Genomic DNA, 113,105 nt, shown 5'->3' with positions numbered 1-113,105 from the left:
AGACTAAAATTGAGCTTTTTGGCCATCAAGAAAAACGCTATGTCTGGTGCAAATCCAACACCTCTCATCACCCTGAGAATACCATCCCCACAGTGAAGCATGGTGGTGGCAGCATCATGCTGTGGGGATGTTTATCATCGGCAGGGACTGGGAAACTGGTCAGAATTGAAGGAATGATTGATGGCGCTAAATACAGGGAAATTCTTGAGGGAAACCTGTTTCAGTCTTCCAGAGATTTGAGACTGGGACGGAGGTTCACCTTCCAGCAGGACAATGACCCTAAGCATACTGCTAAAGCAACACTCAAGTGGTTTAAGGGGAAACATTTAAATGTCTTGGAATGGCCAAGTCAAAGCCCAGACCTCAATCCCAATTGAGAATCTGTGGAATGACTTAAAGATTGCTGAACACCAGCGGAAGCCATCCAACTTGAAGGAGCTGGATTAGTTTTGCTTTGAAGAATGGGTAAAAATCCCAGTGGCTAGATGTGCTAAACTGATAGCAACATACCCCAAGAGACTTGCAGCTGTAATTGCTGCAAATGGTGGCTCTTCAAAGTATTGACTTTGGGGGAGGGGTGAATAGTTATGCACACTCAAGTTCTGTTTTTTGTTGTTGTCTTATTTCTTGTTTGTTTCACCCAAAAATATTTTGCATTTTGAAATTGGTAGGCATGTTGTCAAATGATACAAACCCCCCAAAAATCAATTTTAATTCCAGGTTGTAAGGCAACAAATTCAGAAAAATGCTACTGTAGATATCAAAACATTCATGGTACACCTCAGAGTTTCAGCTACAGTATTTGAAACATATCATTTATCCAACCACTATAGAAGTATTTTTACAAATTCAATTTTAAGTGCAATGGGCAAATTATAAATCAATATCATGTTTGCAATTCCTTTTCGGTCAATGGGGTGTACATTTTGTTATTTTGATTTCCGAGTCAAAACGGAGTGAAAAAACTGAAAACGAGAGCCTTATACCCATCGAGTCACTTCCCGTGGAAGGATCAACTGGTTTCAGGGAGACGAGGACCGAACCTACAGGCACAAACAGAAGACTTACACATAAAAGTCTTGGACGATGTAGGAGTGCGGTGTCAAAGCCTGACAAATCGTGTCAATACAATATATAAAAAGCCAAACGGATCCTCGATCTGCCCCAAAATGTTTTTTTGAAGCTCATTAAAGAAGGACGTGTGGTCAATGGTGAGAGCTTATGGTGAGGCAGGAAAAGCCTGTCCCTGGTGCATGTGTGTTCATTTCTGGACTGATGTAATGGATATAAATTCCATTAAAGAAATGCACTAGAAGGTGAATATAATTGCTTCAAACCACACATTGCATTATATTATAGCACTGCAGTGGTAGTTTTAGTGCTGTTTTAAGGCACCTATTGTAGACATACTGCCTAGTAGCCAACGCAACTTGTAGAATGTGCAACTCAATGCATTCAATCCTGACTTTTTGTTTTCAGAGCATCTCCACAAACAACAGACAAGGAGCCAGAGATCATCAGACACCAGTGGATAACTGAAGTACCAAAAAAGCCAGTAGATGGCATACTGACAGAGACTTTTTAAAAGTATAAAGTACAAGTCATATTATATACTGAAGTGGTGCAGCGGTCTAAGGCACTGCATCTCAGTGCAAGAGGCGTCACTACAGTTCCTGGTTGGAATCCAAGCTGTATTACATCCGGCCGTGATTGGGAGTCCCATAGGACGGCAGGGGTAGGTCGTCATTGTAAATAAGAATGTGTTCCTAACTGACTTGCCCAGTTAAATAAAACTATTTAAATAAACATTAAGGGCAGACGTGCGTTCTGTTTGCTATGTTGCAGAACGGTTTGTACCGAACAACACGTTTTCCAAAAATGCCGTTGTAACGTTCTTGAACAGACTTTTTAGGTATGTTTGCTCCCGTTTGGTGGGTGCGGCGAAGTGTGAATTGAAGCAATGAGTGACATGTTTAAAGGGCAGTGGCCATGCTGACAGCGTTCCCCAACCCCTCCCATTTATTTTTTTACTTATCGTGCAGCACAGCACCGTTTCCATTCAATTGAACGTTCCAGAACGTAAACACATACTGACCGCAGCCCTGGTTTCCCTGACACAGATTAAGCCTAGTCCTAGACAACAACAAAAGCACTTTCAATAAATCATCTCCACTGAGCTTGATTTTTACTCTAGGACTAGCCTCAATCTGTGTCCATTAGCAGCAACAGAAATATTACACTAAGTAGGTGTAGGTAGGTACAGAGCCATAGTGGGCAAACTATTCTCCAACTTGCCACTAAAATTACCATGACATTCTCATTCATTATTTAGTTATATTGTGGCCATGGAACCTTTGGGTCAGCATAGCACCCACCAAAATTGTAAAGGCAAACACCCTACGAGAGTTTTTAAACCCAGTCTCTACGTTCAGCGGTGTACACTTTTGACATTCGGATATTCTGTGGGAGCAGCAAGAACCTTTTAGCACTGAGGTTGCTAATAGGTCAAAGAATATGGCTCCGTTTCACAACCAGGGGCAAATGAGCAATAATTACTACATTGAAATTAGGACTGTGTTTTACTTTTTTTTTTTTTTTTTTTACTCTTGACCCAAAAACGACTGGAAAATGGGCTTTCTGTTCACGTTACATTTTCAAACAGCTCCATACAAGTGTGATCTATTACCTTTCAGTAGAGGTGGTAGTACATTACTGCCATCTAGTGGAGGAAAATTGTACAACATGGGTATTCTGTACATACACTTCAATTCTGCCATTTTTTAGACTTGACCCAGGATTAGGACCATGCCTTTGAGCAGTTCTTTTCTAGGCGGTAACACCAATAACATAAAACTCAGTAAAAAAATTAAAAATAATGAATGGTCTCTTTCCTAAATTAGCCTTGGATGGAGATAGGGATTTGGACATGTGGTTTTATTTAATTCTCCTTACTGACCAATGATTATGCCAGCGATTCTGATACAACCATTAATTCATACATTGTGCCCCTGGCCTGAGAGGATGGAAGTTCAATATGTAGCTAATGTACTGTAGTAGGCCAATGTTTACTAGCGGCACATCGTTGCCCATGAAAGGAAGTTAGGTTGCGAGCAAGCATTTTAGCCAGGTAGCCTAGGAGAACTGAAACTAAAAGTGTGTACTGTATGACAGAGTCATGAAAGACAGGAGGATGGCATTGGCGTTTCTCTACAAGTAGGGTGAGTCAACATGTTTTTTCAACTTTGCATGCACACGCACACACAGTCTTGAACAACTAACCTTGTGGGGACACACAATTCAGTCTCATTCAAAATCCAATTTTCCCTAACCCGTACTCTAACCTTAACCTGAAAACCTACCCTTAGCCCTAAACCTCCTAACCCTAGCTCCCAACCCTAATTCTAACCCTAACACTAATTCTAATCTTTACCCTAAACCCCCTAGAAACAGCAGTTGAACTTGTGGAGACAACAAAATGTCCCCAGTTGGTCATATTTTGGTTGGTTTACTATTCTTGTATAGTTAAACACGTCCACACACAAACAAATCAGTACTGAACAGCCACATAATTTTATCCATGCCTCACTACTGGTAGTTGATTTTGGTAGTTACCTGTATGTAATTAAGCTATAGAATAAGTAGTATATGATTGTAACAATAAAATAAAACTGTGTGTATCTGAAGAAGTCTTCTTTTAAAAGTGGCACGTTTGGATGTCTGCCTGTTTATATAAGCCTCAGTTATTGGTAGGACCAGACCGACATAACTCAGGAATAATATGTGTCTGTTGCTAGTAATGTAATAGATAAAAAGAAAATGCTTCAGCCACTAACATCAGCATTGGTCAGGGTGAAAGCCTGTTAACGATTACATAAACACTCTCCTGACTTCTGTTGAGAACTACACCCATGTAACATATCTGCATGCATTTCTCAACAAATAGTCTTTTTCTAAAGGATTGTGCTTATTATAAATTCCTCCTGAGGTGTGTATGGATAAATACATAATGGGCCGGTTTCCCAGACACAGATGAAGCTATTACTGTGGAGAACATGTGTCTGGGAAACTGGGAGTTATTCTGCCATGTTTACAGACTAGAGATGGCATGGTATATCCTCTTCTCTATGGCTCTCAAACACACAGTAATGGAACATTTCTGCTGAAACGCAGAACACCATATCATCCATGACCCATCTCCTGTGGTCATGGTAGAGGTGCAGTGTACATGTGGACCCCCAAAGTACATCTGGTTATTCTCAACAGTCTGGAAATGATTCAGTTGTTCCTGATGCTTTCATCAGAGGAAGGAAACACCAATTTTGAACATCTTTGAACATCTTGGCCATGTTCTGTTATAATCTCCACCTGGCACAGCCAGAAGAGGACTGGCCATGTTCTGTTATAATCTCCACCTGGGACAGCCAGAAGAGGACTGGCCATGTTCTGTTATAATCTCCACCTGGCACAGCCAGAAGAGGACTGGCCATGTTCTGTTATAATCTCCACCTGGCACAGCCAGAAGAGGACTGGCCATGTTCTGTTATAATCTCCACCCGGCACAGCCAGAAGAGGACTGGCCACCCCTCATAGCCTGATTCCTCTCTAGGTTTCTTCCTAAGTTCTGGCCTTTCTAGGGAGTTTTTCCTAGCCATCGTGCTTCTACACCTGCATTGCTTGCTGTTTGGGGTTTTAGGCTGGGTTTCTGTACAGCACGTTGAGATATCAGCTAGATGTAAGAATGTCTATATCAATAAATTTGATTTAATTTTGATTTGAACCCTTCTGATGCTATACATAAACACTATTACATCAGAATTACAATTTAAATTTAAACTGTGGGTAGTTTCATATGTCCAGACAATTAGTCCACAACCAGCTGTCAAAACAAGCTGCTTCATGAGCCACTAGTGAGGAGATAGCAACCTTTCTCCATTACCCAGAGAGGAGACAGCACCACTGAAACCACAATGCTGTCTGGTGCCCATGCATGATGACATTTCAAATAAACCAACTCAATCCCTTTTGTATTATTGTCTGTATGAAGTCTGTATGCTCAACAATATGATAACAGCCTACGGTCCTATTGAGGTCCAGTGAAACATATAGCCAACTACAGGGTTTAGAGGCAGGTGGAGGTGCAGTATATCCACTTCTGCCTAGTCACAGTAATTAGTAATTACCTGTCTGTTGTGGGTTGTTGTTTACACAAGATGGTGAAATGAATCCTGGGAGGTTAATTTAAAAACTCATTATTTTGGGATTATAGCCAAGCACATCCTGTACAATACCGAGGATAATATTCTAATGTAGGCAGTTTGTGGGGATGTGTATGTTCTCATGGAAGACTGCCGTGACCAAATGTTCCAGAGCAGCCTTTATAAGGGTCATCCCAGGTGAGGCTTTGGCTTGAGAGGAAAGGAGAAGGCAAGTGGTGATCACTAAGCATCTAAAGGTAGGTTTTCAGTCCTTCTTCTAACCGTTTCATTGGAGGAAACTTGTTATTTCTACTAAGACTGCACACCAATGTCTAACTGACCATGTACTTTGTGACAGAGGACGTGCAGGGATGAGACCCCTGGACCACAGCATGCTGAAATGTTGTCTCTTCTCTCTACTCTTGCTAACAGGTAAGACCTTGGGCTCCATTTTGCTCTTCTTAAAACAGGCACAGATTACACTAGAAGAATATCGTCTTTCTCGTTCCTATTAGCAGATTTTAAGTAAACATTGCGAAACAAGCATTTAAAATGGTTAACGCAAGCTGAAATATTCAAAACATGTTTAAAATTGCCTCGTCCCAGATTATCTTACTAAAGTCATGAAAAACAATTAGAATAAAAATATTCAAATAAATTTTTAAGTGTATTGAAGCACTATAACATGTTGCACTAAAAGCTGGCAATGTAGTATGTTGTTTGATCTAAACATGGTACTCTTATCTCTAGTCCATTATCACTCCAATATAACTGATTTAGAGTACCAGGTTTAGATCACTTTTCAGACTTATTGAGTCACTACTATGAAGCCATCAGAAATACTCTAAATGGGGAGATGGGAAACTCCATTTGATTCGTATTAACGTGTACACGCGTTGTCAATTTGCCGCACAGTGCATTCTGGGTAAATATGGGACAAGGAGCGCACTCCTTCAATGAGCGAATGGGAGTCAATTGAGCGCTAGCTCAAAAACCCAACATTAGCATGAATTACACGGGAAAAGCACAACATTAGAAATATATTCTGAGATATGTATCTTGTTTACCTAGTTTTTATTTTATTTGTGACATTACTTACTTAAGAAAATAAACAGGTTATGCGCCTGGGAACTAACTTTCTACAAGGGATTTCGGGGCGAATAGTTTAACAACCGCGTATGATAACGTGAACGCGATTGTCAATGAGCGGAGCGTTATACGTTATCCATTAATTGACCAATGAGATTCCTAACTCCTCATTTCTTAAAGTATTTCTGCTACCATGAAGCAAGGCAACAACCTTATCCAATTGAATTTAGATTAAGTGTTTTATTTATTGTACTGTGGTTGTTAAAATATTGGAAGGCATCATTGGTTCCTAGAACATCGCAATGATATACCTGTCTCTGGTTCCACAGTGTCTGCAGCAGACCCTCCATCCAATGCAGCCATTTTAGCTAGTGAAATGACTCCAGGCAATGCATCCAATACAGCCAATGCAGGCCAAGCACCCAATACATCCAACACAGCCAGTACAAACCAACCATCCAACACAGCCACTTCATCCAGGGCAACGACACCCTCCTGTACAACACGTCGATGTCTGGCCAGCATGCTGATTGCGAAAGAAGCTCTGAGTCAGCCACAGTCTCCATCATGCATCTCAAATATCAGTGTGCCGTTAATAGTGTATGAAACTCTGTCTGTCGTAAGTCACTTTCTGTTCCTTTTAATTGAGTTTTGTACAATGTGATGAGTTTCAGAGATAACTTATTGACAGATATATAATTATGTGATGATTAATTATACCACAGCGTTGTTGAATACTCATTTCTAATTGGCTGAAAGGGCATTCTAAAATGGATATTAAAACCATCTAACGGGAGAGTTGAAAAATATATTGTGCCAGTTGGAAAATAAATTGGGACACCTTGCAATCATGATGCATTATGTGCCTAACACATGCGTACAACACGTACTTGCTACAAAGTTACAAAAAGCTAAACCAACAACCACACAAACCGAAATTGGATACATTGTAAACGCAGGTACAACGGGGAAAAACTTCGCTAGCTATCATTGATTTGTTTTAGCATCTTTCTAGTTTGACCAGCTGTTTTCAACTGGTATTTTTGATTTAGGTTCCCAGATTTGCTAGCAACAAACTATTTAGCCAGTTTATAGCCTAGTGTGTGATATGCGATGCAATCTTCTCGTAATAACATGAGCTCACTTATGGATGTATCCAAATGAATGTCAATAGAGAATCTTAAACAAACAAATCTACTTTGCTGTTATTCTGACTGCAGAGATCGTGACTGTGTTAGCCATAGCTTGTTGGCTAACTAGCAAGAAAGGGACAAAAACAGTGGTGTAAAGTAAACATACTTTGAAGTACTAAAGTCGTTTTTTTGCGATATCTTTACTTTACTATTTCTGAAAACTTCACTACATTCCTACAGAAAATACAAATAATAATAAAATGAACTTTTTACTCCATTTTCCTTGACACCCAAAAGTACTCGTTATATGTTGAATGCTTAGCAGGACAGGAAAATGGTCCAATTCACTCACTTATCGAGAGAACACATCCCTACTGCCTCTGATCTGGCAGACTCACTAAACACATGTTTCGTTTGTAAATTATGTCTTAGTGTTGGAGTGTATCCCTGGCTGTCCATCCATTTTAAAAACAAGACAATGGTGCCAAGACAATCTGCTTTGCTTAATATAAAGGAATCTATTTATACTTTCTCTTTTGATACTTAAGTATATTTTTAGCAATTACATTTACTTTTGATACTTAAATATATTTAAAACCAAATACTTTGACTTTTACTTGAGTAAAAGTATAAAAGTAAAGTATACCTAAGTAGAAAGTTACTCAAGTATGACTATTGAGTACTTTTTCCACCACTGCAAAAACGTTGGCAGCGAGCACAACAAATAGAACGCGTAAATATCTAACTAATCGAACGAACGACTGGGTCTCTAGCAACAAAAATATGTGAATGTATGAATTTCATAAAGATAATTCATACATTCACATTTTTTAAATGTTTTATGTCTAGCAGTAAATGTGTGCTTTAGTATTTTTTTGGCAACTGTGGGATAAACTCCCCAGTTCTGTACATTACCATGGAAAAATAAACTGCAAAGGGACTTGACTCCGCCGCGTCGTCCATTATTTCCAAGGTAATCATCATCTTCTCAGATATAATGGCGGTCTGCAAACCAACGTTAAAGGTGCATGCCGCCACCTACTGTCCTGGAGTGTGAGGTCAATCACGGTTTACAACATTTCTAAATCATCCTACCTAAATGTAGTACTTCTGTGGAAAAAAAGAGCCCTACTAACTTCTAATAGACCCTCTCCCATCCCCAAAATCCCCCCCCAACGATCCTACACTTCCATCTGTCCCTCTCTTCAACATACTTACAATATAACACATGCTCCACCGTTTCTTTCCAAGGGAATGTACAGAATGTTGTCATTTATCCCTTATCTTCTAAATAGGACACAAAAGATCTTCGCTTCGAGAGTCATCTGCAAGTCATGTTGGTAAGTACACATAAAAAACATCCAGAGGCATTCAAGTAAATGTGCCATTTTGTAATACCACTCATTATGATTATATACTGCAGTCTTGGGAAGACCCTGATTTATCATGGGACACATCAGTCTATCATCATGATGTGGTGGTCCTGCCTGTCAGCAAAATCTGGACTCCTGAACTCCATGTGACTAATGGGTGAGTCCACTTACAACAGAATACAATAACCTACCAGTAAGTTATATTTAATTTATTCTTGATTCCTTTTATAACATGATCTTCTAAATAGTGAGTAAAACATCTACAGAAATTAGAGATACAGTATTTATTTTGGAGTGGCCAAATGTTTAGGTGTGACAGTTTAGTAGATCAATCCTCAGTCTGTTCTTAACTTCTCATGTTTAAAGAGTGCAAACAACGATGAAGCACGGCAACAAGGATTTACTGGTGCACAGCAATGGGACTATAGAGCACATGGTCATCATGAACACTGTGGTGGGCTGTGAGGTCAATCTGTACAATTACCCCTTCGCTTCAGATTTCTGCCCCATCGCCATCAATGTATGGGCACTTAAAGGTAAGTGCATCATTTCAATCCTCATTCTGTCTGCTAAACAGCTATTGCGCACTATTACTTACCAAAGATCTTATTAAAAACAAGATGTTAACAAAAACAACGAAAACATGTTTTAAATCTGTATAGCCTACTGCAATTCCGTATATGATGCAATTCAGTTTATTTGTCATCTTTGGAGTTTTATATGCTCCCTGACTGTCCTCCCTACCAATGATGTACAGTGCCTTCAGAAATAATTTATACATCTTGACTTATTCCACATTTTGTTGTTATGGCCTGAATTCAAAATGATTAAATATATTGTTTCTCTCTGACCCATCTACACACAATACCCCATCATGAGAAAGTCTTTAGAAATGTTTGCATATTTATAAAAAATATTACAAATACAGAACTTGAATTTACATAATTATTCACACTCCTTTCCTATGGCACTACAAATTGAGCTCGGGTGCATCCAACTTCCTTTGATCATCCTTGATATGTCACTATCCACCTGTCTATGTAAGGTCCCATAGTTGACAGTGCATGTAAGAGCAGAAATTATACCATAAGGTCCTAGGAACTGTCCGTAGATCTCTGGGAATTGTGATGAGGCATATCTGGGGAAGGGTATAAAATAATTTCTAGAGTGTTGAAAGTTTCCAAGAGCACAGTGGTCAACATCATTGGGAAATAAATAAAAACATGGAACTACCCAGACTCTGCCTAGAGCTGGCTGTCAAATCAAACTGAGAAACCGGGCAAGAAGGACCTTGGTCAGGGAGGTAACCAAGAACTCAATGACCACTCTGATAGAACTACAGAGTTTCTTGGCTGAGATGGGAGAACCTGCCAGAAGGACAACAGTCTCTACAGCACTTCACCAATCTGGGGTTTATAGGAGAGTGGCCAGACGGAAGCCACTCCTGAGAAAAAGGCGCATGACAGCACGTGTGGAGTTTGCAAAAAGGTATATGAAAGACTCGAGCATAAGGCAAAAATATTCTGTGCTCTGATGAGACAAAAATTGAACTCTTTGGCCTGAATGCAAACCACTATGTCTGGAGAGAACCAGGCACAGCTCATCACTCTCTAACGCCATCCCTACCCTGTTGAGCAGCAGAGATTGAGAGACTGGTAAGGATAGAGAGAACATTGAATGGAGCCAAATACATCCTTGATGAGCACCTGCTTCAGAGTGCAAACGACGTTAGACTGGGGGTGAATACTTGCAGCCAAAGCAACGATGGAATGGCTTCAGAACAAGAATGTGAAAGTCCCTGAGTGGCCCAGTCAAAGCCCAGACTTGAATCTCATTGGAAAAAACTTAAATTGCTGTTCATCGCCGCTCCCCATCTAACTTGAAAATCTGCAGGGAAAAATGGGAGAAAATCCCCCAAATTCAGATGTGCAACACAACCAAGATGTGTAACACATTTATTTTTAGAAAAAATCAAGGGGTATATAAACCCTGGATTGCTGATGCTATGTATTGGCCATTGAGAGGCATTGAAGCCATTCCCCCAGTAGGAGCAGTGCTCCATAGGAATGAATGTAATTCTACAGTATTTCAATGAAATGTTTCAAGGACAAAATTACATGCATTAAAGTATTGTTCTGTTATTGTGGTGACCGTAACATTTGTAATTCCAAAAAAGTATATTTTGAAACTCCCCTAAAGTCTATGCCCACGACCCTGTGGAAATCAAATTAGCATAATAATCCCCATAAAAATCTGTCAATTTAAGATATCTCATGAAATGTGTTTCAATCCACTGCGCCTGCCAATATCGCCCTTCCGCATCTGCGATGAAAGGTGCCAGAGCTAGGGCGGTGTTTATCAGACCATGAGACATCCCGAAAATTGGTCTTCTCACAAAAATGTCTTTAGAGTCCATACGGTTTGGCCTACAAACTATTAAGATGAGACTCTCAGGAACATGACGGTTCTCTCCGTTTTTGCTCTATGACCCCCACAACAGTCACAGGACTGGTCTGAAGTCAGTACAGCCAATATGCCAACTTCTGTCTGTAGCATCCCAACAGTTTGGGCTACACACTATGACCCTTCTATGGAAAGGTGAGTCTCTCACGAGCCTAGTTTAAGTTTTTTTTCAATGTATGCAAGAATATATGGAGATAAGGGGTTAAATACTATCTGAGTATCCATGTATGAAGCTGTTATTCAAGGTGTTTCTATGGAGTCTGTAAATAATAAATGTAGCAAAAACAAATGTAGACATTAATAAATTCTTCCAAAAAAATACAATGATGGGGGGGGGTGCCAAGATGTAGGCATGGTGGTTCAACACAGCGCCCCCCATCAGTCATCTACTGTACAGTATATATACATCATTGTCCCTGACACTCCATCCCTTCCAGGTTTGTGGTGACAGAGGTGTGTTTGGGCCGGTGTAGCATGCTGCAGACCCAATTGGCCTTTTGGGCTGGACACAGTGAATATTAGGGGTGTAATGGGTCAAACATTTTGATTTGGTTCAGTCCCTGATTTTTTTTTTTGCTCAATTTTCAGGAGGGGAAAAAATGACCATTATACCATCCTGTGTAAATGATAACGATGGACAATCTTTAATGTAGGCTTAAGCTATCTCCCACATTAAATTAGGTAAATGAATAAGTTAAGCACGAATAAGAATTATATAAACAGAGTGAAATAGACAGATACTGGGGTGAATGGTTTTAGCAGTATTGCATGACGATAGACATGAGAACTGGGGGTGTTATAAAAGAGCATATTTTATGTGTTGTATAGTTCAAGTCAGAGTCAAATAGACAGATACTGGGGTGAATGGTTTTAGCAGTATTGCATGACGATAGACATGAGAACTGGGGGTGTTATAAAAGAGCATCTTTTATGTGTTGTATAGTTCAAGTCAGAGTCAAATAGACAGATACTGGGGTGAATGGTTTTAGCAGTATTGCATGACGATAGACATGAGAACTGGGGGTGTTATAAAAGAGCACAAACACTATGTTCTGAGCGGTATGAAACACCATGAGAGGAGGCAGTGTTTTATTAGTGTGTATGCTGAAAGCAAGAACACTCTCTAGAAATCTTCCATATTCTTATTTGATTACTCCTTAAGCTTTAGCCTTATTGGGGAAGTTCATGATTTTACAACTTGATGTTAGATGGTTGGTTCCTCACCCTGAAAGTAGTCTATGGGCCTGGAGAAACATTAACCCATGGTTCAGTTCTCTCTGAACAACAACTACTAACTTTAGCCACCGCTAACAAAAACAAATCAATGGGAGTGATCGGGGCAATTGTCAACATTTCATGGCCAAATCAACCATATTTAGTTTGATGTTACTTAATGGTGATTTGGACACTTTTTTTTATTTTTTTATTGCATTTTGCAAATGATGTGGCACTTCTCTCTGAGACCCCACGCTAACAAACAAAGGATATGGCTGCCAGAATGAATCAAAGTGAGGTTGTTTCACCAAAGTGGCTCTGAGATATGTGTTACAGTAGGCTACCACCACTGAAGTATTATAGATTTTGTATTATTATTTCAAAAACAAAAAAATTATGTTTAAAAAAAGTCATTTTTCCATCCTCTTCTGAGAACCAAAATAAGAGTCATATCAAGAAATGAACCGAACAAAAAATGTAAATCTTTACACCCCTAAAACAACAGATTTTTAGGGGTGTGAAGCTACGTACGGTATGATCTTTGAATGACTGAACTAGTATCAAATATCTGCTTTTACAGGATGTGGCATGTTCCTGAACTTTGGGAAAGTGAGCACAACTAGTGCAAACCGCGGAGACTGGCTAACCGAGGAGGTGGAACTCAATGCTAAAGGAGGCAGAGATGATCGCAACTATCTATGGGTTAGTGAGTGCTCCTGGTGATTTCAGTAGTTTATGTGACATGTAGAGTAAGGTATCTCTATCTATGGGTTAGTGAGTGTTCCTGGTGATTTCAGTAGTTTATGTGACATGTAGAGTAAAGTATCTCTATCTATGGGTTAGTGAGTGTTCCTGATGATTTCAGTAGTTTGTGACATGTAGAGTAAAGTATCTATCTATGGGTTAGTGAGTGTTCCTGATGATTTCAGTAGTTTGTGACATGTAGAGTAAAGTATCTATCTATGGGTTAGTGAGTGTTCCTGATGATTTCAGTAGTTTATGTGGGACATGTAGAGTAAAGTATCTTTATCTATGGGTTAGTGAGTGTTCCTGATGATTTCAGTAGTTTATGTGACATGTAGAGTAAAGTATCTATCTATGGGTTAGTGAGTGTTCCTGATGATTTCAGTAGTTTATGTGGGACATGTAGAGTAAAGTATCTTTATCTATGGGTTAGTGAGTGTTCCTGATGATTTCAGTAGTTTATGTGACATGTAGAGTAAAGTATCTTTATCTATGGGTTAGTGAGTGTTCCTGATGATTTCAGTAGTTTATGTGGGACATGTAGAGTAAAGTATCTTTATCTATGGGTTAGTGAGTGTTCCTGGTGATTTCAGTAGTTTATGTGACATGTAGAGTAAAGTATCTTTATCTATGGGTTAGTGAGTGTTCCTGATGATTTCAGTAGTTTATGTGGGACATGTAGAGTAAAGTATCTTTATCTATGGGTTAGTGAGTGTTCCTGATGATTTCAGTAGTTTATGTGGGACATGTAGAGTAAAGTATCTTTATCTATGGGTTAGTGAGTGTTCCTGGTGATTTCAGTAGTTTATGTGGGACATGTAGAGTAAAGTATCTTTATCTATGGGTTAGTGAGTGTTCCTGATGATTTCAGTAGTTTATGTGACATGTAGAGTAAAGTATCTTTATCTATGGGTTAGTGAGTGTTCCTGGTGATTTCAGTAGTTTATGTGACATGTAGAGTAAAGTATCTTTATCTATGGGTTAGTGAGTGTTCCTGGTGATTTCAGTAGTTTATGTGGGACATGTAGAGTAAAGTATCTTTATCTATGGGTTAGTGAGTGCTCCTGGTGATTTCAGTAGTTTATGTGGGACATGTAGAGTGAAGTATCTATCTATGGGTTAGTGAGTGTTCCTGGTGATTTCAGTTGTTTATGTGGGACATACGTTACTCTTCCTGTTTTTAAGGGCAGAGCTTAAACAACATTTACACAGAAAAAAACAATACACCTAAATAAAAATGTATCTGATGTTTTTATACCTTTCATAAGTAGTATGAAATAAGTAGTACCTGCACATCCCAGGCTATGTATTGTGTAGATCTATACCTGCACATCCCAGGCTATGTATTGTGTAGATCTATACCTGCACATCCCAGGCTATGTATTGTGTAGATCCATACATGCACATCCCAGGCTATGTATTGTGTAGATCTATACCTGCACATCCCAGGCTATGTATTGTGTAGATCTATACCTGCACATCCCAGGCTATGTATTGTGTAGATCTATACATGCACATCCCAGGCTATGTATTGTGTAGATCCATACATGCACATCCCAGGCTATGTATTGTGTAGATCCATACATGCACATCCCAGGCTATGTATTGTGTAGATCCATACCTGCACATCCCAGGCTATGTATTGTGTAGATCCATACATGCACATCCCAGGCTATGTATTGTGTAGATCCATACATGCACATCCCAGGCTATGTATTGTGTAGATCCATACATGCACATCCCAGGCTATGTATTGTGTAGATCCATACCTGCACATCCCAGGCTATGTATTGTGTAGATCCATACCTGCACATCCCAGGCTATGTATTGTGTAGATCCATACATGCACATCCCAGGCTATGTATTGTGTAGATCCATACATGCACATCCCAGGCTATGTATTGTGTAGATCCATACATGCACATCCCAGGCTATGTATTGTGTAGATCCATACATGCACATCCCAGGCTATGTATTGTGTAGATCCATACATGCACATCCCAGGCTATGTATTGTGTAGATCCATACATGCACATCCCAGGCTATGTATTGTGTAGATCCATACATGCACATCCCAGGCTATGTATTGTGTAGATCCATACATGCACATCCCAGGCTATGTATTGTGTAGATCCATACATGCACATCCCAGGCTATGTATTGTGTAGATCCATACATGCACATCCCAGGCTATGTATTGTGTAGATCCATACATGCACATCCCAGGCTATGTATTGTGTAGATCCATACATGCACATCCCAGGCTATGTATTGTGTAGATCCATACATGCACATCCCAGGCTATGTATTGTGTAGATCCATACATGCACATCCCAGGCTATGTATTGTGTAGATCCATACATGCACATCCCAGGCTATGTATTGTGTAGATCCATACATGCACATCCCAGGCTATGTATTGTGTAGATCCATACATGCACATCCCAGGCTATGTATTGTGTAGATCCATACATGCACATCCCAGGCTATGTATTGTGTAGATCCATACATGCACATCCCAGGCTATGTATTGTGTAGATCCATACATGCACATCCCAGGCTATGTATTGTGTAGATCCATACATGCACATCCCAGGCTATGTATTGTGTAGATCCATACATGCACATCCCAGGCTATGTATTGTGTAGATCCATACATGCCACAATTCCAAATTTGCAGTGCGTTTCTTTTCCCATTAATTGGGGTTAAGTCATAGTTGGATCTGCACAACCGATGGTGAAGGATGTGGACTGATTGACATAAGGCTTCTTTTGAGTTCTGAAAACATCGGACAGTCTGATTTTGGAATGTAATGCTCTTCCCTTTCAATTTTAAACAAATGCTATACGTTTAGACGCAAGAACTCGGAAAAACTAATTATTTCAGTCTGGCCTACCCGTCTGTCTTCACAGGTGTCGCTGAAAATGCGGTCTGAAAACCCATTTCTGTCCCTGGTCCTGCCCAGTATACTGATCATTGTGGCAGATGTGGTGAGCTTCTCCCTGCCACTGGGAGGGGGCGAGCGTATCTCATTCAAGGTTACACTGGTTCTCAGCTTCATCATGTTCCTCATCATCCTCAACGACCTACTGCCTGGAGGAGGCCAGTGCAGCCCCATCATCCGTGAGTATCCCGTGTGTAATGCACCAGAATGAAACAGCATTTTGTTATAAACGGTGTGTATGTAACAGAGTTAAGAATGTTCCATAAGCTTATTTCACAGCTAGCTTGAAATGTCGCCAAGGGAGCTATCAAATTTGATATTTTTCTGCAGCGCAATAGTTTGGTATGTTGTCAATTTGGGAGCAGTGATCCTAGTGATCCGTTGGGTGCAGAGTTTCACTATTTCCAGCCCGGTATGTTACAGGGACAGTAAAGAAAGATATACTGGTAGCAGCACACTGATGTCAGTTTCATGTATACAGGACCTCTCTGCCACCATATAACACTCACACATCTCTCTCGTTGTTCTCCATAGGAAAGCACTTCTGTTTCTGTTTGGTCATCCTGGTGTTGAGCACGTTGCAGTCTATGGTGCTCACACGCCTGGCTAAGTGTGGCACTCTCTGGCCCTGCAGCCTCTCCAAGTCCAAAGACTCACTGCTTAAAGACACAGACAATGAAGAGGGTAAACGTTTTCATTCTTCTGTCATCTCAGTTATCCACAGAGCAAGATATATTTTCATGGTTTCCAAAGACATTAACAAAACGTCCTTATACAACCATTGTTAACCTGACCATGAAGTCATAATGACGTTACTGCAACTAGTTTTACTGGGGACCCCATAAATGACTTTCATCATCATAAACTAGTCAAGTTGTATTTTAATGCTCAACCTTTTAATTCTTACCCTTTAGCTGCAGTCTTTCCCAGCATCTTTTCTTGTTAGCATCATTTGTCTGGCGTTTACGCTGGTCTGGACAGCTACTCCATTTGATCTGTCACTGAAAACTGTCATTTTACAGAAAGGTAAAAATGATTGACATCTTTATTTAATCATGTTATATTAATAATAGGTTATCCTTTTTTCTCTCCTTTACTTTGTCTAGAATCCAAGTCTGATATTAAAGCCTCAGAGGAAGAGAAGAATACAGCCCTCCAGAAGGTGGTGAAGTTTCTCAACAAAATGGCTGCACAAGACCACAAAAATGCTATACATCATCGCTTTGCCAACAAAGTGGACTTGGTCTGTTTCTGTATCTATCTCACCGTCCTCATCGTTTATGCAGTCGTCATTTTATTTTTCTCCTTTGGTTCTCAATGTAAGATCAACCAATTAGATTTCTGGTCATAAATTATTTATTTATTATTTCAACAACCATATTTAAAAAAATATTGGTGTATTTGGGTCTTCAGAAATTTTGCAAGCACAAACAAAAAGCTAGTTGTTTTGAGTTTCTGGGTAAAATAAATAGATGTGTTTATTCTTAAGTAGGGCTTTAACAATATTTATTTAAACATGTTTAGAACTAGCCAGTCATGTGTAATAATACATTTAGCAATTGGGACTCTAATGGGGACTGAAGCACTGTAATCCCCCAGAATAGAGGCCTAGAACTCTAATGAATACATGGACAGTGGACTGTAGCTGTAGTATTAGTAGTGTGGAAACAAATCAACAATGTGTTATTTCCTATAGAGGCAGTGTGAAGGCCTTATATTATCTCCTAACTAAGCAGGTTCTCAACCTCAGGCTGAGATATCAAATAGTCTCTCGATCATCTCCTCCACCTGCGCTGGGCTGTATTTGTGGTATCTCTCAGGGCGTTTGGAGAAATCATGGTCACATCTGTGTAAAGGACCATAATAAATGAATATCACTGTACCAGCGTTCTGTATGAAATTCTTACTGCACATCAATATTGAACAGTGGTGAATAAAATAACCCATGTCTTGTACCAAACATACATGGGACATCCCAGTTTCACCTACAATATTTGAAAAGCATCAGTTATTCAACCACCTTATGTGTGCTGAATTCCAAATGGACCCCCTATTCCCTAGCCACCCTTGCAGATCTAAGGTAGAAGCAATACGACAACATTTTCACTAGGCCAATCAGAAGGCAAGATGAAGGTATTACCATAATGCTTGTATCCATCCAATCCGCTCAGATCTACAGGAGTAGTTGGGGAGTAGGGGCTGGTGAATATGGAGTAGGGACTAGAGAGTAAGAGCTAGGTGACAGGGGCTAGAGTGTAAGAGCTAGGAAATAGGGGTTGATTCTGAATTCAGCAACAGTCTCCAGTAATAAGCTCTGTGATATGCCATGACTCCCCTCAACAGAAAGGCTGTGTAGGCCTTGGACACCATCTCTCTCTGGGCCTGACAGATGGCCTGGCGCTGCTCTCTGTCTGGGATGGCCCACGCTTTCTGAGCCTTATACAGTTCCTCCAGGCCCTCGTTGAAGCTCTGGACGACACGAGGTCAAAGGTCATATCATTTTTTGGGGGGACCGTCATGTTATCACATATGAGGGCACTGTTTTGTAACAGAAAATGCAAACATTACAATCTTTATATAGCATGTCACAAACGGTGCCCCATAAATACGAGCCCTAAGCTGACATTCAGATTCAGAAAACTTTAATGTCCTCAAAGAGGACATCTTGCAGCAGTCATAAAATATATAACATCTAAAAATATAAAATAAGCTGACATGTTGGGTTTAGACGTTTGTGATCATTCTGTTTTTTGAGTATGAATAAGGGTTGTTGTGTAGAGATGTAACATGGTACTGATTAGGGCTGGGAATTGCCAGGGACCTCACGATACCATATTATCATGATACTTAGGTGCCAATATGTTATGTATTACGATTCTATATGTAATGTGATTCTCATGATTCTATATGTATTGTGATTCTCATGATTCTATATGTATTGTGATTCTCATGATTCTATATGTATTGTGATTCTCATGATTCTATATGTATTGTGATTCTCATGATTCTATATGTATTGTGATTATTATGATTCTATATGTATTGTGATTCTCATGATTCTATATGTATTGTGATTCTCATGATTCTATATGTATTGTGATTCTCATGATTCTATATGTATTGTGATTCTCATGATTCTATATGTATTGTGATTCTATATGTATTGTGATTCTCATGATTCTATATGTATTGTGATTCTCATGATTCTATATGTATTGTGATTCTCATGATTCTATATGTATTGTGATTCTCATGATTCTATATGTATTGTGATTCTCATGATTCTATATGTATTGTGATTCTTATGATTCTATATGTATTGTGATTCTCATGATTCTATATGTATTGTGATTCTCATGATTCTATATGTATTGTGATTCTCATGATTCTATATGTATTGTGATTCTCATGATTCTATATGTATTGTGATTCTCATGATTCTATATGTATTGTGATTCTCATGATTCTATATGTATTGTGATTCTCATGATTCTATATGTATTGTGATTCTCATGATTCTATATGTATTGTGATTCTCATGATTCTATATGTATTGTGATTCTCATGATTCTATATGTATTGTGATTCATGATTCTATATGTATTGTGATTCTCATGATTCACTATGTATTGTGATTCTCATGATTCTATATGTATTGTGATTCTCATGATTCTATATGTATTGTGATTCTCATGATTCTATATGTATTGTGATTCATGATTCTATATGTATTGTGATTCTCATGATTCACTATGTATTGTGATTCTTATGATTCTATATGTATTGTGATTCTCATGATTCTATATGTATTGTGATTCTTATGATTCTATATGTATTGTGATTCTATATGTATTGTGATTCTCATGATTCTATATGTATTGTGATTCTCATGATTCTATATGTATTGTGATTCTCATGATTCTATATGTATTGTGATTCTCATGATTCTATATGTATTGTGATTCTCATGATTCTATATGTATTGTGATTCTTATGATTCTATATGTATTGTGATTCTCATGATTCTATATGTATTGCTATTCGATACTGTGATTTTATTGTGATTTGATGTTCCAAACATATTGCTCACCATATGTCTGCTGCTGAGACGAGAGAGAGACATGAGAAAACTAGTTTTGATCAGTCATGGAAATAAAAAAGTGCTGAAAACAAATTGTTTCCCTAATAAATTGGCGCCTTATTTAAAATGAAGATGGAGAACAAGCTATGAAGGAAAAATACTGGAGTTTTGGTGCAGGAACAACCAACTAGCACAAATATAATATTGCGGTATTGTCAAAACGATACGATACATCGTCAAAGATAATATCTCGATATGTATCTGTATCGCCCCCCCCTCCATCACTAGTACTGAAACAGATCCTTTAGGTACATGGAGGAATCTGGCCTCCTTGTCTTACCTTGAACTTGTCTTTAATCACCTGACAGTCTTTCTCTTTCAACTGAAGCCCGATGGGGATGACATATGAAGGATAGAAAAGGTGTGATTAGGTTTGAATAAAACGAGCAAATCCACTTAAAGGTAGATAGTGTCATTTGAGAAATATCATTTTTTAATTTAACATACAGTCTCAAAACATCTACCCTCACCTTGTCACCTGGCTTAAAGGTGGGCAGATTCTTTTCAGTCAGGCACTCGGTCACCTTCAACCAACTGCAACACACAAGCAGCACACATTCACTGCACAGATCAGTCATGTTCAGTAGCATACTCATTCATTGGACTGCCCACAAGTCTGGAACCAACAAGCCTGAACAGCTTATACCCCCCCCCAAGCCATAAGACTGCTAAATAGTTCAAAAGTTAACCAAGAGGTACAAGGACTATCTCCATTGGTCCTTTTTGCATGAACTCTTTTGACTTATCGAATACACTGCTGTTACTGTTTATTCTCTACCTCAATTACATCGTACCCCTGCACATCGACTTGGTACTGGTACCCCGTATATACAGCCAAGTTATCGTTTACTCATTGTGGATTTATTCCTGGTTATTATTTTCCTATTATTTCTCTCAGCAGTGTTGGGATGGTCCCGCAAGTAAACATTTCACTGTTCGTCTACACCTGTTGTTTACGAAGCATGCAGCAAATACATTGTATTCAAGTTGTAGCATAAGACACATGATTTAATGTAGCATTGTCCCCGTGTGAAGTAATGGTAATGCTTCACTTAAAGCCTGCAGTTATAATGCATTATGATGCAGTTATAATGCTGTATCATGCATTATGATGCAGTTACAATGCCGGTATCATGCATTTTGATGCAGTTATAATGCCGGTATCATGCATTTTGATGCAGTTATAATGCCGGTATCATGCATTATGATGCAGTTATAATGCATTATGATGCAGTTACAATGCCGGTATCATGCATTTTGATGCAGTTATGCCGGTATCATGCATTTTGATGCAGTTATAATGCCGGTATCATGCATTATGATGCAGTTATAATGCATTATGATGCAGTTACAATGCCGGTATCATGCATTTTGATGCAGTTATAATGCCGGTATCATGCATTTTGATGCAGTTATAATGCCTGTATCATGCATTATGATGCAGTTATAATGCATTATGATGCAGTTACAATGCCGGTATCATGCATTTTGATGCAGTTATAATGCATTATGATGCAGTTACAATGCATTATGATGCAGTTACAATGCATTATAACACTTGTCATGAGCATGTATGACCACCGTATAATCTATATTATAATATCATAAACCTAGGCAACAAACATGAGCTGGTAGATCAGTCAACCCACACCGGAGAGGGGGAAATTTGATTCAAAACATTATATTTCCAAGGGAAAGCAAGTGCCAGGATCGCACAGGAAATATGGGTGTTTTTTAAATATTCCAGAGTTGACAATATTAGCAGCATATCCAGAGACCGAAAAACTGAACTGATGAATATAATTTTGAGGAGGAAGTTGCATTTGATGATTTACCGGCCGGCCGTAAGGGCAGTATGCTAACCTGGTTACCAATCTGTTCCTGTCATCATTCCACTCATTGTCATGCAAAACTTGTTTTAGCAATGACAGGGAGTACAAAAAGTGGAATGTTAGCAGAAAAGGCTGTGGATTTCAGGCTAGCAGGAGGCAGCTAGTCTCTTCTAATAATACATAATGATCAGGACTAATGTTAGACAATGTTAGATTCCATCACTCCCTTCTTCCTCCTCTGGATTCCTGGTCCCTCACCTGTGCTGGTACACCTGCTTCTGTTGCTCAATCAGTTCCCCGTACTCAACCTCCGGATCCCTGCCGCTGGTTTTAACCACTTCAAACAGAGATGACCTGCAGGTAGATGTCCCTGTCATAACCCCTGTGAGCTGTGACAAATTCACTTACAACCCAGAACTAAAGTACATGGAAAGTCAAAATGTAGGGCACTTTGAGTGATCATTATGTTGTGTAGGCCTAGTTAATATCTCAACCTTAGGGATCTCTAATGTCTCAAATAAAGATTTATTATAGTTCCGGACTGTTCTGGAACGGGTGTTCTGGTAAACTGCATGACCAGGTTCGTATTCATTAGGGCACGTCACAGAAAATGTTTTAAAATGTTTTGTAACTGAAAAATAAAATGTGCGTTTCTCATTACTTAAGTCCAGGTGGTCCCTCCCCTCCCTGTTTGACTGTTTTCTTCCATTTGTTGCCTAATAAACATGACCCTTGTAATGGGAATATTAATGTTTGTGTTTTTCTTATAACTAATTTTTGTGTTCTATTCATCTGCTGTTCTATAAACCAATTTCTGTGTTCACGCAAGTGGCTGACTGTAAAAATCACCTATCAGTAGCTGCAATTTGGCAGTACGCTCAGATCGTGTTTTGAGAACGGACAACCGTGTTTTGAGAACAAACAAAAAATATCTCAGTTTCAAGGTCTCAGCTTAGAGAGAAAGAAGCCTTGTGAGGTGTTGGTCTGTCACATGTTGTGAAACAGTATTGGTCTGTCACATGCTATGAAACAGTATTGGTCTGTCACATGTTGTGAAACAGTATTGGTCTGTCACATGTTGTGAAACAGTATTGGTCTGTCACATGCTATGAAACAGTATTGGTCTGTCACATGTTGTGAAACAGTATTGGTCTGTCACATGCTATGAAACAGTATTGGTCTGTCACATGTTGTGAAACAGTATTGGTCTGTCACATGCTATGAAACAGTATTGGTCTGTCACATGTTATGAAACAGTATTGACCGGTCACATGAATGAAACAAGACGATAATAATTAATGCATTATGCTAAATCATGCAAATATAACTTGTCTGTGTATAGTCGTATATAAGACAACTGCTGGGACTGCCCAGGCAGAGCTCCTGATTGACATGTGTACTCTGGTGCATTGAGTTGGTTGGAACCTCTCCAGCGCGCTGACAATAAACAATGATTCATTTAAGATTGACTTTGAGTGTCCCTGTGTAAGAATTTTTCCACAACACCCTGTTCATTAATATGCAAGGCCCTAATGCCAGACTCAAGCAACGGTTCATCCACACTGTGTATTACAGCTAACACACACTTTGGAAATGTACAAAGAGGGCCTACTTCTTCATTGACTTGAGGATGTAGTTGTAGTTGTTGAGGAGGAAGATGGCCCCGAGAGCGTGGTCCTCGTACACCTTGGCCTTACTCTGTAGGTTGTACTGGAGATGCTCCAGCACTTTACCTGGAAAAGGGAAATCATGAACATCATGTAAAACCACGGTGGCAGTCAAGGCTCCTCATGTAAAACCACATAGCCACCACATGGTGGCAGTCAAGGTTCCTCATGTAAAACCACATAGCCACCACATGGTGGCAGTCAAGGTTCCTCATGTAAAACCACATAGCCACCACATGGTGGCAGTCAAGGTTCCTCATGTAAAACCACATAGCCACCACATGGTGGCAGTCAAGGCTCCTCATGTAAAACCACATAGCCACCACATGGTGGCAGTCAAGGCTCCTCATGTAAAACCACATAGCCACCACATGGTGGCAGTCAAGGTTCCTCATGTAAAACCACATAGCCACCACATGGTGGCAGTCAAGGTTCCTCATGTAAAACCACATAGCCACCACATGGTGGCAGTCAAGGTTCCTCATGTAAAACCACATAGCCACCACATGGTGGCAGTCAAGGCTCCTCATGTAAAACCACATAGCCACCACATGGTGGCAGTCAAGGCTCCTCATGTAAAACCACATAGCCACCACATGGTGGCAGTCAAGGCTCCTCATGTAAAACCACATAGCCACCACATGGTGGCAGTCAAGGCTCCTCATGTAAAACCACATAGCCACCACATGGTGGCGGTCAAGGCTCCTCGTGTAAAACCACATAGCCACCACATGGTGGCAGTCAAGGTTCCTCATGTAAAACCACATAGCCACGACATGGTGGCAGTCAAGGCTCCTCGTGTAAAACCACATAGCCACCACATGGTGGCAGTCAAGGCTCCTCATGTAAAACCACATAGCCACCACATGGTGGCAGTCAAGGCTCCTCATGTAAAACCACATAGCCACCACATGGTGGCAGTCAAGGCTCCTCATGTAAAACCACATAGCCACCACATGGTGGCAGTCAAGGCTCCTCATGTAAAACCACATAGCCACCACATGGTGGCAGACAAGGTTCCTCGTGTAAAACCACATAGCCACCACATGGTGGCAGTCAAGGCACTTGAACTAAACACCACCTGTGGCTGATTCTGACTCATAATCAGGGGTGAAAGTAGATTATGGGACCTCCAGTATCGAATTTACTTTCTTTGGAGCCAAAAGCCAGAAGCCAGCATATTGCCTTAGCTTAATGGCGTCCGCATGCTTCCCAGCCGAAACAGTTCGAAAGAGTTTGTGCATATATTATGACAACATTTTGTGACGTTTTTCTTCGTTTTGTACTTCGGTAAGGGTTTTTTCAGTTGTTCAGGCACACACATTGTTTTCTTGAGGCAGGTTGAAGTCGGTAGCTGAAGTCTACCCCCCTTCGTCTGTGATTGGTCAACAGTAGGGATTCTTCAGTAAAGTCTTTGTTGTCATTCAATGAGAGACGACTCGTTTTTATGCATTTTTTTCATTGAGAAACACTGCACCAAACATCTTAGTTAGATGTAAAGTTGCGCAACTAAGATCTCTGCAAAAAAAAATAATGACATAATTCTTGAGCTATCTTAGATCAATTCTGGATAGAAATTTGGCTTGTCACCTAAAACACTCACAAACACAATCAAGAGCATCCTGTCGGGTTGTATCACCGCATAGTACGGAAACTGCTCCGCCCACAACCGTAAGGCTCTCCAGAGGGTAGTGAGGTCTGCACAAAGCATCCCCGGAGGCAAACTACCTGCCCTCCAGGACACCTACACCACCCGATGTCACAGGAAGGCCAAAAAGATAATCAAAGACAACAACCACCCGAGTCACTGCCTGTTCACCCCGCTATCATCCAGAAGGCGAGGTCAGTACAGGTGCATCAAAGCTGGGACCGAGAGACTGAAAAACAGCTTCTATCTCAAGGCCATCAGACTGTTAAACAGCCATCACAAACATAAAGTGGCTGCTGCCAACATACTGACTCAAATCTCTGGCCACTTTAATAAATGTAATAAATGGATTTAATAAAGGTATCACTAGTCACTTTAAATAACGGCACTTTAATAATGTCTACATATCCTACTTTACTCATCTCATATGTATATACTGTATTCTATACCATCTACTGCATCATGCCTATGCCGCACGGCCATCGCTCATCCATATATTTATATGTACATATTCTTATTCCATCCCTTTACATTTGTGTGTATAAGGTAGTTGTTGTGAATTTGTTAGATTATTTGTTAGATATTACTGCACTGTTGGATCTAGCACAAGCATTTTGCTACACTCACATTAACATCTGCTAACCATGTGTATATGACCAATACAATTTGATTTGATTATTTTGAGGAAGTGTAAACTGGCTACGGTGTCTCAAAATGGACAAACCGTACTATTGCCACTTTTTAAAATAATTTTTAAGCGAAGTTATGCGAGCCCACTCGACTTCGGCTAGCCGCCAGCTGAACTGAAGCATGCGGACAACCTTAAGACCCAACGGTTCAGCGTCTTGCCCTTGTCAAAGGTGTCATTCTGGATATTAGACACAGCCATGTTGAACACTCACAGACATAAGGACTCAGTGCTCTCCGGTTGTCATTCCCCTTGGACTCCTGACTGTCTGATGGCTGTTCTTCTGATTCATCTGCATCTGGTGAACAAAACAATTCTATATCTACACGTCTTATCTCAATGAGGAAAAACCAACCATCTAATAACCATCTAGTTTTGTAACCGAAAACTCAATCTAATAAACAAAGAGAAACACTCCGTACCAGTGTCATGTTGAACCTGAACACTACTGGACACCTCCATAGTTACTGTGTCACTGTCTACATCATGAGGATAAAGGATGGACCCAACAGCATCTGCAAAGGACAGCAACTGCTGCAGGAATAGAATTGTCTGGAGACAGTAAGAGAACAATTAACATATTAGACATCTTTAGTTAGGTCAGTTCAAATGGGATAAAAAAAATAAAATATACTTTATTCTACATTTAGTGAGAAACTGACATGTGTCTTCTGTCTAGTATCCTATGATGCAACAATATCAGGAAACAAACCCCCTCTGGAACAAAACACCCTTGTCCTTACACAAATCTAGATAAGCACATCGGCATTACTGATTCACTTAATTGAATGGAAACTGATGGAGAGGAAACATCAGAAAAGAGAGCTGTTACATTGCTGTTGAATTCATGCACCGTTCCATCCTTGGACATACTCTCCCTATCAGGGTTGGTCTGTGAGAGAAAGGGGAAAATTACAATTCGGGGTTGAGTTTCTCAAAGCTTCCAGATCCTTTTACGTCATAGGAATGTACGCAATCACGGCCCAAATACATGATCTCAGTGCTATGAAGCTTTTGGGAAACTCCCCCGCTTGTCTGTCTGATTAAATCATATTATCACAACGATCCAGTCTGAGGTTCCCTTGCTGGATGATGAAAGGTTCTATAATTCAAAGTCCTTCCAACTAAAACAATCTTTGAATAGTTAGAATGTCGTACCTTGACGTGAGCAGAAAAGTCCGTCAGTGCTCTGGCTGCCAGGGTCTTCATAGATGTAACGAGTTTGGAAAACTTGGCCAAGGTGCCGCTTGTTGTGCACTGACAGGCAATATGAAACATGACATCACACAGTCAGCCATAATAATACCGTGGTGGACTAAAGTTTTCAGAATGACACAAATATTCATTTTCATAAAGTCTGCTGCCTCAGTGTCTTTAGATATTTTTGTCAGATGTTACTATGGAATACTGAAGTATAATTACAAGCATTTCACAAGTGTCAAAGGCTTTTATTGACAATTACAGGAAGTTGATGCAAAGAGTCAATATTTGCAGTGTTGACCCTTCGTTTTCAAGACCTCTGCAATCCACCCTGGCATGCTGTCAATTAACTTCTGGGCCACATCCTGACTGATGGCAGCCCATTCTTGCATAATCAATGCTTGGAGTTTGTCAGAATTTGTGGGTTTTTGTTTGTCTACCCGCCTCTTGAGGATTGACCACAAGTTCTGAATGGGATTAAAGTCTGGGGAGTTTCCTGGCCATGGACCCAAAATATCAATGTTTTGTTCCCCGAGCCACTTAGTTATTATGGCAAGGTGCTCCATCATGCTGGGAAAAGGCATTGTTCGTCACCAAACTGTTCCTGGATGGTTGGGAGAAGTTGCTCTCGGAGGATGTGTTGGTACCTTTCTTTATTCATGGCTGTGTTCTTAGGCAAAATTGTAAGTGAGCCCACTCCCTTGGCTGTAAAGCAACCCCACACATGAATGGTCTCAGGATGCTTTAATGTTGGCATGTCACAGGACTAATGGTAGTGCTCACCTTGTCTTCTCCGGACAAGCTTTTTTCTGGATGCCCCAAACAATTGGAAAGGGGATTCATCAGTGAAAATGACTTTACCCCCGTCCTCAGCAGTCCAATCTCTGATCTTTTTCCTGGAGAGAAGTGGCTTCTTTGCTGCCCTTCTTGACACCAGGCCATCCTCCAAAAGTCTTTGCCTCACTGTGCGTGCAGATGCACTCACACCTGCCTGCTGCCATTCCTGAGCAAGCTCTGTACTAGTGGTGCCCCGATCCCGCAGCTGAATCAACTTTAGGAGACTTTCTTGACTTTCTTGGGTGCTCTGAAGCCTTCTTAACAACAATTGAACCGCTCTCCTTGAAGTTCTTGATGATCCGATAAATGGTTGATTTAGGTGCAATCTTACTGGCAGCAATATCCTTGCCTGTGAAGCCCTTTTTGTGCAAAGCAATGATGCCGGCACGTGTTTCCTTGCATGTAACCATGGTAGACAGAGGAAGAACAATGATTCCAAGCACCACCCTCCTTTTGAAGCTTCCAGTCTGTTATTCGAACTCAGTAAACATGACAGAGTGATCTCCAGCCTTGTCCTGGTCAACACTCACACCTGTGTTTATGAGAGAATCACTGACATGATGTCAGCTGGTCCTTTTGTGGCAGGGCTGAAATGCAGTGGGAATTTTTTGGGGGGGGATTCAGTTCATTTGCATGGCAAAGAGGGACTTTGCAATTAAGTCCCTTGCAAAAATTAATTCATCTGATCACTCTTCATAACATTCTGGAGTATATGCAAATTGCCATCATACAAACTGACACAGCAGACTTCGTGAAAATTAATATTTGTGTCATTCTCAAAACTTTTGGCCACGACTGTACATTTCCCTCAGTATACTGACCCCAATTCCAGACAATTCAGGAACACTGAAATTCCAATTCTCTTCAATGCTTTTCAAGGAGAAAAGTCTGGAATTGGAATTTGGTTAACTTTCTGAATTGACTGGAATTGAAATATAATTTACCCCAACCCTGACCCCCCCTGACCCTGACTCCCCAGACCATGACACCCCTGACCCCACCCCTGAGCATGACCCCAACCATGATCACCCCCTGACCCCAAAACCGCTGACCATGACACTTCCTGTCCCCAACCAAGACCCCAACCCTGACCCCCCAGACCATGACACCCCCCTGAGCACACAACAATAGAGAGAAAGCTCAACTTTACACTGTCCTCTCAGGATTATATGGCACCTTTAGTAACGTGTTAAACTCTTTGTCCTCCTCCATGAGACGGCCCAGGACAGGTAACATGGCGACAAGGGCTGTGTAGTCGTGACGTGAACAAGCTCGTCTGACAGAGGACACGATGTTCTCCCCATTCTGGATCAGCTGGTTCAGAGCCACCTGAAGGAAATAAGATTACAATTACAAATTAGAACAATTTTATTGTTCACTCAATGTGCAAATTTGTCTTCGGCTTCACCATATAAAAACAGACATTAAACACCCTCATGAGCACATCCTTCTCAAGACCATTAAATAAACTCATAAACAAAAGTGCTGCAGTGCAAGATTATGTACATAACACCATGTACATAACACCATGTACATAACACCATGTACATAACACCATGTACATAACACCATGTACATAACACCACGTACATAACACCATGTACATAACACCATGTACATAACACCATGTACATAACACCATGTACATAACACCATGTACATAACACCATGTACATTACACCACGTACATAACACCATGTACATAACACCATGTACATAACACCATGTACATAACACCATGTACATAACACCACGTACATAACACCATGTACATAACACCATGTACATAACACCATGTACATAACACCACGTACATAACACCATGTACATAACACCATGTACATAACACCATGTACATAACACCATGTACATAACACCATGTACATAACACCATGTACATAACACCATGTACATTACACCACGTACATAACACCATGTACATAACACCATGTACATAACATGTACATAACACCATGTACATAACACCATGTACATAACACCATGTACATAACACCATGTACATAACACCATGTACATAACACCATGTACATAACACCATGTACATAACACCATGTACATAACATCATGTACATAACACCATGTACATAACACCATGTACATTACACCACGTACATAACACCATGTACATAACACCATGTACATAACACCATGTACATAACACCATGTACATAATATGTACATAACACCATGTACATAACACCATGTACATAACACCATGTACATTACACCACGTACATAACACCATGTACATAACACCATGTACATAACACCATGTACATAACACCATGTACATAACACCATGTACATAACACCATGTACATAACACCATGTACATAACACCATGTACATAACACCATGTACATAACACCATGTACATAACACCATGTACATAACATGTACATAACACCATGTACATAACACCATGTACATTACACCACGTACATAACACCATGTACATAACACCATGTACATAACATGTACATAACACCATGTACATAACATGTACATAACACCATGTACATAACATGTACATAACACCATGTACATAACATGTACATAACATGTACATAACACCATGTACATAACACCATGTACATAACACCATGTACATAACACCATGTACATAACACCATGTACATAACACCATGTACATAACACCATGTACATAACACCACGTACATAACACCATGTACATAACACCATGTACATAACACCATGTACATAACACCATGTACATAACACCACGTACATAACACCATGTACATAACATGTACATAACACCATGTACATAACACCATGTACATAACACCATGTACATAACACCATGTACATAACACCACGTACATTACACCATGTACATAACACCATGTACATAACATGTACATAACACGTACATAACACCATGTACATAACACCATGTACATAACACCATGTACATAACACCACGTACATAACACCATGTACATAACACCATGTACATAACATGTACATAACACCATGTACATAACACCATGTACATAACACCATGTACATAACACCATGTACATAACACCACGTACATTACACCATGTACATAACACCATGTACATAACACCATGTACATAACACCATGTACATAACACCATGTACATAACACCATGTACATAACACCATGTACATAACACCATGTACATAACATGTACATAACACGTACATAACACCATGTACATAACACCATGTACATAACACCATGTACATAACACCATGTACATAACACCATGTACTTAACATGTACATAACGCCAAGTACATAACACCATGTACATAACATGTACATAACACCATGTACATAACACCATGTACATAACATGTACATAACACCATGTACATAACACCATGTACATAACACCATGTACATAACACCATGTACTTAACATGTACATAACGCCAAGTACATAACACCATGTACATAACACATACATAACACCATGTACATAATGACAATAAAGTTGTAATATGTTATTCATCACATTTTAATATCCTTCACTTCTGACCTGGATGAGAGTTTCAAAGGTATTGGAGCAGTTCAGAGGGAAGACTTTGGACACCATGGTGTATTCACTCTTGGCCAGGGACAAGAAGGCTGTGATGCAGGCCATGTAGGTCTCAATCTCAATGTGTAATATGCTGTCCCGCCCTAGTGACACAAGACAGGAGTGAAAGGGTGAGTGCCATGGAAATATCATTAACACTACATATCATCTATCTATAGTTTAATGAAACCTTTATTTAACCAGGAAGTACATTGATATAAGGAATCCTTTATTCTACCAGGAAGTTTTAAATAGAGTCCTATATATAACCAGGAAGTACTTTGATATAAGAAATATAGGGTAATTTTTTTAGGGAAACCTGGATCCATGGTATGCTTAGTAATATGTTCACAAAGGAATGTGCAAACAGAAAAGCATCCCCTGTAACTGTGTCTACAGTGGCTTGTGAAAGTATTCACCCCCTTGGCATTTCTCCTACTTTGTTGCCTTACAACCTGGAATTCAAATCGATTTTTTGGGGAGTTTGTATAATTTGATTTATACAAACATGTCTACCACTTTGAAGATGCTAAATATTTTTTATTGTAACACAAACAAGAAAGACGACAAAAAAAACTGAAAACTTGAGCGTGCATAACTATTCACCTATTCAACTATTCGGCCCTCTCTTGGCAGGTTTGTTGTGGTGCCATATTCTTTAATTTGTTTAATAATGGATTTAAATGGTGCTCCGTGGGATGTTCAAAGTTTCTGATATTTTTATAACTCAACCCTGATCTGTACTTCTCCACAACTTTGTCCCTGACCTGTTTAGAGAGCTCCTTGATGGTGCAGCTTGCTTGGTGGTGCCCCTTGCTTAGTGGTGTTGCAGACTCTGGGGTCTTTCAGAACCGGTGTATATATACACTGAGATCATGTTACACCTAGATTGCACACCTAGATTGGACTTTACTTAACTAATTATGTGACTTCTGAGGGTAATTGGTTGCACCAGATCTTATTTAGGGGCTTCATAGCAAAGGGGATGAATACATATGCACACACCACTTTTCAGTTTTTTATTTTTTTGAAACAATAAAAAAAAATCATTTCACCAATTTGGAATATTTTGTTTATGTCCACTACATTAAATTGAAATAAAAATCAATTTAAATTACAGGTTGTAATGCAAACAAAATGGATAAACACCAAGGGGGATAAATACTTTTGCAAGGCACTGTATAACCATCATGAAGGTGGTGTGCAAGGTGGACTTTCATGACCTGTTTTTTTGTTCTTCTTGACGGCAGAATCCACACGCCTGCTCTGCAACACCGGGCAGAGGAGGTTCCTACTCTTGTGGTCCTTCAAACCCTTCATGGAGCAGTCCAACTGATTGGAGCGCACCATGGCGTAGTGGGCCTTGAGGTCTGTGGAACAATAACAGCACGACTGATTACCATGACCACTGATCAATGGAGCAAAGGGTGTTTATGTTGTGCTGTTGGGACTCAGGTTAAAATCCTAGGTCCGCTGTGGCAGAGATAAACCGTGTTACAGATACACGAGCCCTAGAACATAAAGAAACAGATACAACAAACATATAATACAATGAAGTGAAGGATAATTGTTCAGGGAGAGGTCAGGGAACCCCCCCCTCCCCCAGAGGGGACATGTGGGAAGGTCTTGGCCCTCACCAAAATGTCAGTTCAGTTACGTATATTCAAGAAAGCTAATTGATACAGATACGCCTCCACCCTCTCAATAGAAGAGATGCCACCAAGGCTGCGTTTAACTTACCAAAGGCTGAGCTGGGCTTGGGTCTGAAGTATGGCAGGATGTAGGAGGTGGAAGCTGGGGGCTTGGGTTTGCAAGATGGGAAGGTATGGGAGGTGGAGTCTCTAGGCAGAAATGGGATGGACTCCAAAGATGGTTGTCTAATATCTGGAATATTCAGTCTGCTGCACAGCTTCGAGGTGGATACCTTGGTGAAAGAGCAACTGGATTCCAGTTTTCCAAGGGAGTCTAGTGATGGATTCTTGTCTAGTGATGGCTTTCTGTCCAGGGACAGCGTTTTGAATTGACCAAATGACTTCAGGCCGATCATCTTGGTGAACAGGCTGTTTGCTTTCAGTTTTCCAAGAGAGTCCATTGATGGCTTGTTTTCTATGGATGGCTTTCTGCCTAGAGACTGTGTTTTGAGTTTGGAGCAGTAGGATTTATTGGTGAAAAGGCTGCTGGGCTCCAGTTTTCCCAGAGAGTGGTGGGATGGGTTTCTTTCCAGTGACCGAGTTTTGAATTTACTGGCAGAGACTCTCCTCTTAGCTGTCAGAGCTGCATCCTCACCTGGATTAACACTGACATCATTAACACCCTCATCTGGATTAATACTGACATCATTAGCATCCTCACCTGGATTAATACTGACATCATTAACACCCTTATCTGGATTAATACTGACATCATTAGCATCCTCACCTGGATTAACACTGACATCATTAGCATCCTCACCTGGATTAATACTGACATCATTAGCATCCTCACCTGGATTAACACTGACATCATTAACACCCTCATCTGGATTAATACTGACATCATTAGCATCCTCACCTGGATTAACACTGACATCATTAACACCCTCATCTGGATTAATACTGACATCATTAGCATCCTCACCTGGATTAACACTGACATCATTAACACCCTCATCTGGATTAATACTGACATCATTAGCATCCTCACCTGGATTAACACTGACATCATTTAGCATCCTCACCTGGATTAATACTGACATCATTAACACCCTCATCTGGATTAATACTGACATCATTAGCATCCTCACCTGGATTAACACTGACATCATTAACACCCTTATCTGGATTAATACTGACATCATTAGCATCCTCACCTGGATTAACACTGACATCATTAGCATCCTCACCTGGATTAACACTGACATCATTAACACCCTCATCTGGATTAATACTGACATCATTAACACCCTCATCTGGATTAATACTGACATCATTAACACCCTCATCTGGATTAATATTGACATCATTAGCATCCTCACCTGGATTAACACTGACATCATTAACACCCTTATCTGGATTAACACTGACATCATTAACACCCTCATCTGGAGTCATACTGACATCATTAACACCCTCATCTGGAGTCATACTGACATCATTAACACCCTCATCTGGATTAATACTGACATCATTAGCATCCTCACCTGGATTAACACTGACATCATTAACACCCTCATCTGGATTCATACTGACATCATTATCACCCTCATCTGGATTAATACTGAGATCATTAACACCCTCATCTGGATTCATACTGACATCATTTTCACCCTCATCTGGATTCATACTGACATCATTATCACCCTCATCTGGATTAACACTGACATCATTAGCATCCTCATCTGGATTAATACTGACATCATTATCACCCTCATCTGGATTAATACTGATATCGTTAGCATCCTCATCTGGATTCATACTGACATCATTTTCACCCTCATCTGGATTCATACTGACATCATTATCACCCTCATCTGGATTAACACTGACATCATTAGCATCCTCATCTGGATTAATACTGACATCATTATCACCCTCATCTGGATTAATACTGATATCGTTAGCATCCTCATCTGGATTAATACTGACATCATTATCATCCTCATCTGGATTAATACTGACATCATTAGCATCCTCACCTGGATTAACACTGACATCATTAACACCCTCATCTGGATTCATACTGACATCATTATCACCCTCATCTGGATTAATACTGACATCATTATCACCCTCATCTGAATTCATACTGACATCATTATCACCCTCATCTGGATTAACACTGACATCATTAGCATCCTCATCTGGATTAATACTGACATCATTATCACCCTCATCTGGATTAATACTGACATCATTAGCATCCTCACCTGTATTAACACCGACATCATTAACACCCTCATCTGGATTAATACTGACATCATTAGCATTTGCTGCACTCTGCCTTTAACATCAGGGTTTGGTTCAGTAGGGACAAGCAACATAGAACACGTATTTGCCACGTCTTATTAGACATGTTTCAAAATAGTTGTTTTTTTCCTAAAGAACACGACCCAAGAATCCACTGAATTATGTGGTTAAACTTTACACCAGGGTTGGGATCAATTCCATTTAGAAAGTTAAAAAACAAATTCCAATTGCAAATTTTCCTCACTGAAAAGCATTGAAGTAAATTTGGAATTTCAGTGTACTTCTGGAATTGACTGGAATTGACCCCAACCCTGGTTTACAACATGGACAAGAATGCTGAGAGAAAGGACCTCCTCCTGTTAGTGACAGAGACATACTGCAGGTGAACAGGCAGTACCACTACCTTACCTACAGTATCAGCCAGGTGGAGATGGGCAGCACCACTACCTTACCTACAGTATCAGCCAGGTGGAGATGGGCAGCACCACTACCTTACCTACAGTATCAGCCAGGTGGAGATGGGCAGCACCACTACCTTACCTACAGTATCAGCCAGGTGGAGATGGGCAGCACCACTACCTTACCTACAGTATCAGCCAGGTGGAGATGGGCAGCACCACTACCTTACCTATCAGCCAGGTGGAGATGGGCAGCACCACTACCTTACCTACAGTATCAGCCAGGTGGAGATGGGCAGCACCACTACCTTACCTACAGTATCAGCCAGGTAGAGATGGGCAGCACCACTACCTTACCTATCAGCCAGGTGGAGATGGAGATGATGTCCTGAAGCCTAGTTTGGGGTATGAGTTGTACCTCCTCCACTCCGCCTGCAGACCCATTCAGTGACTTTTTGTTCAGGACATCCAGGATTCTGACTGTCTGCACTGGCTTGCTGTAGCGCCCCAACAGGACTTGGAACTCGGACTCCAGCTGTGACTTGGCACTCTCTAAACGACCTCTCTGCAAAAACAGTTAGCGTACTGTTGGGGTCAATTCCAATTCCATGACTATATAGTGATTTAAATCTAACAGTTATTGGATAGTGACTGTAGTGATTTAATAGCGACCATCTCTTCTAGTAAAATAAGGCATCTTGTGATTAATGAGCACCCTTTCACTGAAACGAAGCATACTCTATTCTCTTGTCCAACTGTTTGATAGTATTCATACTTCTACAAAGAGAACCTGGCTTGATTGAATTAGAGATGGCAACAGAAATACATGAAGACAGTGTTACCAGCATATTCAGCTCAGGCCCGTCCGGGTCTTCCTGTTGAAAGTACTCCTCTGCTTTCTTGAGTCGGTGAACACAGGCTAGATAGTCAGAAAGTCTTCCTGTAGGCCTTTGCAAAGAAACACATGTACATACAGAAAAAAATTATGTATTTAATTCTAAAATTATCAGTTGATCAGTCATGTATTTGACACACATAGTTGACACAAATATGACTATTCTCCCTCTCCTTCTCCCTTGACCCATACTGAACGTCTATTAACAGAACATCATACTGAACGTCTATTAACAGAACATCATACTGAACCTCTATTAAAGAACATCATACTGAACCTCTATTAACAGAACATCATACTGAACCTCTATTAACAGAACATCATACTGAACCTCTATTAAAGAACATCATACTGAACCTCTATTAACAGAACATCATACTGAACCTCTATTAACAGAACATCATACTGAACCTCTATTAAAAGAACATCATACTGAACCTCTATTAACAGAACATCATACTGAACCTCTATTAACAGAACATCATACTGAACCTCTATTAAAGAACATCATACTGAACCTCTATTAACAGAACATCATACTGAACCTCTATTAACAGAACATCATACTGAACCTCAATTAACAGAACATCAGTAGTACTCTTTTCACTCTCTCGTGGTTTCTCAATACAAACTGTGCTGGCTTGGATCATTGTCCTTTTCCAGTATAATTCCAGCAACTAAATGTAACCTAACCAGGCCAGTGCAGGCCAACTCCACACAGTATTGTGAATAGGGTATACGAGGTCAAATATGGGGCTTGTGTGAGTGTGTGTGCTACATCGTTCTCCCTACTCTCACCCCTGTATGATGACCTTGTCTGTGTCTCGGACGGCTTGGTAATGGCTGATGGCATCGTCCAGGTAGAATAATGTCTTCTGCGTTGTCCCCTTCAGCTGCAGTAGGTTCTGTGTGCTGTCGTGCATGGGAATGACCGAGTTCTCCAGGTGCTCCAAACGGCCCTCCAACGACGAGAGAATGGACACCTAGGACACCACACCTTGAGCTACACTGTCTCACGTTAAAGCTTGCATAGAACTGAAGCTATCTTAAGACATGGCATTTGAACTCTAACTCACCAATACGTTTTAGCTAATAATATTCTGTAAGAAGTGCAGGAACTCAAGTAGTAGCACATTTGAGGTGTGGTACTCAGTTCCAGTGAGCTCCGGCCCATATCAAACACTGATTTAATTCATATCTGTGACACAGTAACTTTAGTTGGACACAAGTCAGGTAGCTAACAGTTAGCTAGCTTATGTAAGAGGATTCAAGTTCTTTGATTTCAGATTTAGCTTACCATGCCTTTAGTCAGCTGATCACTTATTTTGAGGCTGTCGCTAACGAATGTCAGCAGATCTTGATCCTTGAGAAGAAAACGGATTGGTAGCTTGCTAGTTTAATCTAATTTGGCTAACGTTAGCTCTCCCTACATATTATTGTTGCATTTAATGAGGCTACAGTGAGTTCTCATACAAATAGCCAAAACGTTAGTAAGTCTACTACTCTAGCAAGCAATGTCATATAACATTTGGACAGACATGTGAAGGGTTCACTAGCCATTGTGTGGTCTGAATGACACCCTAACCCAGGCGTGTTACTAGATACAAGCTACAGCTGCTAACGTTAGTCCTAGTTCATGGATGATAACTTGATTTTGCTAACGCTAGCTACTGTAACTAGCCAGCGAGCCTAACGTTACCCGTTTGAGCTTCTCCTCAATCTTCTCTCTCCACAAATATGTTTCATCTGTCGCAGTCATTCTGTTAACAATTCCCTTTTTAGGTATAACTTTACTATTTTATTGTCAAGCATTTGTAAAACAGTTCACCCCCTGCCAGGTAAATGAGTTAGCCAACTGAACCACAGGTTAATTAAACGGGTTGTTGACGGTTAGTCAAGCGGCTTCTGCTTCTTTGCGCCAAACTGCCAAGGACAAATTCTATTGGCTGCATTTAGTGTGGACATTTTTTTTGCATGATATTATTACAACTCACTTGACTCACACACTTTTGTTTTTATTCATTCACCCAGACATTTTATGTAAATATAATATTTACAAATGTCTTATATTACAATCAGCAGTTATTAATCATTAACAAGGTTGTATTTGAATATTTAGCAGGAAAACAAATGAAACAAACATACAAAGAAGCCTAGTAGTCTCTTAGTTTTATACTACATCGTTTGTAGGACTCTGTAGGAAACAACCCCGTGCCCTCAGAATAGAGAGATGCCTTCCACCTGTTCAACAGGAATTAAGAAAAAGAACAGTAGCCTATGCCTCAGTTAAAGCAAGGCAAGATCCTCTTGATAACATAAAATATTACATTAGCAGAAATGCTAACGTTTCTTCTCTCTGCACAGCCACCTCTAGGGTCCCTGTTTGGTCATTGCCTATATAAAGAAAACAAACATGAATGTTTAGATGGCAGAAATATCATATATTATCATATTATCACAGACAAAAGTAGTCCATGTTACAACTGAACCCGATCTCAAATGGGAAATACAATTGTAGTCGAAATTCAAAATGAGTTGGTGTTTATTATCCTCCGAATTGCTACCTATGAGCTGAAATGTCTAATATGATCTGTTTTTAAATAAGAACTATATACCTGTTTGAAGAACTGGCTGCCAAGGTAGTTGGTTGCCATGCTCCTCAAGTTGGTCTTCCCGCCTACTTTGCATCGCACATATCCATACAGGTTGGCCCACTGCAATGCCACACCCATGATCACCACTGCCTGCAAGGGGACATGACATAAAAATGCAATGCGTTGTGATTATTTATGTTTCTTTGAGAACCCAAAACAATGCATGTATCTGTTTATGTTAAATCATATAGCTAGCTTCATACTAGGTTTGACATATTAATTATCGGGTGGGAAATTAGAGATGTCTAAATTCAAATGGAGAAAGTAAAAGGTACTGAACCCACCAGCCACTTAAACTTGAAGGAGAAGAGAGTACTGAACACAAAGATGACCCAGAGGACTGGACACACAACCAGACCCAGCCAGAAGATCTGTGATTCAGAGTTGGTTGGAACTTTTCTACTGGTTGCCTACAGAGAGAGTTGGGGAAATTAAGCACATGTCTACAGAAGTCTTAGTTGTTGCAATTCTTTCAGTCATAGACTCTTTGCTTTGTTTAATTGATTGAACAGTCTGATTTTCTATATACTGTTTTTTGGGGGGTGCAATTTTCATATAAGCCCTCTTGGATTTCCAAACTCACCTTGTTGTTTATCGGCACTGTTTGTCTTTCACTTGTATTTTGTTGGTGCGAATAAATAAATGAAAATTAAACTAATAGACAGGCACAACTACAACTCCACTCAGCCTGTTACCAACCCTTAGTAACCTTCTTGACCAGATACAATACTATTTTACAGTAAACAAGTTGGCTGAGAGAAATTGATAAAAAGATTGTGGGGGCTGTTTTGTTAGACTTCAGTGCGGCTTTTGACATTATTGATCATAGTCGGCTGCTGGAAAAACATACATGTAATGGCTTTACACCCCCTGCTATATTGTGGATAAAGAGTTACTTGTCTAACAGAACACAGAGGGTGTTCTTTAATGGAAGCCTCTCCAACATAATCCAAGTAGAATCAGGAATTCCCCAGGGCAGCTGTTTAGGCCCCTTACTTTTTTCAATCTTTACTAACGACATGCCGCTGTCTTTGAGTAAAGCCAGTGTGTCTATGTATGAGGATGACTCAACACGTCAGCTACTACGGCAACTGAAATGACTGCAACACATAACAAAGAGCTGCAGCTAGTTTCAGAACGGGTGGCAAGGAATAACTTAGTCCTAAATATTTCTAAAACTAAAAGCATTGTATTTGGGACAAATCAATCCCTAAACCTCAACTAAATCTTGTAATGAATAATGTGGAAATTGAGGTGACTAAACTGCTTGCAGTAACCCTGGATTGTAAATTGTTATGGTCAAAACATATTGATACAACAGTAGCTCAGATGGGGAGAAGTCTGTCCATAATAAAGTGCTGTTCTGCCTTCTTAACAACACTATCAACAAGGCAGCTCCTACAGGCCTTAGTTTTGTCACACCTGGACTACTGTTCAATATTGTAGTCAGGTGCCACAATGAGGGACTTTGGAAAATTACAATTGGCTCAGAACAGGGCAACATGCCTGGCCCTTGGATGTACACGGGGAGCTAACATTAATGATATGCATGTAAATCTCTCATGGCTCAAAGTGCGTGAGAGATTGACTTTATCACTACTTGTTGTTGTAAGAAGTGTTGACAAGCTGAATGTGCCGATCTTTCTGTTTAAACTACTAGCACACAGCTCAGACACCTATGGATACCCCACAAGACATGCCACCAGAGGTCTCTTCACAATCCCCAAGTCCAGAACAGAATATGGGAGGCGCACAGTACTACATAAAGCCATGACTACATGGAACTCTATTCCACATCAGGTAACTTATGCAAGCAGTAGAATCAGACTTTTTTTTTTAAATAGATAAAAATACACCTTATGGAACAGTGGGAACTGTGAAGAGACACACAAATGTACAGACACACGCATACAAGTACTAGCACATACGTATATTGTAATATGGTATTATACATTTTGTATTGTAGATATGTAGTGGTAATATGATGTACTGTTTTATCTTTTGTTTTATATGTAAGTGCCTTAATGTGTTTGGACCCCAGGCAGAGTAGCAGCTGCATTGGCAGCAGCTAATGGGGAGCCGTAATAAATACAAATACAGTCATGGACTATACTGCAACCGTACTGGTCTGGACTCAAACACCCAGTGGCTCTGTCCATCCTCATCCACCTGGTTCCACCACCTGAGGCCCACCATCAACCTGCCAGACACATTCTGAGAAAGAAACACAATGGGATCACTGACCAACTGGACCTATAAAACAAAGGCAACTTTGACCCTTTTCACACTACCCCGTCAAGCGGTGCTAGCCTGGCCTGGTTACACATCCAACAAATCGCTGGAAACATGTGGGAAAGGGCAACGTGAAAATAAAATATCCAGGCCAACACGATAGTGTGAAAAGGGTATGACCAAATAAAGTTGTACCACATCAAACTGTGACAACCCACCCACCTTGACTGTCCAGAAGTCACATGAAAGGAGGAGGATGATGGTGACCATACAGACGATGAAACTACTGCTCAGGATTTCACACAGTAGGTAGACTAAGATGGCACTGGTGCGGAAGAAGAGATGGAAGAACGTGGCCAGGGGATGCCTAAAACAAGAGCAGGTTTTGATCACACACACGAGAGAGAGAGAGAGAGAGAGGAATAGTTCACATTTACAGCAAAACAACATCTCTTGTTCTGGTGATCAGAATAGCTGATACGGGTTGAAATGAAAATATCCGTTTGTTCTGTTACTCCTCATCAATTAGTGAATCAACTTCCAAAACGCACTTGATTTCTGATTTCTTCTGTCTGGTGGGGGTATCATCATCGTCCTCACCAAAGAGTGGAGCATCTGCCTCCTGTGAATCCTTTCAAGAAAGAAATGAGCTGTCAAACAAGGCTCATTTTGAGGTGGCTAACGCTACTTAGATAGCTACTACTGTAACTTACAAGCTACCTGACATGACAGTGAGTGACACACTAATTAGATGGCTCTGGGGTAATTTGTGCATTCTAGCTAAATAGTTCGGTTTAAAACATTACAAAGGTTTATCTATTCAAATAATTGCAGAAAAACGTAGCTAGCTAGCTAAAAGAGCAAGTGAAGTTAAGTGAGCAAGCTAGCTAACAGTTAGCTAGTAAGGCTCACTGAAATAGGGCAACAAAGTTAGCTAAGAAAAACGCCATGAGAGCAACTTGAACAGCAAAGCGTTACCAGGCATAGTGTCATCAATAATTAAAGATATAAAACAACTTATTTGTTTGAAAATAGTAAGAGATCTCACCAGTCTCATCATCTTTGACACTCACTTCCGGGTGACGTGTAGGTAAACAATAAACATGCTTGTATGAAGGACCCCACTCATGGGTGCAGAATATGTTGCCTGATTGCAACTTTGTAAAGATCTGAACCAGAGATTTGAAATTCTAATGTGATGTGAAATGTGATATCACTAATTGTATAAATTAATATATTAATTCATTAAAAAATATATTCATGGCGATATCTTTACCTCGAACATAATTTACTGCTTGTGATTAGACTGATCATTTTCAGGTCTTTAATTTTTAATGGTTTCATTTCATACCCACCTTGATCATCTGCAAAGCGTCTCACCCCCAAGAAAAGAATCCATCACCAATATGTATAGCGCCCACACGACCCTATATCAGAGGTGCGTTCAATTGTTGCCGAACGATTACTTCTGAACAACTCGTTTCTCCAAAACGTTATGGAACAGACTTTGAGGTATGTTTGCGCCAATGACTGGAAATATGAAGGTTTGCTTCCATTTGGTGGGTGTGGCTTGAAGCAATGAGTGACGTTTTTAAAGGGAAGTGGACATGCGGACAGTTTTTCCCAACACACAACCCCTCCCTGTTTTTCAACTGTTCGTTCAGTACAGAAATGTTTATGTTCAATTGAACGTTCAAGAACGTAAAAACATACTGAACGCAGCCCAGGGTTTCCTAAACTCGGTCCTGTGTGCACATTTTGTTTTTTGCCCTAGCACTACAATGCTGATTCAATTAATCAACGTTTGATGATGAGTTAGTTATTTTAAATCAGCTGTGTAGTGCTAGTGCAAAAATCAAAATGTACACACAGGAGGGGCCCCCAGGACCGAGTCTGGGAAACTCTGCCTTAAATGACTGGTCGCAATCAAGAAAGTATATGGGAACGTTTGACAAATCTTTTTTTTTTTTTTTACATAGAATGTTTAGATTTAACATTGATGAGTTCCCAATGACTTTTTAAAATGTCAATTCCACCGCTGGTCACAAGAAACATCCCTATAGCAGCTTTACTTTTACTGTAGATGCACATTTTTTTAACACTATACAGTTTTCACCATACAGTTTTTAGGCATAAAGGCTATGAAAAGGTGTAGGCCTAAATCAAATCACTTTTCTTTCATAGAGACATCTACACTGTTATTTTGGAGTGTTATTACTGCGGCTGCAACAGCAGTTAATCTTTGACCAAGCTGGTGACCAGCCGGTAAAGATGAGTCTACCAGAGCTCATCAACTTCATAATCTGGGAACCTGTGCACTCACTCCCTCATGTGACAGTCACACTGCCAGAGACAAAGGTCACCCCGTAGTTCATCCACTTCTGTCACAAGCATTCAGGATGCCAAAAACACCAGCCGTGTTTCTTCTCCTCGGTCTCTGTCTGTTCGGGGCAGCTGACGCCCTGTACAAGCAGTGGATACCCGACACTAACTATGAAAACAAGACCAACTGGGACAAAGGGTCCGTGCCCTGCGGTAACGACATAGTGCAGTTCTCGGCTCAGAGGAAAGTGTCTGTGTATGTGGAGACGGTCCACTCTGTCCAGGAGATCCGGCTACCGGTGGACGGAGAGTTCATCCTTCCCTCAGGGGGCGGCTTCACGGTCAGTAATGGAGGGGACCCCGGTTGCGGGGCCGGCGTCACCGCCCAGTTCAAAGATGCAGAGTCTCTGCAGTGGTTCGACCCGGCGCTGTGGCAGGCGGCAGAGTCTTCAGACGATCTGGAGAAAGGTCGCTTCCTGTTCTCGGTACACGAGGAGAGCGTACCCTGCCAGTACGACAACGTGGTGTTCCGCGCTGGCTCCTCGTTCCGCGTGGACACTACCTCCAACCAGCCCAGCGTCCCTGTCCAGAGTGTGTCCGTTCTGGGGAAGAAGTTCAGCAGCAGCTCAGAGTTCACCCATTATCTGGGGTCACACTCTGGCCGGCTGCAGTTCCACGGAACCTCATCCCCCAGCGTCGGGGCTTCTGGCTGCAGTGATGCCTCTGGCTGTGACTGTGGGAACTCTGCGAATCACAACAGGATCTGCGGCACTGTGACATGCGCTCCTATGAGCTGTAAGAAGCCACTGTACCCCATAGGACACTGCTGTGACGTGTGCAGTGCCATCGTCACCATCCAGTATTCCTCAGGCTTCATCCTTGAGTCTTATCGGATTCGACTGCAGCACCTCTTCCTTGGTCTGCCCTCGTACCAGTCCATTCAGCTAGGCATGTCCAAGGTGCTCAAATCTCAGTATTTCCTCGGGGTGATCCCACGTGCGGCTGCAGCTGAGATCCAGATCGTGCTCCTGGATGGGGGGTCTGGTGCGGTGGCAGAGGCCCTGGCTCGGGACATATTGAAGGATGTCCAATCCCAAGGCTCAAACCTGGGCATAACCGGGGCTGAGTTCCAGGCCTCTTCTGGGGCCACCAGTGGTGACGGGGCAGGGGACAACGCAGGAGTTGTGGTGGGAGCCGTGTTCGGCATCCTGATAGTAGTCGTTGGTCTCCCCCTCCTGGCTGTCCTCTTCCGCAGAGGCGTCATAAAAATGCCAAGCATGCCCACCATCTCCATCCCTTCTCTGAGCAGCTTAAGGAGAAGCCAGGAGGAGATAGGGGACTTCACGGACCACGGCTTTGAAAACCCCATCTTCGACAAGCCCACCATGATGCCCGAAGTACCAGGTATCTATGGGACTGAAGCCGCCAACTCTATCTCCCTGACGCCGTCAGGTGTGCATTTTGTTAACCCTGCGTATGATGAGAACGAGACCTCAATCGATTTCTCTGCCTGAGACTGTGTGTCATGGTATCTGTAAATATTTTGTGCACATTCTCATGAGAATCATTTCTTCTTACGTGTTGTAATGTATCTAAAATGTAAACATAATATGTTTCATGCTTCATTTCATATTAAGTATTAGGTAATTTAAAAAGTCAAGCAATTCATATTTGTAAATCAATTCTAAAAAGATTTGGCAAAAGCTTTGTCACATTGTTAATATGATTTACATTGGATTGACCATTGACACAACAATGAAAGACAGCCCTTGAACTCATCTTGGTAGTTAGTACTCAGCACAATGTCAAATAAACATAGTATGTTTTTGCATATGAAAGACCAATCACAGTAGGTAGCAAGTCAGTCACTTGCTAACCCGTTCCAATAAAAAGAGCGGTTAAAAAGTTATTACTCAGTCCCTCAGTGTCATGTTTTGTTCTATATCAAATCAAATTATATTTGTCACATGCGCCGAATACAACAGGTCCAGACCTTACTGTGAAATGCTTACTAACAAGCCCTTAACCAACAATGCAGTTCAAGAAATAGAGTTAAGAAAATATTTACTAAAATAAACTAAAGTAAAAAGTTAAATAAAAAGTAACACAATAAAATGACATAACAATAACAAGGCTATATACAGGGGGTACCGGTACCAAGTCAATGTGCAGGGGTACAGGTTAGTCGAGGTAATTTTGTACATAGATAATAAACAGCGAGTAGCAGCAGTGTAAAAACAAAGTCTGGGTGGCTATTTGATTAATTGTTCAGCAGTCTTATAGCTTGGGGGTAGAAGCTGTTAAGGAGCCTTTTGGACCTAGACTTGGCGCTCCGGGACCGCTTGCCGTGCGGTAGTAGAGAGAACAGTCTATGAGTTGGGTGACTGGAATCTGGATAATTTTTTGGGCCTTCCTCTGACACCGTCTAGTATATAGGTCCTGGATGAGTGCAGATACCCCCTGTAAAGTCCCTGTCTGTTGTCTTGTGATACTTGATGCTGTGTCCTGTTAAATAAGTACAGTATCAGTCACTTAAGGCAACTGCTTATGAATAGAATAGATACTTTATTGTATTTGTGAGAAACAGAAATGTGTACTGGTCCGCCTCTCTAACCTAACTACACTTCTGCAGTCAAAGTATTATGATTCTGGACTGACAGGAGCTGATGTTGCCATGGGAGTGATGGGGGTGGCAGGCAGAGTTGAGCTCTTCATTAGTGGAGGGTCCTTAGGACCAACCAATAAAACCACACTGTCCTTCTTTGAGAGCCAGACAGTAGGATACAAGGGCTCCATGAACTCAGCCTTGTACCTGTAGAGGAGTGTCATAGCGATGTCAGTCACACCATAGAAAGCTAATGAGCCTGAGTCAAAGTCGATGTAGACGCCGATTCTCGTGAACACACTTGTGGCTTCCACGACCGCCTCCATATCAGCATGCCAAGTGGAAAAGCTCCGCCCCTCCCTTCCGAGGCTCCACGAGAAGTCATTTCCTGTGATGCAGCTGCCTCTCTCCACGCCTTTCCGGTCGATGCTCTTGTAGGTGAGTCCCACGTGCACGCCCTCCCCACTCAACTCTGCCTCAAAGTAGTGTCGGCCCAGGTAGAGGCTCTCTGAGGTCATCACCTGGCGCCAGTACTCGAAGCGTTCGGGCGTGTCTGGGTAGCTGTGCTGCCAGGGCGTGGTGTTGGTCACCTTCCTGTCGTCTTCAGTTAGTCTCAGGAACTTGTGGACAGTGTCTGGGTCAAAGGTCAGACTGCTGGCATCTGCCAAGTAGACACATTTAATTTAATAAACTTTATTAATCGTCAGAGGGGAACATGGATTTGTCGCCAGCACAGGACACATGCAGGGACAATACAAACACACACATACTTATTCAAAGGCTACCTCAGTCGCTATAACACATGTGAAAGGTTACACCAAGTCAGGCTATTTCTCAAAAGGGTTAGCTCATTGTGAAGAGCACTAGCTATGCAAATCAAATTGGAAATGGTTGCTAATGCAATAAAAAAAGACATCTTACACGTGAGGAAGTCGTCTCGCATCTCAGGCTCAGGCAGTGAAAAAGACTTTGACATCTTGGGATGGACCATGGTTGTAATGCCCAGTTTCTCTGTAGGTCAGTGTAGGAGAAAGATAAGTTATCCTCCAGGTAATACAGAGAGAACTCTCTATAATACAATGCATTGGGAAGACTATGGGGACTATGGTTACTTGAGGACTATGGTTACTTGGGGACTATGGTTACTTGGGGACTATGGTTACTTGGGGACTATGGTTACTTGGGGACTATGGTTAATTGGGGACTATGGTTACTTGGGGACTATGGTTACTTGGGGACTATGGTTACTTATCCAACCGTTATGTAACTTTTATTTAGCTAAGTCATGGGGAGAATATTCTCTTTTACACTAACAACTTGGGTCGTGTTCATTATGTCATGAAACAGCATATGTCAACCACAAAAACAAACAAAGGAACATGAGCAGTTTTTCCAGGCTTCTATAGTTTTCTTGTGTTTGGTGCCTAATGAACACAGCCCTGGTTAAAATGTGTACACTCATCACCAGTCCTGCAGATGTCCTTCAGTTTGTCCCTGTAGGTAGCCTTGAGCTGGTCACACAGTTCCTGGGTGGACTCAGTGAGCAGGCAGCTGAAGGAGGCCAGGCGATCTGTGAGGCCGACGTAGAGCCCAGGCAGACAGACATCCACAGCCCCCGTCTTCCACTCGGAGTATTCCTACATTCACCAGCAGGAGGAGCCACTCACACTACTGTCACACTACTAAGACAGCTATATCTGCTTCCCAAATGACACCCTATGCCCTTTATAGTGCACTACTGCTGCTCCATCACAGCATGAAAGTAGTGTACTATAAAGTAGTGCACTATATGGGAACTAGGGTGCCATTTGGGAAGCAAAATAGGGCTCCATCTAGAAATAACCCCAAACCTCTACCCCCGAGACATTTCAGATAGGTTAAAGCAATATGGTAGTATTGCTTTCCCTTGAATAGACTTGGTAGGTTCTTGGCTATACTGTTAATACCTATCAAATCCTTTCACAATCTAAATGAAGTGTCTATGGTAAGCAGCGGAGGCTGGTGGGAGGAGCTATAGGAGGACGGGCTAATTCTAATGGCTGGAATGGAATCAATGGAAAGTATCAAACACATCAAACATATGGAAACCACTAACTTCCATTCCAGTCATTACAGTGATCCTGTCCTATAGCTCCTCCCACCTGTCACTTCCCTCACACTGTGGACACTGTCAACATTACAAAATCGCTGACCGAGACGAGTCAAAATGACTGACCGAGACAATATTTAACAGATCATAGGGGAAAGCTGAGGCAAAGGGTAAGATATTAGTCCTCTCAGGATAGGGCTCAGAATGAGTCCTATCCTGAGCAGTCAGGGGCGGGAGGGTAGCCTAGTGGTTAGAGCGTTGGTCTAGTAACCGAAAGGTTACTAGTCCAACAAGGTACAAATCTGTTGTTCTGCCCCTGAACAAGGCAGTTAACCCACTGTTCCTAGGCTGTCATTGAAAATAAGAATTTGTTTGTTAACTGACTTGCCTAGTTAAATAAAGGTAAAAATAAATACATTTCCAAACACTCCAGTGTGATGCAGTAAATCTACAGAGCCTTCAGAAAGTACCCCTTGACACTTGTGTTACAGCCTGAATTTAAATTCAATTTTTTTTTGTCACTGGCCTCAATATCAATGTGGAATTATGTTTTTCAAACTTTTTACAAATGAATTCAACATTTTACGCTGAAATGTCTTGTCAATAAATATTCAACGCAGCATCAACCAATAGAATGTAAAAAATAAATAAAATACCTCTCACAGTATCATGATACAGGAGACTTGAAGGCAGCAGGTTGATATTGTGCTTTTCAGCAACAACACTAGCTGCATGTGTTCTGTTTCATTTCATGTGTGACACTCACCAGGAATTGGGGTCAATTCAATTTAAATTCAGTCAGTTCATTTTCCTCAATGCTTTCCTACAAATTTGAGTTTAATTCCTGAATTTACTGAATTGAAATGGAATTAAACCCAACCCTCTCTGGTGCACTCTAAAGTTGCCCCGGGCCTAGACGCTGATCTTGGGTCAGTTTAGCATTTTTCCCACTAATGGTTAAGGTTGGAGGAGATCCAAGGTCTGTACATAGGATACGTTTCACCCCGGAGCCACAGTCTCTCACCTGCAGGAAGTCTACATCCCTCTTGTTCCTGAAGAGTCTCTCCACTCTGGCCAGGGTTTTCTTCAGCTCTTGGCTCTTCTGCTCCAGGTGGGCCTGGATGCCCTCGGCCTGACTGAGCGCCTGCCTCTGCTCCCCCTCCAGAACCTCCGTGGCCCTCCTCCGGGCCTCTTCTACGGCCCCTTGCAGCAAATAGAACTGCTGCTCCATCACAGCACGTACCCCTGCCACCGAGCTCTGGGGAGAGAAAGATGGACAGAATATGTGATAAAGAGAAAGAGGAGGAATGGAGAAGTACTTAGTAAATGTGTATCAGCTGTATGTTTCGAGGTTCATTAAGATCAGAGACGATGTTTTAAGTGATAAAAGAGCAATATGCGAACGAGGGGAAAGAATGTATGGAGAGAATGTGTGACATACTTTTTTTTAAAGGAGAGGAGGAGGTGCTTAGTTGTATCAGCTGTGTGTTTAAGGTTCATTGAGATCAGAGGAAATGGTCAAAGTAATGCAGGTGTAGTGAAAAACCTCTATGGATGCAGTGTTGCTCTGTAGCTTGCCAATGGAATTCTCTGCCACTGAGACGGTCTTCATAATCTCCCCTTGTTTCTTCTGCAGCTCTGTCTATAGACGATCACACACACACACACAGACACACACGCACACACGCACGCACACACACACACACTGCTCTGTTTCTTAAAGAGTACCATGTGATGGAACCAGTGCCAGGTTACCAGCATAGCCCATGGGAAATGCGTTTGCTTTATTTACTACAGTAGCTTTGAGAGAGGGCAACCTATTGGACGAGAACAATGGGCAGGCTGTACGTATCACATGTCACACAGAAGGTTTCTTATCACAGAGAAACGTACTGAAGTCTTGTGATAAACAAATGATGTCATAAAAACTCATTTGCCTGGAGACTCCCTATCCTATGCTCCCTACATCGTGTCCTGGATCACTAGACAATACTGACACTAAAAAGAGGAGTTTTGGACTTCAAAACCACAACAACCGGTGCCTTTTGAGAAGTGTAACTTGGTATAAAAAGAAAAAGTTTGGTTTTACCAAATTTTTACATTCTGTCAGAAATAACTTAATACAAAACTAGTTTTCCCATCTCAAGAGGTTAAAAAAAAGACAACAGGAAGTACCTATGAAAAGGGGCAATCGGCAGTTGCTGAAGCCATTTTTTTACTTATAAATTAACTATATGTACCCATTGATTCTTGAAGAATATAACTTATAAATGCTTCAGGAGCTTAGTCCAACTGTCATACCCCATCAGAACCCAAAACATAAGCTTGTTTTACTGCAATGTTTGTAAAACAAAGTCAATGTAAACACACTATTTAGCCTCAAAACATGTTTAAAACTATAATTTTCATATCATTGATGGTCAGTCCTTTAATCCATAGCTCTGTCTGTGAATTTGAGAGTGGTTTTATTTCTCCAGGCCCATCCTTCAGCTTTGTACTGAAACAGGGGCGGGGAAAACACTTTATTATTGTTTCAACTGCTGAGTGCCAAATAAGGCAACGGAGTTGAACGTAACCGGGTAGACCATTTCCTCTTGAATAGTTTCACCATATTAAATCGAGAGTTCAGTTCATGTAACAGGGTTGACCTTAAAATGAGGGGCCGACGTAAATTAATCACTAATCACATGAAATAAATAATCCTCTCCAGACAAGACTTTGTCATCAACATAACCAGGGCTTTACAATGATGCTGAATGTTGTGGTTAAGAGGGTTCAAATCTTCCCAGAAGTCACAGCGGGTGCAAGGAGTGACATGTCAAAATTGTTAATTTTGGCACTTTAACAAATCATTTTTCATATTAATCTGCCGTGGACAGATTCATGTGATTCAACTTTTGCGAGAATTCCCCTTCTGGGTAATCAAGATTATATTCATATTAAAGATTTACTGAATTCTCCATGTGGTCTATTTTAAATGACACTTCATTTAATATAACACGCTTTTAAAATGTAATATTGGTGCACAATTTCTACTTAAAATATCAAAGGGATGCAAAAGGCAGTGTTTTCGTGGAACCACCCAAAACAACATGTCCATGCCAGAGAAAAGGGAGCACTCATACAGTTATCACTCACTGTCTGTGAAATGGAAGTGTGTTGTGTGTCTGTATGTATCAGTGGAGGCTGGTGGAGAGAGAAAGGGGAGGAAGGACTCAGCCATTACAAAGAATCCAGTCCTCCCTAGTTCCCCCTCTACCAGCCTCCACTGGTAAAATATAAATGTTACCAATACCTGGATCTGTCTTCGAGCCTCCTCTACAGGTACAGTACTGTGCCCCAGATGCCCCTGTCTCTCACACTCGCAGCACACACACACACCGCAGCCGTCCGTCAAGCAGTATAGTTCAAGCGGTAGCCGGTGCTCCTCACAGGTGCGACACTCGATGTCCTGTAAGGGCTCCACCAGCCGGTGATTCTGGAACCTCTGGTTCTCCAGGTGGGGTCTGAGGTGGGCCTCGCAGTACGACACCAGGCAGGTGAGGCAGGACTTCTGGGCCCGGCACGGGATCTCAATGCAGGAGTCACACAGCACATCTTCTGGGGTGACAGTAAACCCGCTAGAGATTGTCTGGGGCTGGGTGTTCTCCCCTGGTTTATCGTGCGTTGTTGTTGGGTCCTCTTGTTCCTGGTTCTGAGGCTGGGTGTTCTCCCCTGGTTTATCGTGCGTTGTTGTTGAGTCCTCTTGTTCCTGGTTCTGAGGCTGGGTGTTCTCCCCTGGTTTATCGTGCATTTTTGTTGGATCCTCTTGTTCCTGGTACTGAGGCTGGGTGTTCTCCCCTGGTTTATCGTGCGTTGTTGTTGGGTCCTCTTGTTCCTGGTTCTGAGGCTGGGTGTTCTCCCCTGGTTTATCGTGCGTTGTTGTTGGGTCCTCTTGTTCCTGGTTCTGAGGCTGGGTGTTCTCCCCTGGTTTATCGTGCGTTGTTGTTGGATCCTCTTGTTCCTGGTTCTGAGGCTGGGTGTTCTCCCCTGGTTTATCGTGCATTTTTGTTGGATCCTCTTGTTCCTGGTTCTGAGGCTGGGTGTTCTCCCCTGGTTTATCGTGCGTTGTTGTTGGGTCCTCTTGTTCCTGGTTCTGAGGCTGGGTGTTCTCCCCTGGTTTATCGTGCGTTGTTGATGGGTCCTCTTGTTCCTGGTTCTGAGGCTGGGTGTTCTGCCCTGGTTTATCGTGCGTTGTTGTTGGGTCCTCTTGTTCCTGGTTCTGAGGCTGGGTGTTCTGCCCTGGTTTATCGTGCGTTGTTGTTGGGTCCTCTTGTTCCTGGTACTGAGGCTGGGTGTTCTCCCCTGGCTTATCCTGCGTTGTTGTTGGGTCCTCTTGTTCCTGGTACTGAGGCTGGGTGTTCTCCCCTGGTTTATCGTGCGTTGTTGTTGGGTCCTCTTGTTCCTGGTTTAGGTTCAGGTCCCACATGTTTATAATGGATGTGGGGACATCTTTGCTTCCTGTTGTGGGATGACTCTCTTCTGTATTCTCTTCATTCTTGATGATGAGGGTCTCCATGTTCTCTTTCTCTGGTTTGTGGATGTCCTGTGTGTTTCTGGTGTGCCAAGACACAGTACCTCCCTTACTCTCTCCTCTCTACTTCAGGCTGCAGGGCGAGACTGCTGGGCCTCTGTCTGGGTCTCTGGGCCTGAACAGGCAGACGGTGCAGATCTTTCTTCACATCTTAGTCTATCATGACATCATATACAGGCCTCACTACTCTTATAATTCCTATTCTCTCGCTCAGTAAGTAACTTTCTCTCTCTCTCTATCTCTCTCAAAAACACTTTCTCGCTCTCTGTCTTTCTTTCACTCTCACCGTCTCTCGCCCTAACTCTCACACCCTAAGACTGTCTCTCTGAAAGTCTCCTCTCTAACTCTCTGTCCAGCTCCCTAACTCTCACACCCTAAGACTGTCTCTCTGAAAGTCTCCTCTCTAACTCTCTGTCCAGCTCCCTAACTCAAGATAATGTAGTGAGAAGACAAGAACAGACCTGAGCACCGCGCCTTAGTAACTTTATCCATGTGAGTCAGCGGCAGCAGCAGGAGCCTCCTCTTGTTACACTCCTCCCTTGTCTCTCTTTCTCTCCTTTTCTCACTCTCTCCTCCCTCATTCAGTTGGGTTCAGGGAAGGCGGAGTTGGTTTGAGGGAGAGAAGGGGGAAGTGGGTATTGAGGGCAAGGAATGTGGAGATCTCTGTTTTAACAGGACAAATACAATATAAGCACCCCCAAAATTATTACTAATATTATGAATCATGAAATCATTACTGTACAGCCACACTCCCTCATAGAACATCCCAGATGTGGCCATTCCAAAGTTGTTGTCTAATAATAGCATTTCGTAGAAAAAATAATGTTGTATCAACAAAGATGATCTGGGTCAGCTGGGATGACTGTCTTCTGCAATATAATCTGTGAAAACTGGAATGTCAACATCCTGGAGAAACCTGCATCACTGAAAAGTTAGCTTTTCAGGAGTCATCACAATGTGTTTGGAATGACTGGTCCTCCACTAGAGTTATTATCTGTTCACAGTAGATGAAGGAGAATAACTAACAAACGGACATACATTGAGATTAAAGGTTTTTCAGATGCCGTTATGGTTGACATGATCACAGAAGAGTCATCCAATGTCTGGAGAAACTATATCACTAATGTAATGCAAAGTTAAGGAAGTCAAGGAACCACAGTGACCAGGCCTTACCTAGTGTTTCCTTCTGAGTGACCAGGCCTTACCTAGTGTTTCCTTCTGAGTGACCAGGCCTTACCTAGTGTTTCCTTCTGAGTGACCAGGCCTTACCTAGTGTTTCCTTCTGAGTGACCAGGCCTTACCTAGTGTTTCCTTCACAGTGACCAGGCCTTACCTAGTGTTTCCTTCTGAGTGACCAGGCCTTACCTAGTGTTTCCTTCTCAGTGACCAGGCCTTACCTAGTGTTTCCTTCTGAGTGACCAGGCCTTACCTAGTCTTTCCTTCTCAGTGACCAGGCCTTACCTAGTGTTTCCTTCTGAGTGACCAGGCCTTACCTAGTGTTTCCTTCTGAGTGACCAGGCCTTACCTAGTCTTTCCTTCTCAGTGACCAGGCCTTACCTAGTGTTTCCTTCTGAGTGACCAGGCCTTACCTAGTGTTTCCTTCTGAGTGACCAGGCCTTACCTAGTGTTTCCTTCTGAGTGACCAGGCCTTACCTAGTGTTTCCTTCTGAGTGACCAGGCCTTACCTAGTGTTTCCTTCTGAGTGACCAGGCCTTACCTAGTGTTTCCTTCTGAGTGACCAGGCCTTACCTAGTGTTTCCTTCACAGTGACCAGGCCTTACCTAGTGTTTCCTTCTGAGTGACCAGGCCTTACCTAGTGTTTCCTTCTGAGTGACCAGGCCTTACCTAGTGTTTCCTTCTGAGTGACCAGGCCTTACCTAGTGTTTCCTTCTCAGTGACCAGGCCTTACCTAGTGTTTCCTTCTGAGTGACCAGGCCTTACCTAGTGTTTCCTTCTCAGTGACCAGGCCTTACCTAGTGTTTCCTTCTGAGTGACCAGGCCTTACCTAGTGTTTCCTTCTGAGTGACCAGGCCTTACCTAGTGTTTCCTTCTCAGTGACCAGGCCTTACCTAGTGTTTCCTTCTGAGTGACCAGGCCTTACCTAGTGTTTCCTTCTGAGTGACCAGGCCTTACCTAGTGTTTCCTTCTGAGTGACCAGGCCTTACCTAGTGTTTCCTTCTGAGTGACCAGGCCTTACCTAGTGTTTCCTTCACAGTGACCAGGCCTTACCTAGTGTTTCCTTCTGAGTGACCAGGCCTTACCTAGTGTTTCCTTCTCAGTGACCAGGCCTTACCTAGTGTTTCCTTCTGAGTGACCAGGCCTTACCTAGTGTTTCCTTCTGAGTGACCAGGCCTTACCTAGTGTTTCCTTCTGAGTGACCAGGCCTTACCTAGTCTTTCCTTCTGAGTGACCAGGCCTTACCTAGTGTTTCCTTCTGAGTGACCAGGCCTTACCTAGTGTTTCCTTCTGAGTGACCAGGCCTTACCTAGTGTTTCCTTCTGAGTGACCAGGCCTTACCTAGTGTTTCCTTCTGAGTGACCAGGCCTTACCTAGTGTTTCCTTCTGAGTGACCAGGCCTTACCTAGTGTTTCCTTCTGAGTGACCAGGCCTTACCTAGTGTTTCCTTCTGAGTGACCAGGCCTTACCTAGTGTTTCCTTCTGAGTGACCAGGCCTTACCTAGTGTTTCCTTCTGAGTGACCAGGCCTTACCTAGTGTTTCCTTCTGAGTGACCAGGCCTTACCTAGTCTTTCCTTCTGAGTGACCAGGCCTTACCTAGTGTTTCCTTCTGAGTGACCAGGCCTTACCTAGTGTTTCCTTCTGAGTGACCAGGCCTTACCTAGTGTTTCCTTCTGAGTGACCAGGCCTTACCTAGTGTTTCCTTCTGAGTGACCAGGCCTTACCTAGTGTTTCCTTCTGAGTGACCAGGCCTTACCTAGTCTTTCCTTCTGAGTGACCAGGCCTTACCTAGTGTTTCCTTCTGAGTGACCAGGCCTTACCTAGTGTTTCCTTCACAGTGACCAGGCCTTACCTAGTGTTTCCTTCTCAGTGACCAGGCCTTACCTAGTGTTTCCTTCACAGTGACCAGGCCTTACCTAGTGTTTCCTTCTGAGTGACCAGGCCTTACCTAGTGTTTCCTTCTGAGTGACCAGGCCTTACCTAGTGTTTCCTTCTGAGTGACCAGGCCTTACCTAGTGTTTCCTTCTGAGTGACCAGGCCTTACCTAGTGTTTCCTTCTGAGTGACCAGGCCTTACCTAGTGTTTCCTTCTGAGTGACCAGGCCTTACCTAGTGTTTCCTTCTCAGTGACCAGGCCTTACCTAGTGTTTCCTTCTCAGTGACCAGGCCTTACCTAGTGTTTCCTTCTGTTTAAAGAGAAGGGATGTTTCTAGACAACACTATGTTCCCGCCGCACCCTAACTTCCTGCAACTATTTATAACCATACTCCAACTTATCTTACAATAATGTAGTGAGAGACTGAGCTGGTAACAGAATTATTTAGACATTTTGGAAATCTAACAAACGCACATCTGTCTTTCATATACAAATACAGCTCGGGGAGGGGCTCGGTTCAGCCTGACTCATTTGCTCTGTTTCACTTTTGTTGAAATGGAACAATTCAGTTTAGGTCCAGACTAGGCTAGATTCAATATAAACAGGAAATGTAAACAGGAATTAGATTGTCTGGATATAGAGCCGTTGTAAACAATGAGAGTAAGTCTGGCATAGAAAAATAATTACAGAACATTGAATGGGAATGTCTGTGAAGTCAGGTACAATGACCGGTTATGACCAAAAATCCAAGCTCATGTTGTGATCCAGTTAGTTGTAATTTAATGCATACCTGGAAAATGACTCAATAATATCCTTGATTGACAAAACAGTCCTTACCTACTGTGCACATATTAATCAGTGGGAACGATCTTGGGCCTCTGAGTATCGGTTTACTTAAATTACCCATAACCTCTGACTCCATTGTTTCCCCTATCCCTCTTCCTACATCCCAATTTTAATTTTTCTGGAAGTGTGCTCTAGTTTATTTCCCTTCATGGATTTAAAACTGAAGGTTGGCATCATTCATTTTGTGAAAATGCATGTACATGCATGAGGAGTGCACAATTATACACTTTGGGGGAAAGGACAGAGAATCGGGATGCAGGTTGACGAAGTTAATGAGGATTACTCCCAGGTCGGTCGGGTGCAGGGTGAGGAAGTTAAGGAGAATTACTCCCAGGTCGGTCGGGTGCTGGGTGAGGAAGTTAAGGAGAATTAGTCCCAGGTCGGTCGGGTGCAGGGTGAGGAAGTTAAGGAGAATTACTCCCAGGTCGGTCAGGTGCAGGGTGAAGTTGCTCCTAGTTGCTCCCCCACTAATGGTTAAGGTTACGATTGTAGTAGGGGAAGCTGATCCTAGACCCTGGAGCGACCTGCCTCAGTCAGAGTCCTGTCTGTTGCAGCTTCACATACACAATGCAGAGAAGGACATATTAGTATATTTGTTTATTTAAAAACACTGTTTGATCTTTAAAAAAATTAGGCATTCAATGTGGACATTGTTTAGGTTTCATGAGCATCTGATAAAATCCACCACCAAAACCAATGACACATACAATATTACTGGGAAGACTTCGTCACATGATCAGAACAGAGACATACAGAACATTCCATAGACATACAGCGCAGACTGAAGACTACAGTGATGGTTAGAGGCAATAGAGAACTTTTAGCCTCTATGGGTGCTCTTCAGACAAAACGGGTCCTTTAATCTAAATGGACAGAAATAGTTTCCAGAAATGACATCCTCGTACAGAAATGACCATGAGAAAAAGCAGAATACCTGCCTACAATTCAAGACTTGTGCAGTTTCATGAAATGGATAAAATCCAGTGTTCCAGGTTTCTATGAAACAGGACCTATTTTTTAACTAGGCAAGTCAGTTAAGAACAAATTCTTATTTTCAATTCTTATTTTCAATGACAAAGCATAAATTTGAGAAAAAAAAACACTTGAAAAACCCCACCTCAAACAGACAGTTAACTGGTTAACGGCCTGTTCAGGGGCAGAATGACAGACTTGTACCTTGTCAGCTCGGGGATATGAACTTGCAACCTTTCGGTTCCTAGTCCAACTCTCTAACCACTAGGCTACCCTGACGCCCCTATAATGAATTACAATATAATGAGTGAATATACTTTTCCTTCTCCAATGTTTTAATTAAACATGTTAAACAGCAGCTTTTCTGTGTTGGAATGGTGCGGCCGTACCCCAACAACAAAACGGTGTGGCCATATACCCATCATTAAAAATAGGAATGCTAGTAGACCGCTGATTGGCCAGCTCATCCTCCTTAGGAGGATGACATCATCCTCTATGAGGAAATAGCAAGCATTTTTTAAACGGTCTGTTTGAGGTGGGGTTTTTCAAGTGGTTTTTCTCCTCAAATTTATGCTTTGGCCACAAATAATAGTATAGGATGAGTCAACAACATTGTTTGGGTACGAGTTGACAGAATATTAACTTTTAAAAGTGAGATTTTCACTGGACAGTTCCATTAGCATCATACCAAACCAACATGTGTAACCATACAGCCAACCTTCTAATTAGTAAGGAAACGTCCATAGTGTAACATGGTTCACCTGTACGCTGGACATCTATATACTGCATCAGAAAATCATCAGAAACATAACTATGACAATGGATTTAACTGTGTGTGAGGTTTACCTATCGAAACATTAAAAAATCCACCCAATACGTGTTTAGTTGAACATTCTCACATAGCGTCAACTTTCAATGAAAAAAAATAATTGGCCTCCTTTATCAGTGAACCAAACTGAAAGTGGTTGACCTGGCATACTGTGTGTAAACAAATGTACTGGTACAAAATGGAACAATGAATGAAGATGAATGACCCGAGCCAAACCAATCAACAGGTACAAAAAAATGCCTTAATAGCAGAGAACTGGTAATGCACAAATAATGGTAATATTGTAGCGAATTGGAGGCAGCCTGACTATGACTCATAACCACCCTACAAATTTGATACATTATCTCCATCAACAATGGAAGTATCTATACAAAACTATGGATTTGACACCTTGGCTGGGATTCTATGCAAGGCGCGTTATAGCACTCACTATACAGCCGACAGTGTGCTTTGTAAAGACATTTTCCCAGAAGTTCGCGGAGATCGCATTCATTGTAAAAGCTGCGTATTCAGGCTAAAGAGTAAATGACCTTTAAAAACCTGTTATGGTGCACAGCGTTATAACACATCTTGTATTGAATCCCGGCCTCTGTCTAATGGATTAATCAACAAATACAAACAAATAACCATATGCTCATGTATGTAAAAATCCTGTCCTTAACAAATACACTGACACCAGGAGCACAGTCTCAGGGGATGGTAGTACGGTGTCTAACATGCCCCATGTACTGGCACTAGGAGCACAGGCCCAGGGGATGGTAGTACGGTATCTAACATGCCCCATGTACTGGCACTAGGAGCACAGGCCCAGGGGATGGTAGTACGGTATCTAACATGCCCCATGTACTGGCACTAGGAGCACAGGCCCAGGGGATGGTAGTACGGTGTCTAACATGCCCCATGTACTGGCACTAGGAGCACAGGCCCAGGGGATGGTAGTACGGTATCTAACATGCCCCATGTACTGGCACTAGGAGCACAGGCCCAGGGGATGGTAGTACGGTATCTAACATGCCCCATGTACTGGCACTAGGAGCACAGGCCCAGGGGATGGTAGTACGGTATCTAACATGCCCCATGTACTGGCACTAGGAGCACAGGCCCAGGGGATGGTAGTACGGTATCTAACATGCCCCATGTACTGGCACTAGGAGCACAGGCCCAGGGGATGGTAGTACGGTGTCTAACATGCCCCATGTACTGACACCAGGAACACAGGCCCAGGGGATGGTAGTACGGTGTCTAACATGCCCCATGTACTGACACCAGGAACACAGTCTCAGGGGATGGTAGTACGGTATCTAACATGCCCCATGTACTGACACCAGGAACACAGTCTCAGGGGATGGTAGTACGGTATCTAACATGCCCCATGTACTGACACCAGGAACACAGTCTCAGGGGATAGTAGTACGGTATCTAACATGCCCCATGTACTGACACCAGGAACACAGTCTCAGGGGATGGTAGTACGGTATCTAACATGCCCCATGTACTGACACCAGGAACACAGTCTCAGGGGATGGTAGTACGGTATCTAACATGCCCCATGTACTGACACCAGGAACACAGGCCCAGGGGATGGTAGTACGGTATCTAACATGCCCCATGTACTGACACCAGGAACACAGTCTCAGGGGATGGTAGTACGGTATCTAACATGCCCCATGTACTGACACCAGGAACACAGGCCCAGGGGATGGTAGTACGGTATCTAACATGCCCCATGTACTGACACCAGGAACACAGTCTCAGGGGATGGTAGTACGGTATCTAACATGCCCCATGTACTGACACCAGGAACACAGTCTCAGGGGATGGTAGTACGGTATCTAACATGCCCCATGTACTGACACCAGGAACACAGTCTCAGGGGATGGTAGTACGGTATCTAACATGCCCCATGTACTGACACCAGGAACACAGGCCTAGGGGATAGTAGTACGGTATCTAACATGCCCCATGTACTGACACCAGGAACACAGTCTCAGGGGATGGTAGTACGGTATCTAACATGCCCCATGTACTGACACCAGGAACACAGTCTCAGGGGATGGTAGTACGGTGTCTAACATGCCCCATGTACTGACACCAGGAACACAGTCTCAGGGGATGGTAGTACGGTATCTAACATGCCCCATGTACTGACACCAGGAACACAGTCTCAGGGGATGGTAGTACGGTATCTAACATGCCCCATGTACTGACACCAGGAACACAGTCTCAGGGGATGGTAGTACGGTATCTAACATGCCCCATGTACTGACACCAGGAACACAGTCTCAGGGGATGGTAGTACGGTATCTAACATGCCCCATGTACTGACACCAGGAACACAGTCTCAGGGGATGGTAGTACGGTATCTAACATGCCCCATGTACTGACACCAGGAACACAGTCTCAGGGGATGGTAGTACGGTATCTAACATGCCCCATGTACTGACACCAGGAACACAGTCTCAGGGGATGGTAGTACGGTGTCTAACATGCCCCATGTACTGGCACCAGGAACACAGTCTCAGGGGATGGTAGTACGGTATCTAACATGCCCCATGTACTGACACCAGGAACACAGTCTCAGGGGATGGTAGTACGGTATCTAACATGCCCCATGTACTGACACCAGTCTCTGACACCAGGAGCACAGGCCCAGGGGATGGTAGTACGGTATCTAACATGCCCCATGTACTGACACCAGTCTCTGACACCAGGAGCACAGGCCCAGGGGATAGTAGTACGGTATCTAACATGCCCCATGTACTGACACCAGGAACACAGTCTCAGGGGATGGTAGTACGGTATCTAACATGCCCCATGTACTGACACCAGGAACACAGTCTCAGGGGATGGTAGTACGGTATCTAACATGCCCCATGTACTGACACCAGGAACACAGTCTCAGGGGATGGTAGTACGGTGTCTAACATGCCCCATGTACTGGCACCAGGAACACAGTCTCAGGGGATGGTAGTACGGTATCTAACATGCCCCATGTACTGACACCAGGAACACAGTCTCAGGGGATGGTAGTACGGTATCTAACATGCCCCATGTACTGACACCAGTCTCTGACACCAGGAGCACAGGCCCAGGGGATGGTAGTACGGTATCTAACATGCCCCATGTACTGACACCAGTCTCTGACACCAGGAGCACAGGCCCAGGGGATAGTAGTACGGTATCTAACATGCCCCATGTACTGACACCAGGAACACAGTCTCAGGGGATGGTAGTACGGTATCTAACATGCCCCATGTACTGACACCAGGAACACAGTCTCAGGGGATGGTAGTACGGTATCTAACATGCCCCATGTACTGACACCAGGAACACAGTCTCAGGGGATGGTAGTACGGTATCTAACATGCCCCATGTACTGACACCAGGAACACAGTCTCAGGGGATGGTAGTACGGTATCTAACATGCCCCATGTACTGACACCAGGAACACAGTCTCAGGGGATGGTAGTACGGTATCTAACATGCCCCATGTACTGACACCAGGAACACAGTCTCAGGGGATGGTAGTACGGTATCTAACATGCCCCATGTACTGACACCAGGAGCACAGTCTCAGGGGATGGTAGTACGGTGTCTAACATGCCCCATGTACTGACACCAGGAACACAGTCTCAGGGGATGGTAGTACGGTGTCTAACATGCCCCATGTACTGACACCAGGAACACAGTCTCAGGGGATGGTAGTACGGTATCTAACATGCCCCATGTACTGACACCAGGAACACAGGCCCAGGGGATGGTAGTAAGGTATCCAACATGCCCCATGTACTGACACCAGGAACACAGTCTCAGGGGAGGGTAGTACGGTGTCTAACATGCCCCATGTACTGACACCAGGAACACAGTCTCAGGGGATGGTAGTACGGTATCTAACATGCCCCATGTACTGACACCAGTCTCTGACACCAGGAACACAGTCTCAGGGGATGGTAGTACGGTATCTAACATGCCCCACAGGGGCCAACGTATTGGGGTCAGACAGAGAGGTGTTGGAGGGGGGCAGGCCACACCTCCTTGTTCTTCTCTCTGTACACTGTGCCACATGACATACAAGAACACTGCTGCACATCAACACTGTGTTCTGTGGATACAGATCCAGGCAGTCTTTGGCTGACTGCGTATGGTGACGCAATGCTCCAAAAGATGGCATGCCACAGCTCTCTGTCCTTCACGGAAGCAGCAAGGTCCTCTGTAGTTAATTAAAACGGTCAACAGTGTCATTTAGTTCATTAAAAGGGTCAACAGTGTCTTTTAGTGCATTAAAACCGTCAACAGTGTCGTTTAGTTCATTAAAACGGTCAACAGTGTCATTTAGATCATTAAAAGGGTCAACAGTGTCTTTTAGTGCATTAAAACCGTCAACAGTGTCGTTTAGTTAATTAAAAGGGTCAACAGTGTCTTTAGATCATTAAAATTGGAAACAGGGAAGTGGACTTCTAGAACTCACTCTGATGAAGCTGGAACGATCCAAAATACCTTTCAGATTTCTTCAGCTCTTCTCCTTCATTTACAAAGTCCATAGAAAGCTCAGGTTTCTGTATTTTACTTGTCTTCTTTTGTTCACTGAGATGTTTATCTTAACAATGTCCTCCTTTCTGCCTAACAAGTCACAGGGTGACCCAGGGAATGAAATGACAACATTTCTCTGAATGTCCTTACATAATCACAGAGTCAGACAAGCGTGTCCCTGAATGTTGCATACACTACAACAAACCGCTATTTATGTTGTAGCTGTAAAGTCTCTGAATGTTGCATATACTACAACAGACCCCTTTGAGACATTAGCCCTGACAACACTGAGCAACAATGCTCCACTGACCTACCTTTAAGGTAGGAAGAGCATTCTGCTGGACCTATACAGTGTGTCCACCTAGTGGTCTCCAGAAGAATGGCAACGACATATTTGAAGAGAGACAGGAATGAATTCTATGCCTGATTGTTACTATTATCATCAACCAAAGAAAAAACTAGATGCCTACCTTCATAACTATGTGTAGAGGAGAGCAGCGACAATACTAACATGTCCCAGTGAAAAATCCCCACACTACACACTCAGATGTAATCTGGAGGTTAGGTTTACTCTGTAGGTTAGGTTTAGTCTGTAATGTAGGTTTACTCTGTAATGTAGGTTTACTCTGTAGTGTAGGTTTACTCTGTAGTGTAGGTTTACTCTGTAGTGTAGGTTTACTCTGTAGTGTAGGTTTTTCTCTGTAATGTAGGTTTACTCTGTAGTGTAGGTTTACTCTGTAATGAAGGTTTACTCTGTAATGTAGGTTTACTCTGTAGTGTAGGTTTACTCTGTAATGAAGGTTTACTCTGTAGTGTAGGTTTACTCTGTAATGAAGGTTTACTCTGTAATGAAGGTTTACTCTGTAGTGTAGGTTTACTCTGTAGTGTAGGTTTACTCTGCAGTGTAGGTTTACTCTGTAGGCTAGGTTTACTCTGTAGTGTAGGTTTACTCTGTAATGTAGGTTTACTCTGTAATGTAGGTTTACTCTGTAGGCTAGGTTTACTCTGTAGGCTAGGTTTACTCTGTAATGAAGGTTTACTCTGTAGTGTTTGTTTACTCTGTAATGTAGGTTTACTCTGTAATTAAGGTTTACTCTGTAGTGTAGGTTTACTCTGTAGTGTAGGTTTACTCTGTAATGAAGGTTTACTCTGTAATGAAGGTTTACTCTGTAGTGTAGGTTTACTCTGTAGTGTAGGTTTACTCTGCAGTGTAGGTTTACTCTGTAGGCTAGGTTTACTCTGTAATGAAGGTTTACTCTGTAGTGTAGGTTTACTCTGTAGTGTAGGTTTACTCTGTAGTGTAGGTTTACTCTGTAGGTTAGGTTTACTCTGTAGGTTAGGTTTACTCTGTAATGTAGGTTTACTCTAGTGTAGGTTTACTCTGTAATGAAGGTTTACTCTGTAGTGTAGGTTTACTCTGTAGTGTAGGTTTACTCTGTAGGCTAGGTTTACTCTGTAGGCTAGGTTTACTCTGTAGTGTAGGTTTACTCTGTAGTGTAGGTTTACTCTGTAATGTAGGTTTACTCTGTAGGCTAGGTTTACTCTGTAATGAAGGTTTACTCTGTAGTGTAGGTTTACTCTGTAGTGTAGGTTTACTCTGCAGTGTAGGTTTACTCTGTAGGCTAGGTTTACTCTGTAATGAAGGTTTACTCTGTAGTGTAGGTTTACTCTGTAGTGTAGGTTTACTCTGTAGTGTAGGTTTACTCTGTAGGTTAGGTTTACTCTGTAGGTTAGGTTTACTCTGTAATGTAGGTTTACTCTGTAGTGTAGGTTTACTCTGTAGTGTAGGTTTACTCTGTAGGCTAGGTTTACTCTGTAGGCTAGGTTTACTCTGTAGTGTAGGTTTACTCTGTAGTGTAGGTTTACTCTGTAATGTAGGTTTACTCTGTAGGCTAGGTTTACTCTGTAATGAAGGTTTACTCTGTAGTGTAGGTTTACTCTGTAGTGTAGGTTTACTCTGTAGGCTAGGTTTACTCTGTAGGCTAGGTTTACTCTGTAGTGTAGGTTTACTCTGTAGTGTAGGTTTACTCTGTAATGTAGGTTTACTCTGTAATGTAGGTTTACTCTGTAGGCTAGGTTTACTCTGTAATGAAGGTTTACTCTGTAGTGTAGGTTTACTCTGTAGTGTAGGTTTACTCTGTAGTGTAGGTTTACTCTGTAGTGTAGGTTTACTCTGTAGAGTAGGTTTACTCTGTAGGCTAGGTTTATTCTGTAGTGTAGGTTTACTCTGTAGGCTAGGTTTACTCTGTAGGTTAGGTTTACTCTGTAGAGTAGGTTTACTCTGTAATGTAGGTTTACTCTGTAATGTAGGTTTACTCTGTAGGTGAACAGTAGTAGTAGAGGTATACAGTACCTACACAGCATCTTCAGATCCAAAAGTGTCATTCACCATTCACAGCAGGGTGTCCTCGATGTAGTCAGGGTCCTCAAGGGTCTCCAGACGTCTCTTGCAGGCATCTAGGATTTTCTTCCTGGGTCCCAGGGGGATGTGGATGCTCTTGAGGTCCTGGTCCGAGCACAGCAGCAGCGCCTCCAGGTCAATCTTCTCCCGCCTGAAGACGGTGAGGAACTCGCCCATGGTCTGCGCAGCCAAGAACACCTCCAACGGGCTGGTCACGGCCTCGAAGTCATCATCCAGCCCCAGCTCCAGCTCGTCCCAGGGAAGCTCCTGGCGGTTCCTTTCCCGGAGGCTGCTGGCACTGCCGATGCTGTCCCCCCCATCGTCCAGGCTGGGCGAACGCCGCAGCCGGCTGCGCAGCCGCACGTTGGTGCTGCCAGCCCGTTCGGTTCCTCCGCTGAGGCTCCCCTCGTCACGCCCGCCGATGCCGAACAGGCCACCGCTGATATAGTTGCGTCGGAACACCATGGTTCCCAGACCGGGCCGGTTGAAGAGAGAGTCGTGGCCCGAGTCGGTGCTGACCTCAGAGTATTCCATGTCGGGCCGGTAAGACAAGTCCGGCTCGCTGATGGCACGAGAGATGGTGTCGTCGTTGGCGTCTCCGTGGAATATGTCTCGGAGGTTGCCGCGGCGCCCTGCGCGGTCCCGAGGGCCGACATAGGTTCCCTGTTTAAGGAACATGACATCGTTGCCCAGCTGAAGGCCCGAGAGGGAGCGCACGCTCTTCCTGCCGTCCTCGTAGATCTTGAAGGTCCCGTCCCCTTGCTTCCTCTTCTCCAACCTCTTCTGGATCTTGGTCTTGCCTCGGGTTGTGGCGTGAAGAGTAGCCTGCAGGGACAAAGAGCAACACAGGCTTCAACCACTAATTATAGAGGAGCACACATCTAAAATTTAACAGACTTTCTCCACTGATGGGAAATGTTGCTGTTCTAACTGTTGTGCATGTGAAACGATACAGCAGCAGACATAACAGAGAGGGAGTTTCACATGCAACAGTTGGAACAGCAACATTTCCCATCAGTGGAGAAAGGAGAGGATACAATGACAGTTATTTGCAGTCTATAATTATGTACGCCATGTTGACAATTAAAGGGACATTACATTTGTAAAACTTGAGATAAGTCAATATCACAGGTCATTCATTTTATAGATGCAGCTTTGTACTACAATCCTAAATGAAGGGAAAAGAGAAGCATCATATTATTTCCAGATGTGCTGTGTTCATCTTTCCCATTTATTCATTTAGCTTGAGGCATCATATAGCTGGAGCTACACAAACAATGGCGTGGAATGTGCACTCCTCTTGACATTGGACTATTTTTATTTTTTTAAACTATTTTTATCTGACAAACATTGGTTTTGGAGTGGAATGTCCCTTTAAATAAATATTCAAAAGTCAAAAATGGCTGGATGAGGCTGTACTGTACTGACCTAAGAGTACGGCACACTGTCACACCCTGATCTGTTTCACCTGTCCTATGCTTGTCTCCACCCCCCTCCAGGTGTCTCCTATTTTCCCAATTATCCCCTGTATACCTGAGTTTTCTGTTTGTCTTTTGCCAGTTTGTCTTGTCCCGTTAAGTCCTAACAGAGTGTTCCTGTGTTCTAGTTTTTCCTTAGCCTTCCCAGTTCTGACCTTTCTGCCTGACTCTGATTTGGGAGACACCTGGAGGGGAGTGGAGACAAGCACAAGACAGGTGAAATAGATCCGGGTGTGACACACACTGACGGTGGTGTTTAGGTGTGCAGCTTGTACTGACCTGAGAGTATGGCACACTGACAGTGGTGGTGTTTAAGTGGTGCAGCTTGTACTGACCTGAGAGTATGGCACACTGACAGTGGTGGTGTTTAGGTGGTGCAGCTTGTACTGACCTGAGAGTATGGCACACTGACAGTGGTGGTGTAGTTTGTACTGACCTGAGAGTATGGCACACTGACAGTGGTGGTGTTTAGGTGGTGCAGCTTGCGGCTCACTGAGCTGCTTGTGTAGCTGGTGAAGCTCATGGCGTCTGACATGGACTGCTCCGACGCTGCCTCTTTGTGGAACTTGCGCTCCATACGCTTGTGGTGCTTCCGCTGCAGCTTCACACACTCCTTAATCCTCCTCTCGGCCTCGCGGAAAGCCCGCTCCTTCAGCTTCCCCACCAGCTTGGGGTTGAGGGCCGACTGCTTGGCGGCGATGGAGTCCAGGTAGCGGACACAGTCCATGTGGCTTTTGGTGGCGGCCATGTCCAGGGGCGTGTGGTAGTCGTTGTCCAGGCACCACATGTTGGCACCGAAGGACACCAGGAAGGACAGGCAGTTGTGGTGACCGTTGGCGGCCGCCAGGTGGAGAGGTGTGTTCCCCCATATGTCACACTTATCAGGGTTGCCTCTGCAGAACAAGAGGAAGTACAGACATCAGCTAGAATGTTGATCCAGAGAGGCTGAAAGAAGCAACGGGCATATAGCACACACATGGCCTCCATATTAGACAGTCTTCATTCTAATATGGATGTTGTACACAGACCAGGGATGAACAGGACTATGTAAAAGTATTTCAAATACTTGAATTGTGCTGGATTTAGTTTTTATTTTTCTCCCCAGAACCAATGGAGTAGTCCCAAATGTGAAAATATCAAGCTAAATCTAATGCACCACAAATACGTGCTCTTAGTAAACAAGATACTTTTTTTGTTCACTCTTACCTGCACTTGAAACATCAATTTTGCAACGATGTCAAGATCATCCCCAACTCTTTACAGTGTCAATGAAGACCCGTGCCCAGACAGAGGTGATGATGCTGTTACAACAAGTCATGCTGTTCTGTTCCAAAGGCATTCAATAAGTGATATGTGAGTAATATGAACCAGGAGAAGGACAACCCACTCTGATACTCCTAAACATAGCAGGTACCTTGTGAGAAAGCCCATGATTTTTTAAATAATGATTTCAGCACTGAGCTCTCATCCATGGGCTGTTCATCGAGTCTTCATAAATCATGTTTAACCTGACATCACAGTACCCTTTAGTACTGGTAAATCTCTGCAGCCACAGCAACAACACAGTAAACTAATTCTTAATGACACCAAACAGATACACAAGTTATGAGATGAACAATACCACTGTTTGGATCTGTTGTCATTACGTTTAGAGAATTTCTCGGGCTTCTCCATGCTTTTCATTCCCCTGCCATCAGCCTACCACCAGCCTACCATGACCCCATGGGCACCTCAGCCTCCACTAGGACCTTCACCTCTACACTACAGTCAGCCTGTAACACAACCACCGGCTTGTCAACACCACTACACTAACCAGTGTCTTGTTTCACGGGAGGCCCGGGCCAGTCAGGCTGCCCCTGACAAGGGAGCGTACTACCGGGGTGTGCATACCTGGTGATGTCATGCTCAATTCCTTCAGTCGCACAGCATTGGAGCTGAGTTTTCCCAATGTAGTGACAGTACAGATGACTTAATGTTACTAATATTTGTTTAGGGACAGTACAGTTGACTTAACGTGACTAATATTTGTTTAGGGACAGTACAGATGGCTTAATGTCACTAATATTTGTTTAGGGACAGTACAGTTGACTTAACGTGACTAATATTTGTTTAGGGACAGTACAGTTGACTTAACGTGACTAATATTTGTTTAGGGACAGTACAGTTGACTTAACGTGACTAATATTTGTTTAGGGACAGTACAGTTGACTTAACGTGACTAATATTTGTTTAGGGACAGTACAGTTGACTTAACGTGACTAATATTTGTTTAGGGACAGTACAGATGGCTTAATGTCACTAATATTTGTTTAGGGACAGTACAGTTGACTTAACGTGACTAATATTTGTTTAGGGACAGTACAGATGACTTAACGTGACTAATATTTGTTTAGGGCCAGTACAGTTGACTTAACGTGACTAATATTTGTTTAGGGACAGTACAGATGACTTAACGTGACTAATATTTGTTTAGGGACAGTACAGATGACTTAATGTTACTAATATTTGTTTAGGGACAGTACAGTTGACTTAACGTGACTAATATTTGTTTAGGGACAGTACAGTTGACTTAACGTGACTAATATTTGTTTAGGGCCAGTACAGTTGACTTAATGTTACTAATATTTGTTTAGGGACAGTACAGATGACTTAATGTTACTATTATTTGTTTAGGGACAGTACAGATGACTTAACGTGACTAATATTTGTTTAGGGACAGTACAGATGACTTAATGTTACTAATATTTGTTTAGGGACAGTACAGATGACTTAACGTGACTAATATTTGTTTAGGGCCAGTACAGTTGACTTAATGTTACTAATATTTCTTTAGGGACAGTACAGATGACTTAATGTTACTATTATTTGTTTAGGGACAGTACAGATGACTTAACGTGACTAATATTTGTTTAGGGACAGTACAGTTGACTTAATGTTACTAATATTTGTTTAGGGACAGTACAGATGGCTTAATGTTACTATTATTTGTTTAGGGACAGTACAGATGACTTAATGTTACTAATATTTGTTTAGGGACAGTACAGATGACTTAACGTCACTAATATTTGTTTAGGGACAGTACAGATGACTTAACGTCACTAATATTTGTTTAGGGCCAGTACAGATGACTTAACGTGACTAGTATTTGTTTAGGGACAGTACAGATGACTTAACGTGACTAATATTTGTTTAGGGCCAGTACAGTTGACTTAACGTGACTAATATTTGTTTAGGGACAGTACAGATGACTTAACGTGACTAATATTTGTTTAGGGACAGTACAGATGGCTTAATGTCACTAATATTTGTTTAGGGACAGTACAGATGACTTAACGTGACTAATATTTGTTTAGGGACAGTACAGATGACTTAACGTGACTAACATTTGTTTAGGGCCAGTACAGATGACTTAACGTGACTAACATTTGTTTAGGGCTGAGGGGCAGAGTTCTAATGTGTTCCATAAAACATTGATAACATGTCACAACGTGATTCGTATTTCAGTTCTATTCCCAGGAAAAGGGAATTGTTTACAGGAATTACATCAAAGGTGAAGTCCTGTTTACCGCCAGCTTGTACTTCAACTTATCCTTTCAGAGGTTGAAATATTAACAGGAAGTTCCTCTATTTAAAGGCAGTGTATAAACAGCTGTCAGATTTGGAATGGTTCTGGATGGTGGTACACTAACCTTATTGCTGATCTTAAAGGGGAAGTTCCATGATTTTACAACTTGATGTTAGATGGTTCCTGACCCTGAAAGTAGTCTATGGGCCAGGAGACCAACTTTAATCCATGGTTAGTTTTTAAATGTGTATATATTTTATTTATCCAGGTGAGTCAGTTAAAACCCCTTACACTGGTGGGCATTGGGCTAAATGAAATGTTTTCCTCAGAGGAAATATGGAAAGCATAAGCATAATCATGGTAGCATTTAGAAAGGAACCGTTTGGAGATTTTGGGACAAGTATTAGACTAAAGGTGAGGACAACAGTTCACCTGACACAAGACTGAATCCACTGTTGATTTAATGTGATTTTTCATTTTACATTTACAGCACTTTTTACTGCATTTGTTTAACTAAACCAGAAAATACTCTGGATACATTCAGTAACATGATAAGAATATTGTTGGGAAATCTGGGGTAGGTGCAACATAAGACAATAGAATGACAAGGGTTTGAGTGAGAGGACTAACTGGTGTCTCCAAGGGGCCACACACCTCTCCAAGTGTGAACAGTTCCTAAGTAACTTCAATGCATTTCTATGACTCAAAGGAGAGTCTTCAACTATAAGGTGTTTGTATGTTCTATAGCCAACATGAGAGCTCCATTATAACATGACATTAGTGTTAAGGCTTTCACAAGGCAATTCAGAGCAGCAGATTGTCATTATTTTGCACATAGAATGGAGTCATGAGTGCATTCAAATACGTGGTCCACGGCAAATCTTTGTCCCAATACAACAAACATTGTCTCATTCTGTTCAGAACAAACCCAGGGTATAACACCATGTCATCTTGTAACTGTACATCAGTGTTCATAAATGCTGACACTGTTTATTACATGAGTGTTTAATGATATGGAAATGTGAAGTGCACATGTATACAGCCACTGCCTTACGATATAGGCCCTTATCAGAGTTCAAAGCTGCCTGTAAAGGACTACAGACAAATTCTTATTTACAATGACGGCCTGGCCAGTGAGGACCAGGAAGTGTGGTGCAATAAATCAAATCACAACAAAACATGTGACAACACAGAAGGACAGGGACATGTGACAACACAGAAGGACAGGGACATGTGACAACACAGAAGGACAGGGACATGTGACAACACAGAAGGACAGGGACATGTGACAACACAGAAGGACAGGGACATGTGACAACACAGAAGGACAGGGACATGTGACAACACAGAAGGACAGGGACATGTGACAACACAGAAGGACAGGGACATGTGACAACACAGAAGGACAGGGACATGTGACAACACAGAAGGACAGGGACATGTGACAACACAGAAGGACAGGGACATGTGACAACACAGAAGGGTGGGGACATGTGACAACACAGAAGGACAGGGACATGTGACAACACAGAAGGACAGGGACATGTGACAACACAGAAGGACAGGGACATGTGACAACACAGAAGGACAGGGACATGTGACAACACAGAAGGACGGGGACATGTGACAACATAGAAGGGTGGGGACATGTGACAACACAGAAGGGCAGGGACATGTGACAACACAGAAGGACAGGGACATGTGACAACACAGAAGGACGGGGACATGTGACAACACAGAAGGGTGGGGACATGTGACAACACAGAAGGACGGGGACATGTGACAACACAGAAGGACGGGGACATGTGACAACACAGAAGGGCAGGGACATGTGACAACACAGAAGGACAGGGACATGTGACAACACAGAAGGACAGGGACATGTGACAACACAGAAGGGCAGGGACATGTGACAGCACAGAAGGACAGGGACATATGACAACACAGAAGGACAGGGACATGTGACAACACAGAAGGACAGGGACATGTGACAACACAGAAGGACGGGGACATGTGACAACACAGAAGGGTGGGGACATGTGACAACACAGAAGGACAGGGACATGTGACAACACAGAAGGACAGGGACATGTGACAACACAGAAGGACAGGGACATGTGACAACACAGAAGGACAGGGACATGTGACAACACAGAAGGACGGGGACATGTGACAACACAGAAGGGTGGGGACATGTGACAACACAGAAGGACGGGGACATGTGACAACACAGAAGGACGGGGACATGTGACAACACAGAAGGACAGGGACATGTGACAACACAGAAGGACAGGGACATGTGACAACACAGAAGGACAGGGACATGTGACAACACAGAAGGACAGGGACATGTGACAACACAGAAGGACAGGGCCATGTGACAACACAGAAGGACAGGGAGATGTGACAACACAGAAGGACAGGGACAGGACAGGACAGGGACATGTGACAACACAGGACAGGGACATGTGACAGGACAGGACAGGGGCATGTGACAACACAGAAGGATGGGGACATGTGACAACACAGAAGGACAGGGACAGGACAGGACAGGGACATGTGACAACACAGGACAGGGACATGTGACAGGACAGGACAGGGGCATGTGACAACACAGAAGGATGGGGACAGGACAGGGGAATGTGACAACACAGAAGGACGGGGACATGTGACAACACAGAAGTGACAACACAGAAGGACGGGGACATGTGACAACACAGAAGGACGGGGACATGTGACAACACAGAAGGACGGGGACATGTGACAACACAGAAGGACGGGGGCATGTGACAACACAGAAGGACGGGGACTGAGGTCACAGTCTAAATCATTTAGAAACAGGGGTCACAGTCTAGAAGATTTAGGAACTGAGGGGTCACAGTCTAAATCTTCAAGGAACTGAGAGGTCAGTCTAAATCTTCTAGGATCTGAGGGGTCACAGATGTACACAGAATAATAGAGAACAATGAAACAAATATACTTTATATTGGTTAGGGTCTGGTAGGGTTTTATTTATTATTGAACCTTAATTTAACAAGGCAAATCAGTTAAGAACAAATTCTTATTTTATAATGACGGCCTACCCCGGCCAAGCTCCGCCGTATGGGACTCCTGATCATGGCCGGTTGTGATACAGCTTGGGATCAAACCAGTGTCTGTAGTGACTCCTCTAGCACTGAGATGCAATGCCTTAGACCACTGCGCCACTTGGTAGCCCATTAGGGGGTCAGATAGGGTCAGGTAGAGTGTATTCTACTTGTACAGTAGAGGTTAGGTATTATTCAACACTGTTCTATTGTTGGAGGATATGTTGACAGGCCGATTGATGGAAATGTGAATGCGTGCTGTTTATCATAATCAGTGAGCCATAGGTACAGTACACAGTGTAGTAAATGTTTTATAAGCTGTATACCGTGGGAATTCCTAGAACTAGGGTTGTTATCAGTTACTTTATCACCACACTGTCTAAGTGGACCCGCCATTGTGTTACTTTGTGTGCATTTTCCCTCAACAAAATGGTGGAATGATGAAGCCCATCTTGCTTCTCTGGGGATCCCTTGCATGTTGAACTGTAGATGACATCGCCATAGTCAAGCATGGGGAAGATCATCTGTATTAGTGTCAACCGGGCAGAGGGGTGAAAGAGGTCCTGTTACGACAGAGTCAATCCAATCACTTTCTTGACAACAACCCTTTTGTTTTGAACGAAACCTTCCATACATATTTGCCCATTTTAGAAGTGATCAGAAAGTGACTATTTTTGACATTGAAGAGATAAAGGTGCTCAATGTTGACCCGTGTTGCATACCCCACCATACCACGAGACTTGTCTTCATCACTGGAAAAGATCAACGGTTGAGATGATCTTTTAAAAGCTTACAAACAGGGTTGTCAAACTATTTGATACTTTATAAAAAACATTATTCTTTTCAAGAAATTGACATTTTTAAACCTTTACATGTTGTGTCTCAACCGATGGAGGCACAACACAACCTCCGATGATGTGCAGTCTAAGTTACAACATATGCAAAGATAAAAATGATCTGAACACTCGTAAACTCCATTTACGTTAAATGTAAATAAATAAAAGACCAAACAACTGTTTGACAACTGTATTTCTCCATCCACTTACTTCATCATTTCAGCCAATCACTTTTCCTGGCATGTTTTCCATCTGGTCCTTTAGATTGCTGCTGCTTATTACTATGATAAATCACATGGCCAGGACGTTTGCTATCAAGCTAATATATCTAATAAGTGGTGCAAGGCAAGTAGGGCTGACCCTGATTAGTCTGGTTGATTGTTTGGTCGACCAAGATTTTTTTATTCGAGCAGTGTACACACACACTACCGTTCAAAAGTTTTGGTCACTTAGAAATGTCCTTGTTTTTGAAAGAAAATCACTTTTTTTGTCCCTTAAAATAACATCAAATTGATCAGAAATACAGTGTAGACATTGTTAATGTTGTAAATGACTATCGTAGCTGGAAACCGCTGATTATTTTAATAGAATATCTACATAGGCGTACAGAGGCCCATTATCAGCAACCATGTGTTCCAATTGCACGTTATGTTAGCTAATCCAGGTTTAGCATTTTAAAAGGCTAATTGATCATTAGCAAACCCTTTTGCAACAAAATATTTCTTGCTCATATGATTTGAGAAACGAATCATCAGGAGTAGGCAGCGTCATAAGTGAGTAAACTGAGATACAACTAGGGAGTTAATCAGGGCAATTTGTCCATAAATAGACAGGTATATTCCTCCATGGTTGCAGGATCTTGTCTATTTTTACAAGTTTTCTATTGAAATTCATTGTGTAGAGCTCATTTATATATTTTGTGATATGAATACCAAGTATGTCTACTTCACCATAAACCCATTTTAAAGGTAAACTGCAGGGTAATGTAAAAGTAATTTTTTTTAAGATCCAATACGTAATATTGTACACGTATCATAATTAGGTTTTAGTCCAGAAGAGTTATCTAGATCTTCAGCGAGACATTGCAGGGATCTAGATTGCGAACTTAATATAAAACGTGAGTCATCGGCACACATGGACACCTTTGTTTTTAAGCCTTGGATTTCTAATGGAAAGTGTTGTATAAATCTACAGGGATGCTGTCAAAAAGTGGTTGAATTCAAATGAATTTACCTGATATAAAAACCCAAGTCTGTAATTTTCCAGTTTTCTTTGAAAAGCCATTAGGACCTTCACTAACATTAGCCACCGCTAGCTAGCTAACAATCAATGGAAGTGATAGAGGCTGTGAACTGTTTAAAAAAAAAAAAAAAAATTCCAGATGACCTTTAAGCAATAATTGAGTTGATTTCAGTTGACTTTCCAACATAAATGCTTTAACAGACAGGGTTTGAGCTCCGTCGTAGCATCCCTATATACTGTAGCATTAGTTCTCCAACAGGCTTGATCAATAGTTGATGAGGTGCAGCTAGCATTGCACTGGTCGCAGGGGCTAGGGATACATTATTGATGGACAAAGCTGCAAGGTTTTCACAGACAACGGAGAAGCTGTGTGCCTGCCACGCTAGTCCCAACCAGAGCCAGGATTAGCACCTTTCACCAACCTGACCTTGATTTATTGTGACCAACCCGGGTCTCGTGTGCAACACAACAGTTTTAGTCCAATGAGTTAAAGGCATTAACTAGGAACGCCAGCAGATTAACACCTCACCTGCCTGATCCTGATTCCCCCCCCTCCAGGAGAGCCATAGGATTAACTAACTCCTAACTTGACTGATTTTAACTTCTTCCTGCCCTGATCTGACAATCCACACTCTTAGAAAAAAAGGTTCCAAAAGGGTTATTCGACTGGATAAACCTTTTTGGTTCCAGGTAGAACCCTCTGTGGAAAGGGTTTTAAATGGAACCCAAAAGGGTTCTACCTGGAATCAAAAGGGGTTCTTCAGAGGTTTCCCCTATGGGGACAGCTGAAGAGCCCTTTTTGGTTCTAGATATAACCCTGCACTCTGAGAAAAAAGTTGCTAACACATTACTGTACTTAGCCTTCTGAGCTAAAGCCTCTGCATTAGCTCAGGGAGCCAAATTATTAAAATATCACCTGCCCAACCCTGGTTTCTCACAGTCTAGTGTTACCTACAAGGGTTCAAACTGGGTCGCCGGAATTTATTCACTGTCTCCTCTCTAGTGTGCCAATTTTAGTGTCTTGTTTTGCATGTGTCGTCTTGTCTGGGACATAAGACAAAGGTGGTCTGAGAAGTCTAAATCGTCTAAGAACTGAGAGGTCACAGTCTAAATCTTCTAGGAAATGAGAAGTCACAGTCTAAATCTTCTAGGAACTGAGGGATCACAGTCTAAATCATTTTGAAACTGAGGGGTCACAGTCTAGAATATTTAGGAACTGAGGGGTCACGGTCTAAATAATTTAGAAACTGAGGGGTCACAGTCTAAATCTTCTAGGAACTGAGGGGTCACGGTCTAAATCTTCTAGGAACTGAGGGGTCACAGACGCATACAAAATAACAGAACAATTAAAAAATATACTTTATATTGGTCTCTACTATTCTGTATATATTAAACATCCTTGAATTCATCTGACCTGCTTATTCTACTGTACAGGTATGGTCAGGGTTGGGTAGGGCGTATTGTACTTGTATAGGGTCAGGTAGGGCTAGGTTTAGGATCAGGTAGGGTCAGGTAGGGTTAGGGTCAGGTTTAGGATCAGGTAGGGTCAGGTTTAGGATCAGGTAGGGTTAGGGTCAGGTTTAGGATCAGGTAGGGTCAGGTAGGGCTAGGGTCAGGTAGGGCTAGGGTCAGGTAGGGTTAGGATTAGGTAGGGTTAGGATTAGGTAGGGTTAGGTGTAGGGTAGGGTTAGGGTAGGGTTAGGATCAGGTAAGGTTAGGATCAGGTAGGGTTAGGATCAAGTAGGGTTAGGGTCAGGGTCAGGTAGGGTCAGGTAGGGTTAGGTTTAGGATTAGGTAGGGTTAAGGTTTAGGATCAGGTAGGGTTAGGGTCTGGTAGGGTTAGGGTCAGGTAGGGTTAGGGTCAGGTAGGGTTAGGGTCAGGGTCAGGGTCAGTTAGGGTCAGGTAGGGTTAGGTAGGTTTAGGATCAGGTAGGTTTAGGATCAGGTAGGGTCAGGTAGGGTCAGGGTCAGGTAGGGTTAGGGTCAGGTAGGGTAGGGTTAGGGTCAGGTATATGGTCAGGGTTGGGTAGGGCGTATTGTACTTGTATAGGGTCCGGTAGGGTTAGGGTCAGGTAGGGTCAGGTAGGGTTACGGTCAGGTAGGGCTAGGGTTAGGGTCAGGTTTAGGATCAGGTAGGGTCAGGTTTAGGATCAGGTAGGGTTAGATTTAGGATCAGGTAGGGTTAGGGTCAGGTAGGGCTAGGTTTAGGATTAGTTAGGTTTAGGATTAGGTAGGGTTAGGTTTAGGATCAGGTAGGGTTAGGGTCTGGTAGGTTCAGGTAGGGTTAGGGTCAGGTAGGGTTAGGGTCAGGTAGGGCTAGGTTTAGGATCAGGTAGGGTTAGGGTCAGGTAGGGTTAGGGTCAGGTATGGTCAGGTAGGTTTAGGTTAGGTTTAGGATCAGGTAAGGTTAGGTTTAGGATCAGGTATGGTTAGGATCAGGTAGGGTTAGGGTCAGGTAGGGCTAGGGTCAGGTAGGGCTAGGTTTAGGATTAGGTAGGGTTAGGTTTAGGATCAGGTAGGGTTAGGGTTAGGGTCCGGTAGGTTCAGGTAGGGTTAGGGTCTGGTAGGGTCAGGTAGGGTTAGGGTCAGGTAGGGTTAGGGTCTGGTAGGGTTAGGGTCAGGTAGGGCTAGAGCTAGGGTCAGGTAGGGTTAGGGTCAGGTAGGGCTAGGTTTAGGGTCAGGTAGGGTTAGGGTCATTCTGTTCTATTAAAACCTCTTCGGGCTAGGGGGCACTATTTTCACGTCCAGATGAAAAGCGTGCCCAAAGTAAACTGCCTGTTACTCAGGCCCAGAATCTAGGACATGCATATAATTGGTAGATTTGCATAGAAACTCTAAAGTTTCTAAAACTGTTCAAATAATGTCTGAATATAACAGAACTTATTTGGCAGGCGAAACCCTGAGAACAAACCATCCAGGAAAAAGACAAATTAAGGTTACTGTGTTTTCAATTCGTTTTCTATGGGAAACTATATTTATGAGGCATCTGGTTGCAGTTCCTATGGCTTCCACTAGATGTCAACAGTCTTTAGAAATTGGTTGATGATTTTCTTTTGAGAAATGAAGAAGTACGGCTGCTCGTTGTGAGTGTCAAGCCAAGTGGACTATTGTTTGTTGCGCACGACCTGGAGCTCGCTCCACGTTGAATTTATCCGCTATTGAACACAGTATAATCCGTCTTAAATTTGATTTGATTATTTATGTTTTAGGATACCTAAGGTTGGATTAGGAAAGTTGTTTGGACCAAGTTTAGAGGTAATTTATTAGATCATTTGTAGTCATGTTAGGCGAGTTGGAACAGGTGTATTTCTGAATCAAACGTGCCAAATAAATGGACATTTTGGGGATATAAAGAAGGAATTTATCAAACAAAAGGGCCATTTGTGATGTTTCTGGGACATTTTGGAGTGCCAACAGAAGAAGATCTTCAAAGGTAAGGCATGAATTATATCGTTATTTCTGACTTTCGTGTTGCACCTCCCTGGTTAAAATATGTTTGTCATGCATTTGTATGATGGGGCGCTGTCCTCAGATAATCGCATGGTTTGCTTTCGCTGTAAAGCCTTTTTGAAATCTGACATGCCGACTGGATTAACAAGGAGTTAAGCTTTATTTTTGATGTATTGCACTTGTGATTTCATGAAAGTTTAATATTTATAGTAATTTAATTTTAATTTGGCGCTCTGCAATTTCACCGGATGTTGTCGAGGGGTCTAGCCGTAACAGGTTAAGAATATGTATCACAGTTTAACTGAGTTACAAGAGTACTTTTCTTCATTAAATCTTTATTTGTCAAAATGCAAATAAATATTTTTTTTTCTCTAATTTTTGATTATTAGCGTCTTTTGGGGCTCCTTATTTGTCTACTCTCCTGGTAAATGTTTTGGGGTGCAAATGTATGTGCAAAGGGGACTCAAAGGGTCAAGTGCTTTAAAGGACTGTGTCACAAATGCCCGGGCCTCTGGGCAGACGAATCTCAAATAAATCTAAATATCAGTGCTATTATATAATATCTGCCAATTACCAGACACTTTATCCAAAGCCACTTACATTGACGCATACATTTTATGTCTGGTCCCAGGAATCCAACGCACCATCATGGCATTGCACACATCATGCTCTACCAACTGAGCTACAGACGACCAGCTATTTGATGATACATAATGTTTATTATGCAATTACAGCTCCAGTTGTTAGACATTACATGATTTTACACATCCCTCACTCTTCTCTGGGCACCTTTTACTGCAGGTCATAGCCCAATAATAACACACGATAACCCTTGTTCACTTAAAATATGATAAGAATGGAATTGAAAAGGACTCCACTGTCCTCAGTATCCTGACTATGCTTGTTGTTACATCATAGAATGACAGATTGTTGCTCCCTACTGCTACTGTTTCACTATCCCCTATAAATTCACTAAAAATCCACTGTAAATCTGCCAGGCCTGTATTTCAGCAGCAAACCCAATAAAGTTGTCAGACATCACTGAAATGATCTCCCTGGATCTCAAGGGTGCTGCTGTCTAGTAGTCACTGGTGTTGTGAGAAACTATGGAAGTATCTTTAGTACCGAATGTCACGCACACTTTTTCATGGTGTTAGAACTGCTGTTTATCATAATCAGTGAGAGATGGGTACAGTACACATTTAGTGTAGTAAATGTTTTATAAGCTGTATACCGTGGGAATTCCTAGAACTAGGGTTGTTATCGGTTACTTTATCACCACACTGTCTAAGTGGACCCGCCATTGTGTTACTTTGTGTACATTTTCCCTCAACAAAATGGTGGAATGCACAGAGGACTAATGAACCACATCAAACCTAATTTGGCATTTTCTTACAGTATATTTGTGTTCCTGAAATGCACACAAGGCCCACTTTAGTCTGTGTGAGAGAACGAGAGATCAGACTATGCCTGGCAAAAGCAGACACACTGACAGAAAGAAATGGAGGAGAGAGAAAGAGAGGAGAGAGAGATACATGACAAAGAGAAAGAGAAAGGGAGAGAGGGAGACAAAAAATTACACCAAACACATTTGGCCCTTTCACTGCTTGAATACCTCGGTCACCTGACCTGTTCGACAATGGGAGCTTATAGAGCACCCTCCACCTACACCCTGCCATGCTCTCAGCCCCCACAACCCCCTGCCACTGATGCCCCTTCACTCCCGCTAAGCTCCTGATGTGCCTAACTTCCTTGACCCTGAGGGTGAACAGTGCATTGCCCCCCACCTTCGCAAACTTCCCCAGGATCAGAGTGTTAAAAGTCAGTACATCCTCCGGACCTTCCTGCCAGTCCCTAGTGTCTGCTGTCACTTGCAATGGTGGAAACGGTGGCTTAGGCAGTTTCTTGATGCCATTAAACATCCCTGCAGGGTGGCTGAACAACCTTAAAGGGATCTGTGGGTTGTGGAAGATGGCCTCCCATGGCCCATGCACCACACCCCCTTCTCGTGTGGTCCTTGGCTGTTGCCAGGACCTCAGTACTAGAGTGTAAAAGTCTAAGACCCCTGCTGTGTTCGGCCTCATGAGGAGAAGCTGCTGGTCCAGCCCTAAATTGCCAGCCCTCCTCAACAGAGCACATGCTAGTTCCCTCCAGCCATCAGTGTGGTATAGTCTCTGTGCCACTTTGGGTCAGAAGCCTGCCACCCTGCTCTCCAGGTCCATGAGGCCTTGTCTCCCCTCCTGGACAGGCAGCAGACCGCCGGGGCCGTTGAGAACAGTTTATATCATAGGGACGATGCCACCAAGTTGTTGATGATCAGCACCCTCCCTCTGTATGACACTTGGTAGAGGAGCCACCTCCACTTCGCCTGGCTTCGACACCACCACTTATGACACTCCCTCCCGGTTCTTCCTGACCCACCCCTCCAAGCCCAGATACATCCCAAGAATATTGAGCCCTTCACAGACCCACTGCAACCCCCCCCCCCCCCTGGAAGCTACCCTGTCCCTCCATGCCCCACATAACAGAGCCTCACTCTTGCCCCAGTTTACCTTAACCGAAGACGCCCCCTTGTAACCTCTCAAACTAGACCCCGTAGTTTCTGCTCATCCCTAATCATCTCTGAGACGTCAGCAGCATATGCTGATACTGCTACACCTGTCCCCAACCCTGTCTGGCACACACACTGCCCACAGCCTCCTGTGTAGCAGGCCCAGAAGTTCCTCAATAGTAAGCGTGCATAGCTGCCCTGATAGAGGACCTCCCTGGAAAATGTCCCACCCTACCCAGACTGGCCTACCCAGGCTAGCCTACCCAGACTGGCCTACCCAGACTGGCCTACCCAGGCTGGCCTACCCAGACTGGCCTACCCAGGCTGGCCTACCCAGACTGGCCTACCCAGACTACCCTACTCAGCCCCCCCGCCCACCTTCACCATACATTTTAACACGGGCCACAAAATTCTCCCCACAACCAAAAGCAGACAGCAGGTTGAACAGATACTCATGGTCCGTCCTATCAAAGGCTTTCTAAGGAAGAAGGTCCAAAGGTCCACATTCTGAAGCCTTGATTATTATGTCTCTGATTATGAACAGATGGTCTGTGATTGAGCATCCTGGTACACAGTACATTTGGTCCCAGTGGGACTTCAGTCTGTTAGAGAGGACCTTGGCAAAGACCTTATAGTCCCCACAGAACAACGCAACAGGCCTCCAGTTCTTTAGGTCACTCGAGCCACCCACCCACAGCTTAGTTGCAACTCCTCCGACGCACTCACGCAACACACACAAAAAGTCCTGTCCAATTCACTTTTTTATAAAAGTCCACAGGCAGACCATCGACCAGCGGGGCGCGGCCAGAGGCCATCTTGGAGATGGCAGCCGAGAGTTTGTGAAACGTCCGGGGAAAATCAATTTAATTTCTCTGAGTTTGGGAACGTCCGTGAGCAGAACCTGAGAACACACAGGAGTTACACACCCGTCAGGCTCCCTCATCTCCCCACAGCAGAAGTTACACCACCAGACAAACTCTGTTTTTTCAACCCCAAAGAAGAAAGAGCTGGGAGCATCCATCCCTCTCAACATGGAACATCCATCCCTCTCAACATGGAACATCCATCCCTCTCAACATGGAGCATCCATCCCTCTCAACATGGAACATCCATCCCTCTCAACATGGAACATCCATCCCTCTCAACATGGAGCATCCATCCCTCTCAACATGGAACATCCATCCCTCTCAACATGGAACATCCATCCCTCTCAACATGGAACATCCATCCCTCTCAACATGGAACATCCATCCCTCTCAACATGGAACATCCATCCCTCTCAACATGGAACATCCATCCCTCTCAACATGGAACATCCATCCCTCTCAACATGGAACATCCTAGCTCATACAAGTGCTCCTTTTGCTTTCATCTGAAAGAAAGATGATCTAGCAGCCCGGCCCCACCAGCTCAGCCTCTACCTCACTTATGAACCTCTCAAGCTCCCCAGTACTCTCCTGGACTCTGAAAGAAAACACCCAGCGTAGTTCAGATAGATGATCTAGCAGCCCGGCCCCACCAGCTCAGCCTCTACCTCACTTATGAACCTCTCAAGCTCCCCAGTACTCTCCTGGACTCTGAAAGAAAACACCCAGCGTAGTTCAGATAGATTATCTAGCAGCCCGGCCCCACCAGCTCAGCCTCTACCTCACTTATGAACCTCTCAAGCTCCCCAGTACTCTCCTGGACTCTGAAAGAAAACACCCAGCGTAGTTCAGATAGATTATCTAGCAGCCCGGCCCCACCAGCTCAGCCTCTACCTCACTTATGAACCTCTCAAGCTCCCCAGTACTCTCCTGGACTCTGAAAGAAAACACCCAGCGTAGTTCAGAAAGATGATCTAGCAGCCCGGCCCCACCAGCTCAGCCTCTACCTCACTTATGAACCTCTCAAGCTCCCCAGTACTCTCCTGGACTCTGAAAGAAAACACCCAGCGTAGTTCAGAAAGATGATCTAGCAGCCCGGCCCCACCAGCTCAGCCTCTACCTCACTTATGAACCTCTCAAGCTCCCCAGTACTCTCCTGGACTCTGAAAGAAAACACCCAGCGTAGTTCAGATAGATTATCTAGCAGCCCGGCCCCACCAGCTCAGCCTCTACCTCACTTATGAACCTCTCAAGCTCCCCAGTACTCTCCTGGACTCTGAAAGAAAACACCCAGCGTAGTTCAGATAGATTATCTAGCAGCCCGGCCCCACCAGCTCAGCCTCTACCTCACTTATGAACCTCTCAAGCTCCCCAGTACTCTCCTGGACTCTGAAAGAAAACACCCAGCGTAGTTCAGAAAGATGATCTAGCAGCCCGGCCCCACCAGCTCAGCCTCTACCTCACTTATGAACCTCTCAAGCTCCCCAGTACTCTCCTGGACTCTGAAAGAAAACACCCAGCGTAGTTCAGATAGATGATCTAGCAGCCCGGCCCCACCAGCTCAGCCTCTACCTCACTTATGAACCTCTCAAGCTCCCCAGTACTCTCCTGGACTCTGAAAGAAAACACCCAGCGTAGTTCAGATAGATGATCTAGCAGCCCGGCCCCACCAGCTCAGCCTCTACCTCACTTATGAACCTCTCAAGCTCCCCAGTACTCTCCTGGACTCTGAAAGAAAATACCCAGCGTAGTTCAGATAGATTATCTAGCAGCCCGGCCCCACCAGCTCAGCCTCTACCTCACTTATGAACCTCTCAAGCTCCCCAGTACTCTCCTGGACTCTGAAAGAAAACACCCAGCGTAGTTCAGAAAGATGATCTAGCAGCCCGGCCCCACCAGCTCAGCCTCTACCTCACTTATGAACCTCTCAAGCTCCCCAGTACTCTCCTGGACTCTGAAAGAAAACACCCAGCGTAGTTCAGATAGATTATCTAGCAGCCCGGCCCCACCAGCTCAGCCTCTACCTCACTTATGAACCTCTCAAGCTCCCCAGTACTCTCCTGGACTCTGAAAGAAAACACCCAGCGTAGTTCAGATAGATGATCTAGCAGCCCGGCCCCACCAGCTCAGCCTCTACCTCACTTATGAACCTCTCAAGCTCCCCAGTACTCTCCTGGACTCTGAAAGAAAACACCCAGCGTAGTTCAGATAGATGATCTAGCAGCCCGGCCCCACCAGCTCAGCCTCTACCTCACTTATGAACCTCTCAAGCTCCCCAGTACTCTCCTGGACTCTGAAAGAAAACACCCAGCGTAGTTCAGATAGATTATCTAGCAGCCCGGCCCCACCAGCTCAGCCTCTACCTCACTTATGAACCTCTCAAGCTCCCCAGTACTCTCCTGGACTCTGAAAGAAAACACCCAGCGTAGTTCAGAAAGATGATCTAGCAGCCCGGCCCCACCAGCTCAGCCTCTACCTCACTTATGAACCTCTCAAGCTCCCCAGTACTCTCCTGGACTCTGAAAGAAAACACCCAGCGTAGTTCAGATAGATGATCTAGCAGCCCGGCCCCACCAGCTCAGCCTCTACCTCACTTATGAACCTCTCAAGCTCCCCAGTACTCTCCTGGACTCTGAAAGAAAACACCCAGCGTAGTTCAGATAGATGATCTAGCAGCCCAGCCCCACCAGCTCAGCCTCTACCTCACTTATGAACCTCTCAAGCTCCCCAGTACTCTCCTGGACTCTGAAAGAAAACACCCAGCGTAGTTCAGATAGATTATCTAGCAGCCCGGCCCCACCAGCTCAGCCTCTACCTCACTTATGAACCTCTCAAGCTCCCCAGTACTCTCCTGGACTCTGAAAGCTGAATACTGCTGACAGAACAGCTGAAACTGGGCTGTCCCCACCTCTACCAAAAGCCTTGGAAGCTTGAGAAAAGGTGGCATCTTGTAAGAGCTTTTACGTGTCATTTCCAATGGGACACCTGACAGGGCCCTGGTGAAACAGATAACTGAGCCATGGAAAGATAAGGGTCTGAAACCCCAGCTGGGAGTACGGAGGCCCTCACCAGCCTATTGCTCTGGTACGATCCTCATCCTACAGCCAACCACCTTCACCCTCGTATACCACTTTGTGGTGGGATACTTAGTTCTCTATGTGACCACTGTCGTTACAATCTCCCCCCCTACACAAGGTATGTGTGAAAGCCCCTGTCTTAAACACCCAAACAGAACCCCCCCCCCCCCCCCCCCCAACCCAACCCATATTAGGTGTATACACATTTATGGAGGGAAAGAGAGAGAGAGAGAGGGACAGAAAGAGAGAGAAATAGAGATTAGAGAGAGAATTCCACCGAACTTTTGCCAATGAACTACTTTGCTAATGGGCTTCTTTCTCTGGACAGGAAGGGAAACCAGGTCAGCCAGAAACACACTGAAGAGAGCTTTGTGTACTCCAGTTTACTGGTGCTTCCTAATCTAAACCCAACATACAGTCAGGTCCAAAATTATTGGCAACCCTTGATAAAGATGAGCAAAAAAGACTAATAAATAAATAATACAAATACTGAGTTATATTGTTTGCTCAATCAAATTTGATTTGATTGTACGCTCAATAAAATTGGGAAATGTTTACACATCTCTTTTTTTATCACATGTTAAACACTCTCTTTCTCTGATCAATTTTATTAGTATATAAAATAATATTTTCCCTTTTTTTGTGCATACAATATCTCAGTATTTGTATTATTTCATACAGTCTTTAAAAAAAATCTTTATCAATGTTGCCATAAGTTTTGAACCTGACGTTATCTAAACAGGCTCATTGGCCACTGGTCATTTGCACTGATTGTCCCAAATTAGATGTATTCATTTTCTATCCTGAATAGAATGTTTGATCTGAATTAATTTTATAGCTACTGACAAATGACATACATGGAAACTAAGTGACATTGTCTGTCTGTAAAAAAAGCATGACACTTTACACGTTTTTACTGAAAGAAGAAATAGCATGATGATGACGTGATGAGTTGTCCATTGTTGCATCACAGAATTCTGACCTGCACAATAACCAGTAAAGTAACATTCTACATGTAGAATTCTAATCTCACCCTCTCTGACGTTCTGGTGTTTTTTCAAAAAGCAATGTTAAGCTGAGGAGAGGATACAACAACAGCCTTAACTGATCATGGTAGGCTTCCTTTTTTGGCAAACATTTATGTTGCTAGGATATGATTAGAGATGGACACTTTTATGGTTATTTGAAAAACAGTGACATAACTAAGCAGTAGCTTGCTCATTGGTTAGTCTATAGTTGGAGCCAGTAGTCCCTCCACAAAGAAATCAATCAATGCACATCATCACGTCAACAAAACATTTATCAGATCCAATGTGATATTTTTGGGGGGTATTTGGAAGTTTTATTGACAGATAAAGAATATGAGATGAGTGATACAGTAGTGTAGAGTGACTGGTAGAACAGGGGATTGAACCACTGCCTCAGGGCACTGCTAGGGGCACTATGTGACATTAAATGTCTGGAACTAGCTAACCTACTCAGTTAATAGTCTATCAATGGAAAGGTTAATGATTAAACTGGTCTACACAGCTAGGCTATATCCTCGTGGCTGACCCTAGCTGTGCCAGTCAATATATGTCTGGGGATATTTGGGGAAAAGGAGAAGGCAATTTTTGTTCTAACCAAATGAACAATTGATATATGATTTTCTATTCTATGATATTCCATGATATTCTATTCCATGATACTATATTCTATTCTATTATATGATATTCTATTCTATTATATGATATTCTATGATATATTCTATTCTATGATATTCTATGATATGATCTATTCTATAATATATTATTCTGATATTCTATTCTATGATATTCCATGATATTCTATTCCATGATACTCTATTCTATTCTATTATGATATTCTGTTCTATTATATGATATTCTATGATATGATATATTCTATTCTATGATATTCTATTCTATGATATGATATTCTATTCTATGATATTCTATTCTATGATATGATATGATATTATATTATATGGTATTCTATTCTATGGTATTCTATTCTATGATATGATATGATATTATATTATATTATATGGTATTCTATTCTATGGTATTCTATTATGTGATATTCTATTCTATGGTATTCCAAAACACAGAAAACATAATCTGTCCAATAAAAGTACAGGAAATGTTCACAGTAGGTAGGCCTCTCTACAGTATGCACTATTAGTGTGGTCAGTGTGGTGGTGGTATTGGTGGCCTTTTACTTGTTTACCCCGAGCCAAAACAGTTCATTTCAATGGAACAAACATACATGACTTCAATAAATCCTCACTGACCACCACCTAGGCATTATTGGTGTGGCTAACCTGCCACAGACAAGGAACAAACTAAAGATCAGCAGGCTACTGTTACTTTATTTATCCTGCATCCTGAATCAGTCAGTAGGCTACTGTTACTTTATTTATCCTGTATCCTGAATCAGTCAGTAGGCTACTGTTACTTTATTTATCCTGCATCCTGAATCAGTCAGTAGGCTACTGTTACTTTATTTATCCTGCACCCTGAATCAGTCAGTAGGCTACTGTTACTTTATTTATCCTGAATCAGTCAGTAGGCTACTGTTACTTTATTTATCCTGAATCAGTCAGTAGGCTACTGTTACTTTATTTATCCTGAATCAGTCAGTAGGCTACTGTTACTTTATTTATCCTGAATCAGTCAGTAGGCTACTGTTACTTTATTTATCCTGAATCAGTCGGTAGGCTACTGTTACTTTATTTATCCTGAATCAGTCAGTAGGCTACTGTTACTTTATTTATCCTGAATCAGTCAGTAGGCTACTGTTACTTTATTTATCCTGAATCAGTCAGTAGGCTACTGTTACTTTATTTATTCTGCATCCTGAATCCGTCAGTAGGCTACTGTTACTTTATTTATCCTGAATCAGTCAGTAGGCTACTGTTACTTTATTTATTCTGCATCCTGAATCCGTCAGTAGGCTATGATCTCCTCTTTCATGTGTTATTATGGCACACCCCTCTAGCACTACTGGTGCTGCACCTTGCTACTGACCCTACTAGCCCTACCTAATGTTACAGACCTTTAATACTAGTCCTACCTAATGTTACAGACCTTTAATACTAGTCCTACCTAATGTTACAGACCTTTAATACTAGTCCTACCTAATGTTACAGACCTTTAATACTAGCCCTACCTAATGTTACAGACCTTTAATACTAGTCCTACCTAATGTTACAGACCTTTAATACTAGTCCTACCTAATGTTACAGACCTGACCTAATGTTACAGACCTTTAATACTAGTCCTACCTAATGTTACAGACCTGACCTAATGTTACAGACCTTTAATACTAGTCCTACCTAATGTTACAGACCTTTAATACTAGCCTTACCTAATGTTACAGACCTTTAATACTAGTCCTACCTAATGTTAGACCTTTAATACTAGTCCTACCTAATGTTACAAACCTGACCTAATGTTAGACCTTTAATACTAGCCCTACCTAATGTTAGACCTGACCTAATGTTAGACCTTTAATACTAGTCCTACCTAATGTTAGACCTGACCTAATGTTAGACCTTTAATACTAGCCCTACCTAATGTTACATACCTGACCTAATGTGACAGACCTTTAATACTAGCCCTACCTAATGTTACAGACCTTTAATACTAGCCCTACCTAATGTTACAGACCTTTAATACTAGCCCTACCTAATGTGACAGACCTTTAATACTAGCCCTACCTAATGTTACAGACCTTTAATACTAGCCCTACCTAATGTTACAGACCTTTAATACTAGTCCTACCTAATGTTACATACCTGACCTAATGTTACAGACCTTTAATACTAGTCCTACCTAATGTTACAGACCTTTAATACTAGTCCTACCTAATGTTACAGACCTGACCTAATGTTACAGACCTTTAATACTAGTCCTACCTAATGTTAGACCTTTAATACTAGCCCTACCTAATGTTACATACCTGACCTAATGTGACAGACCTTTAATACTAGCCCTACCTAATGTTACAGACCTTTAATACTAGTCCTACCTAATGTGACAGACCTTTAATACTAGTCCTACCTAATGTTACAGACCTTTAATACTAGCCCTACCTAATGTTACAGACCTGACCTAATGTTACAGACCTTTAATACTAGTCCTACCTAATGTTAGACCTTTAATACTAGTCCTACCTAATGTTACAGACCTTTAATACTAGTCCTACCTAATGTTACAGACCTTTAATACTAGCCCTACCTAATGTTACATACCTGACCTAATGTGACAGACCTTTAATACTAGGCCTACCTAATGTTACAGACCTTTAATACTAGTCCTACCTAATGTTAGACCTTTAATACTAGTCCTACCTAATGTTAGACCTGTAATACTAGTCCTACCTAATGTTACAGACCTTTAATACTAGTCCTACCTAATGTTAGACCTTTAATACTAGTCCTACCTAATGTTACAGACCTTTAATACTAGTCCTACCTAATGTTAGACCTTTAATACTAGTCCTACCTAATGTTACAGACCTTTAATACTAGTCCAACCTAATGTTAGACCTTTAATACTAGTCCTACCTAATGTTACAGACCTTTAATACTAGTCCTACCTAATGTTAGACCTGTAATACTAGTCCTACCTAATGTTACAGACCTTTAATACTAGTCCTACCTAATGTTACAGACCTGACCTAATGTTACAGACCTTTAATACTAGTCCTACCTAATGTTACAGACCTTTAATACTAGCCCTACCTAATGTTACAGACCTTTAATACTAGCCCTACCTAATGTTACAGACCTGACCTAATGTTACAGACCTTACCTAATGTTACAAACCTTTAATACTAGCCCTACCTAATGTTACAGACCTTACCTAATGTTACAGACCTTACCTAATGTTAGACCTCTAATACTAGCCCTACCTAATGTTACAGACCTGACCTAATGTTACAGACCTTACCTAATGTTACAGACCTTACCTAACGCTACAGATCTTACTAGACCGGACCTAATTCCCACAGAGGTGATGCGTTCCATAGGAGAATATACATAAACTACACAGAGCACTGCATGAAGGGGTAGGCTAGCTAGTATAGGTGGGCAATAGAATAACTATTTAACACAGGGGGAACTTTACCTATCGTATCTTTCCATGATAAGAGTGCGCAATAATACTTAGATGTCTACCAAACACAATATTATTAACCACACGATATATGGACACTATCTATCCTTAGCTTCTGCACGAATTGAGCAAAAGGAATACAACATTCCACACGTGACAAAGTACATTTTCAGTTCTTAAAAGCCTACTTGCCCTCTGCCCACGATAAGTCGCAGAGCCTCCAAGTTGCCATGATAAGCGGCCCATAACGTCGGTGTCATGCCATCTTCATCCGGCGCGTTCAAGTCCTTCCGCGTAGCCTCCTTCAGCAGGTCCAGGTAGCCATCCCGGGCCGCCTTGTGATACCTGTCATTCATGCTACCAACGGGCCCTCGACTCCATTGCTCTCGGTCGTCATCTACCCATCTCTCTGTCTAAATGGCAGGCACCACAGGCTATAGTTCCACTGCCAGCCTCCGCCTGTGTTTCATTGTAAGCAAGCGCCGTGCCTCTGGTCTGAAATGTTATTGTGGCGTATGCGGTTGCAGTGACGGCCGCGCGAGCCGAGAAGGAACGCGCATTTGGTATCCAGGGGCTATCGCGTCGGGGCTGTTGTTAGGTTGTCTGGTCCCACAGGAATATAATTGTTCTGGTCTACATGATGTGCACAAAATGCACGGAGCCTAATATAAATGTGAAAGAACATAGAAAAATAAAGACAAATAGGCATTTAAAAATAACTTCAAGTTCAATATTCATATTCTACACACACGCTCTTAGAAAAAGGGTTCCAAAGGGGTTCTTTGGCTGTCGCCATGGCAGAGCCCTTTTTGTGTCTTGGTAGAACCATTTTTGGTTCCAGGTAGAACCCTTTTGGGTTCCAGGTAGAACCCTTTCAACAGAGGGTTCTACATGGAACCAAAAAGGGTTCAACCTGGAACCAAAAAGTGTTATTCGAAGGGTTTTCCTATTGGGACAGCCAAAGTACCATTTGGTATTCTAAATAGTGCTTAGGAGTGTAGGTATTCATTTCCAATAGCCATTTAGAGTCCGCTGAAATGTTGATTCATGCATAGAACAACATAACATTTGATATGCTTTTAAACATTTCATACGCCATTATAAAGGCTCATACACACTTATAAGAAGTTGTACCTCATTATAACAGCAGTCTGCCAGTGTTACTGAACAGACCATCATATCCACTGACTCATCATTAAAGGTGTGATGTTATGATTTGAGTTTTGATGAGCACATCACAATATGATGAGCCATGTTGTGACAGTGAAATACTAAAATGTTGAAAGGTGTTTTTCTAAGCCGAAGCTTGTTATACATCCACACATGAGTGTTCTTTTGATAAATCATTAAAAACACTCCCTATGTGTGGACATATAACAAAGCATGTTGTTTCTCATAGATGTTTGACATTTATGACTGTCTGTACATTGGTGTTGTTGTCTGTAAATCAGGCTGTGGCTAGGGACGGCTATAAAAGCCATGAGGGACACGGCTCCCCCAGGCACTCTGAACCTGATCACACACACCTCCCACAAGGTAAGCAGCTGCTCAGGCATCCTCATATTGATCATCAATGTATTGATCTATAGGTATAAGATTGACTGAGTGAACTTAATCCTGAGTCTAACTCAGATTTGTATGTTGTTCATAGAACTCAAAAACATGCTTTATCAAATCAAATTGTATTTGATAGGAAACCTTACAGTGAAATGCTTAATTACAAGACCTTAACCAACAATGCAGTTTTGAGAATAACTCAAAATAAAACATAAAAATAATAATAAAAGTAGCAAATAATTAAAGATCAGCAGTAAAATAACAATAGCGAGGCCATATACAGGGGGTACTGGTAGAGTCAATGTGCGGGGGCACCGGATAGTCAAGGTAATTGAGGTAATATGTACATGTAGGTAGAGTTATTAAAGTGACTATGCATAGATAATAACAGGGTAGCAGCAGCATAAAAGGGGGGGACAATGCAAATAGTCTGGGTAGGCATTTGATTAGATGTTCAGGAGTCTTATGGCTTGGGGGTAGAAGCTGTTTAGAAGCCTCTTAGACCCAGACTTGGCACTCTGGTACCACTTGCCGTGCGGTAGCAGAAAGAACAGTCTATGACTAGGGTGGCTGGAGTCTTTGACAATTTTTAGGGCCTTCGTCTGACACTGCCTGGTATCGAGGTCCTGGATGGCAGGAAGCTTGGCCCCAGTGATGTACTGGGCCGTACGCACTACCCTCTGTAGTGCCTTGTGGTTGGAGGCCGAGCAGTTGCCATACCAGGCAGTGATGCAACCCGTCAGGATGCTCTCTGGTGCAGCTGTAGAACCTTTTGAGGATCTGAAGACCCATGCCAAATCTTTTCAGTCTCCTGAGGTTTTGTTGTGCCCTCTTCACGACTGTCTTGGTGTGCTTGGACCATGTTAGTTTGTTGGTGATGTGGACACCAAGGAACTTGAAGCTCTCAACCTGCTCCACTACAGCCCCGTCGATGAGAATGGGGACGTGCTCGGTCCTCCTTTTCCTGTAGTCCACAATCATCTCCTTAGTCTTGGATATTTATTTTATCATTTGTGTGTACTTAAATTAAGTAACTCAGTAACTCATTATGTCTGACACTCTTATTGACCTGTTAGATAAATAATTCAGTCAAGTCCAGGAAACCAATTGCTTTTGATAAACTGAGCAAACAATACTGGGCACTGCAGCCTTTTCTCACCATTAGTGTGTTTACCAGACTGCCACTCTAATGCGTTTGTATTGAGATGATGTGGATGGCTGTAATCAATTCATAGAATGTCAAACTGACCAATTGGAACCCCATTCATAAGCATCCAATTAAATTGATACTATCCCAAGTAACCTAGTAGTCTAGAGTCCCACTCTCTTTAGCTAACATGCTACTCCTTGCCACTCATTGTCATTGCCAAAGTGACTGGCCTTTACACAATCTCAACATTCGCTGGATTTATGGTAGAGTTGCTCATTGGTTGTTGGAAATAACATTCATATTTTCCATGACAACATGTGGTGCCTTGGAAATAGAATTTATAACAAAGTCAAAAAACAACATTTAGCTGTTAGTTGTATTTTGACATTTTGTGGCTGGAATTGCAGTATGTATTTAGTGTGAGAATTTAGACTTCAGCTAGCAACTTTAAACATACTGTTTTAGCCTGGACAAACAAAAAACGGTTGCTATACCAACGTGTTCTGTGGAGTTCCAATATTTGCATAATCATTGTGATTGGAGGATAGCTGTGAGGTTGATCGACTCAGGATCAAATCCTCTGAATCAGGATCAAATCCTCTCATTAATGATAGAAGGTTTGAAGTTGAAGTTGAAAGGAAGGCCAGTCTCGTTGTACATGACATGGAGTACCAGGAGTGGATTAGCTAAAGAGACTTGTACCCACAAAATCCATAAAATGTTAAATTTTCCACAACAATGTATATGCTAATACATCCATCAATGCATTATAATAAGTACACCCAATGAATTACAGTTTCATCTTAAAAGTACAGAGAACTAGGCTATATCAAGTGCTGTTAACACTTAGTAAAAAAAAAGTATTGTGATAAATAAAGACAAATACTATTTCAACTGGACTTTTATCAGCATTTACAGTTGGGCTGATTTAAAAATACATGTTTATGTACTGCAAAGTGGATGTAATAACTACACCGTCATGTGAATATTTCAGAAACGTCAGCCACATATTTCATTACATTGGCTAGGTTATTGTTAGATTGCGAACAAACTTGCCGCTGTGAGACAGTTTGTCAGTGCTGCAACACAGGCATTTTGAAAAATCACTTTTGAACCAGCCCACCTATATGGTGTGTAATGATTCATATATTATGAGGAAATTCGGGGATCCAGTAGGGTATTTCCAGTTTCCGTTATGTTAGCCTATGATTCACTGTGTTTTCAGACCTCCGTTTTGGTATTGGGGAGTAGCCTTCTGTTGTTCTAAGGAACAGTCGGTGCTGCCGTAGAAACAGACTTATTAGAGAGAAACTGAAAATCTACTATTTTTTTATAAAAGATAATAAGTTGGTTTCCAGGAAACAAAACATACCTGACCTCGTGTAGATAAAATACCAATGTGTGTTAGTAAATATGAACTGTGAGGATTTCTTTGTTCATTTCAATTTAGTCAAACACTGGCATTGACCCAAATCAAGCAAGATAAACTCATATTCGTTGAAGCATGGTGGACTGGCACTGTTTCTGATGATAAACAGGGAAATGATAAGAAACCTTTTATATTGTCAAATCACTGATAGGGTTGACATTGATGATGAAATGAGGTTAGAAGCTGGGTTATGGGTAGGAGGGACCTCCTTATACAGGCAGAGCCTTTGAGTGGATGGTTAGGTGTTCACACAACTCTGATCAGAACAGACATACTTTCTGAACTCATTAGATTTTCTACCTTTGGATAGGATATTACATTTTGAACAGAGCGAGCTTGGATTGTAACAAATCACAAACAAACTGTGGACTAGACCTTTGCAGAATGAGAAACATCATGCACTTGACCTTTGGCTTCTTTTCATGCGAATCCAGCAAGATGACATCTGATCCTGAGATGGCAGTTGAGGAGGGCTACATATCCCCCCCGCCCACCAGGCCCACCCTCCCTTCCACCCAGTGTTCCATCCACTTGGGAGTCCAGGCGGGGAGTATGAGGAGGGGGAGCGACGTCTTCCCGACCAGCAGGGGCACGGTGAGGGAGAGGGGCCGTAACCGCAGCTGGCTACTCTCTAGCATCATCACTTTCAACGTCCTGATCCTAGGTATTGCTCTGGTCAGTGGCAGTGTCTTCAACAACGTTAAGATCAACGCCATCAACCTGCAGATCTTCCTCATCGTCCTCATCATCGTCACCACTGCCTGGATGCTGTACTACACCATCTACACATCCAGGGAAGATCATGCCGTGCTCTACAAGGATAGCCATGCCGGGCCTGTGTGGCTCAGGGGTAAGAGAAGACACTTTTCTGTTCTTCTGGGTAGACAGCTGCTAAATTCCAGAGTTCCCAGTTGTTTGTTTTTATCCCTGGAAATCTGGAAAGTTTGTGGAATTTTGCAACCTTACCATGTAGGATTCACTGTCTGGTAATACAACTGGACTGAATGAATCATCTCTCTTTGGATTGGGGAAGAGTTCTATTCTAATAGGATATAATTCACTATACCTAGACAAAGGTTTACATTCACCCATTGTTTTTAATGAGTGTGTTTATTTCTACTTGGATTTCATTCTGTTTTTTCTCTAGGTGGACTGGTGCTGTTTGGCTTATGCAGTCTGATTATGGACGTGTTTAAGATTGCTAACTACGTAGGCTACCTGCACTGTGACTCTGCTGTGAAGATAGCGTTCCCTGTCGTACAAGCTGTATTCATACTTGTCCAGGTAAGAACACAAGTTCTGACATCTCAAATGGAGCTTCCATTAGGTGATATGACATTAAGGAAACCACTGAGGGATTTGGCTGGTGGGAAAAATGCAAGTATAGGTGATCATTGTATCTTTCTCAGACATACTTCCTCTGGCTCCACGCTAAAGACTGTGTACAGCTACAGCGGAACATAACTCGGTGAGGGTAACTAACTGCTACTGTATAACTGAATGTATTACCATTTAATTATGTAAATTGATGGTTGGACATTTAACATTCCCCTTGGGAAGCATAAAGTCTTATCTATTATGTTATGTTATATTATATTCTTACAGAATTAAATAGGATATACAAATAGTTAGTATTCTATTCTATTCTGTTCTGAACTCCTGTGTTTCCCTCTTGAAGCTGTGGGCTGATGTTGACTCTGTCTACCAATCTGATGTTGTGGATGGCAGCAGTCACAGAGGAGTCCATACACCAGACTGTTGTTCCACCAGAGGACGGCAACAGCACACATTCCTATGACATCAGAGGTAGAGAACATTGTGTTGTTGAATCTTCTCTCTAGAAAATCTAAGTGAAATACTACAGGGTTGGGTTCAATTCCATTTCAATTCAGTATGTAAACTGAAATGGGAATTCCTTGTTTAAGGGTTCAATTCCATTTCAATTCAGTATGTAAACTGAAATGGGAATTCCTTGTTTAAATAAAGGATCAATAAAATACATTTTCAGTTTACTTTCTGAACTTACTGTATTTAAATAGAATTACCGTCGACTTTGAAATACAACCAACCGACATAACAAAACATCACCTCAGAGTCAAACAATAGTGTTTGATTTTATTTCAGCCCCTGGTGGATCCAGCAGCTGTAACTGCAGCCACTCTGCCTGTGCCGTCTTAGAAAAGGCCTATTACTACCTGTACCCCTTCAACATCGAGTACAGCCTGTTTGCCTCGGCCATGGCCTACGTCATGTGGAAGAACGTGGGCCGCCTGGTAGACGAGCACAACCACCACGCGCTCCATTTTCGCCTGAAGGACGTGCTGGTGGGGCCTTTGGTCGGGCTGGTCATGCTGGTGGCGGGCCTGGGAACCTTTGTCATCTACAAGGTGGATGTGGAGAAGGGGGACCCGAGGAAACGTGACACGGTGCTGATGATACACTACGTGATGAACACGGTGGCTGTGACGCTCATGTCCGTCTCGACCGTGGCTGGTTGCGCCATCTACCGGCTGGACCAGAGGGACCACGTGTCGGGGAAGAACCCCACACGGAGCCTGGATGTAGGCTTGCTGATCGGCGCCTCATTCGGACAGTTCACCATCTGTTATTTCACCATCGTGGCTGTGGTGGCAACGGGGGCCGAGGGCCACCTCAACGCTCTCAACCTGGCTGTCTCCCTGCTCACTGTGATCCAGCTCTGCCTGCAGAACATCTTCATCATCGAGGGCCTGCATCGCGAGCCCTTCCACGAAGACATGCACCAGGCCTCTGTATTCACAAACCCATACGTCCTTCAAGCCCAAGCCCATAGAGACATACACAACCTGCCAGGGACATTCATGGAGACCAAGACGTCCCCGGCCCTCACAGTTCACAGTATGCATGTTGCTCCTTCTGCTCTTTCTAGCTCCCCCCTACCTCAACGCCATAGGCTGACCTGGAAGAGGAGGGCCCTGAAGGAGATCTGTGCATTTCTGCTGCTCTGCAACATCCTTGTGAGTAGCCTACTGAGTACCCACCACTGTCCTTTTCAAAATGGCTCTTTTAAAGGGCTTGTTAACCTAGGATGTTGTCCTTTCATCCAAAACCATTTTTATTAAGTTTGGATGAAACGCCCTACCCACAGGGTACTCACTGGTTGAATCAACTTTGTTTCAATGAAATTACATTGAACCAACATGGAATAGACGTTGAATTGATGTCTGTGCCCAGTGGGTATGTACAGTAGGTCGAAAATAAATGGAAACTACTGAACCATCCCTTTAAATTCACTTTTTTCCCTGTTTGCCTAACTTGCTCATGAGCCAAAAGACTCCCTAGGATTTGTGCAGTACAATACATCATAGTAGAGTATGATCCTAACTAGTATGTTTAAGTTGAAAGATTGGACTGAACATCTTCACTCTGTTTCCGTTGACAGCTCTGGATCATGCCGGCGTTTGGCGCCCGCCCTCAGTTTGACAACACGATTGGAGCAGAGTTTTACGAGTTCACCATGTGGGCGGCTGTTGTGAATATTGGACTCCCCTTCGGAATCTTTTACCGTATGCACTCAGTCGCCAGCCTCTTTGAGGTCTTTCTAACCTCATAAGCTGGCGAATTACAGAAACTATTCTGAAAATGTATAAAGATCATTTTTTTACAATCTGTTTTATTGTTATTCTTTGTTCTGTCCTGAGCATGCACTGAAACATATATAAAGAATAAAATTATATAATACAATTTCATTTTTAAAAGAAATATGTCAATATCAGTGAGCTATTAAACTGTATCTAGTAAACTGTATAAATAGTTTTATATTAATTATAATTGATGATGACTTTGTAATAAATTGCACATACATTTATGTAAACATTTTCTGGGATATGAGTCATTCTTCTTTGTGGCACACTGTAACACAACACAGACCAATCACTGGCACTACTTATTTTTACTATCTCATGAGTTTACAACAACTGTCTTACCTGTAACACAATATATTGGGCGGCAGGGTTAGAGCGTTGGACTAGTAACCGGAAGGTTGCAAGTTCAAATCCCTGAGCTGACATTCCGTCATTCTGCCCCTGAACAGGCAGTTAACCCACTGTTCCTAGGCCGTCATTGAAAATAAGAATTTGTTCTTAACTGACTTGCCTAGTTAAATAAAGGTCAAATTAAATATGTTTTATTACCCCATTGATTACAAACATGGTTAAAACTATCATTTTAATCTGATGGATGGTAAGATTTTGCATAGACCAGTCTATGGATGCATATTTCTCCACTCCCGTCCCTCAAGTGGGGGAACGACTGCATTGTTCTTGTTTGAATCGCAGGTTGCCCCTTTAACATTACGTACAGTACACCCAAAACAGTACTTAACCAGTGTTCCCTTCTCTGTATTATCAAAGGTATTCTGGTCTGGCTTCCTCTTTCTGTTCTGTCTACTCTAGATTCCACTGTGTTACATAGCGCAACTAGCCTGGTCCCAGATCTGTTTGGGTTATACAGCTCAACTAGCCTGGTCCCAGATCTGTTTGGGTTATACAGCTCAACTAGCCTGGTCCCAGATCTTGTAAAAGTTTGTGGCAAAGCGGCAGATAGACAATTCACACAGCTGTGCCAAGTTGGCAGCTATCTTCTCAACTATCTGCACCAGACAACAACCTGCATTAGTTCCTCTTCTCAACTATCTGCACCAGACAGCAACCTGCATTAGTTCCTCTTCTCAACTATCTGCACCAGACAACAACCTGCATTAGTTCCTCTTCTCAACTATGCCAGTCAGTTGATTAGGGAATGCCTTACAGGTGTGCTGATTAGTAATCCTGCACAGCTGTGTTGGGTGTTGTCTTCGGCTGGCCTGGTGCTGAAGTTAGTGCAGCCTTCCACAGTGCGGAACTGAGTCCACAGTGCTGCAGCCAGTGTCTCTGTCCATGGTGCTGAAGCGAGTGTACCTGCCTACTATGCTGAGGTGGGTGGCTCTGTCCATGGTGCTGCACTGGGAGTCCTTCAGCCACACCTATGCCCATGTCTCTCACGGTGTCACGGTGGCTGGATCTTTTTTGTAATTTGTAATGGACTGTAGCCCCTGCCAAACGGGCATCGGAGCCTGTGTAGTATGATTCCACCTCATACCTATATTTTTATTTTGTTAGTTTAATGACTCTGCGGAGGTCGTAGCGGGACTTCTTGTTCCTGTCCTCAGCTGTAGCCTCAGGGTTGTCTGCGAAAGCCTTGTGTGCTGTAGCCTGGTCCTTTAGCTTAGCGCCAACCTCAGAGTTAATACAAGGCTTCTGATCGGGGAAGCAGCAAACCTTCACAATGGGAACCGTGTCGCAGATGCATTTCCTTATGAAGCCGGTGACGGAGGAGCTCGTCGATGTTGTCGGCGGAGTATCTGAACATATTTCAATCAGTGCAAACAAAGTAGTCCTGTAGCATAATCTCTGATTCTGATGACCATTTCTCAACGGTGCGAGTCACAGGTACTTCCTGTTTGAGCTTCTGCTTGAAAACAGGAAGCAGGAGTACGGAGTAATGATCTGATTTGACGAATGGCGGACAAGGAAGGGCCTTGTATGCTTGCTAGCTGGTAGAGTAACAGTGGTCTAGGAGATGTGTTGATGGAAGTTGGGCATGACTTGTCATAGTGACACTGAATTAAATCACCGGAGACAAGGAAGGCAGCCTCCGGATGTACGTTTTCCTGCTTGTTTAAAGCCTAGTACAGTTTGTTAAGTGCCATCTTGTTATATTTCCTGTCCTGAGGTGGAATGTTTACAACAGTCATGATAACAGCTCAAAACCCATTCAGGAGGTGGAAGGGTTGGCATTTGACCATCAGGTATTCCAAGACAGGTGAGAAATGAGTCGAGACTACCCCTGCACATGAGTCAGCACATCATTTGTTGTTGATGAAGAGGCAAACTCCCACGTCCCCCCCCCCTCGATTTCCCTGACTCTTATATGCTAGTTGAATGGATAATCCATCGAGTTGGATAGCCATTGCAGGTATCTTGTCCGAAAGCCATGTTTCAGAAAAGCATTGAATATTTCAGTTACGAGAGTCCCGTTGGTAGCAAATCCGCGTTTAGAGGTCATACATCTTATTATCAAGTGACTGTACATTGGGCAATAAAATGGAAGGAAGAGGTGGCCGGTTTTACCTTCACCTTGATCTGGTCAGGAATCCCCCTCTCCTGCCTCTCTGGTGTCTGTTTTGGGTTGGAATTACAGAAAGAGACCAGGGCAGATGAGTCCAAGTTCAAGTTCAAGTTGAATCCAGAATTGGGGTAAGTAACTGCAGATCTGATGTTCAGAAGTTATTGTCGGTTATAACAAATGATAGTGGATACATTTTGTGAATATAAAGTAAGATAAATGCCAAAAGAAACACAAAATAGCAGAGTTGGGTCGGAGTTCGCAAAACATCAGCAACAGCGCCATCTATATTTCCGAAGCCACCCATAAGGCTATGTGAAGTTGTGAAATATCTATGTGCTATTAGTAACAGCAGCAATTGAGTTGATTCCCATGTTTTTCACCTTTCCAGGCATGTTTCGTCAGTGATTACTTCAAGGAAGGGAGGACTTGCACATCATACTTGCACATCATTATCTGCACATCTATCACTCCCGTGTTCATTGGCTAAATTGTAATTACTTTGCTACTACAGCCTTTTTAATGCCTTACCTCCTCATGCCATTTGCACACACTCTATATAGACTTTCTTTTTTTCTACTGTGTAATTGACTGTACGCTTGTTAATTCCATGTGTAACTCTGTGTTGTTGTTTGTGTCGCACTGCTTTGCTTTATCTTGGCCAGGTCGCAGTTGTAAATGAGAACTTGTTCTCAACTGGCCTACCTGGTTAAATAAAGGTGAAATAAGATAACGGAGGATGCACTTTTAAGGAACATGAATGGGGGAGATGGTTAGACAGCACTGCCATCTACGGTCCAAATGAAGAACAGGAAAAAGAAACAACTCAACTCTGGATCAGAAAATTCTTCTTATGGTCCTTTACTGGTTCCTTTATGAAACATGTATAATATAGTATTATACAGCATAATTCAATAAATAAATACTACTTTAAACATCAAGCACAGTATTTACAGTTGACAATGCTGATTGCAGAATGACATGCAGACAAATATAACAACGTACACATAAGATATAGCCATTGACTTTTACACAGTAACATAAAGTCAGTTTGAATGTTTGTTTCTTTCAGTCTGGAACAGACAATAGTGTCCTTTTCAAGTTCCTGAAGAGATACAGTACCTTGTCACATTGTCACTTTACAAAGAACACAGCAGTAAGGTCTCAATGGAGGAAGTGCAATTTCACAACATGACACGTTCTCACTTTAATGTGTCAAATACAATTCATGTGAAATAGCAATGCCATCCAATAATATTTTAGGCTGCTAACTAAAAGTGTAGTCTAAAAATGATGGGTTCAACAAGGGTTCGACTAAGATCCTTAAAGTTCTTTGAAGAACCCTATAGGAGGTGGGGTTCATCGAGGAACCTCCTTAGTTGGTGGGGGTTCTTGCAGGAACCTGACTGCCTAACTGACACATTTGGGTTTGAATTTGAAAATCAGCAGGTGCTTCACTGAAACAATTAAAGATCTCAATTTGTCCCTTGTGTGATCTAAATTGATATTGTTTTCAATGTTTTATTTTTTATTTAACCTTTACTTAACTAAGCAAGTCAGTTAAGAACAAATTCTAATTTACAATGACGGCCTACCAAAAGACAAAAGGCCTCCTGCGGGGACGAGGGCTGGGATTAAACATTTTAAATAAAATAAAAATATTGGACAAAACACATCACAACAAGAGAGACACCACAACACTACATAAAGAGAGACACTACAACACTACATAAAGAGAGACACCACAACACTACATAAAGAGAGACACCACAACACTACATAAAGAGAGACCACAACACTACATAAAGAGAGACACCACAACACTACATAAAGAGAGACACCACAACACTACATAAAGAGAGACACCACAACACTACATAAAGAGAGACACCACAACACTACATAAAGAGAGACAACACAACACTACATAAAGAGAGACCACAACACTACATAAAGAGAGACACCACAACACTACATAAAGAGAGACACCACAACACTACATAAAGAGAGACCACAACACTACATAAAGAGAGACACCACAACACTACATAAAGAGAGACACTACAACACTACATAAAGAGAGACACTACAACACTACATAAAGAGAGACACCACAACACTACATAAAGAGAGACACCACAACACTACATAAAGAGAGACACCACAACACTACATAAAGAGAGACACCACAACACTACATAAAGAGAGACACCACAACACTACATAAAGAGAGACACTACAACACTACATAAAGAGAGACACTACAACACTACATAAAGAGAGACACTACAACACTACATAAAGAGAGACACCACAACACTACATAAAGAGAGACACTACAACACCACATAAAGAGAGACACTACAACACTACATAAAGAGAGACACTACAACACTACATAAAGAGAGACACTACAACACTACATAAAGAGAGACACTACAACACTACATAAAGAGAGACACCACAGCACTACATAAAGAGAGACACCACAACACTACATAAAGAGAGACACTACAACACTACATAAAGAGAGACACCACAACACTACATAAAGAGAGACACCACAACACTACATAAAGAGAGACACTACAACACTACATAAAGAGAGACACTACAACACTACATAAAGAGAGACACTACAACACTACATAAAGAGAGACACCACAACACTACATAAAGAGAGACACCACAACACTACATAAAGAGAGACACTACAACACTACATAAAGAGAGACACCACAACACTACATAAAGAGAGACACCACAACACTACATAAAGAGAGACACCACAACACTACATAAAGAGAGACACCACAACACTACATAAAGAGAGACACCACAACACTACATAAAGAGACATAAGACATAACACTACATCAAGAGAGACACCACAACACTACATAAAGAGAGACACCACAACACTACATAAAGAGAGACACTACAACACTACATAAAGAGAGACACCACAACACTACATAAAGAGAGACACCACAACACTACATAAAGAGAGACACCACAACACTACATAAAGAGAGACACCACAACACTACATAAAGAGAGACACTACAACACTACATAAAGAGAGAGACAACACAACACTACATAAAGAGAGACACTACAACACTACATAAAGAGAGACACTACAACACTACATAAAGAGAGAGACCACAACACTACATAAAGAGAGACACCACAACACTACATAAAGAGAGACACCACAACACTACATAAAGAGAGACACCACAACACTACATAAAGAGAGACACCACAACACTACATAAAGAGAGACACCACAACACTACATAAAGAGACACCACAACACTACATAAAGAGAGACACCACAACACTACATAAAGAGAGACACCACAACACTACATAAAGAGAGACACTACAACACTACATAAAGAGAGACACCACAACACTACATAAAGAGAGACCACAACACTACATAAAGAGAGACACCACAACACTACATAAAGAGACATAAGACATAACACTACATAAAGAGAGACACCACAACACTACATAAAGAGAGACACCACAACACTACATAAAGAGAGACACTACAACACTACATAAAGAGAGACACTACAACACCACATAAAGAGAGACACTACAACACTACATAAAGAGAGACACCACAACACTACATAAAGAGAGACACCACAACACTACATAAAGAGAGACACCACAACACTACATAAAGAGAGACACCACAACACTACATAAAGAGAGACACCACAACACTACATAAAGAGAGACACCACAACACTACATAAAGAGAGACACTACAACACTACATAAAGAGAGACACTACAACACTACATAAAGAGACATAAGACATAACACTACATCAAGCAAAGCAGCCACAACTGTCAGTAGAGTGTCCATGATTGAGTCTTTGAATGAAGAGATTGAGATAAAACTGTACAGTTTGAGTGTTTGTTGCAGCTCGTTCCTGTCGCTAGCTGCAGCGAACTGAAAAGAGGAGCGACCCAGGGATGTGTGTGCTTTGGGGACCTTTAACAGAATGTGACTGGCAGAACGGGTGTTGTATGTGGAGGATGAGGGCTGCAGTAGATATCTCAGATAGGGGGGAGTGAGGCATAAGAGGGTTTATAAATACTCAACAACCAGTGGGTCTTCAAATCAAAGTTTATTTGTCACGTGCGCCGAATACAACAGGTGTAGTAGACCTTACAGTGAAATGCCGAATACAACAGGTGTAGTAGACCTTAGAGTGAAATGCCGAATACAACAGGTGTAGTAGACCTTACAGTGAAATGCCGAATACAACAGGTGTAGTAGACCTTAGAGTGAAATGCCGAATACAACAGGTGTAGTAGACCTTACAGTGAAATGCTGAATACAACAGGTGTAGTAGACCTTACAGTGAAATGCTGAATACAACAGGTGTAGTAGACCTTACAGTGAAATGCTGAATATAACAGGTGTAGTAGACCTTACAGTGAAATGCTGAATACAACAGGTGTAGTAGACCTTACAGTGAAATGCTGAATACAACAGGTGTAGTAGACCTTACAGTGAAATGCTGAATACAACAGGTGTAGTAGACCTTACAGTGAAATGCTGAATACAACAGGTGTAGTAGACCTTACAGTGAAATGCTGAATACAACAGGTGTAGTAGACCTTACAGTGAAATGCTTACTTACAGGCTCTAAACAACAGTGCCAATTTTTTTTTTTTTTAAAAAGGTACTAGGTGAACAATAGGTAAGTAAAGAAATAAAAACAACAGTAAAAAACAGTAGTGAAGCTATATACAGTAGAGAGGCTATATACAGTAGAGAGGCTATATACAGTAGTGAGGATATAACAGTAGTGAGGCTATAACAGTAGTGAGGCTATATACAGTAGTGAGGCTATAACAGTAGTGAGGCTATATACAGTAGTGAGGCTATATACAGTAGAGAGGCTATATACAGTAGAGAGGCTATATACAGTAGGGAGGCTATAACAGTAGAGAGGCTATATACAGTAGTGAGGCTATAACAGTAGTGAGGCTATAACAGTAGTGAGGCTATATACAGTAGTGAGGCTATATACAGTAGAGAGGCTATAACAGTAGAGAGGCTATAACAGTAGAGAGGCTATATACAGTAGAGAGGCTATAACAGTAGAGAGGCTATATACAGTAGTGAGGCTATAACAGTAGTGAGGCTATAACAGTAGTGAGGCTATATACAGTAGTGAGGCTATATACAGTAGTGAGGCTATATACAGTAGGGAGGCTATAACAGTAGAGAGGCTATATACAGTAGTGAGGCTATAACAGTAGTGAGGCTATAACAGTAGTGAGGCTATATACAGTAGAGAGGCTATATACAGTAGGGAGGCTATAACAGTAGAGAGGCTATATACAGTAGTGAGGCTATAACAGTAGTGAGGCTATAACAGTAGTGAGGCTATATACAGTAGAGAGGCTATATACAGTAGAGAGGCTATATACAGTAGAGAGGCTATATACAGTAGTGAGGCTATATACAGTAGTGAGGCTATAACAGTAGAGAGGCTATATACAGTAGAGAGGCTATATACAGTAGAGAGGCTATAACAGTAGTGAGGCTATAACAGTAGTGAGGCTATATACAGTAGAGAGGCTATAACAGTAGAGAGGCTATAACAGTAGTGAGGCTATATACAGTAGAGAGGCTATATACAGTAGTGAGGCTATATACAGTAGAGAGGCTATAACAGTAGTGAGGCTATATACAGTAGAGAGGCTATAACAGTAGTGAGGCTATAACAGTAGTGAGGCTATATACAGTAGAGAGGCTATAACAGTAGAGAGGCTATAACAGTAGAGAGGCTATATACAGTAGAGAGGCTATAACAGTAGAGAGGCTATAACAGTAATGAGGCTATATACAGTAGAGAGGCTATAACAGTAGTGAGGCTATAACAGTAGAGAGGCTATATACAGTAGAGAGGCTATAACAGTAGTGAGGCTATAACAGTAGTGAGGCTATATACAGTAGAGAGGCTATATACAGTAGAGAGGCTATATACAGTAGTGAGGCTATATACAGTAGAGAGGCTATATACAGTAGAGAGGCTACATACAGTAGAGAGGCTATATACAGTAGAGAGGCTATATACAGTAGTGAGGCTATATACAGTAGAGAGGCTATATACAGTAGAGAGGCTATATACAGTAGCGAGGCTATATACAGTAGAGAGGCTATATACAGTAGAGAGGCTATATACAGTAGTGAAGCTATATACAGTAGTGAGGCTATAACAGTAGAGAGGCTATATACAGTAGAGAGGCTATATACAGTAGTGAGGCTATATACAGTAGTGAGGCTATATACAGTAGAGAGGCTATATACAGTAGAGAGGCTATATACAGTAGAGAGGCTATAACAGTAGCGAGACTATATACAGTAGAGAGGCTATATACAGTAGAGAGGCTATATACAGTAGAGAGGCTATATACAGTAGTGAGGCTATATACAGTAGAGAGGCTATATACAGTAGCGAGGCTATATACAGTAGAGAGGCTATATACAGTAGAGAGGCTATATACAGTAGTGAGGCTATATACAGTAGAGAGGCTATATACAGTAGAGAGGCTATAACAGTAGAGAGGCTATATACAGAAGAGAGGCTATATACAGTAGAGAGGCTATATACAGTAGTGAGGCTATATACAGTAGAGAGGCTATATACAGTAGAGAGGCTACATACAGTAGAGAGGCTATATACAGTAGTGAGGCTATATACAGTAGTGAGGCTATATACAGTAGAGAGGCTATATACAGTAGAGAGGCTATATACAGTAGTGAGGCTATATACAGTAGAGAGGCTATATACAGTAGAGAGGCTATATACAGTAGAGAGGCTATATACAGTAGAGAGGCTATATACAGTAGAGAGGCTATATACAGTAGAGAGGCTATAACAGTAGCGAGGCTATATACAGTAGAGAGGCTATATACAGTAGAGAGGCTATATACAGTAGAGAGGCAATATACAGTAGTGAGGCTATAACAGTAGAGAGGCTATATACAGTAGAGAGGCTATAACAGTAGCGAGGCTATAACAGTAGAGAGGCTATAACAGTAGAGAGGTTATATACAGTAGTGAGGCTATATACAGTAGAGAGGCTATATACAGTAGTGAGGCTGTATACAGTAGAGAGGCTATATACAGTAGTGAGGCTATATACAGTAGAGAGGCTATATACAGTAGAGAGGCTATATACAGTAGAGAGGCTATATACAGTAGAGAGGCTATAACAGTAGCGAGGCTATATACAGTAGAGAGGCTATGTACAGTAGAGAGGCTATAACAGTAGTGAGGCTATATACAGTAGAGAGGCTATAACAGTAGTGAGGCTATAACAGTAGTGAGGCTATATACAGTAGAGAGGCTATAACAGTAGTGAGGCTATATACAGTAGAGAGGCTATAACAGTAGTGAGGCTATAACAGTAGTGAGGCTATATACAGTAGAGAGGCTATAACAGTAGAGAGGCTATAACAGTAGAGAGGCTATATACAGTAGAGAGGCTATATACAGTAGTGAGGCTATATACAGTAGAGAGGCTATATACAGTAGAGAGGCTATATACAGTAGAGAGGCTATATACAGTAGTGAGGCTATATACAGTAGTGAGGCTATATACAGTAGTGAGGCTATAACAGTAGAGAGGCTATATACAGTAGAGAGGCTATATACAGTAGAGAGGCTATATACAGTAGTGAGGCTATATACAGTAGAGAGGCTATATACAGTAGGGAGGCTATAACAGTAGAGAGGCTATATACAGTAGTGAGGCTATAACAGTAGTGAGGCTATAACAGTAGTGAGGCTATATACAGTAGAGAGGCTATATACAGTAGAGAGGCTATATACAGTAGAGAGGCTATATACAGTAGTGAGGCTATATACAGTAGTGAGGCTATATACAGTAGTGAGGCTATAACAGTAGAGAGGCTATATACAGTAGAGAGGCTATATACAGTAGAGAGGCTATAACAGTAGTGAGGCTATAACAGTAGTGAGGCTATATACAGTAGAGAGGCTATAACAGTAGAGAGGCTATAACAGTAGTGAGGCTATATACAGTAGAGAGGCTATATACAGTAGTGAGGCTATATACAGTAGAGAGGCTATAACAGTAGTGAGGCTATATACAGTAGAGAGGCTATAACAGTAGTGAGGGTATAACAGTAGTGAGGCTATATACAGTAGAGAGGCTATAACAGTAGAGAGTCTATAACAGTAGAGAGGCTATATACAGTAGAGAGGCTATAACAGTAGAGAGGCTATAACAGTAATGAGGCTATATACAGTAGAGAGGCTATAACAGTAGTGAGGCTATAACAGTAGAGAGGCTATATACAGTAGAGAGGCTATAACAGTAGTGAGGCTACAACAGTAGTGAGGCTATATACAGTAGAGAGGCTATATACAGTAGAGAGGCTATATACAGTAGTGAGGCTATATACAGTAGAGAGGCTATATACAGTAGTGAGGCTATATACAGTAGTGAGGCTATAACAGTAGAGAGGCTATATACAGTAGAGAGGCTATATACAGTAGAGAGGCTATAACAGTAGTGAGGCTATAACAGTAGTGAGGCTATATACAGTAGAGAGGCTATAACAGTAGAGAGGCTATAACAGTAGTGAGGCTATATACAGTAGAGAGGCTATATACAGTAGTGAGGCTATATACAGTAGAGAGGCTATAACAGTAGTGAGGCTATATACAGTAGAGAGGCTATAACAGTAGTGAGGCTATAACAGTAGTGAGGCTATATACAGTAGAGAGGCTATAACAGTAGAGAGTCTATAACAGTAGAGAGGCTATATACAGTAGAGAGGCTATAACAGTAGAGAGGCTATAACAGTAATGAGGCTATATACAGTAGAGAGGCTATAACAGTAGTGAGGCTATAACAGTAGAGAGGCTATATACAGTAGAGAGGCTATAACAGTAGTGAGGCTACAACAGTAGTGAGGCTATATACAGTAGAGAGGCTATATACAGTAGAGAGGCTATATACAGTAGTGAGGCTATATACAGTAGAGAGGCTATATACAGTAGAGAGGCTATATACAGTAGAGAGGCTATATACAGTAGAGAGGCTATATACAGTAGAGAGTCTATAACAGTAGAGAGGCTATATACAGTAGAGAGGCTATAACAGTAGAGAGGCTATAACAGTAATGAGGCTATATACAGTAGAGAGGCTATAACAGTAGTGAGGCTATAACAGTAGAGAGGCTATATACAGTAGAGAGGCTATAACAGTAGTGAGGCTACAACAGTAGTGAGGCTATATACAGTAGAGAGGCTATATACAGTAGAGAGGCTATATACAGTAGTGAGGCTATATACAGTAGAGAGGCTATATACAGTAGTGAAGCTATATACAGTAGTGAGGCTATAACAGTAGAGAGGCTATATACAGTAGAGAGGCTATATACAGTAGTGAGGCTATATACAGTAGTGAGGCTATATACAGTAGAGAGGCTATATACAGTAGAGAGGCTATATACAGTAGAGAGACTATAACAGTAGCGAGGCTATATACAGTAGAGAGGCTATATACAGTAGAGAGGCTATATACAGTAGAGAGGCTATAACAGTAGTGAGGCTACAACAGTAGTGAGGCTATATACAGTAGAGAGGCTATATACAGTAGAGAGGCTATATACAGTAGTGAGGCTATATACAGTAGAGAGGCTATATACAGTAGTGAGGCTATATACAGTAGTGAGGCTATAACAGTAGAGAGGCTATATACAGTAGAGAGGCTATATACAGTAGAGAGGCTATAACAGTAGTGAGGCTATAACAGTAGTGAGGCTATATACAGTAGAGAGGCTATAACAGTAGAGAGGCTATAACAGTAGTGAGGCTATATACAGTAGAGAGGCTATATACAGTAGTGAGGCTATATACAGTAGAGAGGCTATAACAGTAGTGAGGCTATATACAGTAGAGAGGCTATAACAGTAGTGAGGCTATAACAGTAGTGAGGCTATATACAGTAGAGAGGCTATAACAGTAGAGAGTCTATAACAGTAGAGAGGCTATATACAGTAGAGAGGCTATAACAGTAGAGAGGCTATAACAGTAATGAGGCTATATACAGTAGAGAGGCTATAACAGTAGTGAGGCTATAACAGTAGAGAGGCTATATACAGTAGAGAGGCTATAACAGTAGTGAGGCTACAACAGTAGTGAGGCTATATACAGTAGAGAGGCTATATACAGTAGAGAGGCTATATACAGTAGTGAGGCTATATACAGTAGAGAGGCTATATACAGTAGAGAGGCTATATACAGTAGAGAGGCTATATACAGTAGAGAGGCTATATACAGTAGAGAGTCTATAACAGTAGAGAGGCTATATACAGTAGAGAGGCTATAACAGTAGAGAGGCTATAACAGTAATGAGGCTATATACAGTAGAGAGGCTATAACAGTAGTGAGGCTATAACAGTAGAGAGGCTATATACAGTAGAGAGGCTATAACAGTAGTGAGGCTACAACAGTAGTGAGGCTATATACAGTAGAGAGGCTATATACAGTAGAGAGGCTATATACAGTAGTGAGGCTATATACAGTAGAGAGGCTATATACAGTAGTGAAGCTATATACAGTAGTGAGGCTATAACAGTAGAGAGGCTATATACAGTAGAGAGGCTATATACAGTAGTGAGGCTATATACAGTAGTGAGGCTATATACAGTAGAGAGGCTATATACAGTAGAGAGGCTATATACAGTAGAGAGACTATAACAGTAGCGAGGCTATATACAGTAGAGAGGCTATATACAGTAGAGAGGCTATATACAGTAGAGAGGCTATATACAGTAGTGAGGCTATATACAGTAGAGAGGCTATATACAGTAGCGAGGCTATATACAGTAGAGAGGCTATAACAGTAGAGAGGCTATATACAGTAGAGAGGCTATATACAGTAGAGAGGCTATATACAGTAGTGAGGCTATATACAGTAGAGAGGCTATATACAGTAGAGAGGCTACATACAGTAGAGAGGCTATATACAGTAGTGAGGCTATATACAGTAGTGAGGCTATATACAGTAGAGAGGCTATATACAGTAGAGAGGCTATATACAGTAGAGAGGCTATATACAGTAGAGAGGCTATATACAGTAGAGAGGCTATATACAGTAGAGAGGCTATAACAGTAGCGAGGCTATATACAGTAGAGAGGCTATATACAGTAGAGAGGCTATATACAGTAGAGAGGCTCTATACAGTAGTGAGGCTATAACAGTAGAGAGGCTATATACAGTAGAGAGGCTATAACAGTAGCGAGGCTATAACAGTAGAGAGGCTATAACAGTAGAGAGGTTATATACAGTAGTTAGGCTATATACAGTAGAGAGGCTATATACAGTAGAGAGGCTATATACAGTAGAGAGGCTATATACAGTAGAGAG

General features: G+C 42.2%; 7 protein-coding genes across 19 annotated transcripts; 3 read left to right on the top strand and 4 right to left on the bottom strand.

The window, feature by feature from the left end:
* The first annotated feature begins 5,403 nt into the window (after positions 1–5,403).
* Positions 5,404–18,039, top strand: LOC110487426 (5-hydroxytryptamine receptor 3A). Of its 3 annotated transcripts, none has more exons than XM_021559360.3 (9): positions 5,404–5,627; positions 6,614–6,903; positions 8,713–8,757; positions 8,841–8,947; positions 9,157–9,326; positions 13,049–13,170; positions 16,126–16,336; positions 16,692–16,841; positions 17,264–18,039. In XM_021559360.3, exons 1-9 carry the CDS (start codon positions 5,567–5,569, stop codon positions 17,506–17,508), a joined length of 1,401 nt encoding a protein of 466 aa, XP_021415035.3. In that variant the 5' UTR covers positions 5,404–5,566; the 3' UTR covers positions 17,509–18,039. The 3 variants fall into 3 exon arrangements, with proteins under 3 accessions (XP_021415035.3, XP_090053554.1, XP_090053555.1); XM_090197428.1 differs by having other exon boundaries at positions 5,559–5,627; positions 17,285–18,039; XM_090197429.1 differs by lacking the exons at positions 5,404–5,627; positions 6,614–6,903 and adding an exon at positions 7,098–7,243.
* Positions 17,597–38,924, bottom strand: LOC110485275 (exocyst complex component 7). 4 transcript variants are annotated; one of them, XM_090197424.1, is made up of 17 exons: positions 38,297–38,924; positions 37,798–37,982; positions 36,947–37,052; positions 36,462–36,669; positions 33,503–34,048; positions 32,986–33,132; positions 31,724–31,866; positions 29,347–29,499; positions 27,292–27,390; positions 26,966–27,025; positions 26,556–26,685; positions 26,348–26,431; positions 23,743–23,863; positions 22,389–22,484; positions 20,769–20,832; positions 20,579–20,620; positions 17,597–18,626 (listed from the first exon to the last, which is right to left on the bottom strand). In XM_090197424.1, exons 1-17 carry the CDS (start codon positions 38,297–38,299, stop codon positions 18,420–18,422), a joined length of 2,394 nt encoding a protein of 797 aa, XP_090053550.1. In that variant the 5' UTR covers positions 38,300–38,924; the 3' UTR covers positions 17,597–18,419. The 4 variants fall into 4 exon arrangements, with proteins under 4 accessions (XP_090053550.1, XP_090053553.1, XP_090053549.1 ...); XM_090197423.1 differs by having other exon boundaries at positions 18,107–18,626; positions 20,763–20,832; XM_090197427.1 differs by lacking the exon at positions 22,389–22,484.
* Positions 38,925–38,993: 69 nt separating this feature from the next.
* fa18b (FAM18B) lies at positions 38,994–43,540 on the bottom strand. Of its 3 annotated transcripts, XM_090194289.1 has the most exons (8): positions 43,241–43,450; positions 42,934–43,054; positions 42,437–42,516; positions 42,108–42,252; positions 41,778–41,867; positions 39,938–40,063; positions 39,615–39,743; positions 38,994–39,393 (listed from the first exon to the last, which is right to left on the bottom strand). In XM_090194289.1, the coding sequence occupies exons 2-8, from the start codon at positions 42,943–42,945 to the stop codon at positions 39,370–39,372; spliced, it is 606 nt and encodes a 201-aa protein (XP_090050415.1). In that variant the 5' UTR covers positions 42,946–43,054; positions 43,241–43,450; the 3' UTR covers positions 38,994–39,369.
* A 744-nt stretch (positions 43,541–44,284) lies between these two features.
* On the top strand, positions 44,285–46,116 carry amn (amnion associated transmembrane protein). The gene has a single exon (XM_021556335.3). The coding sequence runs from the start codon at positions 44,285–44,287 to the stop codon at positions 45,719–45,721; it is 1,437 nt and encodes a 478-aa protein (XP_021412010.3). The 3' UTR covers positions 45,722–46,116.
* LOC110487435 (E3 ubiquitin-protein ligase TRIM16) lies at positions 45,913–54,032 on the bottom strand. 4 transcript variants are annotated; one of them, XM_036939215.2, is made up of 6 exons: positions 52,197–54,032; positions 50,448–50,543; positions 49,926–50,159; positions 48,278–48,449; positions 47,734–47,823; positions 45,913–47,473 (listed from the first exon to the last, which is right to left on the bottom strand). In XM_036939215.2, exons 1-6 carry the CDS (start codon positions 53,457–53,459, stop codon positions 46,848–46,850), a joined length of 2,481 nt encoding a protein of 826 aa, XP_036795110.1. In that variant the 5' UTR covers positions 53,460–54,032; the 3' UTR covers positions 45,913–46,847. The 4 variants fall into 4 exon arrangements, 3 of the variants coding, with proteins under 3 accessions (XP_036795110.1, XP_090053548.1, XP_090053547.1); XM_090197422.1 differs by lacking the exon at positions 48,278–48,449; XM_090197421.1 differs by lacking the exon at positions 50,448–50,543.
* A 3,921-nt stretch (positions 54,033–57,953) lies between these two features.
* On the bottom strand, positions 57,954–92,015 carry ush1ga (Usher syndrome 1Ga (autosomal recessive)). Of its 3 annotated transcripts, XM_090197420.1 has the most exons (4): positions 91,565–92,015; positions 68,069–68,475; positions 67,862–67,962; positions 64,996–66,929 (listed from the first exon to the last, which is right to left on the bottom strand). In XM_090197420.1, the coding sequence occupies exons 1-4, from the start codon at positions 91,726–91,728 to the stop codon at positions 66,096–66,098; spliced, it is 1,506 nt and encodes a 501-aa protein (XP_090053546.1). In that variant the 5' UTR covers positions 91,729–92,015; the 3' UTR covers positions 64,996–66,095. The 3 variants fall into 3 exon arrangements, with proteins under 3 accessions (XP_090053545.1, XP_090053543.1, XP_090053546.1); XM_090197419.1 differs by lacking the exon at positions 67,862–67,962 and having other exon boundaries at positions 57,954–66,929; positions 68,019–68,475; positions 91,565–91,784; XM_090197417.1 differs by lacking the exons at positions 67,862–67,962; positions 91,565–92,015 and adding an exon at positions 63,741–63,793 and having other exon boundaries at positions 66,057–66,929; positions 68,019–69,601.
* Positions 92,016–95,655: 3,640 nt separating this feature from the next.
* On the top strand, positions 95,656–99,154 carry otop2 (otopetrin 2). Its single transcript, XM_036939210.2, has 6 exons — positions 95,656–96,358; positions 96,656–96,792; positions 96,918–96,976; positions 97,187–97,314; positions 97,633–98,504; positions 98,930–99,154. The coding sequence occupies exons 1-6, from the start codon at positions 95,893–95,895 to the stop codon at positions 99,098–99,100; spliced, it is 1,833 nt and encodes a 610-aa protein (XP_036795105.2). The 5' UTR covers positions 95,656–95,892; the 3' UTR covers positions 99,101–99,154.
* The last annotated feature ends 13,951 nt before the right edge of the window (positions 99,155–113,105 follow it).

The sequence above is a fragment of the Oncorhynchus mykiss genome, chromosome 13 (genome assembly GCF_057628025.1).
Source record: "Oncorhynchus mykiss isolate SJ-2025 chromosome 13, ASM5762802v1, whole genome shotgun sequence".
Classification (NCBI taxonomy): Eukaryota; Metazoa; Chordata; class Actinopteri; order Salmoniformes; family Salmonidae; genus Oncorhynchus; species Oncorhynchus mykiss.
This window is presented reverse-complemented; position numbering and strand designations above follow the sequence as displayed.

Excerpts from the sequence above, each read along its gene's own strand:
- LOC110487426 (XM_021559360.3), top strand. The coding sequence starts at position 5,567 with ATGAGACCCCTGGACCACAGCATGCTGAAATGTTGTCTCTTCTCTCTA. Across the intron at positions 8,948-9,156 it reads GAACTCCATGTGACTAATGG|AGTGCAAACAACGATGAAGC; the intron begins GTGAGTCCACTT and ends TCATGTTTAAAG. Across the intron at positions 16,842-17,263 it reads AGACACAGACAATGAAGAGG|AATCCAAGTCTGATATTAAA; the intron begins GTAAACGTTTTC and ends TACTTTGTCTAG.
- LOC110485275 (XM_090197423.1), bottom strand. Across the intron at positions 26,432-26,555 it reads TCAGGTTCAACATGACACTG|ATGCAGATGAATCAGAAGAA; the intron begins GTACGGAGTGTT and ends TTTGTTCACCAG. Across the intron at positions 20,621-20,762 it reads AGCCAGGTGACAAGGTGAGG|TTGAAAGAGAAAGACTGTCA; the intron begins GTAGATGTTTTG and ends ATCGGGCTTCAG.
- fa18b (XM_090194289.1), bottom strand. Across the intron at positions 41,868-42,107 it reads GTGACTTCTGGACAGTCAAG|AATGTGTCTGGCAGGTTGAT; the intron begins GTGGGTGGGTTG and ends TTTCTTTCTCAG. Across the intron at positions 39,394-39,614 it reads GCAGCCAGTTCTTCAAACAG|GCAATGACCAAACAGGGACC; the intron begins GTATATAGTTCT and ends TTCTTTATATAG.
- amn (XM_021556335.3), top strand. The coding sequence starts at position 44,285 with ATGCCAAAAACACCAGCCGTGTTTCTTCTCCTCGGTCTCTGTCTGTTC.
- LOC110487435 (XM_036939215.2), bottom strand. The coding sequence starts at position 53,459 with ATGGAGACCCTCATCATCAAGAATGAAGAGAATACAGAAGAGAGTCAT. Across the intron at positions 50,544-52,196 it reads AGGCTCGAAGACAGATCCAG|ACAGAGCTGCAGAAGAAACA; the intron begins GTATTGGTAACA and ends GATCGTCTATAG. Across the intron at positions 47,474-47,733 it reads GCGAGACGACTTCCTCACGT|ATGCCAGCAGTCTGACCTTT; the intron begins GTAAGATGTCTT and ends TCTACTTGGCAG.
- ush1ga (XM_090197420.1), bottom strand. The coding sequence starts at position 91,728 with ATGAATGACAGGTATCACAAGGCGGCCCGGGATGGCTACCTGGACCTG. Across the intron at positions 68,476-91,564 it reads CGACTTATCGTGGGCAGAGG|AGGCAACCCTGATAAGTGTG; the intron begins GCAAGTAGGCTT and ends CTTGTTCTGCAG. Across the intron at positions 66,930-67,861 it reads TCAGTGTGCCATACTCTCAG|GCTACTCTTCACGCCACAAC; the intron begins GTCAGTACAAGC and ends TTGTCCCTGCAG.
- otop2 (XM_036939210.2), top strand. The coding sequence starts at position 95,893 with ATGAGAAACATCATGCACTTGACCTTTGGCTTCTTTTCATGCGAATCC. Across the intron at positions 96,793-96,917 it reads CTGTATTCATACTTGTCCAG|ACATACTTCCTCTGGCTCCA; the intron begins GTAAGAACACAA and ends TATCTTTCTCAG. Across the intron at positions 97,315-97,632 it reads ACATTCCTATGACATCAGAG|CCCCTGGTGGATCCAGCAGC; the intron begins GTAGAGAACATT and ends ATTTTATTTCAG.